This window comes from Quercus robur, chromosome 3 (genome assembly GCF_932294415.1).
Source record: "Quercus robur chromosome 3, dhQueRobu3.1, whole genome shotgun sequence".
NCBI classification, from domain to species: Eukaryota; Viridiplantae; Streptophyta; class Magnoliopsida; order Fagales; family Fagaceae; genus Quercus; species Quercus robur.
The window spans coordinates 61,547,544-61,691,722 of NC_065536.1; the positions used below are offsets into that span (position 1 = coordinate 61,547,544).

Below are 144,179 nucleotides of genomic sequence, written 5' to 3' on the forward strand. Positions count from 1 at the left end.
GGGTTTCTTTATTGGATCTAGTTAATGGTGGTCTTAGAGAATTTATTAATAAACTATTTAAAAATATATTTTATACCACTTCTGTGAGAAATTTTTTTTTAAAAAAAAATGTCCTAAAATAAGTTTTTTTTTTTTTTTTTTTTTTTTTTTTCTATTAAAAGTTTTCTAAAATAATTTACTAACAAACTTCCTTAGAGCATTTGTTAACAAAATCTTTGAAAGAAAAGAAAATTTCCGCAAGTTATGCAGAGAGAGAAGAACGAATAAAAGCTGAAGTGGCTTACTATATATACTCCATACAATCTGAATAATACATTGCTCTCCTATTTATAGGTAAGAATAAAGGATAGTTGATTGCATTTCTTTACAAATTGGACTTTGATAACAACAACTTGACAATCTGTTTAACAAAGTCTGTTAATTGACTAACTGCCTAACTGTTAATTGCCTTGTGACCCAAACTGTCTTCACTTGATCATGCTGAGTCATCGTTGGCTGAGTGATCTTGTCCTGTAGCTGCTAAATGGAATGACATGTCATCAAGTGAGTTAGCTCTGACTTTGTCTTTGATTGCAGTTTGTAGTGTACCTTGTATGTATTTATTTCTAAATAATAATAATAATAATAATAAGCTATAACAGAAATATCAAATTCTTCCCTCTGTATTTTCTTTGTATGGAAATAATATAAAAAAAAAAAAAAAATGAAGATTAATTCCACTTCTCCATCCGTGTGCTAAGGCACTTTCTTGAAATTATTGCCACAGCACACAATGATGAAATAGAATATGTGCCTCAAATGAATGATTAATACAACTATTCACGCATTTGACCTAAGCAAGATTGAGATATTTTAATTTGTCTATCAAAACGCATACAATGTCACCTTAAAAGATGCATGACCATGAATGACAAAAGCAGTTGCTGCATCACTGCATGCATGGACAAAAATTGCAAGGCAGAGGATTTTCGAACATGCATGCGGCACTGCTATATATGACATTGCAACACAATACAGTGAATAATTTTGCAATTCATAAAATGCTGAAATACCCACAAAACATATCTAACTTGAATGGGAAGCATTAAAAAACAGTATTCAAATTGCAACAAAAAATTAATGAAATTAACAGTGGTATATATATATATATATATTTGAAACTTTTTAAGTGAGCTTTTGCTAAACTTTAGGAAGCAGAAAAAGGAAAGATCTACGGAACAGGCTAGTTCATACTTCATACTATCCATGATATAGCTAGGCTATCAAATAAACCCTTTTGACTAAGAAGATTAAAGATTTAGGCCAGCAACTACTAAACCTAGATAACTCTTTGAGTAAGAAGATTAACCACCAAGCTAGGCTTTGTTCAAATGTCAATTGCCACCCAGAGTTCCCCCAAACACTTCAGTAGAGCAGTATTCCCCTTCTTTAAGGGTGTAATAAGAGCCCCGGTGAAGTGTTCAAGGGAACTCTAGGAGACACCTGACTGTTCCTTTCTCTTGGTATGGTTTGGTGGTAAGAAAATGCACACCAAACCTACCATATTTATAATGGAGGATCTCTGTGCTAATTCATTCACATACACAAAAGTGCCCTCATGGAGAAGAGATGGAACAGTTAAAGATGAGAGACATCCACGTATGCGAATTAAGTTTCACGAATTGAACCTAGTCAGAATTGTGGGAAGAGCAGGAGGGCAGGGAAGAATATTGAGATGAGTGGTCACCAGTTCTCCCAATCTTTTTCTACAATCATTTCTAAGACCTATCCTCTTCAATCCTATTCATATAAGCAAAACTTAATTAACTTAAACCCTAACCCAGAGCTTGGCCGACTACTCCAAGAGCACTCATCATAGGTCAGTTACTAGTACCCTTTTTTTTTTTTTTGGGGTGGGGGGTGTTGAAGTGGGGGCTATTAAATAAGGACAATAGTTTCTTTTAAACAGATTTGCAAAAATTCCTTCCAACACATACATGGAGACTTGTAAAACTATATCTACATCTATAATTGAAACAAATCACATGACTCGTTAAATATGTTATGTAGCTAAAAAATACAAATGAATCATTTTATCAATTGTCACATGGTAAGTTGAAGGATTTTTCCGCAAAAAAATTTGAAGTAAAACCTTTTTCATTAAATTATAAATAAGCCAATTTCAAGTTTTATTATTAGGTGGCTAGCCCCTCACCCCCTGGCCAAATACTGACACTCCTATATATATATCTAGCAAGTTTGTCATTGTCACTTCAAACAACTTGTGAGAAAGTTGTGTTTATAACTTTATAGATGAATAAGTTTTGGGGCATGGTTTATTTTGGAATATTATGTCCAAGATTTGATCGGTGGTCAAAAATGTTGTGGGCCTAGTACTTCGATACTCAATATATAGTAAACTTCAAGTTTCTAGTTTTGTCTTCCCCTGTAATTAAAGAAGTCCTGTGGCGGCCGCAATTTGATGTATGTACCGGAATCTACAAAAAATCTAGGTTGATAAAGGTGAAAAGGAAAGGCCCCGATTGAAAGGGTAGAATTGTATGTGGCCCTTCATCTCAAGATTCTTAAAGTTCAATCTAGTACACAGTTCTGTCCAGGTTCACTGACAAGGCTTTGTCTTCTCCATTTGAACAGATTGAACTTTCATCTCAAGATTCTTAAAGTTCAATCTGGTACAAAGTTCTGTCCAGGTTCACTGACAAGGCTTTGTCTTCTCCATTTGAACAGAACCAAACAACCTATGTATGAAACTAAACCTAGGAACTCACAATAAATATTACTAGGTTTAGAGCCATTGAAGCGGTAAGAGTAACACAGCACATCAGATGTCCCTTAGATTTCACTAGGGACTCTCTTTAACAAGAGAGCATATATATATATATATATATATATATATAGGTTGAGTTCAAGTTACACCTGGTGTAACTCTAAGCAATATTATACCACTCAATATTTTTTAATTGGACAAATCCACCGTTAGATTACGTTATCTTTGTATATCCTTCATGCTTGCAAAATTTCGAGGTGATCAAAGATTAATAACCATGTCATCAATCAATTGTTAAAATTCAAATTTTTGTAGTTTAAAATAATGCATAAAAAATGAGTTTATGAATCAAATGGTAAATAGCATCCGATTGATATGAAAATTGGTATGCATGTTAAGAACATGTAATTTAACAATTGAATTTTCAAAATATTAATTCAATAACAAGTTATTAGGTGGTGTAACATTACTTAGAGTTACACTAGGTGTAACTTGAACCCAACCCTATATATATATATATATATATATATATATATAGTTAAGGACATATTTTATATAATTGGCTAATTCTTTAACAAAATACACTTTACTTGTAATTGGGTAGATTTAAGATAGGTTTAGTACTTCAAGAAATAAGAGTTCAAGTCAAGTGTTAAATCCATGAAGATCTAACCAAGAAACAAGTAAAGAAAGAGCTGTTCACTAAAGTTCGACAAAAGTCTCGACAGAATCTTTTCTATCGAGATTTAACGTTGAAGCTCGACACTAGCTATTTCTGTCGAGACTTACGGAATCAGAATTTCCAAATCTGATTTTCAACCCAAGCTGATGTGTATGTGTTAGGTTTCTTTTCTTACAACCCTAAACATATATAAGACTTATTTTAAATGCCGTCACACATGCATTGAGTGACTCAGTTTCTTATTCTCTCTGAAAAAAGCTACTACGTTTTTACGCCAAAGGATTTTATAACCAATGAGCTTCCTAATCTTCATTGTGCATGAAGTGAAGAACTTTGCAGTTAACAACCTTCTTCAAGTTACTGGAGTTAGTCACATACTGGAATCCGTGTATCATTAGTTAGTCACGTACTAGGATTCGTGCATTAAACAGAAAGAGTATCACTACAAGATCAAGTCCAATTCGATATTGGAGTGAAGATTCAACTGTAGGTTGGTAATTTGTGATAGGCCAAGGGTAGTTGATAAGATTCTTTTTACTTGTAATCACTTATTTATTAATTAATGAATTCTTGGAAGTGGTGATTTTAAAATCAGCCGCGGGGGGGGGGGGGTTGCCTTGGTGGTTTTCCTCATTTGTAAACAAATTACCATGTCAAATTTAATTTCTGCTGCATTTAATTTAATTGGTGATTTGTTTGTGCTACCACGTCATTGCATGTAATTGAACCTAATTAATTAACTTGGGTAATTAATTAATTTATAAGGGATCAATACATTTTTGCCCTATCATATATATATATATATATATATATATATATATATGTATGTATGTAATCCCTACTAAAGTGTTTGGGGAACTCCTGGTGTCATTTGATATATTCATACTTACTCAAAGTGCATGAATAGGTCAGAGTCAGAGTCACACACAACAATAATGAGTTCCTTGTTCTAAGCACTCTATATACTTGACATTTTCCCATACACTGAATCACTGATTGGTACTTTTGGTAGTTTAGTTTTGAGTTGATGTTGCAATCTTGCTCCTTATGATGACTTAAGACGTTATTGGTCGTTCCAACTCTTTTTTTTTTTTTTCCTTTAGTTAGTCTTTCCAACTTTTTGTTTGCTAATTAAAAACTTGTCATTCTTTTCTACAATAAGGAAAAAGGATTTCATTGTTTCCTATATTAAAATGAAATAAAATAAAATTCTTGCGTTGGAAGCATATTTATTCACTAGTGAATTAGTAAAAGGGAAAGTCTAGAATACACAACTTTTGCTAGGATTTATTAAACTTTTGCTAGTGATTGTCCACCAATATTAAAACCAATCACTTCAACAAATGATGTATAAATTAAGTTTTGGAAAAAAATTGTATCGGTTGAAAAAACATTAGTAAAAATTATGGTATATGTATTATTTGGTGCCGTTGTGGCTAGAAAGGTTGTAGTAACTAGTAAACGTGCTTTTCAATATCATGTAATCAAGTAGATTTCATTACTAATTTAGTTTTGCTTCTTATCTTTTATGGTTATTCATTTTTTTTCTAACAGTACTCTTTCAAAAACAGTATTTTATATCAAATGATACCACGTCATCCATATCAAAATACGATAAATGAAAAATATGTGTGCAAAAAAATAATTATCCACTAACACATGTCTTTCATATATTAGTGGTTTAGTTATTTTTTGGTGACATGTCTTACATATTTTGGATTTTGATACCGTTGATATGGTATTATTTGATACCAAATACATTCTCTACTCCTTGAAGGTGAATATTGTGACAAAGTACCATAGGCATATACTATAAGGATGAACAACATTGCAAAGAAGGCGGTGATGACACATATACAAATTTGTTACAGTTCATCATTGTTTCCAACGTAGATCATAATTCTTGTAATTAGTGCTTGATTCTCAGTGGTTCACTATAAAAATATGATAAATAAATAAATAGAAAAATATTTTTTTTCAATAGTCTTACTGTTTTATTTCCTTTAATCCAGGAAGTCTGAGCAGAAGCTAGTGTAATAATTTCATGCGCTAACAGGATTGTTGCATATCTTTGGTTTCAAAACCATACTTTTATTACAACCCTTAACTCGAATTCTTTTTTTTTTTTTTTTTTACAACAAAGAAATTCTACTCTAGCCTAAGTGTATATGTGTGTGAAACTCCCTCTTGGAGACTTGAACCTTCGCTCTTGCCCTCCCACACCCTACAAGCACTTATACTTGTGAATCGACCATCACACTAAGGGTGTGCGGTGGTCTTAACTCGAATTCTGAGTCTAATACTATTTTGAAGGGTCATTTATTGCGACAGTCTTTCCCAGACTAATTCTAGAACACCAAATCAATATATGAAAGCATGAACAGACACGAGTACTCTTGAATAACTACCAATCTTCCAATACAATCAATTAGCAGGAAAAAAAAAAAAAAAAATCTTCCTTATTTAATCAACATCATCATATCTACTAATTTAAGTATTGTATTTTGTTGCTTTTGAACAATTGGCTAAAATTAATAATAATAATAATAAATAAATAAAATTACAATGAATAGAGTCAATCCATAAAATTCATATTCCACACACAAAAATATGTCAGAAGCTACAAGACTTCAAATTTGTACCATCGATTATCACATATCTTGACTCAATACGCTAAAGGAATAGATACCCATATAACTTGAATAAAGCAAAATCCTAATATGATTGAATCTACTTTGACTCAAAATATATTCTCATAACAAATATCTAACTAGTAGGCATCTCAAGGCGACATACTGGGCAATAATGGCTCTGATTCAGCCACTTTACCATGCATCCAGCATGAAATATATGAGTGCAAGGCATGCACAAGGCTTCAGAACCGGGTTCAAACTCTTCCAGACATATAGTGCAACTCTCTTTCACCTACACACTTTCTCTCTGCTTCCGAACCCTTAACGCAACCTCCTCCTACTCTCACCCTCTTCAACACCCCCTTCAACGCCGACTGGCTTGCCGGTACCATACCATATCTGCTTCTCTCAAACTCCATATCCGATTCCCTCAAAGCCCTAGTAACCCAATACCTCTCATCGTGCAAAAGGTCCTTTTTCACGACAATATTCACATATATAGGCAACACTTTACGACCCAGTTGCAAATATTGCGTGCAAAGCAAATTACTTCATCAGCTATACGGGCATGAAAATCTTCGTGGATTTCAGGTTCATAACCGAGAAGGGTCGATATTTCTCGACACGAGTTGTCATAGCTCTTGAACATATCCAAATCAAAGTACACACCTTCGGTGCTAGAGACATGATGTGATTGGCTGCCTAATAAAACAAGATCTCCTTCATGTGTTCGGTACAGTTTTCGACGATTTACTTGTACAAAGAACTTGACATAAGCTTGAACCTTCGATGATCGTTGCCGTGATTCAACGTGAACAAGGTCGATCTTTGGCTGCCAGGCTTGACTGGATACCCGAGGATTAAGTTGAACGAATTGCATATTGATTAACACAGAAGAAGAAAATAATTAAAAAACCTTTCTTCTCTCCTATGCGTCTAACCCTTTCTCTAAAATACAATTCAATTGACAAGAATATTATGCCTATTAACCAAAAAATAAATAAAAAAATTCAATTGGCAAGCCACTAACTTAATATATATAATACATTTAGTCTCCTAGGTTGAGTAGGAAAAAGTAAACTTGATAATTTTTGGAATAGGAAACAGTAAACTTGTCTTGGACGAATTCTAGACCAAGTAGGAATTGGTTTCCTAAGCCAACAAAATAATATTTTTTATTTTACTAGTCAAATTAGTATTCTTTTAATTATGTATTTGTGCTGAACGTAGTCAACGAATTCAGAGAGTTGGTTAATAGAAAAATTGAGTGTTTTGGACAAAAGAGTGCATCTTGATTTTCATTTTTCTTTTGTGGGTGCTGTTTACGGTCTATGAAAAAAAAATATATATATCCGTCATTTTCTTCCTTCTTTGCAGCTCCAAAGTCCAAATCATACCTTTTCCCTTCCCCTATCTGCTTTAGGTTATGTTGATCATTTTTTAGACATGGCCTACCACCAGCAATAGATTCAACACAGCTAATATTAGATTTAAATATCTTGAGGCGTCCATTAAATTTGGTTATCAGGAGGTTTGGTTTTCTAGGGCCGAAATTTAAAAATTTAGAGATTCTTCCTCCTGGATTTTAATATTTGATTGCCGTAGTTCACAATTCATTAGCTATTAGAAGATTGGTGTATCTTATATTCATTTTAGTACAGCAGTGAACCTCGTTTGTGGAGAGGAGGAAAAAAAAAAAAGAAGATAAAACTATATAAGCAAGAAAAAGGAATAAAAATTGTACGGCATAAGGGGCCCCAAGCCCACTTGGGCCCTGAACTTCGACCCAACGGTATGGCCCATGACCCAAACCCCTTTGTCCAACTCCAGACCCCAGGCCCTCTAGGGCCATAGGCCCAGGCCTCATGCTAGCTTAGAGCCCATTGGGCAAATACTCTAAATCTGTACACATCGTGTTTCATCACCTAGGCCTTGCCCGATCAATTACATCCCGAACAAGACAACGACTGCTCGGGGTACTACCTCTCGACTGCCTGGTAGTACCTTAGGGAGTATTGCTGCCAAGTGGCTTTTCTGAGGTGGGAGGCAGTTCCAATGCCACTCCTCCCACTCCCATCTAAACACCCACTTAAGGATAATAACATTGGACCTCCTTTCCACTCACCACAAGAGTAATCATAACTCCTCCACTAATTTTGGGCTATAAATATGAGAAGCTAAGGGAAAAAGGGGGTTGAAAAAAGTTTCGGAAGAAACTAAAAATAGAGGGAGCGAGAAAGCAACAAAAGAGCAGTAATAGTGAGAACAGAGGAGTTCATAGGGAGAGGTTACTTTGTTGAGTCTTTGTGTTAGGAACTACCTAAGATAGGAAATCCAAAGCCCACACTACAAATAGATTGTGAGCCCAAGTGAGAGCCGACCCATCAACCTCATTTTTGGCATGCATAATTGGCGTCGTCTGTGGGGATCTCCTACAAAGTCGTGGTTCAACTAAAACTCACACTCGGGAAATGTCTGAAAGACGTTTAGGGAGTTATGCTAAAAGTGGTTCGGTGGGATCTTCTCGAGGATCCACTTGGCGAGAACAAAGGCACAAAAGGCATGAAGATAGGGACCATGAGCGAGAGGAAGAACAGTCCAGCCTTGGAGAAGGGTCATACCAAGCACACCGGACAATGTCGGGTGCTTCAAGGCACGGACAATTTGATGACAGAGATGAGGAACTTGAGTGGTTACGTAGGCTGGTGAGAGATTTGGAGTTAGAAGCGAGATGTAGGCACTGGAGAAGAGGCCAAAACAACCGAGAAAAGGGATCTGCTAGTGGGGGAGACCACTATAGGATTGGGTCTAATCAATCCAGTTCCCGTTGACACAGGGACCGTTCACATTCACAAGAGTCCCATCGACATCGAAACCAATCACATTCACGGGAGTCCCGTCGACGTCGAGACCATTCACGTTCACGAGAGTATGCAGACTGGGATTCAGATTCCACTGAAGAACGACAGGCCCGTAATGTCACCATGGATACTATGAGCTGCACCTTACGCAAAGCTGCTCAGTCGCCATTCTTAGATGATATTAAACGGGCTCCAATTCAGAGCCAAATTTGCACGCCTACCATTCAACTCCTACGATGGGAAAACGAACCCGGTCGAGCATGTCAGCCATTATATCCAGATGATGTCTTTGCATACTCACAATGATGCGCTAATGTGTAAGGTGTTTCCCTCAAGCCTCAGGCCCACTGCTTTGAGATGGTTTAATGGGTTATGGAAGGGTTCCATTCATAGTTTTGCCGAGTTGATCCAAGAATTCGATATCCAGCTTGTAACCTGTAGCCAAGTACTGCAACTAGTAGACGCATTACTATCCATGAAAATGAGGGTAGGAGAAACACTTCGCAATTCTTCTAGTCGGTATTGGGAGCTTTATAATGAGATCGATAAGGGCAACGAGAAGATTAAGGCAAGCACCTTCAGAATGGGGCTGCCGAAGGACTCTGAACTGCGGGAGTCATTGACAAGGAAGCCTCTCGAAGATATGAGGCAGTTCATGAGGCATATTAAGGAGTACAAATGCCTAGAGGATGACCGGCTGTAAAGTAAAGGTAAGGCCCCGCTAATGAATCGTCCATGGTAGGGCAGTTTTCAGTCAAGGCCCCGAAAGGATTTAAGGATACAAGATCCAGAGATACAAATGAAGGAGGTGAACGTGACATTCAAGGAGCCGATACACAAGATCGTAGACTGGATCAAGAACGAGACGTATTTCCGATGGCCGAACAAGATGGGGGGTAACCCATCTTGAAGAAACTAGAATTTGTACTATACTTATCACAGGGATAAGGGGCATACCACCGAGCAATGTCGGGTGCTAAAAGATCATCTAGGGCAATTAGTGAAAGTTGGATATTTGAAGGAATTTATGGTGGATTCAGGGAACCGAGGTACCGAGCAAGGTGCTCAGCAAAGGGGAAACCCTCTCCCACCCCCATTAGGAGTGATTGAAGTCATTTACGCTGCCCCGAGGGGTACTGCTGTGACAAGGGGGAGAGGAGTATTAACTGTAGTGCCTGTAGAAGATTACTCGGGCGTGCAACCCTCCGAAAAGAGGATGAAGTTTGCTTGGAAGCCATCGCTTTCAACGACGATGATCTAGAAGGGACAATTCAGCCGCACGATGATGAATTGGTGGTAACGGCCCAAATAAATGGTTTCGTAGTAAAAAGGGTGATGGTAGACTAGGGAAGTGGGGTCGACGTGATGTATCCAAACCTATTCAATGGGCTCGGACTAAAGGACAAGGACCTCTCAAAGTATGATACGCCTCAAGTCGGGTTTGATGGCAAGGTGGTGATTCCCCAAGGACAAATTTCCCTTCCCGTAAATATGAAAGGTAAGGAGGTGGTAGTAGCATTTATAGTAGTTGCTTCATTTTCTCCATATACGGTGATTCTAGGAAGGCTATGGATTCACGCAATGGGGGCTATTCTGTCCACCCTGCATGTTAAGGTTAAGTTCCGTACCAAGCAAGGTATTGCTGTAATAAGGGGAAGTCAGCAAGTGGCTAGACAATGCCTAGTTGCTGCGATTGATTAGAAAAATGAGCTGGCTGATCAAAGGGACCCATCTAAGGAGGTCCCCTTATAGCAATTATAGGAGCCCCAAGAGGGAAGGAGGGCTAGTTATGCTAAGGAGTTGGTCAAAATAAAGATATTACCCGACATTGATAGATATTTCCAGGTAGGAGTAAATATGAAGGGCGAAGACAGGGTGGAGATGCTACTATTCCTTATAAATAATGTAGATGTGTTTGCTTGCAGCCCATATGAAGTGCCCAGGGTAGATCCCGAATTCATAGTCCACAAGCTTAATGTAGACCCATCATTCCCTCCTAAGAAGCAGAAGCCAAGGAGGTCAGCTAAGGAACATGTTGAGGTAGTTAAGTTCGAGGTTAAGAGGCTAAAGGACACTGGGGTGATAAGGGAAATTTTCTTCTTGGAGTGGCTGGCCAATACTGTGGTGGTGAAGAAAAAGAATGGAAAGTGAAGAGTTTGCGTAGATTTCATGGATTTGAACCGAGCATGCCCAAAGGACCCGTTTCCTATGTCGAAGGTCGATCAATTGGTAGATGCCACTTATAGACACCCGAGGATGAGTTTCCTAGACGCCTTTCAAGGCTATCACCAGATTGCCCTGGCCGCCGAGGATCGAGAAAAGACAGCATGCATCTCACCTGACACCAACTACCATTATACCGTGATGCCTTTTAGGTTAAAAAATGCCAGGGCCACATATCAACGGATGATAACCAGAATGTTTCGGGACAAGATTCGGCGCATGATTGAGGAATACATTGATGACATGGTGGTGAAAAATAAACAGAAGGCATGACATATAGAGGATCTTTAGGGGGTGTTTGAAGTACTGCGGCAACATAAATTGTGCCTTAATAAGAATAAGTGTGCTTTTGGGGTGGGGGCTGGCAAGTTCCTCGAGTGTCTAATCACCAACCGAGGGATAAAAGTCAACCCCGATCAGATAGAAGTCGTGAAGCGCCTTCAACCACCAAGCAATCCGAAGGAAGTGCAAGTGTTGACCGGAATGTTAGCTGCCCTTAACCGATTCATTTCGAAGTTTGCCAATCACTGCCGTCCATTCTACCAACTTTTGAAGAAGTGGAGGGGATTCCAGTAGAATGAAGAGTGTGAAAGAGCTTTCCAAGACTTCAAAGAGTATTTGATCCAAGCACCCATGTTAACAAGCCCGAAACCCAGGGAGGACCTATTCACATACCTCTCGGTGTCTAATCACGCCATAAGTGCCGTGCTTTTAAGAGATCAAGGAGTGCAACAATCCATGTATTATATCAGCAAGACCCTGGTTGACGCGGAAACAAGGTACTTGCCCCTGGAGAAACTGGTGCTGGCACTAATGCATGCCACCAGGAAGCTGTCTCACTATTTTCAAGCCCACACCGTATATGTATTAATCAAATACCCTTTACAGTCGCTAATGAAAATATCTGACTTCACGGGCCGAATAGCTAAATGGGGGACCTGACTCGGATCCTTTGATATAAGGTATAGGTCAAGAAATTTGGTGAAAGGCCAGGTTTTGGCTGATTTTGTAACAGATTTTTCCCCTAGAAGCGAAATGGAAGTAATTTGTCACGTAGATTGTTGCCCATGGAAAGTGTTCGTGGACGGTGCATCAAATGCAATGGGGGCTGGAGTCGGGATTGTTATTATCACTCCAGAAGGAATAAGGCTGCAACATTCTTTCAGTTTGGGGTTTAGGGCCTCTAACAATGAAGCTAAGTATGAAGCCTTACTTGCTGGATTGAGAGCCGTTTGGGATATGGGTGCACAGGAAGTTGAGATTCATTTCGATTCCCGACTGGTGGTCAGTTAGGTGCAGGGCAGTTTTGAAGCCCGAGATTCTCGAATGAAGGAATACTTGCAGGTAGCGAAGCAGGTTATGGGTTAGTTTTCCAAGGCCAAGGTGGTCCAAGTAACTCGGGGGAAGATTAGGCATGCGGACTCTCTGGCCACACTGGCGTCATCGATGACAGAGGATGTGCCTCAAATGATCAAAGTGGAGCTTATAGCACAATCGAGTATTAACTCCGTGATAGGTGTTGCAGTGGTTTCAACACCCGGACCATGCTAGATGGACCCAATTATCAATTTTTTAGCCGAAGATCAAGTACCGGATGATGACAGGGAAGCTAACAAGGTACGCCGAGTAGCCAGTCGGTATTGGCTGTCAGCAGATCACAAGTTATACCGAAGATCTTTTGAGAGGTTGTAGCTCTTATGTTTGCACCTGAGAAGGCCAATGGACTCTTGGCTGAGCTACATGATGGGGTGTGCGGCAATCATGTGAGGGGACGCTCACTGGCACACCAAGCGATGACTCAGGGATTTTGGTGGCCGCAGATGTAGAGGGATGCTGCTGAGTATGTACAAAAGTGTGAACAGTGCAAAAAGCACGCCCTCTTGATCCACCAACCAATAGGTTATCTGAACTCGATCAATAACCCTTGGCCCTTCGTATAGTAGGGGGCTGGATATTCTCGGCCCGTTTCCTCGAGCCATAGGCAATCGGAGGTTTGTCCTAGTAGCTATAGATTACTTCACCAAGTGGGCGGAGGCTAAGGCATTGGCTAATATTCGAGACGTGGACGTCAAGAAATTTGTGTAGAAAAATATAGTCACAAGGTTTGGGGTGCCAGACTCCCTCATATCTGATAATGGTTTGCAGTTTGATAGTAAAGCCTTCCGCGAGTTTTGCGACCACCTTGGCATCAAGAACAAATATTCCACTCTGGCTTACCCCTAGAGTAATGGCCAGGCAAGCCATTAACAAAACAATTATGAACGGATTGAAGAAGAGATTAGAAGGAACGAAGGGCAAGTGGGCTGAGGAGCTGCCAAATGTCCTATGGGCATACCGAACAACACCAAGAAGGTCCATGAAGGAAACCCCATTCTCCTTAACATACGGGGTAGAGGCCGTCATACCAGCCAAGATAAACCTATGTAGTGCACGGATTACAGGGTTTGCCCTAGCCTAAAATAAAGAATTGATGGTGAAGTGTCTAGATTTACTAGAAGAGTGCCGAGAGTCAACAATAATACGACTAGCCGAGTATCAACAGAAGCTCACCCGGTAATATAACCAGGATGTGAAGACTCGAGAATTCGGTGCTAGGGATTTGGAGTTGCAAAAAGCGGTAGGACATATGCGAGACACTAATGTAGGGAAGTTAGCCCCAACTTGGGAAGGGCTTTATAGGGTTACTGCCATCGTGAGCATAGGGGCATACTATTTGTACGACTTAGACAAGAGACTGCTTCACCAACCATGGAATGCCCACAACCTAAAGAAATTTTACCACTAACTGTCAATACATGGGGGTACACGTTGAATGTAATGTAATATGTGCATATCATTAATCAATACAACTGTGATGTTTATCCATGTAGATTTATTTGTGTTTATAATTCCATTACCAACGATATGTTAGCCCCGGTCAACTCACACGAGAAGTACTAAGACAATATGATCTAAGGACAAAAACCTGTTTCTCGGTTCGGTGTTAATCACCGAGTAGGTGGAAACCTAATTTCATCCTAAGGACAAAAACCTGCTTCTCAATTTGATGTCAATCACCGAGCGGGTGGAAACCTAATTTTATCCTAAGGACAAAAACCTGCTTCTTGGTTCGATGTCAATCACCGAGCAAGTGGAAACCCAATTTCATCCTAAGGACACCGAGCGGGTGGAAACCTAATTTCATCCTAAGGAAAAAAAACCTGCTTCTTAGTTCAATGTCAATCACCGAGCAGGTGGAAACCTAATTTCATCCTAAGGACAGAAACCTACTCCTTGGTTCGATCTCAATCATCGAGCAGGTAGAAACCTAATTTCATCCTAAGGACAGAAACCTGCTCCCCGGTTTGATCTCAATCACCGAGCAGGTGGAAACCTAATTTTATCCTAAGGACAGAAACCTACTTCTTGATTTGATCTCAATCACTAGGCAGATGGAAACCTTATGGTAAATTATTCTAAGGGCAAAAACCATTCCCCGGTACGATCATCATCCCCAGGTAAGTGGAACCTTATGATAAACTATTCTAAGGGCAAAAACCTGACCCCAGTATGATCATCATCCCCGGGCATGGGGAAACCTTATGGTAAATTATTCTAAGGCAGAAACCTGACTTCGGTTCGATCATCATCCCCGGGTAGGTGGAAACCTTATGGTAAGTTATTCTGAGGGCAAGAGGAAACCTTACACTAGAAGCTATTCAAGGACGGAAATTGCTTCCCGGTTCGATCTCTACCATTGGGCAGATGGAGACCTACGTTAAGCCATTTCAAGAATAGGAACAGGCTCTTTAGCACTATTCTAGCCACCAAGCATGCAAAGAATGCATCCAATTATTCGGGGGGCAGAAAGGTAAACAGATATCAAATGTGGATTTTATCGCCAAGGAGCCAATTCTTTTTGGCTAAAGACGAGCCCTTCCAGACGGATCCCGGTCATCATACATGCCCAGATACAACCTTTACATTCGAAGATAAACAAGTAAGCTATTTCAATCACCATTCAGAAGCAAACCGTGATTAAACCACCCGGTCACTAGGAGTATACATAATAAGGAGAAAATAAAAGAACATGATGAAAGGAACAACTTAGTATGAAACATTCATAAATATAACAAATGTTCAGCAACAGTACCATAATCAAATAAAACCATCACAGAAACTAAACCAATGTTCTGTCATCACCACCCGATGACTGTGGGAAAATTAAACCCGGCAAAATAATTGTTCTATCACCATAACCCGATGACATAGGAAAACTGCATGAAAATAAAGAAATTACTTAAACCAAAGAAAAGCAAAAGGCAAAAACTTAGCTCGGGAATCAAGCTGAAGGGTCTGCAGGCTAAAATTAGGCAACATCCTCAGGTGGTTGCTGAGTTGCTAAAGGTAGCTGATGCTGAACATCCTCACTAGGCTGATCACCAGCACGAAGGTTGCTGGTGACTTCCATGTCAACTGACTCCACATGGGAGTCAATTGCCTCCACCAACTCCCTCATGCTAGGAGTCTCTTCCTCATCGATAGCACCATGAAGGTTCTATACGGCAGTAGGAGGATCCAGGAAAGGGATTTGATTAGGGTTCCTTAAAGGAGAATTCTCGGGGACCCCCATAGCTTGTAGGGCAGCCAACCACCCCTCCTCAAACTCGAGTTTCCGAGCTTCGCGAACCACTGGTTCCGCAGAGTTTTCTGCGTCAACAAATCGTTCATTATACCATTTAGTTTCACAAGCCTCCAAAGCTACTTTCAGATTAGCTAACTCCTTAACCTAAGTAAGGTTAAGACTCTCGACTTTCGCTAGCTTGAGCTCAGTCTCTCCAGCCTTCGCCTCCAGCTCCGAGAACTTCTTTTCTGCCAACGCCTTGGCCTTCTCAAACGCAACAGCCTTCTTTTCCGCGATCTCGACAACCTAGGCCTTCTCCTGCACAGTCACCGCAGCAACCTCCTTAAGGGCCTTTTCCCGCTCGGCATCCTTGTAAAGCTCCTTCAGCCTCCCGTCAAGGGCGTGGGTTAGTTGTGCGGCTTGATAAAGAAATAACGATAAGTACAAAAGCAAAAAGGATGTACATGTATTGAAATAAATAGGGAGCAAAGGGATGAAAGTTTATCGCTATGGTATACCACATTAACTACCTGGCCAGTGACTCATCAATCTCGTCCTCGAAGACGCTAATGTCTTCAGGCAGAAGAAGGTCGTGCACTAAACTCTGGGCAACGCGCCCCCCCTGGGCTTGCCATCAAAGTGGAATGTAGGCTGCCAACTCGCCTCGAATCAGGAGGTGGACGCCACGTTCATCCCGACCTAGGCTGTAGGTTCTCCGATAACAATCCCCCAAACGTCCAAGGGGGAGTCCTTGTGGGCACATCACCCAAACCTCCTTGAGTTTGCTCGGTCGAGCGTTGTCTCTTCTGAGAACGGTCAAAAGGAGGAGGTAGGGGAGGAGTTGGGTCTCTGCCTCTAGGTTCCTGTTGCTGTGGGGCTGGCCGAACGCCAAGTACAAAGCGGCCAATAGTCATCATCTTTCTAGTAACCATCTCATCACCGGGATCAACTTCGGTTCCTGAGGAGTTAACTGATTCAACCTCCGTCGACTCAGCTACCTGAACGAGGGCTTCAGGTTCAATAAGGGCTTCGGGCTCAACAGGCACGTGTACTTTGCGGATTTGGGACACATGTTCAGCTAAAGCATCCCTTACTAGTGCAAGTTCGTCTGAGGCCGTGTACCGTGGGCCGAGATCACGTGCTTCGCCTAGAGTTAGTTTTGGGGGGAGGAAATTTGCATGCCGAACATCGATATATGAGAGAAGTGGACTATCTACTAACAGAGCTTGACTAAACATTTGCTAAGTGGAGTACAAAGGGTCAACACCAAGGATCAAATGTGATGCTCGGAGTTATCCATCCAAGTGAACGAAAATCTCTGACCTAAGCACGAAGTTTAGGTCCCAAACGCGCACTACTCTGAGGTCTGGTTTGAACCTTTTGCTTTCTACATAGACAATACAAAAACTGGTTAATGACCACTTGATCAAAATAACAGTAAGTACAAATTAACAAGTAAAAGATACTCGGTACTGACAAACATCACGTGGCGAGAGTGGGCAAGGGAGCTCATCGACAAGCCAATTGCCACTCACCCGAACGAAAGTCAGGTAGGCATGATATGAGCCGTACCCGTATTTCCCTAGTCTTTAAATAATAATATGACCTAATGTTTCCACATAAATTATACATAAAGTTGATGTCATGATGATTCAGTTGCAACCCGAAAAATTAGTTCAACCTACTAACGCAACTCACCACTCGATAAAAATTAGGGGGGAGTTGGTTGGGACAAAGGCCATAAAATCTAAGGGTGCTTATAATGAGAGGGTCAACGGGAAACCTAACCCCACCCTCAAGGATAGCCATTAGGGGAAAGAACATAGCGTTTAAACCCAAGCGCATATGGATGTCAATATCGCCTTCATGACAGTAGGCGATATCAACATCTCCAGGAGCATTGTAGGCCACTCTAAAGCTAGCCAAAGATGCTTCTGAACATAGAAGATAGGAATAGCCCATTCCTAAACTAAGATTCCTGAACTAAGATTAAGGGAAAATTGAAAGAAGAAAAAAGAGTAGAAGAAAAGACAGAGGGAACTTATTGTGGGCTCTAAGGAGAGAAAGTGTTCTGGGTTGGAGGATGAACGCACGAAAGGAGTATGCTCGGCAAAGAGGGAGTTTGAAGAATGGAGAATGTAAAAAGTGAAGAAGAGATTTAGAGAGAACTATTTATAGGAGCCAACGGGGGAGTAAATAACATTTAATAAATGAGAGGCGGGAAACCCTATGAATCTCCATGGTAACTGCCACGCGCGCCACCTCGGTTCACTAACTGTCAGATAATGATGATGGCTGAACGAGGCAGCCAGATACAATGCATCTTTTAAGGGTGCATTAATAAGCCTTTCAACTGCCAAGTATCTACCCGTTGGACTTCCCAAATAGTTTCTATCTTTGTGTCCTTGATTCATTCTCGGGGACCAGACACAAATCAAGGGGGGGTTAATGTACGGTGTAAAGGACCCCAGGCCCACTTGGGCCCTGAATTTTGACCGAACGGTATGGCCCATGACCCCAACCCCCTTGTCCGACTTTGGGCCCCAGGCCTTCTAGGGCCATAAACCCAGGCCTCATGCCAGCTTAGAGCCCATGAGGCAAATACTCTCAATCTGTACACATCGTGTTTCATCACCCGGGCCTTACCTAGTCAATTACATCCCGAACAAGACAACGACTGCTCGGGGTACTGCCTCTCAGCTGCCCAACAATACCTTAGGGAGTATCGCCACCGAGCAGCTTTTCTGAGGTGGGAGATAGTTCCAATGCCACTCCTCCCACTCCCACCTAAACACCCACTTAAGGATAATAACATTGGACCTCCTTTCCACTCACCACAAGAGTAATCATAACTCCTCCACTAATTTTAGGCTATAAATATGAGAAGCTATGGGAAAAAGGGGGTTGAAAAAAGTTCCAGAAGAAAGAATAGAAGGAGCGAGAGAGCAACAAAAGAGCAGTAATAGTGAGAACAAAGGAGTTCATAGGGAGAGGTTGCTTTATTGAGTCTTTGTGTTAGGAACTACCCAAGGTAGGAAATCCAAAACCCACACTACAAATAGATTGTAAGCCCAAGTGAGAGCCGGCCCATTAACCTCATTTTTGGCGCACACAAAAATAGATAAAGAAAATCTTAAAATAACCAAGTATTTGCATGTATGAAGAAAAAAAGTAAACAAGTCAAAGGAGTACAAGGAAAAGGAATACAAATATAACAAATAGAAAGTTTGATGGGGCCACCTACGCCTTTTGTGATGGTGTCACACGACAACATATAGTAGTCCTTGACAATATTGCTAATTCAGTAAAGGCTTTCCGATAATACTTAAGTGCAATTTCAAGAGCCCAACCATCAACAGAAAATGCCACATCCTGCTCAAAACATTAAGGCAGAAAATGAAATTATAAGAAAAATTTTATGTTAAACAAGGTACTGCTTGCTTAAAGTTCCAAAAAAAAAAATTCTCCTGTTCAATTACATATAGAAATGCAACAGACCACAATAACCATCATTGTTGCCACCGACTTTGTATTGCCAAGGTCAAGTTGCAAGACAAACTTATTTTCTATTTCAATAATGTTTTCAGACTAAAGAACCAACGAAGACCAAAGAAAGCCCTCTCCATCTCCATGTTGGGCTTTGTGGAGCCTAGTTTTGTTTGATCTGGTTTGATGACCCGACCCGAATAATGTTGCGTGATTTTTAATGGAAGATTTTCTGAGACTTAGTCCATGGAGTGGAGGTTTGGACCATTAAAAAAAAAAAAAATTGGCCCGTTTTGTGTAGAAAACGCAGTTTAGTGACTAGGTTTTGTGGTAGCCGTGTTTTTAAAGAGAGAAGAAAAACTGTAGCCGCATTTTTGTATTTTTTTTTCCTTGATAATAGTGAAATCCCTGCAACTCCGTGGATGTAGGCAAATTGCTGAACCACATAAATATTGTCTTGTGTGTGTGATTGTTTTCTTTGGCGTGTGTTTTCTCTATTTTTTTTTTTTGTTTCTCACAGGTTGGGATTTCGTTCATCTACTACTCTTTGTCCCAACGTCTTCTCAGTGCAAATTGCCATACAAAAGAGTTTTCTTTCATGGGACACTCTAAAGACCCACTTGATATAAAGTTTAAGGCTATTGAAGGCTAACTATATAAAAGAATTTTCTTTTTTGGGTCAATCTGATGAGTTATTTTTGTTATCTACCCTTTCTCAAATGCAAAACCAAGCACGACCATCGGTGCCCCTCTCTCAAATGCAAACCCAAGCTCGACCATGGGTGCCAACGTTTTCAATCTCCTACCCGGCCTCCATATCAAACCATTCTCTCTAAGTATTTCTTAATTAATCTATGACTAATTTCTTTTCCTATTGTCTTCAATTAGATTTTCTGTCAATTTAGGGATTTCAATTCCTAACCTTTTTTCCTCTATTCTTTTTTGTTGAAGTCAGTGAAACACTAATAGAAAATCAAATTCTACAAGTTTAGTAGGAAAATATTGTGGATATGGATGTGTTTCGTAGTAGAGATAGTATTGAAGAGCTTGCAACCCTTAAAATCTGACAACAATCCTACAAATTTTGCTTTATCTTCAAATTCTGCTTTATTTTGCTATTTAGGGTTTTTTAGCATATCCTATTTAGCTTAGCTTAACCGTCTGTTTGGTTGAATAATTATTTGACTACCTAAAATGCCAACCGTCTTTGTCTCCACTCAGCCTCCTATTTTTTCCTTTTCAAACCTTCTGCCTCTGTTGTACAAGTTCAGGTCTTTTTCATTTTAACTTTTATTTAGTTTTAGTTTCTGCTTTAGTTTTAATTTAATAATTTTTGTCAATTGGATTTTAGTTTGAATAATACTGATTTCTAAAGTCAATTTGGATTTTAAGAGTGCGATATGCACCCACGAATTTGTAAACTTGATTGCTTTTGTATTTCTTTTCTCTAATTTAGATATGTCTCTAACACTGCTAAAAAAAACAGTTTTATCTTTTTAAGCCTTGGTATTGAATTTAGGTTGCGAGTTTTTTATTGTAGTTGTTTTTATAGGTTAGTTGAATGGTGGCTTAGCATGCAAAACCAAGATTAGTGCCATTACATAGGGACAATGTGCCATTGCAGAGGCTTTGCTACTGGATCCTATTCTGCTTTGCAGAGGGTCAGACATTTGAAGTTGAATTTAACTGAGTGCAAGGACATAGTGTTTGCCCACCAAAAACATAAATATACTTTCAAGCCATTAAATATTGAACCATCACTCTCTTTTATTCTATTGTTCTGTTTGGAAAGTTTAATACATAGAAAATTTATAGATATACTAAAAGTTCAACATTTATATGTCTGCAAATTATATTTACAAATATGCAAAGACAGTAGAGTGTGCAATTGAACCAACTATCCATAGTCTTCACTTGCAATTTTGAAATAACGAGGCCGAAGCAAAGCAAAAGAAGGCATAGCCATTAGTTTCCACTTTCAAACTTTAAAAAGTTACTTTATTTTTACTATAAATAAAAAATAAAAACCCTTACTTAATCTCATTTCTAACATCTTTTTACTAATTCTGCTATATGATTTTCATGAATAGAAGGCAATAGAACAACTTAATTTTATATGCACTCTTCTTAAAAAAATTATTTTATATACACAATCTGTTTGATAAAATTCCTGAATGATATTTTGTTTGATTCTATAATTGTTCTATATGGAGAGTTGTCAGTTGGAAGGGAAATAAGGAGGGTTATCTTAGTATAGGAGTAAAGTAATGCTCCCTAGTGAAATGCTGATGGAGGTTGAGACCTTTCTTACAACTCAGGTACTACCATTTACTTTTTAAAAAAAATTTAGAATTATGGACCTTGATTGATTGTTGAAGTATTTTGTATCTTTTAGAAGCACACAAACTCTTCAAGTAATTTTTAAAACAAAAAACAAAAAAATCATGATTTGTTTTTATATTAATGTTATTGTTTTATGGGAGTGTTCAATTATCTCTATACTCTTAAGAGTGCTAAAGCTAAAGCTTGATGAACAATAAGAGAACAATGGAGTTCTAAGTTGTTTGTAATTATTGTAATGTTTATGAAAAATTCATTTTTTTGTGATTGCATGTTTGTTGTTGAGGACTTGAAGCAATTAGATGGGATTATATATTTATGGTTAGGATAGTCCTTATTCATAAGACACTACAATCCTTTGGTTAATATACTCCAAATTAAGTTTCAAACTATGACTAATATACTTTTGCAAAAATTGGTATAATGTACAAATGTTTTCCTTTGTTATTATTAATTTATTCACATTTATGCCTTAAAGTTGGACATTGATATTAATTTTGCTGCTTCTTACAGGTATTGGAAACAGTGTCTACTATGTTGATAACTTTGCAGTTAAGGACAAGACATCAAATGCTCTGATTTAATGTTCAAAGGTCTTTTGAATTTTCACTAGATGATGAATCTTTTGAGTGCTTAAAATGCTCCATAGAAAAGGTAATTCTTTCATTCTTTTGACGTAGAGCTTCTATAAAGATGGGGATGATCTTAGCACTTTCAATACTATCAAGTTTGCAACTCAGTAGTTCACCAAGTAATATTCCTACAATAATTTGATGTTTTTTTAGCTCTTAAGATTTAAATTTTAAGAGTGGTGACAAAATCTTTCGAAAACATCACAACTCTTTCACATGTTACTCTTTTTTATTTTAGTGACTATGCTGATAGGCCAAAAACGTATTGACCCTTTGTGATGAATTAATTTATTAATTAGCCAAGTTTATTAATTAATCAACTTAATATGTAAATGCGTGGTAACACAAACAAATCACCAATTAAACTAAGTGCAGTGGAAAATAAATTGACACGGTGATTTGTTTACGAATGGGGAAAACCAACACAGCAAAAACCCTATCGAATGATTTTAAGGTCACCACTCCCGAGAATCCACTATTATCACAACAAATAATTACAATTAAAAGAATCTTAATACCTTATACCAACCTACAATTGAACCCTTACCTTAATACCCAGTTGGACTTGTTCTGTAATGACAATCTCTCCTTGTAATGCACGGCTCCCAATTTGTGACTAACCAATTGCGCGGATCCTAGTACATGACTTCAATCACCAACGAGAGAAAGTTGTTGGCTACAAAGTTCTTTAGTTCATTCATGATGAAGATCCAGAAGATGCTGGGACACAAAACCCTACGATGCACAAACACTTCTACACAAGAATGATGAACTAAGGCAAATTCTGTCTCTGGTCACAATTTTCTTGAACAAACTTTGCTCAACACTTGTGCAACTTGTGTACACCTTTGACGGCTCTTAAAATAATCCTTTTATATGTCTAAGGTTGTGAGAAAAGAAGGCCCAAACACATAATCACGGATTAGAGTCAAAACAGAACTGAAAATCTGTTTTTCATAAACCTCAACAAATAGCCATCTGTCAAACAGCTGTCGAGAAGCTGTCGAGCCACGGGGCTGGAATAGCTCTTCAAGCTCGATAGATACTGGCTATCAAGCTAGCTGTCGAGCTTTAATGAACTTGCACTTTTCAGCTTAAATCTTGGATAGACTTGCATGGCTTAAATATTTGATTTTGAAACAAAGTTTCTTGAAGTATTAAATACATCCTAAATCTACCTAAATACAAGTAAAGTGCATTTTGTCAAAGGATTAGTCAATTACATAAAATAGTGACATATATTCCTAACAAGTGAATCACATATGTCCTAACAATCTCCCCCTTTGGCAATCCATGACAAAACCACAACAAACAAATGAACATATGCGAGAAGTCATAAATCACTCAACTCATATTCATTTGTAGAATACAATAAAATCTATCTTAACACAAACTCTTGAAAAACTTTGCAAGAAGAGAGTTTATGGCAAGTAGACTTTGACAATCTGTATTTTTGAAACACTTTAAACAAAACTTATCAAGGCATCTTTGTGTAAAACAGAAATAATAGATTGCATACACGTAATAAGAAGCATGTGCATAAAGAAAGAAAAGAAACATACATCAACATATAAAAAAGATAAGTACAATGTATGTCAATAATGGTCACAAGACCTATGAATGTATCTAAAGTAGAAAGAAAAGAAAAAGATACATGTAATCCTCACTACATCCCTCAGATATCAACACTCCCCCTAACAAAATGGTCCTATACTAACTCTCCCCTAAAGAATGACTAATCTCATATCCAAAACTACTTTCCCTTTTTGTCACGAGTGATAAAAGGTAAAAGTGTCAAGTAGACATCTCATCAATAGAGCTAGCATCTCCATCATCATCATCATCGAAAGCATCATCGTCATCACCATCATCATCATCCTTAGCCTTAGAGTCAGAAGCCACTGGAGGAGGTAGAGGAGAAGCCTTAGGAGCAAAGCCACCCATGACCGCCTGCCACCGTGCAATACGGCCGACACGAACGTTCACTTGATACAGCTTTGTAGAGAGTGTATCAAGGCGAGCATCCAATCGCTGAAGCTGCGTCATGATGTCTCCTAGAGTCACATCACCCGTAGAAAAGAAGGGAGCGGATGTGGATGGAGTAGATCGAGATGGAGCCGAACGAGAGGAAGGAGCTGCTGACCCAGACTGTCTCGACCTAAACTGCACCTCGCTATGTTTAACGGTAGCGTAGTCTATGGGACACATATAAGAAAAATAGTCAGATGCTAAAAAGGGAACAGAAAAATGGCGTAAGATCCTCGTGATAGCCGAAGGAAAAATGAGCTTATCACGGGATGTCGAATCCCTATAAACATCTAAGATAGACAGAATAAAGTGAGAATGAAAATCTATAAGATGCTCAAGAAAGGACAACAAAAATCAAGCATGAGGCTTTGTGATAGAGTTATAGTGAGAAAAATGGTGAAGAAAAAAAGTCATAACCATGTTCAAAAACCGAAGGCCTTTTGCAAAGTCCGAACAGTAAGTGAACTGACGCTCACCCCAGTCAGAAAGGTGCTCATAAAAGCAAATTTAAGCTCATCTTTGGACATAGTTCTCAAATGCTCACAACTAAGGTAGTCAGGAAACTTTACCCTCGAGACACGGAGCACATCGGAGACCAACTCCGGTGTGATAACAATGCGCATACCTCGAACGCAAGTGTGAAAGAGAGGTACTAAAAAATCAAATTCATGCATGTTGGAGTAAAACTCTTGGATTAACACGGATGGACATGTGACCGGGACGTCACATAGTGACTCCCAACCCCAACTGTGAATGACATCGAGTAGGTCAGTGTCGGCGAAGTTCACCAAAATAACTCAACCTTCAGAATGAATGCCTCGTCGAGAAAATTTCTCCGAGAAGGCCTTACGGGCATCCTCATCACGAAACTGAATATGTGATGGAGTAGGATCAAAAGACGAAGATGCCCTAGAAAGAAGAGGGTTCTGGGAAGGAGCAGACTTACGTTTAGGTGCCATAGACACGACTAACGTAAATGGAAAAAAGAGGGAGAGAGAGAGACAATCAGAAAAGTCCTAACACATTTCAAATATAACAAGTATATTGAAAAGAGAGTACATATGCATGGGAAATGCATGAACATGTGACATGCAATATAAAAAGCATCATGGGCTCAGCCCAATCCAATCCTACCAGCACACAATCAATTTGCACACATCTAAATGCATGATAATACTGTTATAATGCTTATGTGATGCAATATATGAGATTTTAAACTAATTTAAGCAAAAACCCATCCCAAAATTTCAACAAAAACTCATCAATTTTGAAAAACCCCAAAATTTTTTAAAAACCCCAAAACCTAGGTTTCAAAACATGAAATGCATGTAAATGAGAGATTAGAAACTCACCAAGTGAAGAAAATATTTGAGAAAGCTTGAAAATCGCTTGAGAGTGAAGTTTGGAGTGAGTGAGAGAGTTTTGGGAGGTGAAAAGACAAGTCTATCAAGAGAGAGATTGAGAAAAATGAGAGGGAAATCGCGATTCGCACTTAAATAGGAGCCCAGTAAATCTTTCGATTCGCGCTTATAGTTTTTATTAAACACGGCAAAATTGGACTTGATTAGTTAGCCTAACCTAAATTCAAATTTTTAAACAAATATCAATTTGTTGAATTGACTCTTTCTTATCATAAGTGAATCCAAATCAATAATTTTCACATCAAGTAATTTGCTACATAACTTACTAAGTGGCAAATACTTATTTTAAAAATAAAAAGAGGAATCCATGTGATAAAAATACAAATTGACCCAACTTTATCTGCAAACCCAACCAATTTCTCAAAACTAGACGTGACAAATGGGTAGAATTCGCATTTAAAAAAAAGTCATTTGGGAATAATATTCCTATGCAGACTAGGTCCAAGAGTGGTATTTCTATGCCTCATCCCAAATTATGTTACAATGCTAAGTTGGACTATAGCTTTACAGAACCTCCTTCTTATAAGGTTGCTTCCCAGTACCCTAAGTGGTGTAAGGCTATGGATGCTGAGTTCCAAGCATTGCAAAGGCAGCAAACATGGTCTTTGGTTCCTGCACCTCCTAATGTTAATCTAGTTGGGTGTAAATGGGTTTATAAGTTGAAGTTGAATAGTGATGGCTCTATCTCAAGGTACAAAGCCAGATTAGTGGCCAAAGGCTTTCATCAACAGGCAAGAATTGACTTTCATGAAACTTTTAGTCCTGTCATCAAGCCTGCAACTATGAGGTTTATTTTAGCTATTGCTATTAGTTGCAATTGGAGTTTGAGGCAGCTTGATTTCTCAAATGCATTTTTACATGGATACCTTAAGGAGGATGTTTATATGCAGTAACCACCAGGCTATGTGGATTCTCTTCATCCTTCATATGTGTGCAAGCTTCATAAATCCTTGTATGGTCTTAAACAAGACCCTAGAGCCTGGTTTAAGAGGTTCACCTTCCACCTTCTTCATTTGGGATTCACTACTTCTCTGGCTGATAGTTCTCTCTTCATCTTTCAGTCCTCAGGCACCATTATCTACCTCGTTGTTATATGTTGATGACATTATTGTTACAGGTAATAGTTCATCTCAGGTTGCTCATCTCATCACTGCCCTCAATCAGGTGTTTGAACTCAAGGACATAGGTCCCTTAAGCTATTTCTTAGGGATTCAGATTTCTCATACTAAGAATGGCATAACTCTCACTCAGACTAAGTATGCCTCTGATGTTTTACATAGGTTCAATATGGAAAATTCAAAGCCGGTGAAGACTCCTTGTTGTTCCTCTTCTCGTTTGGTGCCTCCTTCTGGTATTCTCTTGTCTAATCCCACTGTGTATAGAAGTATGGTGGGTGCTCTTCAGTATCTTACATTTACCAGACCCAATCTGGCCTTCTGTGTTCATCAACTTTGTCAATTCATGAGCTATCCCACCTTAGTTCACTTGGAAGTTGCTAAACGTGTCCTTAGATATCTCAGGGGCACTTTGCATCATGGTATTAGCTTTTCCTCTGGCCCTTTGTCCCTCACTGCCTTCTCTGATGCAAATTGGGCAAGGGACCCTATAGATAGGCGCTCTACCATAGGATTATTGGTTTTTCTTGGTCCTAATCACATTTCTTGGTCTGCCAAGAAACAACCAATTGTTTCATGCTCCTCCACTGAAGCTAAGTGTAGGGCCTTAGCTACCTTTGCTGCTAAACTTTCTTGGTTACGGATTTTGGTCAAGGAGCTTAAGATTTTTCTTCCCTATGTTCCTGTCATATGGTGTGATAATGTGTCAACTATTACTCTTTCTGCCAATCCAGTATTTCATTCCAAGACCAAGCATTTGGAAGTTGATTATCACCATGTTAGAGAAAAGGTTCTTTGTAGAAATCTCAAAATTGGGTTTGTGTCTAGTAAAGATAACATGGCAAATATCTTCACCAAGCCTTTATTTGCTCCTCCTTTTCTTTTCTTTCATTTCAAACTCCTAGTGGATTCTTCCCTCTATCGTTTGAGGGGGGATGTTAAAGATGAAGCTCAAGCTACTCAAGGTAAAGGTTCAGGTTCAACAGCAAACACAACATTTGAGGTTATAACTGTTAAGGTTATAACTGTTGTGGTTATAAGTAATGTGCACCGTTTCATTAAAGTTACAGATGATGTGCACTGTTTCCTTAAAGGTACAAGTGATGCGCACCGTTTTGGTTATATGATCGGTGTTTCTTCTTCATGTATTAAACAGTGTCGTCTTGGGCTATTCAAACGATTCGTTATTGTGGTGCGAAGAGCAATTATGGCTGAGCTGGGGTTTCCGTGAATTTAGGTGCATAGTTTGGATCCAATCTATTCTATTATAGCTGTAATTGTAACTATATATATGAAGGTGTATCTCTGATGTAATGAAGCTTTTGTATTTGACATTTGTTTCAATCAAGAAGATATTTTTTCTCTCAATCTCATTCTCTCTCTCTCTTCCTCTATCTTTCTCTTTGTTCTTCTTCTTCGTTGAGTTTTTTCTCTGTGAATCTCTTTGATTATTGTGTAATAAAATTCTTCACGCATAGTTGAATGATCATCAAAACTCACATGAGTACTCTTGGTCCTTATAGCTAACCTAAAGGTATTGTACTCCTTGGGAAGTCCTTTGAGAGTGATGTGAAGAAATTCTTCATCATCCACAATTACTCTAACAACCAACAATTTATCTCTAACAACTTTTATCTTCTGCAGATATAGATCTACAGAATCAGCTCCCTTCTTGATATTATGAAGCTCACCTTTAAGGTTCATAACATGTGACCTGGAAATGGAGGAGAACCTGTTTTCCAGAACCTTCCAAACCTCTAATGCTGAAGAACACCCCACAGTGAGTGCTATAATTGAAGGAGTAAGGGTAGAGCTCAAGAAGGTAAGCAAAGCTTTCTCTTTTGACTTCCAAACCAAGAAATCAAGATTCACAACAGCAGTATATGCACCCGAGAGATCTTTGAGATATTGATCAGGAATCAATTACGGTTCTTCAATCAACTCAAACAGTGAATAAGTTTCTAGCACCATTGTTATCTGATGCCTCTAAACTATGTAGTTTGTATTGTCCAGCTTTATGGTCATCATGTTGGCCATATTAGAGAGAAGGAGTGGTTGATTGAGTACATTCACTGAACAGCTTGAAGAGAACAATGATGATGAAGATGCAGCCATTGTTGAACTTGTAGCTGCCATTGTTGTTGAATTTGTAGCTGCTATTGTTTCAGTAACAGATGGCTCTAATACCATGAAGAATTTTATTACACAGTAATCAAAGAGATTCACAAAGAAAAACTCAATGAAGAAGAAGAACAAAGAGAAAGATAGAGGAAGAGAGAGAGAATGAGATTGAGAGAAAAAATATCTTCTTGATTGAAAGAAATTTCAAATACAAAAGCTTAATTACATCAGAAATACACCTTCATATATATAGTTACAATTACAGCTATAATAATAGATTAGATCCAAACTATGCGCCTAAATTCACAAAAACCCCAGCCCAGCCATAATTGCTCTTTGCGCCACAATAATGAATCATTTGAATAGCCCAAGATGACGTTGTTTAACACATGAAGAAGAAACACTAGTCACATAACCAAAACAATGTGCATCACTTGTACCTTTAATGAAACGGTGCGCATTATCTGTAGCTTTAATGAAACGGTGCGCATTACTTATAACCACAACAATTATAACCTCAAACAATGCGTTTGTTGTTGAACCTAAGTTGAACCTAAACCTTTACCTTGAGCAGCTTGAGCTTCATCTTCAACAACTCTTTTTTATTATAAGTGAATTCAAATTAATAATTTTCACATCAAGTAATTTGCTACATCACTTAATAAGTGGAAAATACTTATTTTAAAAATAAAAAAATAAATCTGTGATAAAAATACAAGTCGACCTGACCCAATTTGCAACCTAATTGACTCAATTAGTTTCTAATCCATTTAAAATGACCTGTTTTTCATCCAAATTCTACCCATTTGTCACATCTAGTTTTGAGTTTGGAAATGTATCAAAACACATACACCAACTATATCTGTATGTTGATCAAATAAAAGAAAAAAAAAACACTTGCTATCTAATTTATGGAAAAGTTTGGAGAAAATTTTAGTCATTTTGGAACTTTTAGGGGTTTTTTTTTTTCAATTCTTGAGTTATTTTATTCATTTTGGAGCTTTTGTGGTTTTTTTTTGATATGTTGGTCATTTTAGAGATTTGGGGTATTTACGTCATTTTATAGATTTTGGGAAATATTTTAGTCATTTTTAGTAATTAAAGGCTATTAAGGTGGCTTGATATTAATTATCATGCTTGCTTCATTAAAGTTTTTAGAAATTATACAATTGAATATTTCATGAATAAAAAATGATTATGTTAAGGTTTAAGATTTAGGAGTATTGCCCCTCCAAAAAAAATAAAAAATAAAAAAAAGATTTAGGGGTATTTTTTCATTTCCAAAATTTAAAGAGGATGTTGCTCGGTTTGAAAGTTTAGAGGGAGAATTGTAAGCTATCCAAACATAAAAGAACAAAAGTGAATAATCCCCAATTTAATGCATTACTCACCATAATTTGACAAATTCTCAAAATACTAAATAGGTTTTCAACTAAAATTTTATTTCATAAAAGCTCTACTACTAACAAGCACTAATAAGATTGGAGTAGTGTACTGTTGTTGTTGTTGTTGTTGTTGTTGTTTGAAGCTCACTATTCTTTGAGTTTTTTTATTTTAATTATGTGATATGAAAAATAGTTGGTGTAAAGATGAGAATAAAAATTCCTATTGGATATTGAATGTTCCACTTTGTACTTCATTAATTACAATTTGTCATATTTTCTTTTTCTTTTCTTTTTTTTAAATTTCTTATAAAATAATCAAAGTTTAGAATGACAAATATATATGACATTCAGTAATTGATGCAACACAAAGTGAAACACTAAAAATATGTTTGATTGGTAAAGATGAAGTTCTACAGTAAATCTGTATAGAATTTAAAGCAAATCATGAATGTATCCTTCAACATTGATTTAAGTTATCAATTAATTAAAAGGATGGGCAAGAATTAGATAAACCTTATGCATTCAAATCTTAACACAAAATATAAGACATCCTAAACATATGTTTAACTTTGTACAATTTGTCGAACCTTGAGTTATGACATTTTACCTCAAAACCAATTGGTGATGAAGAAAACACACTCAAATCTTTTATGACTTTCAACTTCACATCACACGGACCTGTTTTTAGAGTGGTTGTAGGGAGTCAAATTGTGGTCCCCCAACAATCCCTCCCTTACAATGACACTCTCGTGACTCAAACTCATGACCTTAGCTCTAATACCATTTGTCGAACCATGAGCTATGTTATTTCACCTCAAAATCAATTGGTGATGAGGAAGACACACACACTCAAATCTTTTATGGTTTTTGACTTCATACCATGCAATCCTATTTTTAGAGTGGTTGTAGGGAGTCAAATTGTGATCCCCTAACATTATGACTCTAAAATGTCTTGAAAGGGTGAATAATGATTTGGCCATCTGATATTAGATCAAGGATTTTGCTTGAGGTGAGAGGTGGCATCGAGTTAAATCTAGCAACTATATTAATCTTGGAGAGTTTTCCTTAGTTTCTGAAAATGCCTAACTTTAGTCCTTTGATATCATCGGAAATATTGTTTTATTGTCAATATCAAATCAATAACAATTCTTTATAATGCTTTTACATAGAGCATTTCGCCAAACAAGACATCTAAGGTAATTTGGATGCATAGATTCCTCACTCAACAATCGGTCGTTATGAATGCACAGAAAGCTCAGTTTCCATTTACAATTTCATTATTTTTCTTCAACTATTTCTACTGGGACTCTTCTTGCATGAGTTTTATCACCTGGGTTCATGGGAAATTGTGTCACGAAACATGCTCAAGATCCCAACCGTCCAGTTGGGATTGCAAAATCTTCAACTGGTTTGCTATTGAACCATTTATTCATTGATACAAAAGTTTATTTCATGATTTGAATACTTTGTGTGATACTCTACTTTTAATACTAAAATTTAAATGCATGATTGCTTTTGACTTACAAGGAGCTGTCCGTGGGCGACAAATCTATCATCATGAGAAAACATCTAACTTATTTCAAGAAAGGACTAATATGGATTCTTCAAGTATGAAGAAAGGTATTTTTTATTTCCCCCTCTTGTTGGCTTCAAATGTTTTTGGTTATCCTTGGATGCTACCTTCCTCGTGGACTCTGAATTATGTTATCTTTGTGTTTTCTGGTGATGAAAAACATAGGAAAATGAAAGACATTTACCACTTGAGAGGAATTCATCTATTTCTTTAAACATACACAGAGGTAAATATATCTATATATATATATATATATATATTTGAATGGAGTTTTCTGTTCTGAGTCTAAGAGTTAGAATTCTTGTTGGGATTGTGAGTACGAGACAGAGAAAAGAGAAGCAGAAGACAGAAACATGATTAATGCAGTTTGGCATGATGGCCTACATCTACAATAAAAGCCTTAAAGCAACTAAATCTATACTATATAGAACTGTATGTATAATGTATCCCAATGTAGGATATATAGTGTGTGTTTGGCTCTAAATTAAAAAACCAGTTCATTTTACTATTCAACTTAGTTTTACTACTTTTCATGGGTCCAACTACACTTCTTAATACTATTTATGGGTCCTGTAAGGTTGAATTTATTCAACCATCTAATTGGCTTTATTCCGTGCCAAATTTGCTTGTAATTCAGCATTTAGTAACCCTGTATTTAGGTGGGTTTGTTGTAAGGGTAGTGAGTGAGATAGAGTGAAGATTGCTCAAGAGTGTGCAAGAAAACAGAGACTCGCGGCTGGGACTCGCGGGTGACTCGCGGCTGCAAGCCACCAGAAGCAGCACACGTGCCAAGCATGCTGGAAGATGAACAGTCATGCTAGCTGGAGCACTACAGGACAAAACAGGACAACTGGCCATACGGTTAACTCGCGACTGGATCTCGCGACTTAGTCAAGCCGCGAGGTCAAGCCGCGAGCCACCCCTGTTTTGTAAAACCTGACGTTTCACATTCCTCTCCCACTCCAGTATAAATACCCCTTTTACCCACGATTGAAAGAGAGCTTCCAGAGAGAATTTTGAGAGAGAAACCCTAAAGAAAAACCAGATTGTTTCACCCACAATCTCTACCTTAGAGTCTCTTCAAATTCCTCTACTCTCTTCCTCTCCATTGTCAAATCCTTGAGAGGCATTATACCAAACCTGGTTCTCACCATCATCATCACTGTGAGACAGTTGTTTGAATTTCTGGGAAGCAGTTAGGAAGGAACCAATCTTCATTAGTTGATACTACGGTCTAGTAGCGGAATCCGGGAAGCTAGAAAAGAAAAAGGTTCGGCGCAACCTCGTTGGAGCAAGAAGTTTGGAGGGCTTAGATGCACTGGGTAGATTAGGCTTGGAGGGTCTATTGCTGTCCTTGTATCCCAACTGTATTTTCTAGTGGATTGTTTACCGCTTGGAGGGCGGCGGAGAGGTTTTTCGCCGAGGACTTCGGTTTCCTCTTCGATAACACATCGCGTGTTGTCTTTGTGTTTGCATCTTCCTTCCTCTCTATCTTTGCCTTTTTATTATCTGCTGTGGTTTTATTTTGTTATGGCTTAGATAGTCTTTAACCAATTTCGTATTATAGCATGTGTTAAGTTTCCGCACACTAGTTGTTTGACATATTGCTTGTATTGGTTAAGTTGTAATTTGGGGGTCTAAACGTTCAAAGGTGTTTTGTACACGTTTTTGAACTTTCAGGTCCGATTGTACTTCTGATTATACTATTTCAGCTAACTTTTATTTTTATCTATAATACTTTCAACAAAAGTTTTCAGTTTCAATAAAATAAATGGATCTCAAACAAACTTATAGACACGCTAATCTAAGGCTAACTTTAAGATTGTAGTACTTGTACCAAGTAAGGTTAGAAGTAGTTTTATTTTTTTTATTTATTTTTTTTTTTTAAATCTATAAGTACATACCCATAGGCCTATAATGAGATTTAGCTTCTTAAGCCTTAATATATCTAACACCTCCTCCCCCAGCCTTTCCTCGAACTTAATGTTTTTTTTAAGAAGAACCTCAAACTTAATGTTGAGTTGAACCATGAGTTTGAAATGTAAGATCATAAATGTAAAATATGACCAAGTTGGACCAAATTGTATGTGCAGAGGATTGAACTCAATGTAGAATGAAATGGCCATGATATAGAGTAAAACGTGCAAGACAACTTCTACAACAACAAATGATGACAGTCAATGGCAGATGGGGGCCAGAAGATGGCTAACATGACTGGAGAATGGTTCCACCTATGACTAAAGGACGGCTATTATGGCCAAATGGTAATTTCCATGGCTGAAGGATATGGTTGCACATGTGGCTTGGGGACATTGGAAGAGGAATAGTAACTCGAGGATGGCATATACGAGATAGACATTAGAACAGCGGAGATTGGTGATGAACAACGGTCGGAGTATTACAACACCATCAACCAAAGGAGAGTGGCACTGTTTACTAGAAGACATCGACTGAAGATAGGCCGTGCTCAAACACTTGAACAAGTTAAGAGTAACCTTTGAGGAACTAGACGGGGGCCTGACCGCAAAAAGCCCCAAACAACTACATTTTTACTATATAGAATTGTGTGTTACAATATACCCCAATGTGCGGTATATAGGAGCTAACCCCTAGACTAACCCTATAATCCTACTATTTACACAACAAGTAGGATTTGGACTACTTTGCTTGCATTTATGTTTCTTAACCTTTAATATCTCTAACACTAATCATAGTCAATTTTGTGTATATTGGTGCAGAAAAGCTTAGTTACCAAGGGCATGGTTACCCAATCATAAGACATTGGCCTAATATGAATGTGAATACGAAGTATGACTTTCTTCATGAATACAAACTCAACTGCTTTTGCTATAGTGTCTTGAAAGCTGCCACCCAAAAATTCAGTTGTAAAAATTTACTTGGCCAAGGCGATTTTGGTGATGTTTATATTGGATATATCAATCACTGCACCATGACTGCCGCAAGACCAGGTGGTGGATATGCAGTTGCAGTCAAGAGGCTAAGAAAGAAAGGAACACAAGGCGACAATGAATGGCTGGTATTTTTCTATGACTCTCTCTCTCCCCTCAAAATTTGACACTAAGGCTTAGTTGTTAAGAGTATATTGTTCTCTCTATCTGAGATTATGTTGCCCCTGCAGAATGAATTGAAATTTTTAGCCAGATTAAATCATCCAAATGTAGTGAAGCTCATAGGTTACTGCTCAGAGCGTGAGCATAGAATATTGGTTTATGAGTACATGATTGGAGGAAGCTTGGAGGCCCATCTTTTGAAGGGTAAGAACTAAGCATTACAAGATTGCAGCCAACATGCCACAAACATGGAGACAGTAAAAAATTGATGATATTGAGCCTGAACTGTTAAACAGCCTAGACTTAGACCACATAATGCTCTAATACTAGTAGGAGTAACCTTGAGTTAATCATTGCCATATACAGATGATGATACAGAGCTGAATTGGAGAAGAAGAATCAATATAGCACTTGGAAAAGCCAAAGGTTTAAATTTTCTTCACACACTTGGGAGGCTAGTCATTCATCGTGATGTCAAGGCCTCCAATGTCCTACTAGATGCTGAATTTCTGTCATTGGTCACTGGTGCTTTTTCAGTCCTTTCAAAGTAAATCAGTCTTTATGCATTACGTTTACATGTATCTTATAAATACGTGCTTGGCTTCTCACTGTGACAAGGTGTTCACTTTGCAACATTAACCGGTTAAGGGTAATATATTGCAGGGCTTCAATCCAAAGCTTTCAGACTTTGGACTCGCCAAATATGGACACCAAGGTGACCAGTCCCACGTCTCCTCAAGGATACTTGGCACCAAAGGCTACCTTTTTTTTTTTTTTTGGTTAAATACCAAAGGCTACTTCGCTCCGGAGTACATTGGGACAGGTATTCCTTTCATAAATTGTAAAAATGTTATAGAAAGAATCCAAAGACACTTCATAGAGTAATGGTACATAGCCTGTTGTGATTTGAATTTTGAACATCACTTTCAACTGGGACCAATGACACCACTTTTATTATGCATCATTCACAAAGGATCATATCAATCATTTTGAAAATAATTATGGGCTTAGACTTATAGTTTGATGTATCATATATATATATATATATATATATAGATACATACATACATACATGAACTGATGTTTCTTTATCTTTCCAGGGCATTTGACACTAAAAACTGATGTATACAGCTTTGGAGTGGTACTCCTGGAGATCTTTTCAGGAAACTGTGCAGCCAAGAAATATTCAAATGGGCTTGAGGGTAACCTTGTGCAGTGGGCTAAACCATATCTTAGCAACAAGCTGGACATCCGTAGTGTTATTGACAAGAGAATTGGAGAGAACTTCCCAGGGGAAGGAGCTCAAGAATTTGCTCGGATCATCCTCCAATGCCTAAGTACAGATCCTACGGGCCGACCAGAGATGAGAGAAGTTGTAGCTAATTTAGAGAGACTAGAAAAAATATGTGAGAGGCGGAGCAATCATAACAAACCCATAACAAACTTCCATGGGACAAAGGGATGCCACATCTGATAAGCTAACATTGTTCACAATTGCAGATGTTAGCCCCTAGGCCATACATCAAGGGCAAAAATGTAGTGGGTTGAATAGGTCTTAGATTCCAAAAGAAAAAACTGATAATCACAATGTATCTAATCCATCCTGAGTTAGATGGTTGAAGTGGAATAGACTCCACATGATATGTACGGTAAGCGACCAATAAGCAAGTGGTATCACCTCAGTATACAATTTAAGCAAACAAAACAACCTGTAATCTGCATCTGCATAACAATATAGACGTTACTTAAGTTGCTATTATGTATACAAGGACATAAATCGGATTTTAAAGAAGCTGTGCACTCAGGACATTGTTAAACAAGTAGGTTAACACAACAAACAAGCTACCAATTCAATATAACTCAAATTACTCAAAAATCAGATTTATGTCCTACTACATCCCATATGAACAAGTGGTAACTACAAGTGGTAACTATTAATTCAATATAACTCAAAATTGTGCCAAGAGACATGCCCGTACTACATCCCATATGAACAACATAATATGGAAGCACATAAAAAATTTACAGATTCAATGCTCTTAGTTCAACGTACTCGAGGAGATTGACGATAGGATGGTAATGGTGATGCACCAGGTGTTAAATTTCGAGGAGAATTGTGTGGGCGCATAGGGGATTTTCTGACAGGTGCACCTGTATGCTGCTCTGATTGGGAGGTTCTGCCTGCATTTTTGGAGTTTTCAAGCTGTTCTAGGGTTGCTAATACCTCTGCCATTTTAGGTCTGACTTTAGCTTCAGTGCTTAGGCACTGTAAGGCAAGGGTGGCAGCTGTATAGGCTCCTTTCTGGGGGTACTGGCCCTCCAACTTTGTGTCCATAATCCGGAACAATTTCCGTTTGTCACCCAAATAGGGTTTTGCCCAGTCTACCAGATTCTGCTCAATACCAACTTTTGACTTATCGACAGCACGTCGTCCAGATAATAGTTCTAGCAACACAACTCCAAAGCTATAGACATCACTTTTTGCTGTGAGCCGACCTGTTCAATAAAGAAAACTTCAGAAAAATTTACCATGATATATAATATACAGAATGAGTTCATACTTCCAATAGAGCATTGAGCATTAGCAACATTCCACTTGTACTGAACACTTCTATTTGATTACTCAGACACTATTTTTTCCCTCCTTTTTCCACAGACCATTCTTCTGCTTCAACCACAGGTTGCCAAATAAAAATAATGACAAAACTAATAGTTTCCACTTTATATTCTTTGTGCTAAGTATGCAGAATGATTATATTTGGACATTACACTCTTAGAATGCAACATCAGGGGTTGAATTTTGTTTCTCTTTTACCTTCTGAATAATTTTTTTTTTACAAAAACATTAGATTTTCATAAGATCAATTTTCTCCTAAAACAACATATTCAGTCCAGAGATCATTTTGAATAGTACCAATAGTGCTTAAAATGGATATTGTACGGACCTGTAGCAACATATTCAGGTGCAGCATAGCCATGAGTGCCCATGACTTGAGTAGATACATGAGTCCTATCACCAGTAGGACCTGCCTTTGCCAAACCAAAATCAGAAAGCTTCGAATTGAACTCCTGCATCCCCAATTCAATTAATTTAAATAAATAATGAAATAATGTTGACACAAACTACTTTCAAAGAAATAGAACATTGTCCTCTTAATTTAGCATACCGCATCCAATAGAATATTAGAAGCCTTGAAGTCACGATATATGACTTGTGATTTTGCCTCATGAAGAAAACAGAGCCCTCTAGCAGCGCCAGTGGCAACTTTGATCCTTATTGCCCAAGAAAGTGGTTGTGGCCCTCCTGTAGAACACAACACAGCATCAAGGATCACAAACTATTCTCATAGCCACACTAAGAACATCCATAATATCCTAACATCTCATTTGAGACCTATACTGAGAGTTATATTAGAAACTATCACTAGTAAGCAAGAAGACATCTAAGAACTCATCTAAATTATATTTGAGCCAAAGTGGTGGTTTGAGTGTCAAGACAGAATTAGGAAAAAATAATATTTATAACTACAAGAAATTTGATTTTATAATTTCATACCAAACTAAATGAAATAACAATTTGGCCTTTCAAGCTTCCCAGGTAGTGTTCAAAATTTTGAGCATAGTGATAAATGACTGCTGATGTAGCCATTCACCCTAGCCCCTTTTCGAAGACTTGCAATCTATCCAGCCTCATCCCTAGACCCAACGGCTCCTCGTAGGAAATTTTAAAACTTTGCAAGCATAGTTTTACTGCTTTCCTGATATAACAGGGTAATCTATTCCAAAATAGAAGATGACAGCAAATTGACAGAATTGGTATGTTGGTTGACAGACATTGACAAATGCTAACCCTCTGTTTGGATGCCAAGAAAACTAGGAAGAAACTTGTAATTTTGCATCTTTGCTACTATGTTAGAAGGAATAATCATCTCAATTTGGCACCAAAAAAAATTTGAGTTTTTTTTTTTTTTTTTCCCTAAGGACCCTAACAGATAAAAGACCTGATGTCTCATTATTATGAATAAGCATAAGAATCCAGTAAATGTAAACATAAGTAAAACATAGTACAAGCATAATTCCCAATAAAATTACTGGAATGCATAACTCACTTCTAAATAGATGATTCTCTAAGCTCCCTTTAGGCATGAACTCATAGACCAAAAGCCGGTTCTCGCCCTCCAGACAGTACCCAATTAGCTTAACCAGATTTGGATGATGAAGTTGGCCAAGATAATTAACTTCAGTCTGGAATTGAGATAATATCAGTAATTAACCATGAATAATAAGATTGCAAAGAGGAATCTAACTCCCCCACCACCCCCCCCCCCCTCCCCCCCCCCGATAAAAAATTTATATATATATATAAATAATATATAAGGATAATAAAAATAAAAAATAAAATAAAAAAAGAGACCTACCAACCACTCCTTATGGCCTTGGAAACCCTCAGATTTAAGCTTTTTGACTGCAACAACCATTCCTGATCCCGGCTTTGCAGCTGAAAAAGTGTGTTCATCAATCCATCCTTTGAAAACATAACCAAATCCTCCCTCACCGAGAAGACTGTCCGGGCGGAAATTTCTGGTGGCGTTCTTTAGCTCATTGAAAGTGAAGGGTTTCAAATTTGGAGATGATAATATTTCACCTTCAGACCTTGGAGTAGGAAGACTTGAAGCATTGCTCGTCTCACTGAAAGTTTGAATGGTCAGACTGGAAGGACCTGATGAACGGCTGGTTTTGCTTGATAATTTTGAGACTGCTGACCCTGGGAGTGGAAGAAAGAGTTCTTTATTGCAATAACAACATAAGAAAGCAGTTTCTACCACAACTCATGAGTCATTCAATCTCAACCTCATAACCACTTTGGACTATTCCTTTAAGCAAAAAGACTTCAGTTCAAACTTCACTATGATAGAGACATCTTTTTGCAAAAGTTGATTCTATTACAAAATGAATTATACTCTTATCTCATATAATTCCTTAATTCATTTCCAGGAGGAAGTACTGGTAAACGTAAACAACCAATAATCTTTTGTAAACCTTTCATCCACCACTTTTTCCAATGCTTAGGGAATCATAAAGTGTGACTATGTTTTTATGGATCCTATGTATCGTTTAAGTAATAAAATTCCTTCCTAGTTTTTGTACATAAAATCGCCACATTTTTCCCTTAGGTCTCATTTGCTACCACCGGAATCATTTTGGAGCTTGGACTTGGTCAAAATGTGATGTGAAGACTCAAATTCACATGCTCAGTAGCAACCAAGTGTGAAATAAATATATGAAAATCTTTTAAAAAACTATTTGATATCAAAAGCTATAACCAAATTGAGAAAGTCTTAAAGCATACAGCTAAATCAGATTCTCCAGACAGCTCATTTATGAAAATCACTCACATGGTAAACCAATAAGGAAATATTAGATAGATCACTGGTCAACAGTTCCTAACCCCAAAACTAAGACTTACCAGAAACACTCAAAAATTCGCCACCATTAGAATGACAAATTATTAAAGTAAAGCAGATAGATATTATAACAACCAAATAAACTAAAACCCCACTAAAAAATTCTATCTTGACCATGATTTAGAATAAAAAATCATCTACCATTTTCTGAACATTGATTACCAGAAAATAAAACCATGGCCAAAACCCAGAGAGAAAATATTCACATAACGCCTACCAAATATTCTTGCTTTGTAAACACCATGCAAAAACAGAGCTCAAATTCACTTATCAACAAAGCTCAAAATATTTAACCCTGACCGCCCCAAATCAAAAACAAACAAAAAGAAACCCCCAAAACTAGTAAAACCCAGTAAAACAAACCCCCAAAAAAAAAATCACAAATTTTAAGCCATAAAGATTCTAATAAAGTCAATTATCCTCCAAAACTTCAAAAACCCACCTCACCAAAAAACTTGCACATAAGAAAAAACCAATCTTTAATAGAAAAGTCATACCAAAGCATTAACTACTATCAAAATAGAATGGATTATAAGTTACCAGAAGTGGCATGAGAGCTCTGAGCTGTATCTACTTTAGCTGAAGAATCTAAGCAGTTTCCCATAGAATATTTTCTCTCTCTCTCCCTCTCTTACAAGACACAATCTTTGCTTGCTATCCTCAACAACAAAACATCATAGATTATTATGAATCCTCGGAAGAAACGAAAAAATGAATGACCCAGAAGTCTCCTTGTAAAGCTAGCTTTGTTTGTCACTAACTTGGTGGAGATTACTGAGAAAAAAAAATGGGGTTTTGAATAGGAAAAAGAATTAAAGAAGAGGAGGAGAAGAAGAAAGAGAGGCAGAGGAGGAAGAGTCGAGGAAGGAAACTGAGGAGAAAACGCAGAGAAAGAAGGTTGGTTTTGGCTTTTGGTTTTGAGTGTCGTTGTAGACGCGAGAAGCGCGTGGGGTCTTTGTTTGTTTTTGTAATTGATGGTGTTCACCACCATTGTTTGTAATTTTGTAGGTGAATTTGCTTGTATACCCCTCCCTTTGGCTTTGTCAACATGTACCAACTTGATAATGAATGAAAGTGAAAACCATTGCCAAGCAAAAACCAAGGACACATAAAACATGATTGATATGTTGTCCAAAGTTTCTTATAAAAGATATTAAGCAATACTGAGTTACAAGGCTATAAGCTATGTTTTTTATATTTTCTTAGATTGGATTCGATCTAAGAAAAGACTTTAATTAAGTTAAATAAATTTCAAATTCACAAAAAGACTTATTAAGTAAACGATATGCGGGTTTTTCTTAAAGTGAATTGTCATTTCCTATTTTTATTTATGTTTAAAATATTTTGAAAAATTACTTATCTCTATTTAAATTTAAGTATCCATAGAGATAAGCAGTAGTAATCTGAAATTATTTAAATTTAGTATTTTTTTTATTTTATTAAATACGATACGGTTGGATTTGATTCATTTGAACCTATCTAATCCATAACGGTTGTTATTTATCGTTGGTTGTTTTTACTATCAATAACTATAATAACTAATAACTATATAAAGAAATGGGGGGCGAGTGAAAGTCAAAACCAAGTTTAATAATGATAAGAGACTGATATTGCTTCAGTTGTTTCTAATAAGGGATTAGATTTATATATATATATATATATATATATATATATATAAAAACTCCTTAAAAATTGTAAATTATTAATTTCATGGGTAGTTAAATTCACTTCATTAATAATTTTTTCTTTATGTTGTTAGTGGTGATTGGTGAATACATTCAAACATAATAAAATAACTATCCATTTCATTTTTAGGAAGTCAGAAAATAAAAAGAAAATATATGCATAACTATCTCTATCTAGATGTGAAAGAAAAGCACCTATCATAAAACTCAAATTTTAATAAGTTAATAGGAAGTAATGCTTGTTTATGGCTCATGCATCATGCGTGCTATATATCCATATGTTATTTCCATTATTTTAAACAACTATAAGTTGACTAAATGGCTAAAATTCTAAAGCTGTAAGCCATGATGTTTATATTGATGAATGATGATATGATGTTTTTAGAATTATTCTTATTGAATTTTTTAATGTTGTGTTTCCACATCATAGCACGTTTTTTATTTTTATTTTCAGAACTATGCTTAGACAGCAAGTGATTCACTCAGCATCCACAAAGTATGACATAAAGGTTATTTTGCTTCATTGTTTTCACATTATAGATAGTTGTTTTTCAAGGTTTATGCTTAGACGGCAAGTGATGATTCACTAAGCACCCACAATTTAGGAACATAAAATGTTATTTTGCTTCTTTTGAATCTAGCAGCAGCAAGGAAAACAGACACAAAAATAATATATATATATATATATATATATGTATATTTATATGCACTTAGTAAATAGAAATTTCACATGTAAATTCTCTTGGATGATCCTTTGTCCCACTCCAAAAAAAAGTAATTCCAATTAGACTTGAAAAAATTTGATCCAAAGTTCCAAACCCTTTAATCCGGCCGACCACACATAAGAGGGGAAAAAAGAATGAATAACAGGAATAACAACCCATTTTTTACTCATCTTGAACTTGACCTGTCACATCTACTAAGCATTTGTTATAAAAAAAATTTAGAAAAAATATTGACTTATTTTCAATGTCTAAAGTTATATTAGATTTTTTATATTGTAAATAAAAAAAATATTAATAATATTAGTTGTCAACTTTCACGTACAATTTTCAAATATATATATATATATATATATATAACTAACATTGAGTAGTATTTTTGTAAGTTTATTATAAATTTTCTTCCTAACTATTTTTTTTTTCTTTAACTAGCGTGTTCAATGTGAGTTTGTATTAATATATTTTTTTTTTTTTAAACTTTTTAGTTTATTTCCTTGTTTACATTTTTTTGTAAAGCCTTAATTGTTTTTTAAGTACAACATACTATGTCCATCTCTAACATAATGCTAATCCAAAATGCACAAGGTGTTATTTTACAAGTGATTTAACTTTATTTTTTGTTTACATAAAAAAATAAAATAAAATAAAAATAAAAACCTACCATACCAAGTTAACCCAACCCATCAAATACAGAATAAAGCTAATAAGAATATCCACTTGTTTTACTCTTTTACGTTTATGATCCAATACCTAGTCTACTAATCTAACCTAACCCATTTGTCAGGTCCAAAAATAATATTGATAATTGTTAAAAATACTCTAAACTGAATTCATTATAATACGTAGTTCAATATAATTAAAATGTTACAATTTCATACTTTTTGATAAGGACGTAGGCCATTACATCGAATCTAATTAATTCTTATTTATTCCCTCCCATACCTAACTTTCATTCATCATCATTTTATATTATTTTATTTTAGAAAAAAATCAAATCAAATAAAATAGTCGGTATGGGGGTATTTTGGAAACAAAATTGGCAGCGTCATGCTTGGTTAAGCAAGCAAAAAAAACAAAGAAAGAAAAAGAGAAAAAGAAAAATCCTCCGTCAATTTCTCATAGGTCCCAGGCATATCCTTCTGTTTCTGTGTCACCACGAGCAACAAAAAGATAGGGTTTTTCCTATCAAAAAAAAAAAAAAAAAAAAAAGAAAAAAAGATAGGGTTTTGAAGAGAGGCATCTGGCCAAAGATTTGCCCATTTATTAAATACGATATATTACTAATCCCTTGACCAAAATTCTTTGCATGGGCAATGTGGATTCACATTGGGCCTACCATCACAACATAGTCAAAAGCTAAGTCTGAACAGGTCTAAACAAACTGTATTTTGTTTATACTTTTATCACTTTTTCCTTTTTCATTTAGACTGATAATTAAACACTCCGATTCTGTTTACGAACATAACTACTTTTGTACCTAATTTTACAACTTGTTAAATTGTATGACTATAGGTGAGCAACGTGCCGTAAAGCAGAAAATGTCCGCTACTCAAAGTCGTAAAAGTTAATAAATTGTGAATTGAGTACTTAGAAGCAAATAAAATCTGTAAAGACAAAAATCAATTATGTGAACATTAAGTACCTAATTTTATGACTTGTTAAACTATACGATTGTAGGGGGGCAACGTGTAAAGTGATGAATCACTCAAGGCAAAAAGTGATTCCACCACTCAAAGTCGCAGAAGTTTATAAATTGTAAGATTGAGTGCTTTAGAAGTGAATAAAATTTGTGAAGACTAAAATCAATTATGTGGAGATTAAGATTGATAGGACATACATTTGGCTGAATTCATGAATGTGAGAACACAGAATGCAAAAGGTCATGGTCGCACAGACCATGGTTTAAGAATCTAAATTAACGTTGGACTGGACCCCAAATCATCAAACATCAATAGTAGAAGCAGTGTCTCCCAAGGTAAAGCTCTCATACTACCACAACGTTTGGTGCCATGTCTTTTATTAGGAAGTAATGCTTTTTCATTTAACACAAGGTTTTTTTGTTTAATGTTTAGCTTACTTTTTCACAAAAATTAGCTTTTAGCTTAGTTTGTTTAAGAACAACTTGTACAATAATCTCATGTGCTTTACTCCACATTTAACAAAAATGAAAAATCCATGTTAGGACATATGTGGAACTTGTTAGAACATATGTCATGTAACATTTGTTAATCTTTTGACAAAACGCACTTTACTTGTAATTGAGTAGATCTAGGATTTGTTTAATACTTCAAGGAACAAAAGTTCAAGTCTAGTATTGAAGGCATGCAAATATGTCCAAGAAACAAATGAAGAAATGTTGTTCATTAAAGTTTGATAAATATCTCGACAGATAAATTTATCGAGGTTTAATGTTTAATTATCGACAACTTTCAACAGAAGCTGTAACTATTGAAAATTACAAAATTTAGATTTTCAAATCTATTTTTCACGCATATCCAAGTTATTTGTGTAGGGTTTCTTTTCTCACAACCCTAGACATATATAAGGATTATTTTAAGAGCCATCAAAGGTAATACAAAGTGATGCAACTTGATGCAAAGTGATTATTCACTAAAATTGTGACCAGAGACAATTTGCTCTAATTCATCTTTCTCTTGTAAAAGTTGTTGCATCATTGCGCCAAGGGTTTTGTAACCAATAAGCTTCTTGATCTTCATCGTCTGGATGAGCTGAAGAACTTTGCAATTAACATCTTTCTCAAGTTGGTGTGTTAGTCACGTACTAGAATTCGTGCATCAATTGGTTAGTCATGTACTTGGAGCCGTGCATTAAAAGGAAAGATTGTCACTACATTGCAATTCCAATTGTGTATTAGGGTAAGGATTCAACTGTAGGTTGGTATTAGGTATTGAAATTCTTTTTACTTGTAACCGCTTGTTTTGATAATAATGAATTCTCGGGTTTGACCTTAAATTCACCTGATGGGATTTTGTTTCGGTGGTTTTTTCTATTCGTAAACAAATCACCTGTGTTAAATTTAATTTCTACTACATTTAGTTATTTGGTGATTTATTTGTGCTACCACACTTATTGCATGTAATTGAATATAATTAATTTCACTTGGCTAATTAATTTGATTAAGTTACCAAAGTGGTCAATACATTCTTAGTCTATCAATCCATATAAGTTAATGCCAAATGGACAAATTAGCCGATATCGATCATCGTGGGGTTCAAGAAATACCTTGATCATTTAAGCAACAATAGTCAATAAGGATTTTTCCCTGTTTGCCTACCCAAAAATAATGGCAAGACATCTTATACATATGAGATGTCTATCGCACCCCAAAAAGATTGAATTAGGAATTGACCTAAATGCTATTAACACTATGTTGATGTCAAGTCAAGGTGGCAGAAAGGACAAGGATTCATCTCAAAATTAAAGTATTATAGAAATAACAGTGCTTCAATGAAATTTACTTTACCCATTTGAATCAAAATGCTTTTTGGATTAATGAATATTTTATTTTACCAAGAAGCAACGAATATAGTGTTGTGTATATATTAAAGTATATCCAAAAGAGTTCTTTTATTTCCACAAAAAGATTGGACACATAAAAAAAAAAATTTATTTAACTCAATTTTTAGCAATTTGACTATGTGAGACAATATCCACCAAATACCCAAAATAGATTTATTTTATTTTATTTTGTTTATTTATACTTAAAACAAAGGGTATGATTAACCAATTAAATAAAATTCAGTACAAAAGAAACAATAATTTCTATGAAACCCACGAAATAGGAATATTCCAGTATTGTTATTGTCCCAACAGAAACATTAATTTCAGGCAAAAAGAGTTATATCTTTTGTTAAAAGTAGCTAGAACTGTGATGACTACTGAATAACAACCTTTTACTTTCTTAATAATAAAGGTATTCGTTCGCTATCCAGACTCAATTTCTTGTCTAAATCTTCATGAAAGAAGAATAAGTCAAAACTTTTTGTTTTCTGTTAAGAATTTGGGACCAGTTCTTTTTTCTATTTCCTTTTTTATTTTTTATTTTTTATTTTTTATTGAAGGGTTAATTATTAATTAAATTTATTTTGTACACAAGTTGGGTTCAAAAAGCTTATTTCCAAGCTGAGTTACATATTTCAATTTGGTTTTTTTTTTTTTTTTTTTTTGAACAAGCTCAAACTTGTTCTTTAGTTACTTAATCAATGTATTCTTTTTTCATATTGAGTAAATATCATGATTACAATTTTGTTAATCTCATTAGAGAAGTATAATAAACATTATATGATAAATAAAATTATAGTTGAAATTAATTATATCATTTTGTGTGTGTATATCATTTTGAGGAAAGAACATTTGAAAAAGTCCAACCATCCATCCTATGATAGTTTATGGACAAGAGTGATGATCAAGTCATCTTCTATTTATAACTTGCTATATGAACATATGAGAAAAATGATGTGAAAAAAATTGTGGCTCTAAACTTTTATATATATATATATATATATATATATATATATATAATTTGATAGTTGTAACTGGAATGATTTGAATCATGAATATACAATTGAAAACTTCAAAAAATACTAATCAGTTGACTTACAAGTTTCTCATGCTGCTACCTCACCGTTTATGAAGGCGTACTTGGTCATCTTCCTGACACATGCCAATATGCATGCTACAATATGCTTTTTGCTTAGTTTGTTTAAGAACAACTTGTACGATAATCTCATGTGCTTTATTCCACATTTAACAAAAATCCATATAAGTTGATGCCAAACAGACAAATTAGCCGATATCAATCGTCTTGCAACATGTTAAGTCAAGGGGTATGGAAGCCCATAGAGTTGAAGTCTTGGGGTTCAAGAAATACCTTGGCAATTTCAGTCGACAGTAAGGATTCTTCCCTGTATACCTAGCCAAAAAAGATGGCAGGACATCTTATACATATGAGATGACCCCAAAAGATTGAATTAGGAATTGACCTAAATGCTATGAACACTACAATGATGTCAAGTCAAGGTGGTAGAAAGGACGAGGATACATCTCACAAGTGTTATAGAGAGAACAGTGCTTCAATGAAACGTGCTTTACCCATTTGATTCAAAATGCTTTTCGGATTATTTAGCAAAAAAAAAAAGCTTTTTGGGTTAATGAAAATTTCATTTTACCAAGAAGCAGCGAATATAATTTTGTTATATATATATATATATATATATATATATATATATATTAAAATATATCCAAAAGATTTCTTTTATTTGGACAAAAATATTGGACACCTAATTTTTTTTTAATAAAAAAAAAAAGTTTTTATTTAACTCACTTTTTAGCAATATGAGTACACTATCCACGAAATACCGAAAATATTTTTTTTATTTATACTAAAACAAAGGGTATTTTTAACCAATTAAATCAAATTCAGTATAAAAGAAGCAATAATTTTTATGAAACCAGCAAAATAGGAATTCCATTATTCTTATTGTCCCAACAGTTCTTCTTTTTTGGTTGAACAAACTCAAACTGTATTCATGAGTTATTTGATTAACATATTCATTTCTCATATTAAGTAAATATCATGATTAAAATTTTGTTAATCTCATCAAAAATCAATACTAGAGATTAATAAATAAAATTATAGTTGAAATTAATTATATAATTTTTTTTGTGTATGTATATATATCATTTTGAGAATAGAATACAATGAAAAAGTCCAGCCGCTCATCCTACGACAGGTTATGGATCAAAAAATCTATACTAGAGATCAATAAATAAAATCATAGTTGAAATTAATTATACAATTTTTTGTTTATGCATATATATCATTTTGAGAATAGAATACATTGACAAAGTCCAACCATTCATCCTACGACAAGTTATGGACGAGAGCGACATTCAAGTTGTCTACTATTTATAACTCGCCACCTCTCTATTTATGGAGGCGTAGGTACTTGGTCATCTACCTGACGTATGACAAAATGCATGCTACAACATCGATACCATATGGCTTCGGGTCTTGACGGTTAGGTTATTTTTCCCACTTTCCACTGATGTTTATGTTTACACTTGGCATTTCTAGCTAAGAAAATGTGGCCCTAAGATCATTTTCTGAGATGACTAGTTGACTTGACCAGACCCCTCCTACACGGCAAAGCCTGGTTCTAATGATTTGGATGTGTGTTCGAATCTAGACTTCTTCCAACACACATTAATTAAAGTCTTCGTAACTCACATGGATGCTGTACATAAGTAAAAACCTCGTCAAGCTTGGGAATTTTCCACTTCCATATTGTGAACAACGATCACATTGAGATGCCCTTGTTCCTGGGTTTTTCTATACTGACCTTTTCTATTTTGAGATATTGTATGTCTATCACAGTTATTATTAATTCTAATTTGAACTTATCATTGAAATTATTTTTTTTTATCTATTAATAAAAACTTGTTGCTTAAAATTTATTGTGATAGTGTTGTAAAAATATTGTAAATATAACATATCTCTTTTATTTTATAGTCAGAATAATAGAGTAACATGTCAAAAACAAATTTTTAAAAAAAATGCCGGTAATAAGGAAAAAATATACAATGTATCAAATACATGAAATTCGACCAACGCATGCACCAAATTGCACACCATGTAGGAAATGGCAACATAATTTCCTTTTTTTTCTCTTTTTCTTTTTTTTTTTTCTTGTTGGTGCTGTGACAACTGACAAGAGACGTAAAGGTTCAGAATTGGCTTAGAACATGAAATTCCAATTATTTGGATTCAATTTCAGGACCCTCTCCAACCTTGAGTGCACAAATGACCCACGGCTTTTGAGTAGGTATACAGGTGAAGGCAAGTCTTTTAGGGATGCAAAGTGAGCCTCGTTTGACGATTAGTTTTGGACTGTCCCAATCCTATTAAGACAAGTGCACATGGTGGTGGTCTGTTTGACAGAGTAATCGACCAATTTGTCGACGCCAAGTGTCTAAGGTAAAATAAAATATTACAAGGCAAAAGAGAAAGAAGAGAAAGTCAAATTCTTGTTTTAACTCACTCGGTTAACTTGTACCTGACTCAATAAGTTAAAGAAGAGTGTGTGAATTTAGTGCGAACTCTTCTTGTCTTTACATATAGCTAGCTGGTATGGTTTTGTTACACTTGCATAGTCAATCTTTTCCATGGTTGCAAAAATATATAGTCAATAAGAGCACTATTAACAGTGGTGCTAAAAAGCTAAAAAATTATTTTTAGCACCACTACATATAAAAAAGAGTGTTGCACTAATGGAGTTAAAGGTAAAATTTTTATCTTCATTGCTAGATGCTTGCTTGCTCTCCATCCATTTAAAATAATATTTGTTTGTTTGTTTTTTTTCTTCTATTCTTCTATTCTCCAACCGCCACATGCTTGCTTGCTCTCTCTTCAGCTATATTGCTATCAACTGGTTCAAGCTTGCTCCATTGCAGACCTTGTGCTCTCGCCTCCAGTTCCACAAGATTTCGGCTCTCAGCCTTATCTTTTGCATGTCGGTGGTCGCCGACAACGTGTCCTTACGCTATCTTCCAGTGTCGTTTGCTTATTGGCAACGTGTCCAGAGATACAAAGAAATTCTTCTGCTTTTTTCAATTGGGGAATTGGGTTTTTCAATGGTAGCAATTTGAGTTCGTTTCAGTTAATTGTATTTCTTTTTTTAGTATTTCAATCCTAGAGTCCGTAAAAATGGGTGTTTTGCTTATTGACTTTTTTATAAAAAAATTTCAATTGAGGAATTGGGTTTTTCAATGGTAGGAAATTTGAGTCAGTTTCAGTAAATTATTTGTTGTTAGTAAATGAGGGGATTTTTTTTCTGTGTTTATTGAAGTGGATATATTATTTTATTGTGATATTTATATTATTTTATTGTATTAAAAGTTAAAATAGATCTGCTGTTGCTGGATATTTTGTAAAATGAGTAAATAAAATAAATAAAGTAACTTTTTATGGTGTCAAATAACTAAATTTTTAACTTCACTGCTGTAAATGCTCTAACCTTTACATACAGGTCAAAAGTCATATAGTTCAACTAATAATAAATAAATAAAACTTTTATTGATAAAAAATAATAAAATACATATAAATATTTGAAAATGATATATAACCATTAGACAAAATTATGTAGCTATTAGTCATTTGGCAAAGTCCTTTTTTTTTTTTTTTAATTTAATATGTAATTTTTAAAAGTGGGATAAGAGAAATTGAAACTTTGATTCTCCTTTTATAAGGGAGATCAAACAATGCCTATGAGTTAAAAAGATTTTGGCCATTAGGCAAAGTTCTTTGTATTAGGTATATACATACAAGTGAAGTTACACATTAAGTAATAATAAAAAAAAGTAAATAGTTAATATAATATAATTGAACTCATTGACCATCTACTCCTTCAACTCTTATAACAGTCAAACCAGTGAATAATGCGATTTTTTTTTTTTTTTTTTATAAACATGAATAATGCGAAATCATTTAGCATAGAAGAGACTAGGACATTGATAATAACAAAATTTTGGCCATATTTTAGAAAAGGGCCTTGTAATTGGACGCTTGCACCTAAAGCACTATGTGTGCTAGACTACAAGTTTGTCAAAACTCAACATTGTCCTTCTCCAATGGGAGAGCAACACAATGTCCAACAACAAGGCAGCACATTATTTACAAAGAAAGCAGCAAATTGTCCTGTAAGAAAACAACAAACTATTACAGTATTTTCTTCTTTTCTACTATAAAGGGATGATGAAGAGGACTACAGAGAGAGACAATTTTTCATAAGTTGAGTTCCAAACCTCCAAATTTCCTTACCCATTTTTCCTCTCTTTCTCACCTGTAGATAGATTCACCATTGCAATTTTTTTTTCGAAAACATACTGGATTATTTGACTAATTTGAGCTCGTGAGCCCTCTCTAAACATAGAGGGTTTCTACATAAAAAATCTATGTTTTTCATTTGTTTTGAAATAAAATATTTTTCAGATTTTTTTTTTAAATTTTCAAATGTTTGTTTGCATGTAAAAGAATTTGAAAAATATTTTTCGTTAATGGTAAAATCTTTTATAAAAAGTTGTAAAACGATTTGCCTTTAAAAATTTAGTAAAACATTTTACAAAAACACATAGTCTGATGATTAGGTCACCAATTCAATGGGCTAGGCAACCAGTGGCCAAAGCCGCCGCTCCGAAGACCGATGATGGCGGTCTAGTGGCTTAAGTCGTCATTCTAACAACCAATGTCGGCGATCCAGTCACAAGAAGCACTGTTCTAGTGTTGGAGGTTCGATAACCGAAGCAATCACCCAATGGCCAAAGACATCATTCTCACTATCAATGCTGGCAGCTCAGTCACCAAAGACCTCACTCTAGCGGCAATCCAATTGCTGGACCTTCAACACCTATAGCTTTGGTGGTTGAGCCACTAGTTTTGGTGATTTACTTGAAAAATTTTATTTGTCAATTGTTATACCAGACACTTGAAAATATTTTACTAAAAATGTTTTACATGTAAAATATTAAATTGTAAAATATTTTACTTCAAAACAAATATTCAGTTTTATATTTTCCTTTTTCTTGAGCTTATTTTTGCCCATCATCAAACACTAGCATCCATGTGTCTCATGGATTCATGAATGTCTTGGTGGAAACTCAATACCTTATTTATTTAGCATCACACTATTTTACCGCATACAAGAAGTATATTAAAAAAAAAAAAAAAAAAGAAGAAAATCAAAATACACTTTTATTCCTTAAAGTTTACATGTTAAGCGCCTTTTTATCCTTAGTATTTCAAATTAGGGTTTTTAGCCCCCAAAAGGTTTAAAAACAAGCTCTATGGTCCCTTCATCTAGCTCTATCAATATTCTTATGTATGTTGCTAACAAAACAATGAGATAGCATACTTTTAATGCCAAAGCAACTGAATTTTTAATTAAAAAAAATTACACAATGGCAATCCCGATCCATAGCCGTATGATGTTGGTACTTTCCTCAATTGAAACCCAAACTCAAGAGATAAGAGTAAGAGGAATAGTTTTGATCAATTAAGATAGGGCAGAAGTTAAAGTTTTCCTTTCTCTTTGCCATTCTCACAATTACAAGAAAAATAAATAGTAAACAGGGCTGGCCCAACAAAATTTAGGGCCTAAGGTGAAAATTATATATAGGACCTTCTTAAATGTAAACATTAATTAAATAAAATTATATAATACTAATTAAATTAAGAATAATTTGATGTAAATACAAAAATTGATGAATAATACTAACTGAACTAAAGTTAATTAATTTCATATAGAGAATTGAATATCATAGTTGAACCATAAATTTAAATAAAAAGAACTATTTTTTTTTTTAAATGATACTTACTTTAACTTGGATATATGACCATACATAGTTAAGTATAGTTGTAATCTAAATTTTAATTTTATATATTCTTTTTAAGAGAAAGAGATAGATAGATATTATTTGGTGTGTGACTTTGTAGGAGATTAGTTTATAAAAAATAAGGTCTCAAACTATTAAAAGAGATTAGTCATCATTAATGATCTATCACATTTGCATCATTTTTTTTTTTTTTGAAACATTTTAGTGTTTCAATTGGTTTAAATTTCTATTGGTCTCCTATTTTGGAAGCCTCGTTAGAAATGAAAAAGAAAAATATTAAAGATATTACAAAACGTTCACAATATAATGTAATAATGACTGTAATTGATGAATTTCAACAACTTAGTTTATTTGTATTTGAATTACTTTTTTTTTTTTTTGGTGATTAGTGACATATTAGTTAAACTTATAGTAAAATTTTGTGGTATTTTTAGCATTACTATTAAAAAAAAGTACCAATTATTTAAAAAAATGTTATATTTTTATAAAATTTTGGGCCTTTAACTGGGTCTTTTTCTAGTTGGGTTTTTTTTTTTTTTTTTTTTTTTTTTTTTTTTTTGTGGGGCCTAGGCCTAGGCCTAAGTTGCCTAAGCCTTGGGCCGGCTCTGACAATAAATAATTGTATGAGAGAGAAAGAGAGAGTAATAAGAAACACAAAATCTAAAAAATGTGGTGTTTGGTAATATTATTTAAACAACAGTTTTTACTGCTTAAACAACATTACACCTATTTCCTCACACTTTTTCATCTACACGTATTTTCACAAAACAACAACAACGTTACTAGAAATCTCTTACGAAACGAGTCTGTAATATGAAGTGTGCATTTGGCATTGGCTTAAAAAGCCAGTTTTTTTACTATTCAGCTTATTTTTGCTACTATTCATGGGTCTCATGACACTTTTTGGTACTATTTAAGAGTCTTACTATACTATTCTAACTACCTTTAAGCTTTATCTATAGTACTTTCAAGAAAGTTTCAGTTTCAACTAAATAAGCTGTTCCTAGACAGAATTGAGAGTTTTTTTTTTTTTTTTTTTTGGGTTAAAAAGGGTTAAATTCTTCAAAATTTCAATGTATAATTTTTAAATTCTTTTAAATATTGAATTCTATATTTCAAGTTCAAATAACAAAGCGAGTCTTTTTGGGGTTTACAAGCTGTTCTAGGGTTGTTAATACCTCTGCCATTTTAGGTCTGAATTTAGCTTCAGTGCTTAGGCACTTCAAGGCAAGGGTGGCGACCGTATAGGCTCCTTTTTGGGGATACTGGCCCTCCAACTTTGTGTCCATAATCCGGAACAAACGTCTTTTGTCACGCAAATATGGTATTGCCCAGTCTACCAAAATCTGCTGAGTATCAACTTTTGTCCTATCAACTACACGTCGTCCAGATAATAGTTCTAGCAACACAACCCCAAAACTGTAGACATCACTTTTTGCTGTCAGCCGACCTGTATAATAAAGAAAACCCCAAAACTATTAAGGTTGCATTTAGGAAGTGAGTTTAAAGTTAACTTATTTTACTATTTAATTTATTTTTGCTACTATTCATGGGTTCCACTGCACTTTTTGATATTATTTATAGGTCACATTGTACTATTTTAATTAACTTTTACCTTTATCTACAGTATTTTCAGTAAAAAAAATTTCAGTTTCAGTTAAATAAGTTGTCCTAAGCAAATCCTCCATAAATAAACAGAATGAGTTCATATTTCCATCCAATAGAGAGTTGCATTAGCAACATTCTACTTGAACTGAACACTTTTACTTGATAACTCAGACATTATTTTTCTCTCTTTTATCCACAGACTATTCTTCTACTTCAACAAAGGGCTGAAAGTAAAAATAGTGACAAAAAACTAATAGTTTCCACTTCATATTCTTTGTGCTAAGTAATTACAACTATTAGATTTGGACATTACATTTCTACAATGCAACTTCAAGCGTTGAATTTTGTTTCTCTTTTCCCTTCTAAACAAAATTTAAAAAAAAATCAATTTACTCCTAAAACAATATATATCCAATCCAATGATCATTTTTTAATAGTACTAATAGTGCTTAACATGGATATTTTACGAACCTTTAGTAACATATTCAGGTGCAGCATAGCCATGAGTGCCCGAGACTTGAGTAGATACGTGAGTCCTATCCCCAGTAGGATCCGCCTTTGCCAGCCCATAATCAGCAAGCTTAGCATTGAATTCCTGCATCCACAATCCCCAATTATTTTAAAAGGGATATTATGTCCATAATATTTTCACAACAAATTTTATGTGACAGGTTATTATGGGTTGTTGTTAGTGGGGTAGAAAATTAACTTCAGTGATAGGTTCAAATTAGAATCGATAACAACTAAACACCTATGATTTGTTGTGAAAATGTTGTGAACGTAACATCTCTCATTATTTTAAATATATAATGTTGACACAAGCAACTTCCAAAGAAATGGGCAAGGATTGGTCCCATGCACTATTGGCATGTCGACATATAACAAATATTTGACATGTATCAACATTTCAACGGGTCCAGTGCATACTACATAGAAGCATGTTAGAATTATGGTTAAGTGACTAAATTCATCATTTTCTAACAGCTTAAGCTCTTAGGATAATTAGTAAGTTAACATGGTATCAAGGTAAGAGCACTTAGAGTTTGAGCCCACATGAGGGGTAGTGTTAAAATTATAGTTAAAATATTGAATTCATCATTTTCTAATAGTTTAAACTTTTGAGATAATCTGTAATTTAATGGAGCACTAGTGTCCTCTTAATTTAGCATACCGCATCTAATAAGATGTTAGAAGCCTTGAAGTCACGATATATGACTGGTGATTTGGCCTCATGAAGAAAACAGAGCCCTCTAGCTGCACCGGTGGCCACTTTGATCCTTATTTCCCAGGAAAGTGGTTGTGGCTCTCCTGTGGAACACAACATAGCATCAAGGATCGCAAACGATTCTCATAGCCATGCCAAGAACTTCCATAATATCCTAACATTACATTTGAGAGCCAAACTGAGAGTTATATTATATTGCTAGAGTGGCGGCTTGAGTGTGTCAAGACACAGTTAGGAAAGAAAAATATTTAAAACTGCAAGAAATTTGAATTTATAATTTCACATCAAACAAAATGAAATAACAAATTTTGGCTCTGATAACATGTGAAAGTTGTTGTGTGGTTATGTGTAATGATCGGATAATGAACGGAAGTATGAAAGAGAGAGCACACACAAAAGTTTACTTAGTTTGACTTAACAGCTTATGTCTACAATGTGAAAGCCCTTAATGGTTACATATTATATTAAACACTTATGTTATAATAAACCTAATGTAGGCAAGGGCAGAGCCAGGGGGGTCGAGAGGGGGCAACTACCTCCCTTGACTCCTCTGAAACTTTCTTAGCTATAGGCATATGAGAAAAGTTTGCCCCCTGATTCATTAACATAGGAAAAAAAAAATAATACTTAGTAAAAGGAACAAAAAATTGACACAATCTTCCTCAAAAAAAAAAAAATGACACTATAACAAAGAGGGCAAGGAGTTCCTTGACATGTCAAAGTCTTTTGATTTTTTGATTTTTTTTTTTTTTTTTTTTTTTTTTTTTTTTTGATCTGGACACAGCAAAGTTAACAAGTCAAAAGAACTTTTAGTTTTAACTTGTCCCCATCTTTTCACTTTCTTACTAATATACTGTCACAGACTCATAACACTTTTGCCTTTTAATTTTAATTTTTTTTTATTTAATTTATTTAAATGGTAAGAAACACAATAATTTTCACAATAGTTGGGTTAGTAAATTTTTACTTTTTTACAAATGTCTATTTATTTTGGTATAAATATTTATTAATAATTTCAAATTAATTTTGCCCCCTTGAACTAAAATTCTGGTTCTGCCTTATGTAGGGTTTATATATTAAAGAGTAAAGAATACTTGAGTAATTCTAACCTCCCATAGATTGACCTAAGATTAATATGCTTATTCTAAAAGTACATGGCTTACAATTAATTTGCCGCACTTGTGCCATAATATATCTAACATGATCTTTCAAGTTTCCCTGGTAGTGATCAAGAATATCGAGCTTAGCGAATAATAACTTAATAGGGTAATCTATTCCAAAATAAAAGATGACAGAATTTCTATGTTGGCTGACTTAACAGACGTCATTGACATATGCTAATACTCTGTTTGGATGTCGTGAAAACTAGGAAGAAATTTGAGATTAAGCATTTTCTGCTACTTTGTTTAGAGGAACAAACATCTGAATTAGGCACCATAAACAATTAAACAGACTTTCTTTTTTCTTTTTTTCTCTAAGGAAACAAAAAGATAAAAAACCTCATGTCTCATTATTATTAATGAGCATAAGAATCCAGTAATTAAGTATAAACATAAGTAGGACATACTTACTTTTAAATAGATGATTCTCTAAACTCCCTTTAGGCATGAACTGGTAGACCAAAAGCCGGTTCTCTCCCTCGAGACAGTACCCAATTAGCTTAACCAGATTTGGATGATGAAGTTGGCCAAAGTAATTAACTTCAGTCTAGAATTTGAGATAATATCAGTAATTACGCCATGAATAATAAGATTGCATAGAGGAGTATAAACCCCCCAACAACGCACCCCCTCTAAAAAAAGATGAAAACAATAAGAAGAGACCTACCAACCACTTCTTGTGGCCTTGGAACGCTCAGATTTAAGCTTTTTGACAGCAACAGCCATTCCTGATCCTGGCTTTGTAGCTGAAAAATTGTATTCATCAATCCATCCTTTGAAAACATAACCAAATCCTCCCTCACCAAGAAAACTGTCCGGACAGAAATTTCTGGTGCTGTTCTTTAGCTCATTGAAAGTTAAGGCTTTCAGATTTGGAGATGATAATATTTCACTTGAAGCATTGCTCTTGTCACTGAAAGATTGAATGGCCCGACTGGAAGGAGCTGATGAACGGTCGGTTCTGATTGAAAATTTTGGGACTCCTGATCCTGGTAAGGGAAGAAAGAGTTCATTATAGCACAAACAACATATGCAGGCAGTTGCTACTTCAACTCAAGAGCTAATCAATCTCAATCTTATACCTATTTTGCACCATTCCTTAAGTAGCTATATTTTAGTTCAAACTTCACTATATATGCTAGAAACATCTTTTGATCTTAATACAAAATGCATTATGCTCTTATCTCATATTGTCCTTAGTTCATTTCCAGGAGTAAGTACTGGTAAATGTAAACTATCAATTATCTTAAGTAAACCTTTCATCCGCCACTTTTTCCATTGCTTAGGGAATCATAAAGTGTGACTATGTTTTTATGGATCCTATGTTTCTTTTAAATAATAAAATTCCATCCTGGTTTCTGTACATAAAATCACCATATTTTTATTTTGGAACATATGATGTGAAGACTCAAATTCACATGCTCACTGCTCAGTGGTGTTAGAGATATACGGGACATATATCCAAGGATTGGGCTTGGGTGTAGGTTATTGGGCTAGTTATTGGGCTAATATATAGTAATATATAACAAGTGCCAACCAATTGTGAAATAAATATGAAAATCTTCTTTAAAGTGATTTTGAAATCCAAAGCAAAAATCAACTTTAGAAAGTCTTAAAGCATACAGCTAAATTAGATCCTTCAAACAGCTAATTTATGAAGATCACTCGCAAGGTAAACCAATAATGAAATATTAGATAAATCTCTGGTCAACCAGTTCCTACCCCCAAAAATAAGACTTACATAAAGATTCGAACCCCCAAAAGAAAGAGTGGGAGGGATACTATATACATTTAAGCCTAAACTATAATCGTAGAACAAGAACAGCAATGCAGAAACACCCAAAAATGACCACCATTAGAATGACAAATTATCAAAGTAAAGCAAACATATATTATAACTTCAAAACCCACCTCACCAAAAAAACTTGCACATAAAGAAAAAAGAAAAAAGGAAAAAGAAAAAAGAAAAAAGAAAAACCAACCTTTAATAGAAAATTCAGGCCAAAGCATTAACTACTACCAAAATAGAATTGATTATTAGTTACCAGAAGTGGCATGAGAGCTTTGAGCTGTATCTACTTTAGCTGAAGAATCTAGGCAGTTGCCCATAGCTTTGAGCTTCAGGATTTTTGTCCAGGAGGGTCAATAAGAAACATAAATTATATAAGAGATGAATCTTGGGTAGGAAATGAATCTTACAGCCTACGGAGTTTCCTTATTACAAATTTGTCCATAATACTAGCAAAAAAATAAAAAATAAAAAATAAATTATAAGTTCATTTAACATATTTCTTTCTAATACAATAAACATACTAATTATTGTTAAGTGATTTTTTTGCAATTATTTAATTTATAAGTTTACAGTTCTTTAAATATTCTATATTTTTATTTTCCTTTAGTGTTAATGTATTGACCAAGTCACATAGTCAACAACCACTTGCAACTCAAAAGTCACATTCAGCAAAATTAAAAAACCACTCACAAATAACAAATTAGTCAAATAGTCAAATTGCAAAAGATGAGTCATAACTCAACTTTATATCAAATCAATACAAACACTTATAACAACACTACAACAATAAAGAAAGAGTAAAGAAACTCAAAACTCAACAAAAGTAAAACACTATAAGTTCTATAACCCATTAAGATTAACCCTCACAGACCCACACACATGGTCAAACTTATTATAGACTCAAAACTCAAGTTGACTAGTTGAGTTACTCAACAACAAATATCAGAACACAGTCACAGTTCTTAACCCCACAGCCCCCCCCCCCCCCCTACACACACATAAAGTCCAAGATTCAAAACTCAACAAAAGAAATCAAAAGATAACTCTACACACACACAATGATTCACTCACACAGATTCAGTGAAATAGTCTATCAAAACACTATAAACACACTCTCACAGTGAAAAAAAAAAAAAAAAAAGAGAGAAAGAGAGAGCTAAAAAACCATATCAAGTAGCAACAGAAGCAGGGACGAAACCAGGATTCGAAGTTGGGAGGGGCCAAAGTATAAACGCAAAAATGTTTATGAAAATCAAAACTAACATCTACTCAAGCTTTGTCGAATTTCACCCCATTTATTAACATTATAATCTCACATTTTCACAATTTGGATTGATTCTGATTTAATCAAAGGTAATTTTTTGGAATTTTGTTTGCAAAATTTTCATGAATTGGGACATCAACACTAGAAGCAACTCTGCATTATCAACTTCAAATTACTTGTAATTTTTTCTCTTTAAAAAGATCAAATATTATAGATAATTTTCCCATCATCAACCATTCAAATAAAAGTTTCATTATTTCCATATTATATTGCTCTATAGTTTCAAAATTTAGTCCAAAAAATAAACCAAACAAACATACCCCACAAGCTACAACAACATTAATGTTAATAAATTATTTTCTAAAAATAGTTAATAATTCATAAAATAAACCAACAAACAAGCGCTATCAATTGATAATATTTATTACTAACCACTGCACACATTTGATTCATAGTTCCCACAAGCTTCACTTTTTGATTGCCAGTTTCCAGTTTTTCTATTCTTTTTTATTTTTTATTTTTTATCTCATTTGTCCTTATCTGACCATCTCTTTTTTCAAATTCAAGAGTCAAGACTCAATTATTATTACAAAGGATAACTTCTTAAAAAGTACACAGTAAACTCACACACACAAAACACATTGCACTATCAGCCTATCACAGTGGCAAAATAGAGACAGAGAGGATAGACATCATAGACATCATATAGTGCTATAATTTTTTCCAAATGGGGGTGGGGGGGGGGGGGGGGGCATGGCCCCCCTCTGCCCTAACGTGGGTCCATCTCTAAACAGAAGGTAGACCAAGCGGCGGCGGCAACAGATTAGGGATAGTCAGGCGACTGCAGATCATGGAGGCTATGCAACGGCAGATTTTGTATGTGTGAAGCAGAGACAGCCTTTTTCCTTTGGGTTTGGAGAGTGAAGAAGGATAATGAGAGATTTTGGAGGTTAGGCAGCTGCAAATTCTTAGGTTTTATTTGGCACTTTTTTTTGTTTATGATTTTTTAAAATTTGATTTATGGGCTTTTTATTTCTGAGATTAAAGACCGAACTTTTTTTTTTTTTTTTTTTTCTAGAGTTTAAGTTGGGCTTAAAAAAAAAGGGGTCAGATTCATGGTGAGGTTGTACAAATTTGTATTGCAGGGGGTTCAAAACAATTTTTTTTTAATATTATATATATAAATTCAGTCAAGGGGTTCATTTGAACCCCCTGACTATAATGTACTGCCGCCCCTGCACGTGAAGCTAGTTTTGTTTGTCACTAACTTGGTGGGGATTACTGAAAATTACGTGAGAGAAAAATGGGTTTTGATCAAGAAAGACAATAAGGAAGACTAGAGGAAGAGGAAGAAGAGTGGAGGAAGGAAACTGAGGAGAAAACGTAGAGAAAGACAACTTTTGCACGATTTTCCCCTTGTCTACCTTAAAGTGTGAACTACAGAAAGGTGACAAAGAAGACCAAGCAGCTAAGTTGCACCGACACGTACACGGATACGGATACGACATGGGTACGGATATGGAGGTATCACAATTTTTGAAAAATAAGGGTATGACACAACGTGAGTACAACAATTAAATAATTAATCAAATTTTATATTTAGGCATATTTTTTAATATTTTTATACATAAAATACGTTTATGTTTAGAATTTAAATTATGTAAGAACTACAAATAAATAAACTAACACCCAAAGTAGTACAATAATGCACACAAAATGTTTAGAGTATAAACCAAAAATTTAAACAGGCTACATTCAATATCAAACTAAAAACATAAAAGGAAAACAAGTTTTAAACTAAAAACATGGAGGTTTTGGAAAGTCTAAAAACCCTTTCAAACTGAGCTAGCACGAAGATAATATATGGGCTTGATCTGCTGATTTGGCAGAACAAAATTGGGCTCGATCTGCCTAATAGGCAGATCGACCAGTTTCATCCAATGGTATGTTGGATTAAAAATCCAAGTGCAAATTTTCAAGAGTTGGCATCCAGCTGGAAATCATTATCTTACCCTTTTTCTTTTTTCTTTTTTAAATAATTTTGCTTAATACAACTCATTCATAATTGAAAAGAATCAAATAGATACCATTTGCGAAACGTAATCTACACCGCTCGTTCATAATTGACAAATAGATACCATTAAAATACATACACACATATACATATATTTATATATATATAATTAAAAAAAGAGAGTAGAATAATTGAAAAGAATCAAATCCGCGGCTTCTGGAGTGTTCTATTATAGCTGCCACGGATTTATAGCCACCAATTCCATCCGCTGACTCACTACCCTCTCTCTCTTTCTCTCTTATCGCAGCCTTTCTCGCTCAGATCTCCTGCCAAATTATTTTTTCATATTGAACCCTTTTAAATGTGAAATAAATGATTTAGTTTTTAGATTAGGGCAAAATAGAATTTTTATTTTGTATAAAAAAAATGACCGCAAGTTTTTCAAGATTCGCTTCCTCTAGATAACCTACTCTCTTTTTTCTTTTCCCATTTTATAAATTTTTAATTGTAACAAGTGAACTTAGAACAATTGTTAATAAATAATTTTATGAAAGTTTTTATTTTACTTTATGAGAAATATAAAATAAAATAAAAAACCGTAAAAAAATTATCTATTTTTTTCTTTTCCTATAAAAAATTTCTAAAAATTATATTTTAAACCAATATCCTAATAACTTTGCCATAAAGCAAAGAGAAAACGAATGATGAGAAACACAAAATAATGGGTTTTATACATTTGATGTGTTTTAAGGGTTTGTCCGTAGTAAAATTATAAAAATCCATTTGTATTTACGCAAACATCAAGAATCTGTTTACAATCTTGGCAGCACTGTGCCGGTGCTAGAGTATGGCCATGGCGGTGGTAGGTCTGCTATGGGAAACTATTAGCGGTTTGGTGCGTTTAACAAGGGAGGTTGGTTGTTGAAAGAATAATTAATTGGGTTTTTTTAGGTGGCTTGTTTTCTGCCTTTGGATATTTTATTTGACACAGGCCTTGCATTCGAATAAAATTTGAAAAGAATGAGAGAATTTTGAATGGGAGTAAAGTTGAACCCTTTTTCATAAATTGAGTTCCACATCTCCAAATTTCCTTATCCATTTTTTTCCTCATCCATTTTTTTCCTCTTGTTCTCACTTTTCATTATTCATTTTTCATCTCATTCTCCCTTGTAAATAGATTCACCATTGTAAATCTGAATTTTAGTTCAGTTTTACGTTTTCCTTTTTATTGAGCATTTTTGTTTTCCATCATCAAACACTAGCATCCATGTGTGCCATGGATCAATGTATGTCTTGGTGGAAACCTAATGCCTTGTTCAATTAGCATCACGCTTTTTTCTTTTTCTTTTTTTTCACCACATACAAGTATGTTAAAAAAAAAAAAATCAAAATACATTGTTATTTCCAAAAGTTTACATGTTAGGCGCTTTTAGTCCCTAGTATTTCAAATGAGCATTTTTAGTCCCAAAATATTTTAAAATAATCCCTTCATGTAGTTCTGTTAATTTTCTTATATATGTTGCTAATGATGCAATAAGGTAGAATATAATGATGTGACAACTAATTTTTTATTTTTCTTAAAAACTATTATACAATGGCAATCCCAATCCATACCCATACGATATTGGTACTTTTCTCAATTGAAACCCAAACTTGAGAGGTTAAGAGTAAGAGGAATGGCTCTAATCAATTGAAATATGGTAGACGTTAAAGATTTCTCTTTCTCTTTGCCATCCTCACAAGCAATGGTGGAGTCAGGAATTTATTCCAAGAGGGCCAAGGTAAACACAAAAAAATTCTTAAGAATTAACAAAAATAATGATTGAAAACATTCTTTATTTGACGACTTAACTATAACTTATTAAAGATATGTCATACACTCTTTCATGACATTAAAATCATTTATAATTGATTTTGAACTAAATTCTTTAGGAATCATTTACTCAAGAACTCGTTGTCCTATTTATTATGAAGTTTCATCTTAACAAGGCCATAAACAATAATTTAATTTAATTATCTAAGCCACTACAATCAATTAAACAAATAATTAAAAATTTTACTTTTATCAAATTATAATAAATTCAATTTAAGTGCTGAACTAGGCTACAATACGAAACAATCTATTATACCTATGGTTTTAAAAACTAGTACGATAAAAGAACTGGGAAAGGGACTAGTTACCGGTTTTCTAGTTCTACCGGGGTCCGATCGATGGTCGAACTAGTAACGTAATAATTAATTTAATTTATAATTTTAAAATAATAAAAATGAATATATATATATATATATATATATTAAGTTTTTTAACTAAGAGTATTTAAGTTTAACATATATATAAAATTTAAAAATAATGTGAGTTTAGTTTTTGTGTATTAAATTTAGGAAATAAAAATAACAAAATCCACAGTCCATATATAAAATTTTATAACTGTGAAGAATCAAATTAACAATGTAGAATGTATATTTATTATTATTATTATTATTATTATTATTATTATATATTTAATAGTTATATATATACACACACTAAGTACTAACATGACTTGGCCATTTTCTTTTGTTTTTTACCCTTCCCTCACCTTTATTGAGTTGTCTTGTAAAAGTTTGCTCCTTTTAAAAACTTGTAACGTTGCTCTATGAGGTGTGAGTGTATATATACACACACACACACTAATTATTGACATGACTTGGCCATTCTCTTTTTTTACCCTTCCCTTACCATTATCATGGTTTTAAAACCTAGATCATTCATTGAACCGTAAAAAGAAGTGGTTCAAGGTTTTTGAAGTCAAATCGAAATTGAATCGAAGTCGAACTGTGATGACATCATAATTAATTAATATAAAATAAATATATACAAATTAAAAATCTCAATTAAAATTTAATTTAAAATGATTAAATTTTATTTTCATTGAAACCTAAACTACCACTTAAAACTTGTTGTGAAAATATTGTAGTTATAATTTATATCATTTCTCTTTCTAAAAGAAAAACCTTTTCTCATATAACGATATCTTTAAAATTATCACATTAATATATTTTAACTCTTTAATATTGGCAGGTACAATTACAAAATTCCAACAATCAAGGTGGCTTAGCTGTAAACCATTCCAATCCAACTATCAGGTGGCTTAACTGTAAACCATTTTGACTGTTGCTTTTAATCCAATGGCCAGTAACTATGTTAGGTTCTTCAAAGTTCACACCAAACTTCAAATCCTACATTATTGTCTTCTTTTCTTTTTTGCTTTTCCCTACTGCCTCTGCTTCTCTCTCCCTGCTTTGTCAACCTCTTTTTAGAAAATTGTTTTAAAAATCTGAACGTTGATGGAACTGAAAAAGGTAGTGATTCTCGATTTTCATTTAAAACCTGGATCATTCATTGAACCGTAAAAAGAAGTAGTTCAAGGTTTTTGAGGTCAAATCGAAATTGAATCGAAGTCGAACCGTGATGACATCATAATTAATTAATATGAAATAAATATATACAAATTAAAAATCTCAATTAAAATTTAATTTAAAATGATTAAATTTTATTTTCATTGAAACCTAAACTACCACTTAAAACTTGTTGTGAAAATATTGTAGTTATAATTTATATCATTTCTCTTTCTAAAAGAAAAACCTTTTCTCATATAACAATATCTTTAAAATTATCACATTAATATATTTTAACTCTTTAATATTGGCAGGTACAATTACAAAATTCCAACAATCAAGGTGGCTTAGCTGTAAACCATTCCAATCCATCTATCAAGTGGCTTAGCTGTAAACCATTTTGACTGTTGCTTTTAATCCAATGGCCAGTAACTATGTTAGGTTCTTCAAAGTTCACACCAAACTTCAAATCCTACATTATTGTCTTCTTTTCTTTTTTGCTTTTCCCTACTGCCTCTGCCTCTCTCTCCCTCCTTTGTCAACCTCTTTTTAGAAAATTGTTTTAAAAATTTGAACTTTGATGGAACTGAAAAAGGTAGTGATTCTTGATTTTCTGGTCCGACCAGGGTCGAACCGATGATCGAACCGATGATGTCATAAATAATTTAATTAATTATTTTAAAATTATAAAATAAATAACAACTCATCAAATTTATCCATACAAATATATATATATATATATATATATATATATATAATTATAAATGAGTTTCATATCTTATATTAGATGGGAAAGGGAAAGAAAGTATAAATAATCAAAATTAACATTACAAAAATAATAGCAATGTTATATCTTTTTTTTTTTGTTTTATTTATCATTTTTTTTAAAACGTTATTAAGAATAAGTAATTTAATTGTACTTTAAAGATCTACTCTAAATAAAAGGGTGTTTAATTAGATGATAGTAGCCTAAATGTTAAAAACTATGTTTGTATTAATTTGTATTCCTTTATTAATCAAAATTAAATTATTAATAGAAAGTTATTCAACAAAAAAAGAAGTAACACAAACGTATAGTACACACTTAAAATAAAAAATGAAACACTTGGCTAACATGCGTGGTTGTACATCTCCCAAAGTACTTGACCCAATTCCTCAAGTGCCAACTACCAAGCATTAATACTTTAATAGATGGCCTTTTATGTCTTTCATTGATACTTGGCTTTTGAGTTTTTCAATAGTTTTGTGGGTTGGTTTTTCACTAGTGCAACTGTGCAAGTATGGTACCAAGACCCGAGTATTCACAGCCTTCTTTTTCTTCCCTCAAAACTTCATTTTTTTTTTTTTTTTGTTTCTCTGTATCTCTCAACTTGAAAGCTTTGTACAAATATCTCTTAGTCAAAGACATTAGATCTGAGTTCAATTCTGCTCATTTTTATTGAGGTGGTAGGCGATGCTAGCTTGGTAATTTTTTTTTTAAAGCATTTTTGATTGTTTTGTAGCTAAGTTAGAGAACTGTTGGAAAACGGTTTGACCATTCTGGTTCTGGGTTTCCTGGTTGAACCACGGTTTTCTAGGTTTTTCCGGTTTTTTTTTTCATATTTTCGGTTTTTTATGATAACCAAACCGGTTGAACCGGCCAATCCGGTCCAGTTTTTAAAACCATGAATTTTCAAACAAACAGAAATCGCTCTTTCACAATTTTCCAACAAACAAAGAAGAATGAGATGCATATGCAGAAGCCAAAAGCCAAAAGCATATTTGTAGTCTCTCTTCCATAGTTATCTATTCTTCTTTTTTTTCTTTTCTTTTTTTCCTGGGAAGATCTGATGTTGGGAGATTCATTTGGCAATGTTTTGTAATTTTTTTAAGGACCATTAGACCCATGTCCAGTTTTGAAAACCAGGCGGTTTGACCGCGGTTTGAAAGGTTCACTGAAAAATTAAAATTTCCGATTTTGGTAGTTTAAAAAACTGAAATGGTAAACGGTTTCCAGTTACCGTGGTTCAACCGGCCGGTCCGGTCCAGATTTCAAAACCGTGACCTTTATTGAGTTGTCTTGTAAAAGTTTTCTCCGTTTAAGAACTTGTAACGTGGCTCTAGGAGGTGTGAGTAACATAAGACATAGAAAAAAAAATACCAATAAAAGTGATTCACCTATCCCTTCTTTTCATTAATACTTCATTTACCAATTCTTTCAAACTTCCATTTCTCCTTTCAAACTTAAACAGCGTTTGGATAACGTGTTTCACGTGTTTCCAACGTCTACGTTTTCTTTCTTTCTTTTTTTTTTTTTTTTTTTTTCCTTTCCTGCACGTGTTTCAGCTTTAGGGGACAAGTGCACTGTTCACGCACTGTTGAGCACTGTTCATGCACTATTCACGGGACCCAAAACTACTTTATTCAGGAAAAAAAAATATTAAAAATGGATCCTATGACACTATTCACACATTTAAAAATTATTTTACTACAATATTTTTAGTTTTCAGTTTTCAGCAAAATAAGCTATATCCAAACAGACCTTTAGTCTCGTCCGAAAGGTAAAGCCATTCTTCTCTTTTGTTTTAACTTTGAAGTCTCTTACATATTTATACCTATGGTTGCTTTAGGTTTTATATTATTTAATTTTTGGTTTGAATCAGATTGTTGCTTAGCTGGAAACCATATAAGTGTTATTGTGTTGTGCAATCAAGTGACATCGATGGTGGTCTCTTGACATTTCAAACTTAAGAGTACAAATATTTATTATATTGTCGGTGTGTTAAGTCCAAAAGTCTTCTTTACTCTCACATTAAGATCAGGCAATTGCTACATGCAATTGCACCACTTCTTTCACAAAATTTTTTACATCACTTACAACTCTTAATCTAAACCATTCATTGCTATTGTATTAGGTGTAATATCTTAGGTATTGCATCTAATCTCAATCCCTTTACTCTTCATCTTCTTCTTAGTCTAAAAACAATATATTTAAAATTGCAAACAACAGAACATAGATAGAGAGAGTGGGAAACTCATACCACATCGAAGATTGATCGAAGAGGTAGAGGCGGAGTTGTGAAGGTGGCTTAAATGTTGAGTGGGGCTAAATTGTTGGTGGCTGTCGTGGCCACTTGCTCGATTGCAGCCAGTAGCGTAAAAGCAGTTTATATAAAATATATATATATATATATATATATATATATATATAAATGGTAGTGACCTATGAGGTTTGGATCTTTGAGGTTAGGAAGTTTGGGTTGTTTTTGTGTATCTATTCCGATTTTGGAGTCCTAATTTACAAGGGATTTGAGTTTTTTTTTTTTTTTTTACAAAATTGTTTATGACCCAAAGAATGGGCTGAGATTTTTAGAACTAAAATTGTTGTATGTATTTTTTGTCAAAAAACTAGGGGGGGGGGGTAATTAATTTTTCCCTAATTTTTAAGGTTTTTTTTTTTTTTTTCTTACTACAATTGGGGGAATTTTTCAAAATGCCCCTGGCCCCCCTAGCTCCACCCTAGTCACAAGTACAAGAGGAATAACCTTTCAACTATCAAAAAATCAAACAATAAATAATTGTATGAGAGAGCTAGAATTTGAAACACACAATCTTAAAAATGTAATATGAAATATATGGGTTTTTAAAATTTAAAAAAAAAAAAAAAAAAAGGGTTAAAGACTTTAAAATTTCAATGAATAATTTATAAATATAATTGTAGGGGGGAAAAGGCCCAAAATCATGCAATGGGTCTCGGGTCCCATATAAAAGTTCGACCACGTCTGAGGAGAAGGTGTGGGTGCCAAAAGGGCTCCCGGCCCAATTCTTATGGGCCCAAAATTATTTAAAAGACGGTCTGAGGAGAAATGTCTCCTCGAACATACCAAATATGGCTCAAACATGCACTCTGCTTGCTATAAGGATCCACTCCTATGAGTATTAGTAACAAGGATGAGTCCCACAAGCCCGTAAAAGGGAAGAAAGTGTAGGATGCCTAGGGAGAGGCTACAACTGCCACATTAAATGCATGGCAGCTACTTTTCTGGCCGCATTAATGTAGAGAGAACTTGCAAATAGTATTGCCTTGGCTACCACAACTCAAAGAAAGATGAGGGAGATGTCCGATGGGACGGGCACTCAAGTGAAGATCCAAATGATCAACAAGTGTAAGGCCCTGATGACTTCAAGGGGGCTATATAAGAGAGGGGAGGGGGGAAGAAAGAGGAACTTAGAACAGAAGAACAGGGTGAGAACCATAGCCTTTGAGCAGGGACAGAGATACATCCTCCACATCTCCTCGGACTGTATATCTAATGGACATGAAAGAGATTTTCTTATTTTCAATTGTTGTATGGCCCAATGTTAACTAGTATGCACTTTGTTAGGGCCTAGTTTTGTAACCCACTCTCTATAAATTCATTGTTTCGGGCTCCTTGGGCCAGAACCCCATACCTGTTAGGCCTGGACCCCGAATTGCAACCCTACAATTGGCGTCATCTGTAGGGAGAACTTGTGCCTCAGCAAGTGAGACCGTTAGAGATGGAAGGATCAGGTCTGTGCCAAACAGGACACGCAGACTCCCAACGGCAGGACAACTTCTTGAACCTCGAACGGGAAAGAGATCAAGACAAGCAACGAGAGGGTAGTGTAAATACCTCCCACACGAGTAGAAGTCGCTCGAAAGGGAAAGGTCACGCATCCCGAAAGCAGGACGATCATAGGGCTCTACAGCAAGAAATCGACGACTTGAAGAAGAAGTTACGCCGAGCACAGCGAAGGCATCCTTCCCCCAGTCCGGACACTAGCGATGAGGAGGACAATGAGTACAGGCGGAGATCGAGAACCCCGCCAAGTGAAACCTTCTCCTATGAGGAAGAGCAACCTCACAAACGCAGTCGCAAAAGCCCATCTTACCAGGGCCTAGCAAACGACGCCATGAGTAAGGCCCTGGACTGCATCTCCCAGTCGCCCTTCACGCGTAGGATAGAGGGGGCTGAGCTTCCTCGGCGGTTCCACCAACCCGCTTTTGCCATATATAATGGTTGGACGGACCCAGTAGAGCATGTAAGCCAATTTAACCAGAGGATGGGACCCATGGCGATGAGATGGTTCGATGGCCTTAAGCCAAACTCCATAAACTCTTTTAAGCAGTTGACACAGGCTTTCGGTTCTCGCTTTATAACTAGCAGCAGGGTTCCTCGGCCCCTAGACTCCCTCTTGTCCTTGTCCATGCGAGAAGGAGAGACCCTGAAGGCCTACTCAGACAGATATTGGGAAATGTATAACGAGATAGAGGGAAATTACGATGACGTTGCCATTAGCACATTCAAGAGGGGCCTGCCGATAAAGCATGGTTTGAGAAAGTCCCTGACTGGGAAACCGGTCACTAGCGTGCGCCAACTCATGGACAAAATCGACAAGTACAAGAGAGTCGAAGAGGACCAACAGACGGGAAAGGGCAAAGCGAAGGTTGTCCCTCAGAAGAGGAGGGGCTTCAGGTCGAACCACTTTAACAACAGCAATCGGCCGAGAAGGGATTACTCGGAGCAATCTGGATCCACAGGGGCATAGGCAGTCCATGCTGTGTTCCGAGAACCATTACATAAGATCCTAGAGAAAGTGAAGAAAGAACCGTTCTTTCAATGGCCAAGCAGGATGGCAAGCGACCCCGCGAAACGTAACCAGAATCTGTATTGCGAATATCACCAAGAGCCGAGCCATACCACCGATGACTGCAGGAATCTGAAAAACCACTTGGACCAGCTGGTCCGAGAGGGAAAGTTAAGACACCTCTTGCATCATCCTGTTGGACGGCAGAAGCAGTTGAACGTCGAAATAAGGAAAAGCACATTGAGACCACTCATTGGCACGATAAATGTCATTCTTGCCGTACCAGGAAGAACCGGCTCCCATCCTTTCAAACTGATGTTGGTGGCCAGACTCCCTGCTAAAGCTGACGACGGGAGTCCAAGAGGGCTAGAGGGATGGCCACACCCCTAATCGGATTCTCGGATAAGGATAAACTGGGAACCCTCCAGTCCCACGACGATGCTCTAGTCGTCATGCTCAGGATTGGGGGATATGACGTGAAGAGGGTGCTAGTCGATCAGGACAGCGTCGTGGAAGTAATGTACCCCGACTTGTACAAGGGGTTGAAGCTGAAACCAGAGGACCTTACAGCATACGACTCCCCTTTAGTGAGTTTCGAAGGGGAAACCGTCACTCCAAAAGGCCTGATTAGGCTACCTATACAAACAGGCTCGAACGTAGTGGAAGTGGACTTCATAATGGTAGACGCTTACTCCTTCTACACCGCCATTGTAGCCAGACCGTGGCTTCACGTCCTAGGGACTGTGTCATCAACCTTACACCAAAAGGTGAAGTATCCGTCGAAGGGTCGGGTGAAAGAAGTAATAGGGGACCAAGCCATAGCCCGGTAATGTATGGTGTCCGCCATCTCGCGACGACCGAGTACTAAGCCTTCCACCTCAGCCGAGAATGGCTTATAGCAATTAACAACCCCAGCCCTGGCCTCGTGTAGTAAAGGACCCGCCGAGGGAGCGAGTTGTGAGGATTTGGAAAAAGTTCTTGTGGACTCCGACCTAGAAAGATTTTTTCAAGTCGGCTCAGAACTGCCTCCCCAAGAGAAGGAAATGTTGATTGACTTTCTTAGACAGAATGTGGACGTGTTTGCATGGGACGCCTACGAAGCTTCGGGGGTCGATCCAAATTTCATTTGCTACCACCTTAATGTTAGCCCAGCCGTGACACCTAAGAAGCAACCTCCTCGGCGGCCGTCGAAAGAGCATGCAGATGCGGTGAGAGAGGAGGTTATGAAATTGAAGAAAGTAGGGGCTATCAAAGAGGTGTTTTACCCTGAGTGGCTGGCCAACACAATCGTGGTGAAGAAGAAGAGTGGAAAATGGCGGGTCTACGTGGACTTCACAGACCTGAATAAGGCTTGCCCGAAGGATCCTTTCCCTATGCCTCGAATAGACCGATTGGTGGATTCGACCGTGGGACACCCTCGAATGAGCTTTTTGGACTCCTTCCAAGGCTACCATCAAATACCCCTAGCTACCGAGGACTAAGAAAAAATGGCTTTTGTCACCCCCGTTGGAAACTACCACTACAAGGTAATGCCCTTTGACTTGAAGAATGCCGAGTTGACCTACCAGAGGATGATGACCAGGATGTTTGAACTACAGATGGGTAAGAGCATTGAAGTTTATATAGACGACATGGTGGTGAAGAGCAAGTTAGTGTCCAACCACGTCAGAGACCTCAGCGATGTCTTTGGAATTCTGAGAAAGTACAGGCTGTGCCTGAACGTGTCCAAGTGTTCATTCGGAGTGGGGTCAGGGAAATTCTTAGGTTACATGGTGATCCATAGAGGTATTGAAGTCAGCCCCGACCAAATTAGAGCTATCCATAGCCTGCAGCCTCCTCGGAACCCCAAAGAGGTCCAAAAACTCACTGGCACGATTGCCGCCTTAAACCGTTTTATCTCCCGCTTGGCGAACAGGTGCAGACCTTTCTTCCTCTTATTAAACAAGTGAAAAGGCTTTGAGTGGACTGAAGAATGCGCCTTAGCCTTCCAACAGCTTAAGGAATACTTGTCTCAGCCACCAATCATATCCAGTCCTGAAACCGACGAGGTGCTATTCGCCTATATCGTTGTGGCCCTTCATGCAGTGAGTCTAGTGCTAATTCGAGAGGACAACGGCCCATCTACTACATAAGAAAATCGTTGCATGAGGCAGAGATTCGTTACCTCCCCCTCGAAAAGGCCGTCCTGGCAATCATACAAGCCACGCGAAAGCTCCCCCACTACTTCCAGGCACATACCGTTGTTGTACTAACCTAACTCCCGCTCAGATCAATACTCCGGAGTGCCGATTACACGAGCAGAATAGCAAAGTGGGGGACGATTCTGGGCGCCTTCAACACTAGGTACATGCCTCGCACCGCTGTGAAGGGACAGGTCCTCGCGGATCTGGTAGCTGAGTTTGCCGAACCCACATCAAAAGGAGGAGGAGGGCCACTAAACTCAGACGAAAAACTGATCAGCATAGTCTCTTAGCAAGAGCCCACTTGTTGGAAAGCACACATTAACAGCGCGGCCAACTAAAGGGGCTTAGGGGTGGGGCTCGTCTTGATTTCCCCCGAGGGGATTACCATCGAAAAATCGTTAAGGCTGGGCTTCTCTACTACGAATAACGAGATAGAGTATGAGGCATTGTTGGAAGGAATGTTTATGATCTAGAAACTGGGTGGGAAATCCATAAACATGTTCTCGGACTCAAGACTTGTCGTGGGATAAGTAAATGGGGAATTGAAGGCGAGGGATGAAAGAATGCAAGAGTACCTAGTCCAAGTCAAGCGCTTGCAGGCGCGTTTCAACCATTTCAGCCTAATGCACGTATCCAGGAGCGGGAACACCCACGCTGACTCCCTTGCAACGCTCGCCACCTCCTCAGCGCAACCCCTCCCTCAGGTCATACTCGTAGAAGGTCTATACAGGCCATCGATGGTGAGAACCGAGTTGGTACATGTTCACAGCGTCAGGGCAGGGTCTAGCTGGATGGATCTTCTAGTACTAATTTTAAAGGACGATGTCTTACCCGAAGATAAGAACGAGGCCGACAAGATTAGAAGAAAGGCTTCTCAATTCTGGCTGTCCGAGGACTCCAAACTGTATAAGCGCTCATTTTCAGGACCGTACTTGCTATGCGTACACCCAGATGCCACTGAGCTTATCTTGGAGGAATTGCATGAAGGAATTTGTGAGAGCCATACGGGGGGTAGGTCCTTGTCCCATAGGGCCATAACGCAAGGTTATTGGTGGCTGAGCATGCAGAAAGAGACGCAGGAATATGTGAAGAAGTGCGATCAATGCCAAAGGTTCGCCCCAAATATACATCAACCAGGTAGGACCCTTAATCCGATGTCTAGCCCTTGGCCATTCACGCAGTGGGGCCTGGACATCCTAGGACCATTTCCTAAAGCAGTGGGGAACAAAAGGTTTCTTTTTTTCGGCAAGGATTATTTCACAAAATGGGTCAAAGCTGAGCCGTCGACAAACATTAGAGACGTTGATGCTAAGAAATTTGTTTGGAAAAACATCGTCACCAGGTTCAGAGTCCCTCACACCCTAATCTCGGACAATGGTTTCCAATTTGATAGTAAAGCTTTCATATGGTATTGTAGCGAGTTGGGAATTGCAAATAGGTACTCCACACCGGCTTACCTACAGGGGAATGGGCAGGCTAAAGCCGTGAATAAAGTCATAGTAAATGGGTTGAAAAAGAGATTAGATGACGTGAAAGGGAGGTGGGTAGAAGAACTGCCCCATGTTTTGTGGACGTACCACACCACGCCACGTAGGTCCACAGGGGAAACCCCCTTTTCAATGACCTATGGAGCTGAGGCTGTTATTCCTCCAGAGACAAATTTCCCAACACTGAAGACCAGCACATTCTGCCCCAATGCTAACAACGGGCTACTGGAAAAAAGCTTAGACCTCATCGAGGAAAGAAGGGAGAGAGCAATGATCTAACTTGCCTATTACCAGCATAAGCTCAAGCAAGGTTATGATGCCAAGGTAAAGCTAAGGCCCCTAGCACCCAGGGATCTAGTATTGAGGAAGGTCCTGGGCACTGCAAGAAATCCCGCGTGGGGAAAACTCGGACCAAATTGGGAAGGCCCATATCGTATCACCTCGGTGGCCGGCATAGGGGCCTACTTTTTAGAAGATTTGGACGAACATGTAGTACCACGCCTTTGGAATGTAAATAACCTGAAAATGTACTATTATTAATGAAAAGTTTGTAATTCTTGGCGCCACATCATTGTACAGTTTTACCTAAGTGTTAAACAGAACCCAAGTCCTGCCTGGTTCCTCGGACCACAGGCTTGGGGAAAATTAACCATGACGCAGTTTTATCTAAGTGTTAAATAGAACCCAAGTCCTACGTGACTCCTCGGACCACAGGCTTGGGGGAAATTAACCACAGTGCAATTTTATCTAAGCATTAAACAGAACCCAAGTCCTGCCTGGTCCCTCAGACCACAGGCTTGGGGGAAATTAACCATTGTGTAGTTTTAACTAAGTGTTAAACAGAACCCAAGTATTGCCTAGCTCCTCAGACCACAGGCTAGGGGGAAATTAACTGCTACATTGTCCTATCTAAGTGTTAAACAGAACCCAAGTCTTGCCTGGTTCCTCGGACCACAGGCTTGGGGGAAATTAACCACGACGCAGTTTTATCTAAGTGTTAAACAGAACCCAAGTCCTGCATGGCTCCTCAGACCACAAGTTTGGGGGAAATTAACCACAATGCAATTTTATCTAAGTGTTAAACAAAACTCAAGTCCTGCCTAGTCCCTCGGACCACAAGCTTAGGGGAAATTAACCATTGTGCAATTCTACCTAAGTGTTAAACAGAACCCAAGTCCTGTCAGGTTCCTCGGACCACAGGCTTGGGGGAAATTAACCATGATGCAGGTTTATCTAGGTGTTAAACAGAACCCAAATCCTGTGTGGTTCCTCGGACCACAAGCTTGAGGGAAATTAACCACGACGCAGTTTTATCTAAGTGTTAAACAGAACCCAGGTCCTGCGTGGCTCCTCGGACCACAGGCTTGGGGGAAATTAACTATGATGCAATTTTATCTAAGTGTTAAACAGAACCCAGGTCCTGCGTGGCTCCTCGGACCACAGGCTTGGAGGAAATTAACCATGATGCAATTTTACCTAAGTGTTAAACAGAACCCAAGTCCTGCCAGGTTCCTCGGACCACAGGCTTAGGGGAAATTAACCATGATGCAGGTCTATCTAGATGTTAAACAGAACCCAAATCCTGTGTGGCCCCTCAGACCATAGACTTGGGGAAAATTAACCTTGATGTAGTTTTATCTAAGTGTTAACTATCATTTTTTCATTTTTTCATTCATGCTTAGCCATATTGCTTAAATTTCGAGTAACGTTTGGCCCTTAGTAGTTAGTAACATAACCGAAATTCACTCATAACAAAGGCAGAAAAGGAAGCAGTAAAACAAGATTCAAAGAAGAAATCATATCATTCATTAGGCTCCGAAATGTATTTTCTTACAAACTTTGGCAAAATAAGGAAATAAAAGATAAATGAAGACAACTACAAGAAAAGTCCTACACTAACGTCCTAGGCTTTATCTTGGGCAGAACTCTTTGCAAGGACCTCTGCCTCAGGGTGATCGCCTCCTGCCTTGGGCTCAGGTACGGCCTCCTTGGCTTGCGCGACAACGTCCCTTATAGTGAGAGCGTCCTCAGGCGACTTGTCCTTTGCAAGTGGCTGCACCTCCTCAACTTCAGGTATGAGGGAATCTGGGTAGTGACCTTAGCAGAGAGGGGCTCCTCGAGAGGAACCGAGCCCAGAATCTCGCGAATATCTTCAGGAAAGAAGATATTCTCAATCTTCCTAAGGTCGGAGTCTGCAGGAACTGCCGCCCGGTCCAAGGCCACCCCCCAGGACATGGTGATGCAATCCCTACAAACCGTAGCCACCTCCTCGGTCAGCCTGACCTCGGTATCCGCCACTCCGCGTTCGTAAGAGGCTGCCACTGCAGCCTCAGCCGCCTCCCTAGCCAAGCGAGCCGCCTCTTTTGTCTTTATTAACTCTGCCTTGAGGTCTAAGACCATCTGCTTCTCGGTCGCAAGGTTTATTTCGGACAAATGAAGCTGTTGGCGCATGTCCTTAGCTTGCTTGGTTGTGGTCTAAAGGCCAGCCTCAGCATTGTCACGGGCCTTGAGCGCCTCCTTTATTTCCTTATTCAGGCGATCTTCTTCCAGCCTGAGGACACCCGTAGCCTTCTCTGCGGCAAGGCGGGACTGAACCTCAGTGTTAAGATCTTCACAAGAATTCTTGGCCCACTCCTCAACTACGAAGATTTGTTGAGTGACCTGCGCGGAAGTAATGGAAGAATCATTAAAAGAAAATAACAAATAGGCAAGTGCGGAATAAAGAAACTGAGCAAGGAGGAGTCTCCGTTTTACCATGGCCAGGTCTCTTTTCAATGACATGAAGAGATCCAGTTGCCGAGTAGCCCGGAGCCCCTCTATGTCACGAGGCAAGAGGAGGGGCTGCTGTAGGGCCTCGGCGAGATAAGACGCCTGCCCTTGTTGGGACTCCTAGAGAGTTGCGTCCCATGAAATAGGGGTGCCATCTAGCTCTAAGTGGGGGGACCAGGTGCGCTGTTCCCTTCTCATAGCCGCCTCATCTCAGCTATCAACAAACCTTGTTCTTTTTTCCTTGGGCTCTTTGCCCTTCTTTTGTTGCTTCGCCTTTTTAGGGCCGACCTCACTCTCTTTCAATTCTTCCACTGGCCTCTTCCGCTTCAGATTGGGAAGGAGTTGTAGCGTGGGGTCAGTGGAGGGAGGAAGAGGAGGGGGGAGCTTGGCTGAAGCTTGCTCCTTGGGGGCATCCTTGGAAGACTGCCCCTTGTTCCTGTTGGATAGAAGGCCCCTCAGACCGGACCTCGGTTTCAGATCCATATCCTCCTCTTCAACCTCTTGGCTAGTGTCAATCTGAGCAATTACCAGGCCAGGAGTGTGAGCCGCTGAAAAGCGATCAATGTCCGAGCCGGAATCTGAAAGTTCTACAGGCCTGGTTGACACCTCTCCCTCCTCGGCGAAGCGGAACTGATCGATTTCAGCCTCAAGAGATGAATGCGAGGAGTCAACTCCTTCTCCTAGGGCGGCTACCTCTGGAAGAACGCACTGAACAGGTAATTGGACTGGAGGTAGGTCTTTTCGAGCAAGGAAGCCTGGTTTAGAAATGTCGATGCGAGCTAATCTGGGACTTCCAACCCTAATGGCTTGACCAGCATCCACGAAAGCGCAAGAAAGGGGCTCGTAGTCCAAGATAAGAGGAGCGACATGCAGTTGCCCGTCCTTATTCACAAAGATTTCGGACCTTAAGAGGAAGTTGAGGGCCTGGACGTTGACCAAACTTATCCGCGGAGTTGTTTGTTCTTTGTCTGCAAAACCCAAAGGAAGGGTTATATTAGTCTGAGAAGGCAAACAATCAAAACTAAAACCAAAATAAGGGAGAGAAAAACTCAAAACTAAGATCCCCTCCAAGGGATCTAACCCTACAGTGCCCAACCTGGTGTTCCCGCCCTAACTAGGTAGTGAAGACCGTCATGCCATGCTCCGGAGATGATCAAAAGGTCGTCCTACAAGCCTTCATTGGACTTGGGAAGGCAAGATATCAGCCTCACCTCATCGGACCTGGATTTCAGGTAATACGACTCGTTGAGGCAATGACATTCATATAGGTGAACTACATCGTACCATGAGAGGCCGAGGTTCATCTGTTTGTTCAGAGCGTCTACGCACCCTAGGATTCGGAACATGTTCGCAGCGCACTGGTGGGGAGCCAGCCAATGACCACGCAAATAATCCCTAGTTATTCTCCCCATGGGGATCGTCATTCCTCCTTCTATGAAAGCTATCATTGGAATGGCGACCTGCCCCGTCTTTCTCTTGGTTAAGATCTAGTCCGAGGAGCAGTATTCTAGACCTACTCCCGGCGGGATATGGTATTTGGCCCTGAAACCTTCCATACCGGCTGGAGAGTCTACCAGTTTCACAAACTTACCCATCCCACTAACCCTAGGCAACATGAAAACGATTTACTTAAGGAAGGAAGTCGGGAAAGGTAACAGAGGGGAAAGGCTAAGTAATACGGGAAATGAGCACTTACGGGAGTGAAGATCCTAAACCTCTCGAGCTTGTGAAGAACTCGCCGGAAATCTTCAAGGGAGTAGTTGTGGAGTTTTGAATGCTTTGCAAAAGGAAGTACTGGAGTGCTCTGGGACGTTTGAGTGCTTTTTCAAAAAATGGAAATAATTCCCCTTAGAAGCCTTATATAGCGGGGAGAAACTGAACGGGCTTACTCCCGCCCAAAGAATTAGGGAAATATCAACCGCTGATTAGGCGCCCCATTATTGGATTCGAGGGACATAAAGCCACCAAGCACAATAATTAGCGCCTCGTGGGTTACGAAACACCAGTAGCAGTAATGAGGCACGTGAGGCTGTACCTCCACACACGTAAGTCAAGGATTTACAATATGTAATCCCATAAGTGTCAAAATCTCGCCTTTTCTCCTCGGATAAGAGGGAAAGAACCGGAATTTTAAGGGGCTATTGTAGGGGAAAAGGCCCAAAATCATGCAATGGGCCTCGGTTCCTATATAAAAGTTCAACCACGTCCGAGGAGAAGGTGTGGGTGCCAAAAGGGCTCCCGGCCCAATTCTTATGGGCCCAAAATTATTTAAAAGGTGGTCCAAGGAGAAATGTCTCCTCGGACGTACCAAATATGGCTCAAACATGCACTCTGCCTACTATAAGGATCCACTCCTACGAGTATTAGTAACAAGGATGAGTCCCACAAGCCCGTAAAAGGGAAGAAAGTGTAGGATGCCAAGGGAGAGGCTATAGCTGCCACATTAAATGCATGGTAGCTACTTTTCTGGCCGCATTAATGTGGAGAGGACTTGCAAATAGTGTTACCTTGGCTACCACAACTCACAAAAAGATGGGGGAGATGTCTGATGGGACGGGCACTCAAGTGAAGATCCAGATGATCAACAAGTGTAAGGCCCTGATGACTTCAAGGGTGCTATATAAGAGAGAGGAGTCCCCATGAAGAAGGGGGGGGGGGGGAAGAAAGAGGAACTTAGAACAGAAGAACAGGGTGAGAACCATAGCCTTTGAGCAAGGACAGAGATACATCCTCCACGTCTCCTCGGACCGTATATCTAATGGACATGAAAGAGATTTTCTTATTTTCAATTGTTGTATGGCCCAATGTTAACTAGTATGCACTTCGTTAGGGCCTAGTTTTGTAACCCACTCTCTATAAATTCATTGTTTCGGGCTCCTTGGGCCAGAACCCCATACCTGTTGGGCCTGGATCTCGAATTGCGACCCTACAATAATCATTAAAATCTTTTTAAATATTGAATTCTATATTTCAAATTCAAATTTATGAAAAAAAAAATAACGTTTATTTATACAAATTAAAAATGTCAAAATAAGTCAACCCAACTCGGTGCAAATAACAAAGTGAGTTATTTTGAGTTGACTAAGGTTTAAGGTTTAACAAATAATTGACCCACTTATTAGTTGTGCCAAAAAGAGTTGACCCATTTTGACACAAATCCATTTACCCCAAAAACTATCTCACCAAAAAAAAAAAAAAAAAAGGCTAAAATACAAAGTGCAACCTCTAAGTTTTACTAAAATTCATTTTAAGTCTCTAACTTTATTTTCGTTCAATTGAGTCCTTTAAGTTTCAAATTTATTTTATTTAGGCTTTTCGACCAATTTCGTTAAAAGTTTGCTTTAAGTTATGTAATTAACTAATGAAAAATATTTTTTGAAAAACGCATTTTTACATAAATTAATCTATAAAATATTTTTATTGATTTTATAGAAATTTTTTGACAAAATTAGACAGAAGACGTACTAAATTTAGAGGATTAAAATGAATTTCACTCAAAACTTATAGAGTACAATTTGTATTTTAGCTAGAAAAAAAAAATCAAATTGTATCTAAATTGTGCGCACGAGTCATGTCAAATCTCAGAAAATGGTTAGTCATTAGGGAAAATTACAATTTACCTACTTGTGGTTTGATTGAAATTTAAGTTGTTTACGTGTGGTTTGAAATTTGATATTTTACTCACCTGAGGTTAGTTCAGTTAGATTTCCTTAACCCACATCCGTTAAAGACATGGCTAAATATGTTGTTTTGCTTCTCTTTTATGTTTGTCTCCTCAAAAAACATAAAAATACAAGATCAATTAAGATAAAAAAAGAATCTAACGGATTTGAACACTTGCATTATGGGATTTCAAACCACAGGTAGATAACTTAAATTTCGATCAAACCTCAAATAGGTAAAGTGTTAAAATTTAAACCACAAGTAAGCAACTTAAATTTCAGCCAAACCACATGTGGGTAAATTGTAATTTTCCCTAGTCATTAATTATATATCTTACCATTTATGATCCAATTCAAAACTCATCTAGCACCTTAACTTGCCACCCATTGGTCAACCATGCATGATATTCAATTCTCTATATCAAATTAACATTAGTTTAATTGGTATTATTCATCAATTTATGTATTTAATATATCAAATTAACATATTTTTAAGAAATGTATCAAATTAACCTTGAATTGATTAGTATAAATAATTTTTTTAAATTAATATTTACATATAAAAAACTTCATATAAATTTTTTGTCTTAGGTCCCAAATTATGTTGGGCTACCCCTGCCAAAAAATAAGATTTATGTAAAGATTCCAACCCCCAAAAGAAAGAATAGGATAATATATACATTTAGGGTTTGTTTGGGATCCGCTTATTTTGCTGAAACTGAAAAATTTTTGCTGAAAATACCATAGATAAAAGTAAAAGTTAGCTGAAATAGTATTGTGGAACCCATGAATAGTAGCAAAAATAAGCTAAATAATAAAATAAGTTGGCAAAAACAATCTATGTCAAACGCACACTTAAGGTCCGTTTGGATACAGTTGAAAACTGAAAACTAAAAACTGAAAACACTGTAGTAAAATAATTTTTAAATGTATGAATAATACCGTGAGACCCATTTTTAATAAAAATTTTGCTAAAAAATGAATTTTGTGGGTCCCGTGAACAGTGCACGGGATCCACTGGTGTGCACTGTACACTAAAGAAAAGTCAACAATCACGACTAATAAAATAAAAAAAAAAATTAAAAAACGTGAAAACGCAGACGTGGGAAGCGCATTCCCAAACGCACATTTAAACATAAAAACTTGCACATAAGAAAAAACTACTACCAATATAGAATTGATTATAAGTTACCAGAAGTGGCATGAGAGCTTTGAGCTGTATCTACTTTAGCTGAAGAATCTAGGTAGTTACCTGTAGGATATTTTCTCTCTTACAAGAAACAATCTTTGCTTGCTATTCTTAGCAACACATCATGGATTAATATGAATCCTCAGAAGAAAAGAAAAAAATGAATGATCTACAGCAACCAACCTCCACGTGAAGCTATCAGAAGTCTCCACATGAATTAGGTGAGAAAAAAAAAAGGGTTTTGATTAAGAAAGACAATAAGGAATTAAGGAAACTGAGGAGAAAATGCAGAGAAAGAAGTTTAGTGCATTATTCAACAAACTGTTCCACATTCCCCCCACCCCTCCTTTTTTTTGGGGTAAGAAGAAATTTAGGTGGAAAGGAGGCTACCCCCACATCAGGGTTAGGGTAGGCCTCCGTCCTAGATCGCCCACTAAAGAGGGACTGCTAGCAGCGGGACTCAAATCTAAGCCTTGTTAGACAAAGTATCCAAGCCTTACTAACTCAACCAACCAGGGGCGACGATACGTTATAGTCAGGGGGTTCAAATGAACCCCTTGAACCCCGTGCAATACAAATTTGCACAACCTCACCATGAACCTGACCCCCTTTTTTTTTTAAAGCCCAACTTAAATTCCAAAAAAAAAAAAAAAAAAAAAAAAAGGTCGAAAAGAAAATTTTGGTTTTTAATCTTAGAAATAAAAAGCCCATTTATCAAATTCTAAAAAATCATAAACAAAAAAAAAGGGCCAAATAGAACCTAAGAATTTGCTACTGCCTAACCTCCAAAATCTCTAATTATCCTTCTTCACTCTCCAAACCCAAAGGAAAAAGGCTACCTCTGCTTCACACACACAAAATCTGCCGCTGCATAACCTCCACGATCTGCCGCCGCCTGACTGTCCCTAATATGCTGCCATCGCCGCTTGGTTTGCCTTCTATCGTCGCTTGATATGGTTTTTTAGCTCTCTCTTTCTCTCTTTCTTTCACTGTGAGAGTGTGTTTATAGTGTTTTGATAGACTATTTCACTGAATCTGTGTGAGTGAATCACCGTGTGTGTGTGGAGTTATCTTTTGATTTCTTTTGTTGAGTTTGAATCTTGGACTCTGTGTGTGTGGGGGGGGCTGTGGGGTTAAGAACTGTGACTGTGTTCTGATATTTGTTGTTGAGTAACTCAACCAGTCAACTTGAGTTTTAAGTCTATATTAAGTTTGACCGTGTGTGTGGGTCTGTGGGGGTTAATCTTAATGGGTTATAGAACTTATAGTGTTTTACTGTTGTTGAGTTTTGAGTTTTGAGTTTTGTTACTATTATAGTGTTGCTGGTGTTTGTATTGATTTGATATAAAGTTGAGTTATGACTCATCTTTTGCTTGTGAGTGCTTTTTAATTCTGCTGAATGTGACTTTTGAGTTGTAAGTGGTTGTTGACTATGTGACTTGGTCAATACATTAACACTAAAGGACAATAAAAATATAGAATATTTAAAGAACTGTAAACTTATAAATTAAATAATTGCAAAAAAATCACCTAACAATAATTAATATGTTTATTGTATTAGAAAGAAATATGTCAAATGAACTTATAGTTTATTTTTTTATTTTTTTTGCTAGTATTATGGACAAATTTGTTATAAGGAAACTCTGTAGACTGCAAGATTCATCTCCTGCCCAAGATTCATCTCTTATATAATTTATGTTTCTTATTGACCCTCCTGGACAAAAATCCTGGAGTCGCCCCTGCAACCAACCCCTCCTTGATTACATTTTCCCTTTTCCTACTATAAACTATAAAAAGATGATGAAGTGGACCCAAGAGAGAGAACTTTTTGGGTCCAACTTCCCCATTAAAAATCCTCTCATTTCCTCCTCTTTTTTTTTCTTTTTTTTTTATTCGGATGTAAGACACATGTCAAATAAAAGATTCAAAGGCACAAAATAGTCCACCTCAAAAAACCAAACTATTTCTCTCGCATTGAAATTTGAAACCTTTCAGCAGTCAACCTCTCTAAAGCAAACCCATTGGATCACCAGCAACTTCTGCCATCTAATGCCAAAATTACTTAAGTCACTTTTTAGGGCAATTCCCATTCCCGAAAAGACATTTCTCAATGAAGTTTTAAACACAACACAAGTTTTGCGACAAATGGATGTTTATGAGCACAATAATTTTTTAAACCAAAGGAGTTTTAAGCATGACGAGAGTTTAGAGATAGTAGAGCACAACAGGATTCTAATACAAAGAGGACTTTGAAGGAAATTTGGAGGAGTTGAAGAAGGGAGGTAAAAACATGGGCAGGGACGGACCTACACTATGCAAGAGGGGGGCCATTGGCCCCCCACTCAATTAAAAAAAAAATTAAGATTTGCCCTTATATATATATATATATATATACATATATATATATATATATTTATATATATATATTTGTCTCTCATCTTTTAAAATATTTAGATATTGACCTACAAGAAAATAAATAAATAAATAAATAAAATTCATGCCCCTTTAACTACATAACCCAAATAAATAAATAAATATATATATATATATATATATATATATGGACTAAACAAAAATTGCACACAAAATAAGAAACACTTATTTTGTATGTTATACTTTGTTGATGTGTTTTATAATATAAAATGTTTAAGAAATACTTATTTTGTAGGTAGTATTTTGTTGAATATGAAATAGATGTTAGTTTTTATTTTCATAATTTTTTTTTTGATTTTAAGCTTTGGCCCCCTCTCAGGTATGAATCCTGGTTCTGTCCCTAAACATGGGATCTTGGATCCAAACAATTTCGCACATCAATGTGTATTCTTTTTGAACTAATTTTGTATGAATTACCTACCATTTCATTGATTAGTCCAAATAGAAATTTAAAATCCGATCATCTCTAGTCAATCCAGTCATCAACCTTATTTGAACATGCACACCTCACTTCTCTCATTTTACTCTTCTTGTATTCTCCCCAATCAACTTGTCTCTTATGTATTGTCACATTTTCCTCATCAGAGTTGCTTTGGCTTGGAGCTGGTCTCATTTTCCCTTACATGGCCATTCCTTTGTCAATCTCATTCATGGATTGCCTTAACTTGGAGTAAGTTCACCATTTTCCTTGTGGTTCTTCTTCATTTCTTTTCATGGTGCCCTAACTTTTGCCTAGGCTGCCTTTTCAGGTTTTCAACCTAGCGTGTTTTTCTTCCTTATTTTTCTTTTTCTTCTTTTCTTTTCTTTTTCTTTTCACAACTAATGCTAGACTTGCCAAAATTTGTAAGGCTAAACAATCTTGAATGATTAGAGAAGACTTTGCTTTGAACTGTAACGAGGCTTGGGATTCTAAGGTTTAAGAAAGAAAAGGTATGTGAGGCTCAAATTCAATTGTATTTTCAAGGTATCCTAATTGCTAAGGATTACTATCCATCTAGTGCTTGAACCATTCTCTTCTTCTTCATCCCTTTTAATTATCATTTTGATTCCTATTTTCTTCTCCTTTTCCTTTCTTCTTTTCTTCTATCTCTCTCTTTTTATTTTTCCTTTTCTTTTTGTTTTCTCTCATTTTTCTTTTTCCATGACCCTTGTTTCAAAAGAGTATCCATTTACTTATAAAACATCCTCACATCCTCTATCCTTCATTCACAAAAAATTGCCCCTAGTATAGGGGTAATCTTTTCCAAAAATTAAAGCATGCCCCTAATGTTATGGGTAACCCCTTCAAATGATCATCTCTTAACAACATGCCCCTAGTGTAGGGGGTAATCCCTTGGCATGGGCATAGAGAATGAATTAATTTAGACTCAACAGGGTTCGTAACAGGAAATAATTACTTATTCTAAAAAATGGTAGTAGAATGATGGCCTGTCATCCCTTCAACATTGATTGCTTAGCCTTTCCAAATCTAGGTTAACCTTTTCATCTCATCAAGTGCTCATCCTTGTAATGTCATCCATGAAAAACAACAAGTCACTCCTTCAATTTCTCTTCTTATCTTTGTCTTACTCACATGTCGTGCTTCAAGATATCTCTCATCACCTACCCTTTGCATTCTCGTGTATCTCATTAGATCGAATTCTTTTCTTTTTCTTTTCTTCTTTCGTTTTTCTCTCTATCTCTCTTTCTCTCTCGTGCTTGGTCCTTGTGATCAAATGAACTAGGACAATCTCATCTTTTAATTCCTTGTTTGAATTAGCCAATGTGTTAGATTTAAGGATTTATTCATTTCAAAGCTAGTGAAAAGAGGTCACATGATACACGTCAGATTTGGAAGTCCAATCTTTATTAAAAATGAAACAACATTAATGTGATAATTCAAAGGAACATGACTCAACATGACAAAAGAAGGCTTGACAACGCAACATAGGGAAAGACTCAACAACGTAAAATAGAGAAAGACTCAACAACAAAACATTGAGAAAGACTCTAATAGACTTGAAAAATGAAGACTTGACAATTGAAAATGACTCGACATAATTGAAATGGCTCATCCTCTAGCAAAGGTACTCTCATGGATCAAATCTTTGAAGCACATCCTTTCATTCGATCTTGCTTTGTCTCTTATGCATTCATCCCTAAAATCTTGGCTTGGTGATCACTCTACCATCAATCAAATCTTGAATCTCATGCCTCAACCTAAAGCAATTGTTTGTCTTATGTCTTAGCTTTTGGTGAAAAGCACAATACTCATTCATGTTCCAACTTCTTAAAATTGGATGTGGAAGAAGAGTAGGCTCAAGCGGCTTGAGGTAACCCTTCTTAGATAAGATTTCAAAGGCTTTTGACAATGATATGTGAATGTCATCAAATTCCCCTTTTCTCTTTATGGGTATCATTAGTAATCACTTTCATTCTTCCTTTTGACTTGCCAAGCACATCCTTAACTTGTGGACTATGTACTTCTTTGAGCCTTTGTAGTCAAGTGCTTACATTCTTCATTAGCTCTTCCATGCAAGCAGCTGTCTTGATCATGGTGTTGATACTTTCGTTCATGCTCTTCATTGCTTCTTGGTATCTTCCTTAATGAGTAGATCTTGACAAGATTAGGGAAGTGCTTTGAGAATATTTTAGGTATCCCTAATAACGAATTTGATCAAATAAACATGTGCTCCCAATGTCCTAAAGCTTTAGGTCCAACGTCTTAATCAACTCTTTTTGTTTACATCAACTTGTGGACTATATCTATGTCTCATTCATATTTTAAGCATTGTATCATTTCATTGTCTTAGGCTTAAAAATAGAATGAGCCACTATAGACACTCGATTTTGCACCTATGATTTAATTAAGGAAGACGACTAGAGTGACCATCCATGTACCCCAAAAATCATGACTTCATTACATGCATTAATTCATTCATTGCATATCATGAAAATGATCTTGAGATTCTAATGGTCGTGACGGTATGTCCGGTTTCCAAATCGGACCGTCGGATTGAAAAATATCACGAGATCAAGTATTCACGGTCTCCATGCACTATATGGGGTGAAGCCGATCACGTGTGATTAATTGAAATTAATTTTGATTGGTTAATGATTAAAATTAATTAAATGAATTTATGTGATTGGTGGAGTATTTTTCTTGAAGTGAGATTTGTTGCATGGGATTAAAACAAATAAGTTGATAATATTTAAAGACTCTGGATAATTAGGCTTTTGGGATAATTATATTCAAAATAATTATTTTAAAATTCATAATTATCACTTTGGAATGAGGTTTATCATGAAAATAACTCTGAAATTCGTCCAAATACAGTCTTAGGGTTGGAAAACACTTCAAAAACGTGCTAATCAAGTAACAGATTTCAGATTCACGTTCCAAGGAACTTTTGGCCTAGTATAACTCAAAATTCGGACTAGGATATTTCTGTCCAAGTTGTAGAGAATCAAATTTACCTTCAGCTGTCAAAATTTCAGCTTAATCCGAATTTTTAGTAAAGAGATATAATCAAAATACTGAAACTGGTTCTGATCTGAAAAATCAGCTTACTCTTATCCAAATCTCATTTTTTTTTTAGGATTTTCCCCCATACGTTTTTTGCTTATTTTTTAAGCTGATTGGACTTAATTTTTAAGAAAACATAGCTTATTTTCTAAGCAAGTAACACCTCTATAAATAAGGGATGCCTTCCAACATTCAAGACCCCTCTTGACATTCTTTTACGCTTAAGGAGAGACACCTTTTCACACTCTCAAATTTCTCACTCCCCTCTTCTGGTATTCTCTCTTAAATTAGGGTTTTTAGGTTTCAAAAATAATTGAATAAATTTCTTTGAACCCTAAAATATCCTCTCAAGAACAAGAAGTGTACCATGCAAGAGGTTGTTTTCGATACCCTTCTCTTATGGTGATGACGTATGTTTGTATTTTTTTTAGTTTAGTTATTTCAAGTACTCATATCATGAATTGTTGATTTATTGTGTCAAAACATGTCCTTAATTCTTCTAGTATTGCTGAGATCTCTTTCTTATTTTCAAAAATCTGCACATTGACAATTCTTTTTCTTCAAAATAAAATAGATCTACATCTTCATTAGATGTAGATCTGAATTTTTCTTCAAAATAAAACAGATCTGCATCTTCATTAGATGTAGATCTAAATTTTTCTTTAAACTAAAATAGATTTGCATCTTCATTAGATGTAGATCTAAATTCTTTTTCAAAATAAAACGGATCTACGTCTTTATTAGATGTAGATCTAAATTTTTCTTTAAACAAAAAAAACGGATTTGCATCTTCATTAGATGCAAATCTGAATTTTTCTCACATAAAAAACTGGTTTGCATCTTCATTAGATGCAAATCTGAATTTTTTATCATAAAAAACTGGTTTGTATCTTCCTTAGACACAAATCTGATTTTTTTTTAACATGTGTGGATTTTGAAATAAAGAAGAAGATCATGCATGATTGTGTTTATTGTGTTTGTTTTGTTTAGTCCATGTAGCATAAATTATTTCATAAATGAATCCCTCTTCTCAAAAAAAATCTTTTTTCTTTTTTCCGAGTTCTTAAAAACAGATCCGATTTTTTTAAAACTAAAAGACTTTGTTTTAATTAAATAAAAACAAATCTGAATTTTCTCTCCAAAAACCACTTTTTTTGACATAACAAAAACAAATCTGATTTTTCTAAACCAAACTCAATTTTTTTTTTATCACAAAAACAAATTTGAATTTTTTTTTTTTTTTTTTTATATAAAGAAGAGGATACATTCATAAATAAATTTGTGTGATTTAGTTCATTTCACTTGTGCAACATATCATTCATAGCATGCATAAAAGGGATACATTGGTCACAAGAGTCTAGAAGACCAAACTCTGTCTGGGCGGAATGGGTGCCTAACACCTTCCCATTCCGTAACCTAGCCTCTGAATTTAGGTCTTTGGATAAGTAGATCTAGCCTTATCTTTGTTTTATTTTGGGTAGTTTGTAATTAGGACAAAAAGCCATGTAATTATTTGGTAGTTTGTAACTAGGACCCAAAGCCATGTAATTTTCAATTTTTCAAACATGTATTTTTTATTCAATCAATGAAAGGAAACAATTCAATCATGTATTTATATTTAGTTTTTTCTTTTTTTTTTGTATAAAAAATAAGTGACGACTTCATACCACTTACCCAAAAAGAGAGGTGCCCTAAAAAGCACACAAAAATCTTTCTCTTTTTTGAGAGGCCTAATTTTCCCAGCCTCTCACAACCGTGTCAACATTTCAAAATTCGTGTTTCCCCTATTACTTAAAGCCCAATTATATCATTCACACACCTGACACTCTCTCCTTCCCACATTTGAATCCAAGCCCACTTTCTTTCTTTCCTTCCTTTCTTTTTTGCTTTTTTTTTTTTGGCTTCTTTTTTTCTTTGGGCTTTGGATCCAATTACAAGTCACTCATCTTGCCCTCCTGTCCTCATTTGGTCTTAAGCATAGGTTATTCATGAATTTTGCAAGGTTGGTCCATGCCTTATGCTCTATTTAGGCCTTATGTGAATGGGCTCATCAAAGAATTTAAACACAAAGATCAATGCCCTATTTATAATTCAAGCCCATCATATTTTGGAAAAATTCTTTTCTCTTGAAAAGCTTATTTGAACTTATATTAAAAATGAACCATAATATTTAAAAGTCCACATCTTTTCTCTTCTTTTCTTTTCTTTTTTCATTTTTTGATTTTTTGGATTTTTTTTTTCGAAGAAAAAAAGTGACCAAGTTTTATCTCAGCCCATCAAAGTCTTTTATTTGTACTATTACAAAGTTCATCTTAAATGTTCACTCTCTTCCCTCATGAAGGCCTTGCCCCTAGTTTCAAAGGTTTGATCCATTTTTATTTTCATTCTCATATGGGCCTTGCCCCTAGTTTAAAAGGTTTGGTTAAACAGTTCAAATGATTTCATCTTTTCATCCTCGTTGGACTTGTAGTGGGCTAACCCATGTTTTTGGGGTTTTGGGTTTCAAAATGTTCCCAAAGCATGGATGGGTCCAACATCTTGCAAGTTGCATGGCCCACTTTCTCTTTTCTTTGGGAGCCGCTACCTAGTTTAGATTCGGGAACCAAAATAGAGGTCTACTTACTAAAGTCTAAGTTTGGAGTTAAAGTATGAGGATGGAAAAATGTTAGACATCCAACCACACCCAACCTTTGCTAATATTGCTAGGCCAAATTTAAACAAGGATATTATAAACTAAGATCAAAATTTTTTTTTTTTTTTTTTGAGAAACAAGATCAAAATTTCTAATCATGCAATTAATACATTAAAAGCTCACATACAAGGAAATATCTCATCATACCATGGCATAAAAGGAAACAAATAAAATAAAAGCAATTAAATTAAACCAAGTCAAATAAGATATTCTCAAAAGGAAACAACTCAATTCTAATTAAATCAGAAAAAAATCAAGTCATGCATTAAAGGAAACATCCTATTCTAAACGTGCCAAACATATTATAGAAAAGTCAATTGGGGCAAATCATGTTAAGAAATTAATTAATATATTCTAAGTCAAAAAGAATAAATAAACATGGAAAATATCTAAGAGATCAACTCATGAAATTAAAACAAAGATTCATCATTTTCTAGGTCAAGCTGCGTATGCATCTATGCGAGCATGCATACACACATTTAACCATGCACGCGCATATTCACACAAAAGCACAAGTCTAGAAATATTCACATGTTCAATTAGATTCACATATGTTCTAATATATCAATTCAGCCCTTTGAACAATACTAAAAACAAATCAAGTGAAAAATAAACAAATAAAAACAAATCATGCATAGGATCTCATATTACTCAACACCACCAAAATACTAAACAAAACATAATCATTACATATTCATAAGGCACAAAGGATTAAGTTTAACACATCAAATAACAAATCCTAAGCATGCATAAAATATAAATCTAATCAAGAACAAAAAACATGAATCATAAATATCCAAATTAAGGAAGAGCGAAGGAAGAGACTCATCTTGCTTATGGATTACAAGTTTGTAGATATTTAATCGGCCCCTCAATTCTTACACAATAAGATTCAATGAGATATCAAGAGATCAAAATAAATCAATAGCTCATTGTTAGTCACAACTCATAATAAAAGATGTTCTTGAAAAGGTTTTTTGAAAACAATTTGGAAAATGATTTCTTTATGAAAATAACTCTTAGAGAGAGAGAGGTTTTATAGATGAAAAACATGGTTGTGTAAATATATTAATAAGAAACAAGATTCACCATGGAGTTCATAGATAAAATACTCTCTCTCTCAAGATTTATTGAAAGATTTTTGAAGAAGGTTTTCTTTTGATGATTAAAAGTAGTTTCTGCCCTAATCTACTAGAAAGGGGTTTTTAGAGACTGAAAAACGTGTGTGGTGCTATGGTTTCAGAAGATTAAAGAAAGGAAAATATTTTTGGAAGATAAGTGGTGAAAAGGTCTCTTTCTCTAGTTAGGTTTTAGTTTGGAGGCATAAAGTTGTATTTAAATGCTTAAACTAGTGTTTTTGGAGTCATCTAAAGGGTTTTAGGGCTTCCAAGGGTTTAGGGGCCGGCCCCCATCAAAGATTGATGTGTTGGGGGCCTAAAACTGAAATTCTGGATTGTTGCAAATGAGGGCATGTACGCATGGTCATGGGCTGTGTACGCAAGTTGGAGCATGCGTTCACAAGTTTGCTTAGAACCCTACTTTCCTTACAGCTCTAATGCCCTGACTTCAAATGGCCATAACTCACTTATTTTAATTTCAAACTAAACACACCCTATGTTCAAATTGAAGCCCAAGATGTCGAATATCCAATGGAATAAACCTCACTAAAAAGTTTTTTATGGTTCAAAAGTTATGATCAAAACAATGAGTAAAGGTCATTATTCAACATCGTTTTCAAATCAATTTAGAGTACTTTAGAGTTATGATTACTTTCAAAATATCAAGATAACTTCAATTACCCTTTGTTGACATATCAAGCTCATCATTGGGGTATGGGGCTAAAGGTTATTAGCTGGTACAAAACAAGGTGTCTACAAGTACCACTATCACTCTCTTCAGCCATTTCGTTTGCTAGATGAAACAAGGACAAGGATTGATGTATCATTTAGGGTGAAGTTCAAAAAATACGGGCCTAAGAGCGCAATTACGTGACATGCACAAACAATCCACTTTGTGGACGTCAACCACTCAAAAATTCAAGAAAAACCCCTAATTTAGAAAAGAAAAACGAAACAAAAGGAGAACTTTGCCTAGCAATAGAAAATTCATCCATTAAAGAAGTGAGAAGGAAGGAATCTTACCAGAGAAATATATTGAAGCTCAAGCTTGAAGATGCGGAGAAGAAATAAAGAGAGAGGGGAAACATAAGGTTTTTAAAGGGAAAAAGCGAAATTCAAGGCGCGGGAAAATCAAGAATGCACAATTGCACGTCCAAGCAACTAAGAAACGACACTTGTCCACGATCTAACGGGCTGAGTCATGTCAAATTAAATGTTGTAGGTACGGAATCTCAAAAGGTACAGATGTCCAAAAACTGGGACCTTCCATATTCCTTCATTCGTTAAAAACAACAAAACAAAAGAATAAAGGGGCAACTAAGGTGCCACATTAAAGAGTAGTGATGACTCTTTAGTAACTAACAGACTACAATGGACAAACAACCATGCAGGGATCATAAATGGTCATTAATGCACCATGAATGTCACCTTAGACATAAAAGCATAATCCTAAAAGGCCTCCAACAGCTAATACAAGAAAGACTATACTCTATACATAACAATCTCCCATGACCAAAAGAGTTACACATAATTATCTTTTTATTATATGTTGTTGTGCTTAACTTAAGTATTAGAGGGTCCTTTGCAAGCATCACCTCGATGCTATTACTCTAGATTTCATTGTTCATTACAGGGACTCTTCTGGACTTCTATCTAGTCTTTAAGAAGAATTCTACTAATGATACTTAACATCAATAATAACCATTAAAATCCTTTTAAATATTGAATTCTCTATTTCAAATTCAAATAACAAAGTGAGCCATTTTGGGATTTACAAGCTGTTCTAGGGTTACTAGTACCTCTCCCATTTTAGGTCTAAATTTAGCTTCAGTGATTAGGCACTTCAAGGCAAGGGTGGCAACCGTATAGGCTCCTTTTTGGGGATACTGGCCCTTCAAGTTTGTGTCCATAATCCAAAACAATTGCTTTTTGTCACCCAAATATGGTTTTGCCCAATTTACCAGAATCTGCTCAGTACCAACTTTTGTCCTATTAATAGCACGTGGTCCAGATAATAGTTCTAGCAACAGAACCCCAAAACTATAGACATCATTTTTTGTTGTCACTTGGCCTGTTCAATAAAGAAAGCCTCAACAAATTTTAACAAATGCACACCTGTTAATCAGACCTTATTTAATATGCAAAATAAGTTCATACTTCCATCCAATAGAGCATTGAGCATTAGCAACTTCCACTTGAATTGAAAACTTTTATTTGATAACTCAAACATTATTTTTCTCTCTTTTATCCACAACTACAACTCTTCTACTTCAACAAAGGGCTAGAAAATTAAAATAGTGACATAAAACTAAGGTTATGATTGGTACCAGTTTTTTTTTTTTTTTTTTCTATTTTCAAATTTTTTTTTTTGGAAATAGAAAGAAAAAAACAATTTTCTTGTATTTCTAAAATCAAAAACATGTTTGGTTAGTTAAAATTTTTTTAAAAAAAATTCTAAAGAAAAAAATAGAAAATTTGTTTGGCAATTTTGATGATTCTAAAACAAGATTATATACTTTTTACAAAAAGCAAATGAAAATCATTATCCAAATATGTAATGTAGCACATAGGGTGATTACAATTTTACAATAAAGCTATATGTTATATAGTTTATACTCTATGTGCACAAAGCTATATGGTATCCTATGCGAAAGAAGAAAGGTGATTAAAAAAGAGAGAGAGTGCAAGATAAAGAGAGAAAATCCTTTGTGAGAGAAGAGAGGAGATAGAAACTAAAAAATACTTAAATTTGTTGTCACTAAGATTTGAAATTTGGCGCTAACTCATTAAATGTAACAGATTCATTAAATCAGACGCATGTTTTCATTGGCTTTTGAAAATTAGAAATTGAAAACAATTTTTTGCTTGTTTTCAATTTCCTTCACAAATTGAGTTTTGAGAATAATTTTTGTTTTTAGTCCATTTTGAATTATCAAACAAGTTTTTTAGTATCAAAAATAGAAAATTGATTTTGGAAACAAAAAATAAAGGGAAAAAATAGTTACCAAACATACCCTCATAGTTTCCACTTCATATTCTTTATGATAAGTAATTAGAACTATTAGATTTGGACATTACATATCTACAATGCAACTTCAAGTGTTGAATTTTGTTTCTCATTTTCCTTTCTGAATTTAATAAATAAAAAAAATAAAAATAAAAATAAAAACAGAAGAAGAAAAAAATTCATAAGATCAAATTTCTCCTAAAAAAAATATATCCAATCCAATGATCATTTTTTAATAGTAACAATAATGCTTAACATGGATATCTTATGGACCTGTGGCAACATATTCAGGTGCTATAAATCCATAAAATATATTCTTTGAGCTAACTAATCGAAACTACAAGATTTGGACATTGCATTTCTAATAAAAGGGTTTGACTTACTTCGAGTACTTATTTTTAAAAAGAATCTCTTTTTGTTTTAATGAGAGATTGTCACATCACTCACTAACTAAATAAAAAGTCGGGATTAAAACCCACTTGTCATTGTATATTTAAAACAAAATGACATATTTTGTTAAAAATATACTAGAGATAAGCCACACCCTTTCTAAAAGGCAACTTCAATTGTTGAATTTTGTTTTTCTTTTCCCTTCTAAATAAAATTTGGGAAAAAAAAAATTAGAGCTATATAAGATCAATTTTCTCTTAAAACAATATATATATATATATATATATATATATATATATTTAATCCAATGATCAATTTTTTAATAGTACCAATAGTGCTTAAAATGGATATTTTACGGACCTGTAGTAACATATTCTCGTGCGGCAGCAGCCTTTGAGGGCCCATGATCAGAAATCTTAGCATTGAACTCCTGCATCCGCAATGCCCAATTAATTTAAATATACAATGTTTATACAAATTTCTTCCAAACAAAGTAACATTGGGTTCGGTGCTCCTTTGCATTGGATCCATTGAGACGCATATACGAAATATTTGATATGTGCGAGCATCTCAACGAATCTAATACACAGGAGCACTTGACCCAAGCCAATTCCTAAATATAACCATTAGCTTGCTCTTAATTTAGCATACCGCATCTAATAGGATATTAGAAGCCTTGAAGTCAAGATATATGACGTGTGGTTTGGCCTCATGAAGAAAACAGAGCCCTCTAGCAGCACCAATGGCCACTTTGATCCTTATTTCCCAGGAAAGTGATTGTGGACCTTGTGGCCCTCCTGTGGTACACAACATAGCGTCAAGGATCACAATTCACAAACGATTCTCATAGCCATGCCGAGAACTTCCATAATATCCTAACATTACATTTGAGAGCCAAACTGAGAGTTAAATTATATTGCCAGAGTGGCAGTTTGAGTGTGTCAATACAGTTAGGAAAGAAAAAAAAAGTGTATATATATATATATATATATAATTTTTTTTTTTGACAAATGAGGATATCTTTTTTTTGACAAACTAGGATATCCAGACTTTTTCGAGTATCTTACTATTCCTTTGGGTGTATGCAGTCCCCCCATCCCACACGTACCAGATTATTATACAGAAAAATTTCATGGAGTGATAAAGAATATTGAGCTTCTCGAAAAATATTTAAAACTGCAAGAAATTTGAATTTATAATTTCACAACAAACAAAATGAAATAACAGTTTTGATCTTTCAAGTTTGCCTCGTGGTGATCAAGAATATTGAGCTTAGCGAACAATGACTCAACAGGATAATCTATTCCAAAATAGAAGATGAAAGAATTGTCTATGTTGGTTGACTCGACAGACATTGATATGTGCTTACCAAGAAAGCACTGACACGGCATTTTGCTTGTTGTGCCCATGTCATATGTGTATGGGACACGGCATATTCTAATTTTTAAATATCATTTAATAGTTATGTATTTACTTTAAATTGATATATGTTTAACATTATATGAAAAAAAAAAAAACTTAACAATATATGGAAAATATAAATAAAAATATATTTAATAATTAATTAATATACATATTCCTACCATATCTATGTTATACTTTTTCAAAAATTGTCATGTCACCATATTGTATCTATGCCCGTACCCGTGCAAGTGCTTCCTAGATGCTTACCCTCTGTTTGGATGTCATGAAAGCTCAAAAGAAATTTGAGATTTTACATCTCTGCTACTTTGTTTGGAGGAACAAGCATCTGAATTAGGCACCATAAACATTTAAGCAGACTACATTTTTTCTCTTTTTTCTCTAAGGAACCAAACAGATAAAAGACCCCATGTCTCATTGTTATGAATGAGCATAAGAATTAAGAATCTAGTAAGTATAAACATAAGTAGGACATACTTTTAAATAGATGATTCTCTAAACTCCCTTTAGGCATGAACTCATAGACCAAAAGCCGGTTCTCACCCTCGAGACAGTACCCAATTAGCTTAACCAGATTTGCATGATGAAGTTGGCCAATATAATTAACTTCATTCTGGAATTTGAGACAATATCAGTAATTACGCCATGAATAATAACTAATAAGATTGCATAGAGGAGTCTAACAGCACCCCCCCACCCCAAAAAAAAACCCAAAAAATATGAATACAATAAGAAGAGACCTACCAACCACTTCTTGTGGCCTTGGAAACGCTCAGATTTAAGCTTTTTGACAGCAATAGCCATTCCTGATCCCGGCTTTGCAGCTAAACAAGTGTATTCATCAATCCATCCTTTGAAAACATAACCAAATCGTCCCTCACCAAGAAAACTGTCCGGGTGGAAATTTCTGGTGCTGTTCTTTAGCTCATTGAAAGTTAAGGCTTTCAGATTTGGAGATGATAATATTTCACTTGAAGCATTGCTCTTGTCACTGAAAGATTGAATGGTCAGACTGGAAGGAGCTGAAGAACGATCGGTTCTGATGGAAAATTTTGGGACTCTTGAACCTGGTAAGGGAAGAAAGAGTTCCTTATAGCACAAACAACTTATGCAGGCAATTTCTACCACAACTCAAGAGCCAATCAATCTCAACCAGCTTATACCTATTTTGTGCTATTCCTTAAGTAGAATTATCTTAGTTCAAACATCACCATGCTAGAAACATATTTTGATCTTAATACAAAATGCATTATGCTCTTATCTCGTATAATTCCTTAGTTCATTTCCAACAGTAAGTACTGGTAAATGTAAACTATCAATTATCTTATGTAAACCTTTCATCCACCACTTTTTCCAATGCTTAGGGAATCATAAAGTGTGACTGTTTTTATGGATCCTATGTATCTTTTAAATTATAAAATTCCATCCCGGTTTCTGTACATAAAATCACCATATTTTCATTTTGGAACATATAATGTGAAGACTCAAATTCACATGCTCAGTGGTGTTAGAGATATATGAGATGTATATCTAGGGATTGGGCTTTTAGGACTACGTTATTAGGCTAATATATATATATATATATATATATATATATATATATATATATATATATATCTAACAAGTGGCAACCAATTGTGAAATAAATATGAAAATCTTTTTAAAAATATATAATTTGAAATCCAAAGCAAAAACCAACTTTAGAAAGTCTTAAAGCATACAGCTAAATTAGATTCTTCAAACAGCTAATTTATGAAAATCACTCGCAAGGTAAACCAATAATAAAATAATATTAGATAGATCGCTGGTCGACTAGTTCCTACCCCCAAAAATAAGACCTACATAAAGATTCGAACCCCCAAAAGAAAGAGTGGGATACAATATGCATTTAAGCCTAAACTATAATCGTTGAACAAGAACAGCAATGCAGAAACACCCAAAAATTCACCACCATTAGAATCACAAATTATCTAAGTAAGGCGCGCAGATAGATACTATAACAACCAAATAAACTAAAACCGCACTAAAAATTCTATCTTGGGCATGATTTAGAAAAAACATCTACCATTTTCTGAACATTGATTAGCAGAACATAAAACCAGGGCCAAAACCCAGAGAGAGAATATTCACATAACGCCTACCAAATTTTTTTTTTCTTCGTAAACACAAGCAAAAAGAGCTCAAATTTACTTATCAAAAAAGGTCAAATATTCAAACGCGGCCACCCCAAATCAAAAACAAACAAAAAAGACCACCGAACCCAGTAAAACAAACCCAAAAAATCACAAATTTTAAGCCATAAAGATTCTGTCAATTATCCTAAAAACTTCGAAACCCACATCACTAAAAAACTTGCACATAAGAAAAAATAAAAACCAATCTTTAATAGAAGATTCAGGCCAAAGGATTAACTACTACCAAAATAGAATTGATTATAAGTTACCAGAAGTGGCATGAGAGATTTGAGCTGTATCTACTTTACCTGAAGAATCTGGGCAGTTGCCCATAGGATATTTTCTCTCTTACAAGACACCATCTTTGCTTGCTATTCTTATCAACACATCATGGATTAACATGAATCCACGGAAGAAAAGGAAAAATGAAGCAAAAAAAAAAATTGAATGACCCAGAAGTCTCCACGTGAAGCTAGTTTAATTTGTTTGCCACTAACTTGGTGGAGAACTGGAGATTACTGAAAAGTTACGTGATAAAAAAAAAGGGTTTTGATTAAGAAAGACAAAAAGGAAGAGGAAGGAAACTGAGGAGAAAACGCAGAGAAAGACACAACTTTTGCACGATTTTCACTTTTTCTACTGTAAAGTGTAAACTATAAAAAGAGGGAAGAGGACCAAAGTAGAGGAGGAAGTATACCTTGCTGTTTGGGGCGTATATTTCCTTCTATTTGAACTTCTTCCATTCCCTCCCATATTTATTGGGATGGAAGACGTGTTCACTTCAAAAAGAACCAAATTATTATTTTTTCATTTTTCATTGAAACCTTTTAAATGTGAAATAAATAATTTGGTTTTTAGATTAAAACATAATAGAATTTCTATTTTATATCGAAAGTAAATAAAAGAAATGACCTCAAATTTCTCAAGATTTGCTTATTCCTCTAGATGATTTACTCTTTTTTTCTTTTCCCATTTCACAAATTTTTAATTGTAACAAGTATTTTTAGGGCAACTGTTTATAAATCATTTTATGAAAGTTTTTATTTCACTTTTATAGGAAATATAAAATAAAAAAAGTCAAAAATTTAATTTTTTTTCTCATAAAAAGTTTCTAAAAAATATATTATAAATCAATGTCATTAGGGAATCAGTTAACTTTTTCATAAAACAAAGGCGAAATGGATGATAAGAAACACAGAATAATGGGTCTATGCATTGGGTGTGTTTTAAGGGTTTGTCTACCCTAAAATTATAGAAATCCATTTTTATTTATACAAACATCAAGAATCTGTTTGCAATCTTGGCAGTGCTGTGTCGATGCTAGTGTATGGCCATGGTGGTGGTAGGTCTACTAAGGGAAACTATTGGCGGTCTGGTGTGTTTGAAAGGGAGGTTGGTTGTTGAGAGAACAATAAATTGGTTTTTTTTTTAGGTGGCTTGTTTTCTGCCTTTGGATATTTTATCTGACACGTCCTGCATCCGGATAAAAAATGAAGACAATGAGAGAAATTTGAATGGGAGGAAAGCTGAACCCTTTTTCATAAATTGAGTTCTACATCTCTAAATTTCCTTATTTATTTTTTTCCTCTCCTCTCATTCTCACTTTTCCTTCTTCATTTTATCCTCTCATTCTCACCTTTAAATAGATTCACCATTGTAAATCTGTATTTTAGTTCAGTTTTTTGTTTTCCTTTTTCTTGAGCTTTTTTGTTTTCCATCAATGAACACTAGCATCCATGTGTGCCATGGATCAATGAATGTCTTGGTGGAAACTTAAAGCCTTATTTAATTAGCATCATGCTATTTTTTTTTTTTTTTTACCACGTACAAGGACGTTAAAAAAAATCAATATACATTGTTATTTCTTAAAGTTTACACGTTAGACGCTTTTAGTTCCTTGTATCTCAAATGAGTGCTTTTAGTCCCAAAATATTTTAAAATATAATCCCTTCATGTAGTTCTGTTAATTTTCTTATATATGTTGCTAACGACACAAAGAGGTAGCATATAATGAGTGGCAACTCATTTTTTATTTTTCTTTAAATAAAATTACACACTGGCAATCCCAATCCATGCCCATACAATATTGGTACTTTTCTCAATTGAAACCTGAACTTGAGAGGTTAAGAGTAAGAGGAATAGCTCTAATTAATTGAAATATGGCATACATTCAAGATTTCTCTCTCTTTGCCATCCTCACAAGTACAAGAAGAATAGCCTTTTCAAGTACCAAATAATCAAACAATAGATAATTGTATGAGAGAGATAGAATTAGAAACACACAATCTAAAAAATGTAACATTAAATATAAGGGTGGTAGGCCCAGAAGTACGTATCTGTGAAATATATTGGGCCAGGGGCCCAATCCGAGAATATTAAGTAGTCCGAGGACAGGTAAACACCTTTATGAGAGTCCATATTGGTAAGTGAATAGTTGAAATCTGATCACAACCAACTAATTAGATAGGTCAAGGATGAATAAATCCTCAGCTGATCGAGGCCGAGGTTAGAAGGTATGGTCTGACGCCAAGAGCAACGACCCAGATGATTTCACTAGTGCGGATAAGTATCCAGAAAGAACTAAACAAAAGGAAGCCATGAAATATCTCAAGGGAAGGCTGCTACCACCGCATTAAATGCTTTATAGCTAACTTTCTGGCTGCATTTATGTAGAGAAGACCCTTAAACAGTGCTGCCTTGACTACCCCAACTCACAAAGGACAGAGAGGGTGTTCGATGGGACAAACACTCAAGTAGTGGCCTGGATGATCAACAAGTGGAGGGCCAAGATCATTGAAAGGGAGATATATAATGTAAGAGACTCCTGAGAAAAGAGAGATCTAGAGATCAAGAGAGAAACACTGTAGCAATCAGGAAACAAACTTGTAATCAAACTTAAGAGAAATATATAAGAACTAATCTTCTCGGACTGTGCTGAGAACGATTTTCTTCAATTTAAATCAATCTATCTTTTCGTTCTTATCATTTGAACCCACTTTATCTGTCATCCAACTCATTTTAGCCCAGTTTTCCAATTCATTCTCTACAAATTCATTATTTTGGGCTTTTTGGGCCTGAGTCCATCCATCATTTGGGCTAAGAACCAAATCTGGTCCTTACAATTGGCACCGTCTGTGGGAAATTCTGGTGTTATAGTGAGTCTGACGTGCAATTATGGTAGGGTCAGGTCCACACCAAGCAGAATCTATGGGGTCCTAACATGAAGATCACTTTGTCAATCTTGAACAAAGAAGGGACCGTGATGTTAGTATGCATACCACCCACACTAGCAGGAGCCAGTCTCGAAATGCGAGCCACCTTTCTCATGGGGAAGATACCAGGGCTTTACAACTGGAAATTGATCATCTGAAGAGTGCGCCACAAATGGCGAAAGAGAACTCTGTCCATTTCTAGCTCTTCTATTGACGATGAAGAGGATCGTAGTTACAGATGCAGATCAAGAACTCCTCCTAGTGAGTCTTTCTCGTATGATGAGGATATCCATCATGAGCGCAGAAGCAGAAATTCATCTTCCAAATGCTTAGGAAATGATGCGATGAGTAGAGCACTTAACCAAATCTCCAAATCACCCTTCACAAGCAAAATTAAAGGAGGGAGACTTCCTCAACGGTTCACTCAGCCAACGTTCACCATGTACAATGGTTGAATAGACCATGTGGAGCATGTAAGCCACTTTAACTAGAGAATGGTTGTGCACTCCTAGAATGAGGTCTTGATGTGCAAGGTGTTCCCTTCTAATTTAGGGCCTGTAGCCATGAGGTGGTTCGATGGCTTGGGAGCAGGATCCATTGATTCCTTTAAGGAGCTCACTTAGGCATTTGGATCCCGCTTTATTACGTGTAGTAGGGTCCCTTGGCCCTTAGATTCCTTGTTGTCTCTGTCCATAAGAGAAGGGAAGACCTTGAAAACGTATTCAAACAGATACTGGGAGATGTACAATGAGATAGACCGTGACTTTGACGACGTAGCCATCAGGATTTTCAAGGTCGACCTACCTGCCGAGCATGGCTTGAGAAAATCTTTGATTGGGAAACTTGCTACCAGTGTACGTTAACTCATGGATAGGATAGATAAGTATAAACGGGTCAAGGAGGACCAACAGCAAGGCAAGGGGAAGAGTAAGGTTATCCCTCAAGAGAGGAGGGATTTCAAGTCAAACCGTTACAACAATAACAGACCCATGAGGGATTTTGCTGGGTAATCTGGATCTACGGCTCCTCAAGTGGTTAACACTGTATTCCGAGAACTAGTACATCAAGTCTTGGAGAAGATCAAGAACGAGTTATACTTCAAATGGTCAAACAAAATGAGAGAAGACCCTTTAAGGTGCAACCAGAGCCTCCATTGCCAATATCACCAGGAGCGGGGGCATACCACAGAGGACTGTAGAAATTTATGGAATCATCTAGAGTAGATGGTCAGTGAGAGAAGGTTACAGCAGTTTCTGTATCGACCCAACGGGTAGAAAGACCAATCAAGGTCAGGGGCTCAGGGGAACGCTTTTTCAATGCCCCCTTTAAGCACCATTAATGTCATCTTTTGCTGTTTCTGGGAGAACCAGTTTGCAACCCTCTAAGGTGATATTTGTGGCTTGGCCACTCGTCGAGGATTTTAATCCTATGCCAAATAGGATTAGAGTGGAGGTTCGACTGGCCTTGAGCTTTTCGAATGAGGACAAGGTTGAAATCATACAACCATATGATGATACTTTAGTGATCACGCTTAGGATATGAGGGTATGACGTGAAGAGAGCGATGGTAAACCAGGGCAGTGGTGCAAAGATTATGTATCCTGATTTATTCAAGGGGCTGAACCTGAAACTTGAGGATTTGACAGCATATGATTCACCTTTGGTAAGTTTTGATGAAAAATTTGTCATCCCAAAGGGTTAGATTAGACTACCCGTACAAGCGAGCAGAGGTGGTGGAGGTGAACTTCATTGTGGTGGATGCCTATTCTCCCTACACGGCCATCATGGGAAGACCCTGGCTTCATGCCTTGGGGGTTGTTTCCCCCACTCTGCATTTGAAGGTGAAATATCCGTCCAGGGACCAGATCGAAGAGCTTGTTGGGAGTCAATCCATGGCTAAGCAATACCTGGTGGTTGCCATTTTGCATCAGCTTGGGATTGAGTCCTCGGCCTCTATTAAGGGGGGCTCATAGCAATCAAAGACTTCGGTGTTATCTGTCAATGGGCCGGCCGAGGAGGCGAAGTGTGAGGATTTGGAAAAAATTGTTGTAAGGGATGATCCGAAGAAGTTTTTTCAAGTTGGAGTTCAACTGCCTCCTCAGGAAAAGGAAAAGCTGATAAAATTTCTTAGGAGGAATGTCGATGTGTTCGAATGAAGTGCTTACGAAGCTCCGTGGGTGGATTTGAGGTTCATCTACCATCATTTAAATGTCAATCCATCTATCACCCCCAAAAAGCAGCCTCCTCAGCGCTCATCTAAGGATCATTTTGATGCTATCAAAGATGAGGTGATGAAGCTTAAGTAGGCCGAGGCTATTGAGAAGGTTTTTTACCCTGAGTGATTGGCCAATATCGTGGTGGTGAAAAAAAAAAGTGGAAAGTGGTGAGTGTGTAGATTTCACAGATTTAAATAAGACTTGTCCAAAAGACCCTTTCCCTATGACTCGGGTAGACTAACTAGTGGATGCAACTGTAGGCCATCCTCGGATGAGCTTTTTAGATGCTATTCAGGGGTACCATCAAACACCACTAGCCTTGAGTGATCAGAAAAAGACAGCTTTTGTCATTCTTATTGGAAACTACCATTACAAGGTCATACTTTTTGGCTTGAAAAATGCAGGGTCTACTTATTAGAGGATGATGACTAGGATGTTTGAGCCACAATTGGGCAAAAATATTGAAGTCTATATAGACGATATGGTGGTGAAGAGTAGGGTGGTGTACGAGCATGTGGGAGACTTCAGGGATATTTTTGGGATACTAAGGAAACACAAGCTACGCCTTAATGCTTCCAAGTGCTCTTTTGGTATGGGATCAGGCAAGTTCCTAGGCTACATGGTTACACACTGCGGAATTGAAGTTAACCCTAACCAGATCAAAGCAATCAACAATTTACAACCACCTCGGAGCCCCAAAGAGGTCCAAAAGCTAACAAGGGTGACTGCTGCTTTAAACCAATTCATTTTTCGATCAGCAGACAGTTGTAGACCTTTCTTCCAATTACTGAACAAGTAGAAGGGGTTTGAATGGACCGAGAAGTGTGTCTTAGCCTTCCAGTAGTTGAAGGAATATCTATCTCGTCCCCCTATTATGTCTAAGCTCGAGGTGGATGAGGTTTTGTTTGCCAGCATCGCAGTGGCTTCTCATATGGTAAGCCTAGTGCTGGTACAAGTTGATAGTGGTGTGCAGAAGCCATTTTACTATGTGAGTAAGTTACCACATGAGGTTGAGGTCCATTACCTACCCCTGGAGAAGGCCATTTTGGCAGTTGTGCATGCTAGCACAAGCTCCCCCATTACTTCCAATCACACACAGTTGTTGTCCTGACCTAGCTTTGGCTTAGATCTTTACTTCGGAATGCTGATTACACAAGAAGGATTGCTAAGTAGGGTACGGTCCTAAGGGCTTTTGATATCAAGTACATGCCATGTACCTCTGTTAAAGGTCAGGTCCTCGCCGATCTGATGGCCGAGTTTGCTGAAACCCCATCAGAAGAGAGAGTAGAAAAGCATAACATGGTTGGAAAATTAGTTGGTGTAATCTCTTTACAAGAACCTTTGTCCTGGAAGGTATACGTTGATGGTGCGGTGAACCACAGAGGGTCTGGAGTGGGGCTAGTTCTGATATCTCCAGAGAGGATCACGATTGAGAAATCCTTGCGATTGGACTTCTCGGCCACAAACAATGAGGCTAAGTATGAAACTCTGTTGGTAGGGATGACCATGGTTTAGAAAATGGGCGGAAAAGTAGTGGAAATCTTCTTTGATTCAAGGCTGGTTGTAAGCTAAGTCCAGGGAAAGCTGGAGGCTAGAGATCCTAGAATGCAGGAGTATTTGAACCAGGTTAGACACTTACAGTCAACATTTAAGTCTTTTAATTTATCACAAATCCTTAGAAATAGAAACACATATGCTGACTCTCTTGCCATGCTGGCAACCTCCTTGGCACAAAGTTTACCTCGGGTTATTCTTGTGGAAGACTTGTGTAAGCCTACTGAAGTAGGAAGAAATATGGCTCACATTTATCAGATTAGGGTAGGACCTAGCTGGATGGACTCCATGGTACTGTTCCTTAAGAAGGATGTCCTACCTGAGGAGAAGTTAGAGGCTAACAAGGTGCGAAGAAAAGCTCCTCGGTTTTGGCTATCCGAGGACTAATAATTGCATAAGAGAACTTTTTCTGGCTCATATTTGCTATGCATACACCCTAAAGCAGTTGAGCTACTCCTGGAAGAATTACATGAAGGGATTTGTGGAAGCCACATAGGGGGCAGATCTTTGTCTCACATGGCCCTCACTTAAGGCTATTGGTGGCCAAATATGCAAAGGGAAGTACAAGAATATGTGAAAAAGTGTGACAAATGTCAAAGATTTGCACCAAATATCCATTAACTAAGAGATGTCCTTAATCTTCTATCCAGCTTTTGGCCGTTTACCTAATAGGGCTTGGACATCATAGATCCTTTCTCTAGGATAGTAGGGAATAGGAGATATTTGTTGGTCGGCACAGACTATTTCACCAAGTGGGTTGAAGCTGAACCATTGGTGAATATCAGGGACGTGGATGCCAAGAGATTTGTTTGGAAAAATATAGGGTCTGTTTGGTGAGTGAGTTCAAACTCACATTTTCACATTTTAAATAATATTACACACTTTTTCACACACTTTTTCACCCACACGTATTTCAAAAAACTCCAAACAATAATTCTCAAACTACTCTACCAAACACCCCCATAGTCACTCGGTTTGGAATCCCTCGCACCCTCATTTTGAACAACGGACTTCAGTTTGATAGCAAAGCTTTCAAGAGATATTACTGTAACTTAGGAATAACGAATAGGTGTTCCACCCTGGCATATTCCCGTGGGAATGGATAGGCTGAAACTGTTAATAAGGTTATAGTGAATGGGCTTAAGAAGAGGTTGGACGACGCAAAGGGAAAATGGGTAGAAGAGTTGCCACACGTCCTTTGGACATACCAAACTACACCTCGTAAGTCCACTGAGGAGACCCCCTTTTCAATGACTTATGGAGTCGAGGCTGTTATTCCTTTAGAGACTGGATTCCTAACACTGAGAACAAGTTCTTTCACTCCGAGCAACAATGATAAGTTGTTAGGAAAGAGCCTAGACTTAATTGAAGAGCGAAGAGAAAATGCCATGGTCCAGTTAGCCTATTATCAACACAAACTCAAACAAGGGTACGATGCTAACGTGAAGCTAAGGCCACTGGCACCTAAAGACTTAGTGTTAAGAAAGGTTCTAGGTACTGTAAAGAATCCATCATGGGGAAAGCTAGGGTCCAACTAGGAAGGGCTATATCACATCACCTCGGTGGCTAGAATAGGTGCGTATCATCTTAAAGACTTAGAGGAGAATATTGTACTACGCCCCTGAAATGTAAATAACCTGAAAAGGTATTATTATTAATGAAAGTCCTTCTTGTCACACTCTTGTTTATTACATTATCTGTGGAGCTTTATATTATTGTTATTCCAAGTATCAAATAGAACCTTGGTCATGTCTGGATCCTTGGACCACATAACTTGGGTAAATTGATATGTTAATTTACTTTCTTGAGTATTAAACAGAACTTTAGCAATGCCTGGTTTCTTAGACCACATACATTGGGTAAATTAATACTTAATGACATCTTTCTAAGTATCAAATAGAACCTTGGTCATGCCTGACTCCTCAGACCACATACCTTGGGTAAATTGATATGTTAAGTTACTTTTTCGAGTATTAAACAGAACTTTAGCTATGTCTGGTTCCTCAAACCACATACTTTGGGTAAATTAATATTTTGTGACATCTTTCTAAGTATCAAATAGAACTTTGGTCATGCCTGGCTCCTCAAACCACATACCTTGGGTAAATTGATATGTTAGGGTTATTTTTCCTAGTATTAAACAAAATCTTAGTTATGCCTAGTTCCTCGGACCACATACTTTAGGTAAATTAATACTTAATGGCATCTTTGTAAGTATCAAACAAAACATTGGTCATGCCTGGCTTCTCGGACCATATACCTTGGGTAAATTGAATATGTTAAGTTACTTTTCTGAGTATTAAACAGAATCTTAGCTATGCCTGGTTCCTTGGACCACATGTTTTGGGTAAATTAATACTTCCTGGCATCTATTTAAGTATCAAATAGAACATTGGTCATGCTTGGCTCCTCGAACCACATACCTTAGGTAAATTGATATCTTTTAATCATTTTTCTAAGTGTTAAACATAACCTTAGCTATGCCTGGCTCCCGAATCACATGTTTTGGGTAAATTAACATTTCCTGACATTTATCTACGTGTCATATAAAACCTTGGTCATACCTGGCTCCTCGGACCACATGTCTTGGGTAAATTGATATCTTTTAATCATTTTTCTAAGTGTTAAACAGAACGTTAGCTATGTCTGGCTCCTCGGACCACATACTTTAGGTAAATTAATATTTCCTATCATCTTACCAAGTGTTAGGGCAAAGCCTTAGTTATTTCAAACTCCTCGGACTACCTACTTAATGTAAATCAGTGCTCCTTATTAATTACTTGAATGTCAAAAAAGATCAGCCACTCTAAACAAAAAATATTTTCACTATGATAGCAATTTCAAATGGATGCTCATGAGTATCACTCAAAGCACTTACAGGCATACCTATATTTGTTAGAGAATTGGTTATCCCTCTAGTCCTTTGAACTTGCTAATGAGCAGGGAATGGAGTAAGGTTAAACCTATATGTAGGCTGCATTGCTATGTATGTCCTTAAAGTTAAAATTATGCTTTGCCGAGATGATGGACTTATTAGATTTAACTTGTTTTGTTGCTGACCATATGAAATGGGATAAAATTCCTACTACTTGTGCAGATTAATGAGAAGAGGTTTACCTCATTACCACAGTCATTAGGTATTAGATAAGATGGAAGTTACATCAACACCAGTATGTGAATCACAGGAAAAAAGAAAATATGCATAACTTTCATTAATAAAAGCCTTGAAGCAAGGAAAATTGAATACAGAGGGGTAACTTGGTTACAAACTATGAAAACCCAAAACAGAAGTTGAAAAAAAAAAAAAAAAAAAAAAAAGAGAAAAAGAAAAAGAGAACTGTATTAAAATCTACTTCTTTTTTATTACAATTTTTCATTGGGGTGGGGCCTTGGACTACTAGACTATAGCCTCTAAGGATCCTTGGTCTGTTCCTTTAGGGTCACCATTGGTAGAAATTGGAAGACTTGCAAGAACAATCTCCATCTTAGGTGCCTCCTTATCTTTACTAGGATCCTAGGGAGCAGTCGGGGGCTTGGTGGCATCAGGGGCCACTTCCTTATTCACCTCGGTCTCTTTTTCGCTCGCCCCGGGCTACTCGGCCACTTTTGGAGGGCTGCCAGAGGAGGGAGGAACCTTCTTGGGGATGCTTTTCTCTGGATCGGCCACCTCAAGAGAGGTGTCTGCCTCAGAGCTGTTGGAGGAGGACACGCAAATGGCTTAAGGGTAGTAGAAATTTTCTGTCTTCCTAAGTACAAAAGAAGCCACAACCCTAGCTTGGTTGAGAGCTTCATTCCATACTTGGAAGCAGTAAGTCCTGCACACCTCCGAGACCTCGTCTCTAAGGGCTTCCTCGGTTTCAGCCACTCCAAATCATACCCTTGCTGCTCTGCCTTCTCCCTAGCTTTTTCTGCCTCCTCATTGGCTTTCTCTACCTAATCCTTGGCCTTTTAGACCTCTTCTAATTTCTTCTTCAAGGCAATGATCTGTTTTTTGGAGGCGGCCAATTGGTCCTCAGCATTGCGAAAAAGCATCCGTTGGCCCTCTGCTTACCTCTCAACACTATCCAGAGCAACTACAACACTCTTTCTCTCTCTCTCTTCTCCTTAGTCAGCTTGACCTTAAGCTCTGGGACACTTTTTTTGGCCACATGGAAGGCATCCACGACCGCTATCCTTCTCCCTTCTTCTTCCTTCATTTTTCGATGGGAGTAATTCACCATCTCCTCGGACCTAAATGTGGCTTGGATGGCCTGGAAGAGAAGGGAAGTAAATAAAAAATAAAATAAATAAATAAATACAGTAAAGGAAAGAAGAAAGAAAGAGTACTTACTATAGCCAGGTCCTTCTTCAAGCCGAAAAAGACCTCATGCTGCCTCATGGATCTAAGGTCAGCCATGTCCTTAGGAAGCAACAATGACTGCTCCACCACATTAGCAACGTACCCAGCTATGCCCTGCTAGAAGTCTTGAATGGAGGCATCACTGAGAACGGGAGCTCCATCTAGCTCCATGTGTGGGGCCTAGGCTAGGGCTGCAGCTCAGTGGTCACCCTTCCTTTCTCCCTCGATGGCTAACCTTGTCTGCATCACCCTAGGTTGCTTGGCCCCTCTTTAAGGCTCAATCTCTTGGGAAGGCTAGGTTCTCCCAATTTCTACCACTTCCTTCCTTTTTTCCTCCCTCTTCCTCTTATGGTCAGCTGGATCAGCTCGGAGGGGTTGAGTGGGTGAAAGAGTGGGAAGCCTAGTCTAAGATGTTTTCCCAAGTGCGTGTCCCCCAAGTTGGGCTTCCAACAATTCTTGAAGGACCTTTGTTTACGCTATATCCCTATTTCGTCTAAAGTGTTAACAGCTTCTTGGTGAGAGTTGGATTGGGCTAAGGAAGAAAAGCCGAGGTCACTGGGTGAAGCTTCTGGAGACAAAATTTATTTAAAGACGTCGAATTCTTCCTCAGAATCGGACACTCCTACTACTCCTTCTTCTTTTTCCTTTATGATAACAGAATGAGAAGAAGTTCCTTCCTCGGCTGTAGGTTGTGGTGGCAACCTTTGGGATGCCTTCTGGTATCGACCGGTGGTAAGTGTGCCCTCTGGGATTGGACCATTGATGAGGAACCCTGGGGTGGCAACATTGATCCTTTGCAAATGTGGGTCCCTTGCCTTGATTATGCACTTCGATGCCTGGAAGGTCTTGGAAATCAAAATGTAATCCAAGATCAAGTGGGTAGCCCTTAGTTGTCCGCCTGTGTCGACAAACACCTCAGCCTTCAAGATTTTGTCCAAGGTTTACTGGTTCACCATACTGAAGTTAGGAACGACAACTCTCTTATCTACAAAACCATCAAGAGAAACAAAAAAACATTATTAGCGAAGGACAACTCAAGTCAAAGGAAATTTTAGGTACAAACACAAACAAAGGAAAAAGAAAAGGGAGCAACATAGAAACTGTAAACCTAGACCCAGAGACCCACCTGATTTCCCCTCTCTTGTCGAACAAGGAAGGCCATCGTGCCACTCCCCTGATACGATGAAGAAATCTTTGTTTAGGCCTTAATTGGAATCAGGGAATTATTGGATAAGTCTAACCTCAGGGTACCTAGATTTTAGGTAATACCCCTACCCCTTTAAGTAATAGAGGTTGTAAACCCAATTGACATCGTGGTGTGTGGGTTTAGGCCTATCCTCTCATTAAGGGCATCTACAGAACCTAAGATTCTAAACATGTTGGGCGAGCACTGGGTGGGAGCTAACCTATGGGCCCTAAGGTAGTGTCTGGTAACGATACCCATAGGGATTCTCATCCCTCCTTCTACGGAGGCAATCATTGGAAGCACCACTTCTCCCTCCTATCTTTTCTCATGCCACTCCCCTTCCTTACAGTACCTAATGCCTACTCCTAGAGGAATCCTATACAGAGCTTTGAAACTCTATATTCTCTCCTCCGAGTCTACCAGATGAGCAAATCTACCCATTCCTAAGAGAGACTTGGAAGTTCTAAGAAGATAAAGAGAGGAAAGAAGAGCCGAGGAGAAAAGGACACAAAGAAAAGAAAAGTATATGGAAAAATAAAATGGAAGGAGGTATGAAGACTTACAGGAAAAAGAAAAATTCTCCTCGGACAAGCTCTTGGTATTTGTATAGGTGCGAGTGAGTTGGGTAAGTTGCAAGTTCAATGTATGCGCTCTAAAGTGAAGTGAATGCTAAAGTGAGCAGAACGATTGATTTGGGCAGTATTTATATCAAAAGGATAGCTATAAGCGGGAAAACTCCAACCCTATCTTTAGCGAAATCTTTAGCCGTTGGATTCACATCGTATTGTAGAACGTGGGGTACAGGGAGCCGCAAAAATTTAATGAAGGCTTGTCTTGTATGCCAAAACATTAGGAGCATGTCTTGGGCAGTTAAAAAGGCATCTACACAAGTAGAGGTGATGTACAATGAGCACAAACTAGCTAAGGTGATAACGAAATCCTTCTTTCTTCTAGAGAAGCTAAAAAGAAGAATCTCGAGGGGTTATTATAGGGATGGTAGGCCTAGAAGTACGTATCTGTGAAATATATTGGGTCAAAGGCCCAATCCGAGGACATTAAATAGTCTGAGGACAAGTAAACGCCTTTATAAGAGTCCATATTGGTAAGTGAATAGTTGAAATCTAATCACAACCAAAGGCCAAGGATGAATACTTCCTCGACTGATTCAGGCCGAGGTCAAGAGGTATGGTTTAATGCCAAGAGCAACGACCTGGACGATTCCACTGATGTGGATAAGTATCCAAAAGGAACAGGACAAAAAGAAGCCATGAAATATCTCAAGGGAAGGCTGCTACCACATTAAATGGTTTGTAGCTAACTTTCTAGCTGCATTTATGTGGAGAAGACTCCTGAACAGTGCTACCTTAGCTACCCCAACTCACAGAGGGCAGAGAGGGTGTCCGATGGGACAAGCACTCAAGTAGTGGCCTAAATGATCAACAAGTGGAGAGCCAAGGTCATTGAAAGGGAGATATATAATGTAAGAGACCCCTGAGGAAAGAGAGATCGAGAGATCGAGAGAGAAACACTGTAGCAATCAGGAAACAAACTTGTAATCAAACTTAAGAGAATTATATAAGAATTGATCTTCTCGGACTATGTCGAGGACAATTTTCTTTAGTTTAAATCAATCTATCTTTCGATTCTTGTCATTTGAACCCACTTTATCTGTCATCCAACTCATTTAGTCTAGTTTTCCAACTCACTCTCTACAAATTTATTGTTTTGGGTTTTTTGGGCTTGGGTCCATCCATCATTTAGGCTAAGAACCAAGTCTGGTCCTTACATTAAATATATGGGTTTTTAAAATTAAAAAAAAAAAAGGTTAAAGACTTTAAAATTTCAATGAATAATTTATAAATATAATGATTAAAATATTTTTAAATATTGAATTCTATATTTCAAATTCAAATTTATGTATAAAAAATGACATTAATTTATACAGATTAAACATTTCAAAATGAGTCAACTTGACTTGACGCAAATAACAAAGTGAGTTATTTTGAGTTAATTGAGGATTAAGATTTAACAAATAATTGACCCACTTATTAATTATGCCAAAAAGAATTGACCTATTTTAACAAAAATCCATTTACCCTAAAAACTATCTCACCAAAAAAAAAAAAAGCTAAAATACAAAGTGCACCCTATAATTTTTTAGAAATTCATTTTAATTTTCTAACTTTATTTTCGTTTAATTAAGTCCTTTAAGTTTCAAATTTATTTAATTTAGGCTTTTCAACCAATTTCGTTAAAAAATTGCTTTAAATTATGTAATTAACTAATGAAAAATATTTTTTGAAAAAAGCATTCTTACATAAATTAATCTATAAAATATTTTTATTGATTTTATAGAAAATTAATTTTTTAATCACAATTTTTTTACAAAATTGGATAAAAGACTTGAATTAAATAAATTTAAAATTTAGAAAATTTGATTGAATGAAAGTAAAGTTAAAATGATAAAATGAATTTCACTCCAATTTATAGAATACAATTTGTATTTTAGCTCCAAAAAAAATATCAAATTGTATCTAAATTGTGCACACAGGTTATGTCAAACCCTGTTCCTCAAAAAAGAAAAGAAAAAAAGGGTCATGTCAAACCCCAATAAATGGTTAGTCATTAATTATATATTTTATCATTTATGATCCAATTAAAAAAAAAAACTCATCCAGCCCATTAACTTGCCACCCATTGGTCAACCATGCATGATTTAACCCCATGACTCTTGGATCTGCCTTAGAGAGCTGGGTCATTGGGCTTTATCTTTGAGGTAAATAGGCCTCATTGGCCTTTTTTCTTGTGAATATATATAATAAACGCCATACACTGCTGGCAGCTAACTTGTAGTCTAATTATGATTTTTTTTTTTTTTTGGGAAAAATGTTATATACGTTTGGGTCTCGAAGATTTGGGTCCTGGAATTTGAAATTTTCTGTTTTAGTCCTAAAAAAGTTGTACTAACGAGTCTTGTTATCTCTCTTTTTTCTTTTCTTTCTTTTTTTTGCTTGCCTTTCATTTCCTACTTCCTAGCCACTTCTATTAATTCTAATTTAACATAGTAACATTGTTGGTTATTAAGTATTGTCCATGGTTATTTGAACTGTTGAAGGAGTGTTAATTAAATTGAAGCTTATTTTGATTAGCTTCGAAATATATGTGGAGTAATGTATATCAAGTTATCAACTAGATCAGATCTTCCTCTCATTTCTCCATATTTCCTCATGTTATGATTTTTGCTATCATTTTCATTCAGACCTCCTTTTACTGCTTTTTTAAGTTGAGGACTCTTTTTATGCTTGTTTCTTTGCTTGGTAACATTATTAGGGTATGTTTGGTTGGAATGAAAAGTTGGTGGACAGAAAATAAAGGAGAGAAAAGTGGGGAGAAAATGGTTAGAGTAGTTGTTTGATTGAGAGGAGAAGGGAGAGAGAAAACTAGTGGGGCGTGGGTGTCTTCTTCCTGGGCCCACCAAAATTCAGTCTCCCCAATTTAGGGAGATTATAGAGAGAAAACAAGGAGCTTTCCTTATTGCTTTTGGACAAATATACCGTCAACAAAATTGGACTTTTGGACCTTTTGGCTTTTTTTTAAAAATTTTTTTTTAAGGTATGCATGTGGGTCTTTTTCTGGACGTTTCTATTTTTTTTTTTTTTTTTTTCTTCTTCTTCTTCTTTTTTATTCTTTTTTGTGGGTGCTCATATATGTTTTTTTTCTCATCAATTGTGGTAATTTTTTTTATATAGAAAGCAGTTTTGGATTAATTTCTTATGCTTTTTTATTTTATATATTTTTTCAGTCCTTATGTTTTTTTATCTTTCCACTTTTCCATCCTTTCTCCATTTTCTATCCTTCCACTTTTCCATCATCCCAATCAAATAAATCCTTAAAGTGAAGAAGGAAAGGTTCTTACTTTGTAATTAGTTGGTGATGTATATTGGAAAAAATACAAAAACAAAGCTTATTACTCAATATTATACTGTATATTTCTCCATAACATTACAACTATAAAATCATAAACTTTAAGATAAACTTCAATTAACATCTTAAATTCAAGTTTTTCTCTTTGTATTTCGACATCCCAATTTTGAATCTCCAATTTACCCTTAAAAAAGAAGTTAACCTTTTGTATATAGAGCATATTAATATGTTCAGATGCTTACTGTAGGGATGTTGGGCCCAGAAGTCCATATTTATGTATATATTGGGCCAAGGGCCCAATCCAAGGACGTTGAGTGATCCAAGGACGGGTAAAAACTTATACGAGGAACCGTGTTAGTAAGTGAAGTGGTGCAATCCAGTTAAAGTCATCCATAAAGATGGTCGAGGAAGAGCCCTTCCTCGGATGGGCAGAGCCAAGGTCAGAGGATGTGGTTTACCATCAAGGATAACATTCTAGGTTGTTCCATGAGTGAAGGTAAGTACCAGGAAGGAATAGCACATAGGATGGTCATGAAATATCTCAAGAGAAAGTTGCTACCACCACATTACATGCTCTACAGCTAACTCTCTGGCTGCATTAATAAGGAAGTGATGCCTGTACAATGATTTTCAGCCTTATAGCTACTACCTAAAGACTTTAGGAAGGTGCTGATGAGACAAAAATCAACATCTACAATCTAATCTGCACGTGGAAGGTGGAGATGAAAGAGGAAGATAGTATAAAATGGAAAAGGAACTCTGAGAAGAGGGGGAGAAAAAAAGGAGAGAGAAAAACACTATAACAACCAAGAACAAAATTTGTAATTGAACTTGAGGATTAATATATAAGAACTGATCTTTTCGGACAGTGTCGAGGACGATTTTCTTTAGTTTGAACTTGTTTATCTTCATTCTCTTGTGACCAAATTCTACTAGATTTGTTGTCTGATTCACTAAAGCCCAGATTTCCAACCCACACTCTACAAATTTATTGTTTTGGGCTTTTTGGACCTAAATCCATTTATCTTTTAGGTTAGGGGAGCCAAATCTGGTCCTTAAAATTGGCGCTATCTGTGGGAAATTTTGGTGTTATAGTGAGTTTAACGTCCAACTATGGTAGGTTCAGGTCTTCACCAAGTAGAATCTATGGGGTCTCAATGTCAAGATCACTTCCGTAATCTTGAACAAAGAAGGGACTGGGAAGAGAGTGTGCATACTACTCACACTACTAAGAGCCAGTCTCGGGTTGGGAGCCATGTCTCTCATGAGAGAAATGCTAAGGACATGCAGTTGGAGATTAATCATCTAAAAAGGAGCTTATGCCATGAACGGGGAAAGCAAGTTCCTTCCAAAAGGAAGAGAATAGTAGCTATAGGTGCAGATTAAGGACCCCTCCTAGTGAATCTTTCTCATATGATAAGGACTACCATTATGAAAGCAGAAGCAGAAATTCATCTTCGAGAGGCCTGGGAAATGATGCTATGAGGAGAGCACTCAACCAAATTTTCAAATCACCTTTCATACGCAGGATTGAGGGAGGAATACTTCCTCAGCGGTTCACTCAACCCATGTTTACCATGTATAATGGTTGAACAGATCTTGTGGAGCATGTTAGCCACTTTAATCAAAGAATGACTATGCACTCCAAGAACGAGGCCTTGATGTGCAAGGTATTCCTATCCAGCTTAGAGCTGGTGGCGATGAGGTGGTTTAACGGTCTAGGTGCAGGTTCCATTAATTCCTTTATGGAACTCACTTAGGCATTTGGATCTCACTTTATTACGTGCAGCAGGATTCCTTAGCCCATAGATTCATTGTTGTCTCTGTCCATGAGAGAAGGGGAGACCTTGAAAATGTACTCGGAAAAATACTGGAAGATGTTCAATGAGATAGATGGTGACTTTGACGATGTAGCCTTCAGGACTTTCAAGGTCAGCCTACCTAACAAGCATGGCTTGAGGAAGTCTTTGATGGGGAAACCTGTTACCAATGTACGCCAGCTCATGGATCGGATTAATAAGTATAAGGGGGTTGAGGAGGACCAGCAACAAGCTAAGGGAAAGGGTAAGGTTATTCCTTAAGATAGAAGGGATTTTAAGTCAGACAATTACAACAATAACAGATCCCGAAGGGATTTTACTAGGCAATTTGGGCCTACAGCTTCTCAAATGGTGAACACGGTGTTCCGAGAGCCAGTACATCAAATCCTGTAGAAGACCAAGAATGAGCCATATTTAAAATGGCCAAACAAAATGGGAGGAGACCCCATGAGGCGAAACCAAAGTCTTCATTGTCAACCACCAAGAACGAGGGCATACTATCGAGGACTGCAAAACTCTATGGAACCCTCTAGAGCAACTGGTAAGAGAGGAAAGGTTAAAACAGTTTTTGTATCATCCCAACGAGTAAAGGGACCAAGCAAGGTTAGGGGCTCAGGGAAATGCTTCTTCAAGGCCCCCGTTTGACACAATTAATGTCATCTTTGCTGCACCTGGGAGGACTAGTTCTCATCCTTCTAGGGTGATGATTGTAGCTCAGCTATCAGCCGAAGGCTCTAATTTTGAGTCGAAGGGGGCTAGAGTAGAGATCTAACCGGCACTAAGTTTTTTGGACGAAGACAAGATAAGAACCATTCAACCACACGACGATGCCTTGGTGGTCACCTTCAGAATTGGAGGGTATGATGTGAAGAGGGTCATGGTGGACCAGGACAGTTATGTGGAGATTATGTACCCTGATTTGTACAGGGGGCTAAACTTAAAGCTTGAAGACTTGACAGCCTTTGATTCACCTATAGTGAGCTTTAATGGGAATGTTGTCATCCCAAGGGGTCAAATTAGGTTGCCCGTGTAGGCAGGGACAGAGGTGGTTGAAGTGGACTTCATTGTAGTGGATGCATACTCTCCCTACACAGCCATTATGGCCAGACCCTGGTTTCATGTCCTAGGGGCCGTCTTTTCTACTATGCATTTGAAGGTGAAGTACCCATCAGGGGACTGGATTGAGGAGCTTGTAGGGAGTTAGTCTATGGCTAGGCAGTGCCTCGTGGATGCAATTATGTATCAACCTGCAGCTGAGTCCTCAATCTTTGCTGAGGGGGGCTTATAACAGTCAAAGTCTCCAGTGTTAACTGTCGATGGGCCAGCCGAAGAGGTGAAATGTGAGGATTTAAAGAAAATTTTTACAAGTGATGACCCGGAGAAGTTTTTTCAGGTCGGGACTCAGCTACCTCCTTAAGAGAAGGAAGAGTTGGTAGAGTTTCTTAAGAGGAATGTTGACGTGTTCGCATGGAATGCTTATGAAGCTTCGGGGGTGGATCCAAGCTTCATCTGTCATCATTTGAATGTTAATCCATCAGCCACCTTCAGAAAGCAACCACTTTAGCACTCATCTAAGGATCATTTTGACGCTGTTAAAGACGAGGTGATGAAGCTTAAACAGGCTGGGGCTATTAAAGAAGTATTCTACCCTGAGTGGTTGGCCAATATTGTGGTGGTGAAGAAGAAGAATAGAAAGTGGCGAGTATGCATGGACTTCACAGATTTGAACAAGGCCTGCCCAAAAGATCATTTGCCCATGCCTTAGATAGACCAGTTAGTGGATGCCACTGTAGGTCATCCTCGGATGAGCTTTTTAGTTGCATTTCAAGGCTACCAGCAGATACCTTTAGCCTTGGAAGATCAGGAGAAAATAGTTTTTGTTACTTCTATTGGAAACTACCATTAAAAGGTGATGCCTTTTTGGATTAAAAATGTAGGGTCTACCTACTAGAGGATAATGACTAGGATGTTTGAACCACAATTGAGCAAGAATATTGAAGTATATATAGACGACATGGTGGTCAAGAGTAAGTTGGAATCTGAGCATGTTAACGACCTCGGCAATATCTTTGAGATCTTGAGAAGACATAAGCTGTGACTCAATGCTTCTAAGAGTTTTTTTGGGCTTGGATCAGGGAAGTTTTTGGGGTACATGGTTACACAACGTGGAATTGAAGTTAACCCTAACCAGATTAAAGCAATCATTAATCTGCAACCACCTCGAAATCCCAAAAAGGTCCAGAAGCTAACAGGGATGACTGCTACTCTAAATCGATTCATCTCACGGTCAGCAGATAGGTGTAGACCTTTTTTTCAATTATTGAACAAGTGGAAGAGATTTGAATGGACCGAGGAGTGTGTCTTGGCTTTCCAGCGGTTGAAGGAATATCTTTCTCGGCCACTTATTATGTCTAGACCCAAGGTGGATGAGGTTTTGTTTGCCTATATTGTCTTGGCTTCCCATGTGGTAAGCTGGGTACTTGTACGGGTGGACAATGGTGTATAGAGGCCAGTCTATTATGTGAGAAAGTCACTTTATAGGCCCAAGGTCCGTTACTTACCACTGGAGAAGGCCATTCTGGCAGTGGCGCATGCTACACTCAAGCTTCCCCACTATTTCCAATCAAACACAGTTGTTGTCTTAACCCAGCTCCCACTCAGATTTCTGCTTTGGAGCACTGATTACATAGGGAGGATTGCAAAGTGGGATATGATCCTAGGGGCTTTTGATATTAAGTACATATCTCACACCTATGTTAAGGGTTAGGTCCTCACTAATCTGATGGCTGAATTTGCTGAAACCCCATTAAAAGAGAGAGTAGAGAAGCAAAACATGGATGGAAAATCGGTTGGTGCAATCTCTTTACAAGAACCTTTATCCTGGAAGGTATACGTTGATGGTGCTAGAACCACAAAGGATCTGGAGTGGGGCTAGTTTTGATATCTCCATAAAGGATCATAATTGAGAAATCCTTGAGATTGGGCTCCTCAGCCACAAACAATGAGGCTGAGTATATAGCTCTGTTGACCGAGAAGATAATGGTTCTGAAAATAGGTGGTAAAGCAGTGGAAATATTCTCTAATTCAAGGCTGGTTATAGGCCAAGTTCAAGGAGAGTTGGAAGCCAAATATCTCAGAATGTAGGAATACTTGAGCTAGGTTAGACATTTACAATCAAGATTTGAATCTTTTAACTTATCACAAATTCCTAGTAGTAGAAATACACATTATGACTCCCTTGCCACATTAGCAACCTCCTCGGTACAAAGTTTACCTCGGGTGATTCTTGTGGAAGACTTGTGTAAACCTACTGAAATAGAGGGAAATGCAGTTCATATTCATCAGATTAGGGTGAGTCCTAGCTAGATGGACTCTATTATACTATTCCTTAAGGAAGATATCTTGCCCGAGATTAAGTCCGAGGTTAATAAGGTACGAAGAAAGGCTTCTCAATTTTGGCAGTCTGAGGACCAGAAGTTGTATAAGAGATTCTTTTCTGGACCATATTTGCTGTGCATACACCCTGAAGCAGTTGAACTACTCCTTGAAGAGTTACAAGAAGGGATTTGTGGAAGTCACATAGGAGGCAGGTCTTTGTCTCACGAAGCCCTTACTTATGGGTATTGATGGCCAAATATGCAGAGGGTGGCATAAGTGTATGTGAAGAAATGTGACCAATACCAGAGATTTGCCCTAAGCATTCACCAATCGGGAGGTGCCCTTAATCCTCTGATTAGTCCTTGGCCATTTGCTTAATGGGGCCTAGACATTGTAGGCTCTTTCCCTAGGACAGCAGGGAACAAGAGATATTTATTAGTCAGCACAGATTACTTCACCAAATGGGTTGAAGCTAAACCATTGGTAAATATCAAAGACGTGGATGCCAAGAGATTTGTGTGGAAAAATATTATCACTCGGTTTGGAATCCCTCGCACCCTCATCTAGAACAACGATCTTTAGTTTGATAGCAAGGCCTTCAGGAGGTATTGTTACGATTTGGGCATATCAAATAGATACTCCACCCTAGCATACCCACAGGAGAATGGACAGGCTGAAGTTGTCAATAAAGTCATAGTGAGTGGGCTTAAAAAGAGGTTGGACGATACAAAGAGAAAATGGGTAGAAGAGTTGCCACACGTCCTTTGGACATACCGGACTACACCTCGTAGGTCCACTAGGGAGACTCCCTTTTCAATGACTTATAGGGCTGAAGCAGTTGTTCCTCTAGAGACTGCGTTCCCCACATTGAGAATGAGTTCTTTCACTTCAAGCAGCAATGATCAGTTATTGGAGAAGAGTTTAGACGTAATTGAAGAATGAAAAGAAAACGCCATGGTCTAATTGGCCTACTATCAACACAAGCTCAAGTAAAGGTATGATGCCAACGTAAAGCTAAGGCCACTAACACTTAGAGACTTGGTCCTAAGAAAGGTCGTAGGAATTGCAAAAAACTCAGTATGGGGAAAATTGAGACCCAACTGAGAGGGGCCATATCGTATCACATCAGTGGCTAGAATAGGTGCATATTTCCTTGAAAATCTAGAGGAAAAAGTTGAACCATGCCCTTGGAATGTAAACAACCTGAGAAGATATCATTATTAATGGAAGCTTTCTTTCCCATATCTGGGTTTATTATATTGTGCGCTATACTTTCTGTTTTTTGTTCGAATATCAAACAGAACATTGGTCATGTCTGGCTCCTTGGACCACATACCTTGTGTAAACTGATATATTTCAATCATTGTTCTAAGTATTAAATAGAACCTTAGCTATGCTTGGCTCCTTGGACCACATACTTTGGGTAAATTAATACTCTCTGACATCTATCTACATATCAAACAGAATCTTGGTCATGCCTGGCTCCTCAGACCACACACCATGGGTAAATTGATATGTTAAATCATTTTTCTAAGTATTAAATAGAACCTTAGTTATGCTTGGCCCCTCAGACCACATGCTTTGGGTAAATTAATACTCCCTGACACCTATCTGCGTATCAAACAGAGCCTTGGTCATTCTTGACTCCTCGGATCACATACCTTAGGTAAATTGATATGTTAAATCATTTTTCTAAGCATTAAACAGAACCTTAGCTATGCTTGGCTCCTCGGACCACATGCTTTGGGTAAATTAATACTCCCTGGCATCTATCTACATATCAAATAGAACATTGGTCATGCTTGGCTCATCAGGCCACATACCTTGGGTAAATTGATATGTTAAATCATTTTTCTAGTATTAAACAGAACCTTAGCTACGTTTGGTTCCTCAGGCCACATGTTTGTTCTCCTAAGAATCAAACAGAACATTGTTCATGTTTGGTTCCTCGGATCACCTACCTTGAGTAAATTGATATTTCAAGTTATTAACCTACATACCAAATAGAATTTTGGTTATACTTGGTTCCTTTGACCACATGCCCAAGGTAAGTAAGCCTATTAAGAATGACATGGATAAATACTCTGTTGTGATGTATGGACTTGGAAGTTAAAAGCGTGTTTTAATGATGTTGTGGACTTAGTAGTTTTTAATCTGTTCTATTGACTAGTCAGGAAGGTAGGGGAATTTTTGTTACCACTTATGCAGATAACTAAATGGGGTCATATCTCCTTGTCATGATTAGTCAAGTACTAAGTAAAACAAAAACTAAATAAGCAAAAGACACAAGTATCACAAATATGAAAGAAATATATATATTTCATTAAACTATGCCTCAAAAAAGGGCAGTTTACTTACAAAAGATCTAATTATATTACAAACGAAAAGCAAAACAGTTCAAAAAAAAAAAAAAAGGACAAGGACAATTCAAGATTTCATTTTGATCACGAGCTTGTCCTTGGGTGTCTTAGTAGGTTAGGTGGTAGCTGCTGTGGAGGGTGCCACCTCTTTGCTTTTTGGATCTTCCTTGGCAGGGATGGGGAGAGTTTCCAGGACCAATTCGAGGCTTTGAGAGGCTACCCCATCCTTGGAAGTATCCTTGGGAGCATCTGAGGGCTTTGTCATCTCAGAGAGGGCTTCCCTGGGGGCTTCTTGCTCCTTGGCTAGCTCTTCCCCTTTCTGAGGATTGCTGGGAGGGTGAGGATCCTTGGACAAGGCCTCTTCAGTGGGGCTAGCAACGTTAGGAGCTGTGTCACCCTAGGAAGATGAGGGGCCTGAGGTTCAAATGGTAGGAGGGTAGTATACATTTTCTGCCCTCCTGAGTGCTGAGGAGGCCTTAACCCTTGCCTGATTGAGAGCCTCGTTCCACACTTGGAGGTAGTAAACTCTACACACCCCCGTGTCTTCAGACTTGAAGGCTTCTTCAGTTTCAGCTACCCCCACGTTGTAGCCGTCCTGCTCAGCTTGGTCCTTGGCTTTTTCAACCTCCTCCAACTTTTTCGTTAGTATCTTATTTTGCTTCTTGGCAGCTACAAGGTTGAGCTCGGCTTGGCGGAGTTGTTTACGTTGTGTCTCAGCTTGCCTCTCTACCCCCTCGAATGCAGCTGTTGCACTCTTTCTCTCATTCTTGGAATGAGAAAGTTGGATCTTCAACTCCTTCAGGCTCTTCTTAGCCATGGTGAAGGCCTCCATAGTAGCAATCCTCTTTCCTTCCTTGCTCTTGTATTGCCGATGAGAGTAGTCCACCAGCTCCTCGGCCCTAAAGGCAACTTGGATAGTCTACGTAGGAAACACAATGAAAAAGTAAAGACTTAAAAAAAAGTAAAAAATAAAAAATAAAAAGAAGGAAAAAGAAAAATAAGTAAATAGATAACAAAGTAAATGAATAAATAATGAGTGTCAAATTTGGCTTACCTTGGCTAGGTCTCTCTTCAAACCTAGAAATACCTAATGTGTCCTCAAGAAGTAAGCCAAATCTGAATCTGAGACATTTACTATCTCCTTTTCCTTTTCTTTTTCTTCCTCGTCTTCTTCTTTGATGGTAGGTTGGGAGGAGGTAGCTTCACCAGTTGTGTGTTGAAATGGAAAAGCTACTTTAGGAACGCCTTCTGGGGTAGGTTAAGTAACAAGAGCACTTTCTGGGATAGGAGTGCCCTTGGGAAGGAGAAAACCAAGGATAACGATGCCTATTTGGTGCAGGTGGGGGTCTTTGGCTTTTATGACGCACTTAGGTGCCTAAAAACTAGACGAGATTGGTGTGTATCCTAGGATCAAGTGAGCCACCCATAATTGACCATCCTTGTTTACAAATACCTCGGCCTGAAGAATTTTTTCTAGGCTATCCTTGTTGACCAGGTTGAAATTCGGCTTGGCGGCGTGTCTATTTGCAAAATACTCAAAGAAACAAAAAAAAAAAAAAAAAAAAAAAAAAAAAAAAAAAGGCTGTTGGAATCAAAAACAGCTCAAATCAAATGGAACGAGGTAATTATAAAAGAATCTTCGTAAACCTAAAGCCCCATCTAGTTGCCCCTCTCTCGTTGGGCAAGGGAGGCTATCGTGCCACTCCCTTGACACGATCAAAAAATCTTTATTCAGCCCCTTGTTGGATTCGGGGAGGCATTAGATAAGTCTAACCTCAGGGTGCCTTGATTTTAGGTAGTACCCATGCCCCTTTAGATGATGAAGGTTATAGACCTGGTTGACATCGTGGTGGGTTAGCCCTAAACCCATTTTTTCATTAAGGGCGTCTACACTCCCTAATATTCTGAACATGTTTGGGGCACATTGGGTGGGAGCTAACCTATGAGCCTTAAGGGAATTCCTGGTAACGGTACCCATGGGAATCCTCATCCCACCCTCTATAAAGGCAATCATTAAGATCATCACTTCTCCCTTTTTCCTTCTTTCATGCCACTTACCCTTCTTACAGTATTTAATGAACACCCCTGGTGGGATCCTATACAGAGCTCTAAAGCTCTCTATTCCCCCCTCAAAGTCTACTAGGCTTTTGAATCTACCCATTTCTAGAAAGGTCTAGGGGAACTAAGAAGATTGAGAGAAGAAAATGGAGTTGAGGAGAAAAGAAGTACAGAGAAAAGAAAAATATATGGAAAAATAGAGGGTAAAATTTTATGAAGACTTATAGGAAGGAGAAAAGTATCCTCGGACAGACTTTTAGGATTTATAAGGGCAGAAGTGAGTTGGGAGAAATTGGCAGGTTCAGTGTTTGTATGATAGGGCGAAGTGAATGCTAAGGTAAGATGAGTGATTGATTTGAGTGGTATTTATATCAAAGAGAAAGTTACGAGCGGGAAAATTCCCACCTAGGTTTCCACAGAATCCTCAACTGTTAGATTCACATCGTGCCGTAGAACATGGGGAACATGGAGCCGTAAAAATTTAATAAGGGAGAGTCTCAAATGCCAAAGCATCAAGAGCGGGCCTTGTGGAATTAAAAAGGGCATTTGTACTATCAGAAGCAATGTAAAATAGGCACGGAGGAACTATCATTACATCGAAATCCTCCTTTCTTCTCGAGGAGCCAGAAAGAAGAATCTCAAGGAGCTATTGTAGGGGTCTTGGGCCCAGAAGTCCATATTTATGTATATATTGGGCTAGGGGCCCAATTTGAGGACGTTGAATGATCCAAGGACGGGTAAAAACTTATATAAGGAACTGTGTTAGTAAGTGAAGAGGTGCAATCCAGTTAAAGTCATCTAGAAAGATGGCTGAGGAAGAGCCCTTCCTTGGATGGGCAGAGCTGAGGTTAGAGGATGTGGTTTACCGTCAAGGATAACATTCTAGATCGTTCCATGAGTGAAGGTAAGTATCAGGAAGGAACAGGACAGAGGATGGTCATGAAATATCTCAAGAGAAAGCTGCTACCACCACATTAAATGCTTTACAGCTAACTTTCTGGGCGCATTAATGAGGAAGTGATGCTTGAACAGTGATTTTCAGCCTTATAGCTACTACCTAAAGACTTTAGGAAGGTGCTGATGGGACAAGAATCAACACCTACAATCTGATCTACACGTGGAAGGTGGAGATGAAAGAGGAAGATAATATAAAATGGAGAAGGAACTCTGAGAAGAGGGGGAGAAAAAAGGAGAGAGAAAAACACTATAGCAACCAAGAACAAAATTTGTAATTGAACTTAAGGATTAATATATAAGAACTGATCTCCTCGGATAGAGCCAATGATGATTTTCTTTAGTTTAAACTTGTTTATCTTCATTCTATTGTGATCAAATTCTACTAGATTTGTTGTCTGATTCACTGAAGTCCAGATTTCCAACCCACTCTCTACAAATTCATTGTTTTGAGCTTTTTGGGTCTAAGTCCATTCATCTTTTGGGCTAGGGGAGCCAAATCTAGTCTTTACACTTACCAATAAGCTCTAACTCAAATGATACTTTCTTTTATTGTAAGAATAAGGTAAATAGATAGAAGGTGAGGTCGCAAGTTTAAAATCCCTTAATGCATATGTAATTTATTTGTCAAAGATATTATACCTTTCGGTGCCCATGCATTATGAAATCAAATTGTTTAACAACTGCTAACGGCAAAGAAATACAAAAGACTAAAGTAAAAGAGTTACGAAGTATCTTATATTTTGTTTATGAGATAACCAATAGCTATTTACTTCAATTGGCAAAACGGGAATTACGTGAGTTTGATGGAACAACTGGTCACTTTCCATTAGGTTGTGATTGGTTTTAAGTTGATGAAATAAAATTTTTATTGGTTTTGGATTTTGAATTAACACTGAATTTGCCCATTTTGTTATATGGATGTTTATTATTTACTTATTATTAATTGTTATTATTATTAAATTTTTTAATTTTTGGTTTCTTCTTTTGGCATGGTATGTATTGGGATCTTACTTGTTTTTTGAGTTTTGACTGGTGGGTATTGTGTATTAATTGTAAGAGTGCTATTTGGGTGAGACCCACTTGGTGTAAGACACCATTAATTGCACTTGTAAGATTGGTTGATTAAGTTGAAGACTTAATTTTGTAAGGGGGAAAAATTAATGAGTTTGGATTTTGGATTTTCACTGATTTTTCCTATCTTCTAATTACGTTGGTGCTTGATTTTTCGTTTTTTAGTTTTCTTATTTTTATTTTTTGGCCTTGATTGGGTTTTTGCTTGTGCACTCTTGTTTTGAGCTTGATTGATGAGTAATTAGTGTATTAAGTGTAAGGGGCTTGTTTTGGTGAGACTTTTTGATGTGGGAGTCCATTGCACTTGTTAGATGATACTCAAATAGGCTTCAATTTGAGGAAGAAGAATATAGTTCCCGTCCCAACTTTTAACTTTTTCTTAAATTCTTGTAATACTGTCATATAAGTTTTTTAATACTCACATTTTGTATGTCATTGTTATAATATATATATATATATATATATATATATATATATATATATAGAGAGAGAGAGAGAGGACTCTAGTAAAATAGTGCCAAACTACTTTACTGTTTTTTTAGATAAAGTAAGTCTATATTAAACAATTTTTTATCAAATAAAGTTTGGTCAATTTTAAAAAATTATTCTAATCAAACCAGAAAAGTTTTTTATACCAAATCTCTACTCTGACCTTGTTTAGTTAAAATCCAACAGTTTTTTCACAATCCATGCAACCCGGATGGGTTGTTGTGACCCATTCAGTTTGTAATTTGAATAAAATTACTTTTATAGATTCATTGTAGTACTATTTTCTGAATTTGGAGCATAATGAAAACAAAAAATTTGATAATGAGGTTGATGCTTGACTTTTCAATAAAGATAGAGCTTGAAGTTTTGGCTCATATAGTAAGATAATAGATTAAAGCAATGGGTGAGATATGTAATATGCATTATGCATAGAATGTAACTTTGGAGTTTGAGATATATATAATTTTAATCCTATAATTTGAAGAAATATAATGAAATAAAAAAATTTACTGACTTGTTTTTAAGTTTAATTATAATTAGTAATTTAAGTTAGGCATCTTTTGTTTTAATTTTTATATTTATTTTATGACTTTTCAAACTTATTTTTCTATATTTATTTAATATTTTTAATTTTTATTTAACCATAACGTTCGACCAGTGACCTAATGACCCAACTTATCCGAGTTTAATAATTTTGACCTAAGTATCTCATAATGTTATTGATTGACCATTATTTTCACATGGACCCATAATTTTTTCTCCACCACTCATAATCTGTCATATGAAGAGTTGTGATATTTTATGTGGTCTTAAATTTTGTGAAACATATAATAATAAAACTAGTTAAAGGTCCATGCGTTGCATGGTTTACTTAAAAAGATATATGTAAATAAATCAAAAGATTCAAACCCCACTCCCACCCCCCAAAAAAAAACCCAAAAAATATGAATACAATAAGGAGAGACGTACCAACCACTTCTTGTGACCTACTAATGAATTTGATCAAATAAACATGTGCTCCCAATGTCTTAAATCTTCGGACCCAATGTCTTAATCAAATCTTTTTGTTTACATCAATTTATGGACTATATCGATGCCTCATTTGTATTTTAAGCCTTGTATCATTTCATTGTCTTGGGCTTAAAAATATAATGAGCCGCATCAACATTTCAAAATACATGTTTTCCCCTATTTCTTAAAACTCAATTACATCATTCACACATCTCACACGCTCTCCTTCCCTCACTTGAATCCAAGCCCAACTTTTTTTCTTTCCTTTCTTTCTTTTTGGCTATTTTTTGCTCTTTTTTTTTTTTTGTTTGGGCTTTGGATCCAATTACAAGTCACTCATCTCGCCCTCTCATCCCCATATGGGCAAAACCATAGGTTATTCATGAATTTTGCAAGGTTGGCCCACACCTTATGCTCTATTTAGGCCTTACATGAGTGGAGTCATCAAAGAATTTAAACACAAAGATCAATGCCCCATTTATAATTCAAGCCCATCATATTTTGGAAAATTTATTTTCTCTTGAAAAACTTATTTGAACTTGTATTTAAAATAAGCCATGACATTTAAAAGTCCACAACTTTTCTCTTCTTTTCTTTTCTTTTCTCTTTTTTTTTTTTTTTTTTTTGATTTTTTTGGATTTTTTTAAAGAAAAAAAGTGACCAAGTTTTATCTCAACCCATCAAAATCTTTTTTTTTCCTATTATAAAGCCCATCTTTGAATGTTCACTCTCCTCCCTTGTGAAGGCCTTGCCCCTATTTCAAAAGGTTTGGTCAAACAATTCAAATGATTTCATCTTTTAATCCGCATTGGACTCTTAGTGGATCAACCCATGTCTTTGGGGTTTTGGGTTTCAAAATGTTCCCAAAGCATGGATGGGCCCAACATCTTGCGGGTTGCATGATCTGCTTTCTCTTTTCTTTGGGAATCGCCACCTAGTTTAGGTCCAGGAACCAAAATTGAAGTTTACTTACTAATGTATAAGTTTGAAGTTAAGGTATGGGGATGAGAAGGTGTTAGGCACTCAACCTCACTTGGCCTGCGGACCAGCTTTGCTAATAATATTGTTAGGCAATATTTAAATAAGGATATTATAAACTAAGCCCAAAAGTTCTAATCATGCAATTAATACATTAAAACCTCACACACAATGAAATTTCTCATCACATCATGGCATAAAAGGAAACAAATAAAATAAAAGTAATTAAACCAAGTCAAATAAGATATTCTAAAAGGAAACAAATCAATTCTAATTAAATCAGAAAAAAAAAAAAAATCAAATCATGCACTAAAGGGAACACCTTATTCTAAACATGCCAAACATATTATAGAAAAATCAATTAGATATTCTAAAAGGAAACAAATCAATTCTAATTAAATCAAGAAAAAAATAAAATAAAATCATGCACTAAAGGAAACACCTTATTCTAAACATGCCAAACATACTATAGAAAAATCAATTAGGTCAAAACATATTAAGCAATTAATTAATATATTTTAAGTCAAAAAGAATAAATAAACAAAGAAAATATCTTAGAAATCAAGTCATGCAATTAAAACAAAGATTCATCATTTTTTGGGTCAAGGTGCATACACATGGAAAAGACTGCGTACGCATATTTGCAATCATGTGTACAATCTTTAACAATAAGCGCGCATATTCATAGAAAAATACAATTCTAGAAATATTCACTTGTTCAATCAGATTTACATATTTTCTAATATATCAATTCAGCCCTTTAAACAGTACTAAATACAAATTAAGTTAAAGATAAACAAATAAAAACAAACCATGCATAGCATCTCATACTACTCAAGAACACCAAAATACTAATCAAAACATGCTCATTCACATATTCATAAGTCACAAAGGATTAAGTTTAACACGTCAAATAACAAATCCTAAGCTTGCATAAAATATAAATCTAATTACAAACACAAAACATGAATCATAAATATCCAAATTAAGGAAGAGCCAAGGAAGAGACTCATCTTACTCATGGATCACAAGTTTGTCGATATTCAACTGGCCCCTCAATGCCTACACAATAAGATTTACTAAGATATCAAGAGATCAAAATATATCAATAGTTCTTTGTTAGTCACAACTCAAAATAAAAGATGTTCTTGAAAAGGTCTTTTGAAAACAATTTAAAAAATGATTTCTTTATGAAAATAACTCTTAGAGAGAGATTTTATAGATAAAAAAATGTGGTTGTGTAAATATATTAATAAGAAACAAGATTCACCATGAAGTTCCTAAATAAAATACTCTCTCTCTCTCTAAAGCTTTATTGAAATATATATATTTTTAAATATATTCTTTTAATGATTGAAAGTAGTTTTTGCCCTAATCTACTAGAGAGAGAGAGGTTTTTAGAGACTGAAAAATGTGTGTGGTGCTGTGGTTTCAAAAGCTAAAAAAAGGAAAAGGTTTTTGGAAGATAAGTGATGAAAAGGTCTCTTTCTCTAGCTAGGGTTTTAGTTTGGAGGCATAATTTGTATTTATATGCTTAAACTAGGGTTTTCGGAGTCAATTAGAGGATTTTAGGGCTTCCTAAGGGTTTACAGGCTAGCCCCCATCAAAGATTGACATGTTGGGGGGCCAAAACTAAAATTCTAGGCTACTGCAAATGAGGGTGCATACACATGGTCGTGGGCTGTGTACACAGGTTGGAGCATGCATACATAGGTTCACTTAAAACCCAACTTTCCTTACAGCTCTGGTGCCCCAACTTCAAACGGCCATAACTTTAAATCCAAACTACACACACCTTATGTTCAAATTAGAGCCTAGGATGTCTACTATCCCATGGAATAAACCTCATTTAAAACTTCTTTGTGGATCAAAAGTTATAATCAAAACAATGAGCAAAAGTCATTTTTAGCATCGTTTTCAAAGCAATTTAAATCATTTTTGAGTTTTGATTACTTCCAAACTATCAAGATAACTTTAATTACCCTTTGTTGACATATCAAGCTCATCATTGGGGTCGAACACTAAAGTTATTAATCGATACAAAATGAGGTGTTTACAAGTACCCTTATCAATCTCTTCAGCCATTTCTTTTACTAGATAAAACCAAGACAAGGACTAATGTATCATAGGAGCTCAAAAAATACAAGCCTAAGAGTGCAATTACGTGACACAAACAAACTAACCTGTGGACATCGACCACTCAAAGATTCAAGAAAAACCCCTAATCTAGCAAAGAAAAATGAAACAGAAGGAGAATTTCACCTAGCAATAGAAAAATATCCATTAAAGAAGTGAGACGGAAGGAATCTTACTAGAGAAATACACTGAAGCTCAAGCTTGAAGAAACGCAGATAAGAAATAAAGAGAAAGAGAGAGAAACGACAATTTTTTTAAGGGAAGAAGCAAAATTCAAGGCGCAGGAAAACCAAGAAAGCACGATTGCATGTCTAAACATGCGAAAAATGACACTTGTTCATGATCTAACAAGCTGAGTCACATCAAATCAAATGTTGTAGGTAAGGAATCTTAAAAGGCCCAAGTGACCCAAAAATGGGACCTTCCATATTCCTTCATTCATTAAAAAAAAAAAAACAAAAACAAAAACAAAAACAAAAACAAAAACAAAACAAAACAACAAAGGAATAAAGGTGGCAACTGACGAGTAAGGTGTAAAGCATCATCTATTCAATTGGATGATTAAAGCCATATTTACAAGTTAATATCAAAGGTCCTTGCGAATAGACTGAAGAAAATTTTGCACAGTGTGATCAATGAAGCACAGAGCGCCTTTGTTCCGGGAAGGCTTATAACAGACAATGTAGTTGTGGCTTTCGAAACCATGCACTCAATTGCTAAAAGAAAAAAGGGGAAGGCTAGATCCATGGCTATCAAGTTGGATATGTCTAAAGCCTATGACCGTGTAGAGTGGGCCTATCTTGGGTCGATGATGTGGAAAATGGGCTTTGAAGAAAAATGGATTTTGCTAATCATGATGTGCATGACCACGGCATCCTTTTCAGTACTCATTAATGGGGAACCAAGGGTCACAATTACACCATCTAGGGGGCTGCATCAAGGGGATCCTATTTCCCCATATTTGTTCTTATTGTGCGCTGAGGGGTTGACAGCTCTGCTGAGGAGAAAGGAAGCCGTGGGGTTGATAAGAGGGGTGGCTGTGAGCAGGCTTGCCCCTTCAATTTCGCACCTATTTTTTGCGGATGATTGCATCATCTTTTGTAGAGCAACTATGGAGGAATGCAGACAAGTAGCCTCGATACTAGAAGTCTATGAAAAGGAGTCGGGACAAAAGCTAAATAGGGAAAAAAACCTCGCTATTTTTCAGCAAGAACACAAAGGAAGATATTCAGAATTTTGTGAAGGATACCTTCGGTGCTCAGATTGTCAAACAACATGAAAAGTACTTGGGATTACCTCCAATGGTTGGAAGAGAAAAGAAAAAGGCCTTTAATCACATTAAAGACCAAGTGGGCAGGAAGATAGTGGGTTGGAAAGGGAGATTGTTGTCTAATGCGGGTAGGGAAATCCTTACAAAGGCGGTTGCGCAGGCCACTCCAACATATACCATGAATTGTTTCAAGCTCCTGGACTCTCTTTGCGCTGAGATAGCATCAATGGAGAGTGGTTTCGGGTGGGGAAAGAAAGATAAAGCAAGAAAGATTGCTTGGGTGTCGTGGCAAAAGCTGTGCAAACCAAAGGCAGAGGGGGGGCTGGGTTTTAGGGACTTAAGAGCTTTCAACCTTGCCTTCCTAGCTAAGCAAGGTTGGAGAATACACCAAAACCCAAACTCTTTGACCCATAAAGTCCTTAAAGCAAAGTATTTTGCGAATTCCTCCTTCATGGAAGCTCAAGTGGGGAAAAATCCATCCTACATATGGAGAAGCATGGTGGCTGCTATACCGGTGATTAAGGAGGGGACCAAATGGGTTGTTGGTAATGGGAGAAGCATTAAGATATGGGGGGAGAAATGGATTCCCTCCTCGGATTCAGGCAGAATAGTAACTCCTAGAACTTCTATGGATAGTGAGGCAAAAGTGGCAAGCCTAATTGTGCAGGAACGAGCGGAGTGGGATGTTGCCTTGATACGACACTCTTTCCTCCCTTACGAAGTAGAGGCTATCCTTAGCATCCCTATTAGCCCCATGAACCCATCGGACTCCTAGGTGTGGGCTAAGTCCCTAAACGGCATCTTCACTGTTAAGAGCGCACATAGAGTGGCTGCTAAATACGTTGATGAGCTCAAGGGAAGAGAGGAAAGCCCAGGTAGCTTAGACAATTCCAAAATGACAGAGTTGTGGAAGGTTGTTTGGAACTTAAAGTGTCCGAATAAAATAAAGCATTTCATGTGGAGAGCTTGTACAAATGTGCTCCCCACGAAGCAGTGCTTGCTACATCGAAAGGTGCTTACAGAGGACAATTGTGACTTTTGTGGTGAAAGTGAGACTTCTGGTCATGCTTTGTGGGGTTGTGCTATTGCTAAGGAAACTTGGGCTGAAACAAAATTCAGAATTGACAAGCTTATCCAACCCCCAAAGGAATTTCTTGATGTGGTTTGGCTGCTCCTTGAGTCACCTAGGGATATGAATTGGGAGGCTTTTGCTATCACGGCATGGGGTTTGTGGAATAACAGAAATGCATGCAGTTCGGCATGGGGAAGTTTGTAAACGGGGGAAAACCATTGCAGGGGAAGCTCAGAAGTATGAGCTTGAAGTGTGTTCTGCTATTCCGGTTCGTTGTATGGGTGTTTCTTCTGTCCCTAGACTCAAGCGCTGGAGTCTTCCTCCTAAAGGAACATACAAGGTCAATACTGATGCAGCGGTCTTCAACAACTGGGGCGGCTGTGGGTTCGGGGTGGTTATTAGAAATGATCAAAGGGAATTGATGGGAGCTTTGTGCAAGAAAGTTGAATTTCCGTTGGGGGCTATTGAAGCAGAAGAAAAAGCTACGGAAGCGGGTATTTATTTAGCTTGGGACCTAGGACTGAAAGATATTGTGGTGGAAGGAGACTCCCAACAAGTTATACAAGCTCTAAATGGATGCATCCCTCCTGCTCTGCCCATTCTAAAGATTGTCGAAGGGCTGAAACGTTTTCTGCTGTAGTTCAACTCTTGGAAGGCTATGCATACTAGAAGAAACACTAATGAAGCAGCGCACTTGCTAGCTAGGAATGCAATGAATGTGAAAGATAGTGTAATATGGGTAGAGGATACTCCTCCCTTAATTGAACACCAGATTCTGTTTGATGTAAGTTCCTTGGACAGTTGTCTGGAGTAATGAAATTATATTACAAGTTTCCAATCAAAAAAAAAAAAAAACAAAAAGAGCAGTGATGACTCTTTAGTAACCAATAGACTACAACGTATAAACAACCATTACCAGGATCATAAATGGTCATTAATGCACCATGAATGCAACTTAGCCATAAAGGCAAAATCATAAAAGGCCTCCAACGGCTAATACAATAAAGACTATATATAATAGTCTCCCCTGACCAAAAGAGGTACACACAATTATCTTTCTACTGTATACATTTTATTACATATTGTTGTGCCTAACTTAAGAATTAAAGGGTCCTTGGCAGGCACCACCCCAATCTTATTACTCTAGATTTCTTTGTTCATTACAAGGACTCTTCTGGTCTTCCATCCAATCTTGACGAAAGAATTCTATCAAAGATCCTCAGCATCAACAATAACCATTAAAATCCATTTAAATATTGAATTCTCTATTTCAAATTTAAATAACAAAGTGAGTCATTTTGGGGTTTACAAGTTGTTCTAGGGTTGCTAATACCTCTGCCATTTTAGGTCTGAATTTAGCTTCAATGCTTAGGCACTTCAAGGCAAGGGTGGCAACTGTATGGGCTCCTTTCTGGGGATACTGGCCCTTCAAGTTTGTGTCCATAATTCGGAACAATTGTTTTTTGTCACCCAAATACGGCTTTGCCCAGTTTACTAGAATCTGCTCAGTATAAACTTTTTTCCTATCAATAGCACGTCGTCCAGATAATAGTTCTAGCAACACAACCCCAAAACTGTAGACATCACTTTTTGCTGTCAGCCGACCTGTTTAATAAAGAAAACCTCAAAAAATTTTACCATAATATCTAATAGGAAAATGTTAACGGATGTGCACTGGTTAATCAGACCCTATTTAATATACAAAATGAGTTCATACTTCCATCCAATAGAGTGTTAAGCATTAGCAACATTTTACTTGAACTGAACACTTTTATTTGATAACTCAGGCACTATTTTTCTCTCTTTTTTCCACAGAGACTACTCTTCTACTTCAACAAAAGGCTGGAAATAAAAATAGTGACAAAAAACTAAGAGTTTCCACTTCATATTCTTTATGCTAAGTAATTGGAACTATTAGATTTGGACATTACATTTCTACAATGCAACTTCAAGTGTTGAATTTTGTCTCTCTTTTTCCTTTCTGAATTATAATTTTTTTTTTTCGTAAGATCAAATTTCTTCTAAAAATAATATATCCAATCTAATGATCATTTTTGAATGAGATGTGCTACGTCCACAATATTTTCACAACAAATTATAGGTGGTTAGTTGTTATTGGTTTAAATTTGAAACTAACACTAAGATTAGTTTTTTGCCTTAACAATAACAACCAATAACAACCTGACACTTAAAATTTATTGTAAAAATATTGTGAACATATATCATTTCTCTTTTTGAATAGTAACAATAATGCTTAACATGGATATGTTATGAACCTATAGCAACAAATTCAGGTGCTATAGATCCATGAAATATGTTCTTTGAGCTAAGTAATCAAAATTATGAGATTTGGACATTGCATTTTTAAAAAGCAACTTCAAGTGTTGAATTTTCTCTTTCTTTTCCCTCAAAAATAAAATTTGGGGAAAAAAAAACAAAAAAAAAAAGATTTATATAAGATCAATTTTCTCCTAAAACAATATATATATATATATATATATATATATATATATATATATATATTACGGACCTGTAGCAACATATTTACGTGCAGCAGCAGCCTTTGAGGGCCCATAAACAGAAATCTTAGCATTGAACTCCTGCATCCACAATGCCCAATTAATTTAAATATATATAATGTTGACACAAATTACATACAAACAAAACAAGGATTGAGTTTAATGCTCCTGTACACTAGATCCATGGTAATGCATGTAAAAAATATTCCATACATCAACATCTTAACGAATTTAGTGCACAAGAGCACTAGACCCAATCGGGTTCCAAAATATATACCATTTTCTTTCTCTTGATTTAGCATACCGCATTTAATAGGATATTAGAAGCCTTGAAGTCAAGATATATGGCGTGTGGTTTGGCCTCATGAAGAAAACAGAGCCCTCTAGCAGCACCAATGGCCACTTTGATCCTTATTTCCCAGGAAAGTGATTGTGGGCCTTGTGGCCCTCCTGTGGTACACAACATAGCATCAAGGATGAGAAGCAATTTTCATAGCCATGTCAAGTCCTAACATCACATTTGAGAGCCAAACTGAGAGTTATATTATATTGCCAGAGTGGCGGTTTGAGTATGTGAAGTCGAGTTAGGAAAGGAAAAATATTTAAAACTGCAAGAAATTTGAATTTATAATTTCGCAACAAACAAAAATGAAATAACAGTTTTGATATTTCAAGTTTGCCTGGTAGCGATAAGAATATTGAGCTTAGCGAATAATGACTTAACAGGGTAATCTATTCCAAAATAGAAGATAACAGCATTGTCAGTGTTGGTCCACAGACAATGACACATGCTAACCCTCTGTATTGATGACATGAAAACTAGGAAGAAATTTGAGATTTTGCTTCTCTACTACTTTGTTAGGAGGAACAAACATCTGAATTGGGCAACATTAAGCAGGCTTTTTTTTTTTTTTTTTTTTTTTTTTTTTTTTTTTTTTTTTTTATAATCTTTTTTCTCTAAGGAACCAAAGTAGCAAACAGATGAAAAACCTCACGTCTCATTATTATGAATGAGCATAAGAATCCAGGAAGCACATAGTACAAGGACGCTTCCCAATAAAATTACTGGAATGCATAACTTACTTTTAAATAGATGATTCTCTAAGCTCCCTTTAGGCATGAACTCATAGACCAAAAACTGGTTCTCACCCTCCAGACAGTACCCAATTAGCTTAACCAGATTTGGATGAAGTTGGCCAATATAATTAACTTCAGTCTGGAATATATGAGATAATATCAGTAATTACACCATGTCCAATAACTGTAATGGTGTTAAATGCGTGGGTTTGGATTGGGCATAAATGGATTGGGTACATAAAACTCATTTATCCATTATAACCCATTTAATCAATTAATTATAACCCAAATCCAACTCAACGCAATTATTATAAGTAAAACTCATACATACATACATACATACATACATATATATATATAACAACAATACCACTAAAATTTCTAAAATGGCCAAAATATCTTTAATTCTAAAAATTTACCAGTGTCCATAAATTTTCAAAATGACCAAAATTGACCAAAATACCCCATAAAATCCTCTAAAATTACCGAAATACCCTTAGAACCTAAAATTGACCAAAATACCCTTAGAACCTAAAAATGACAGAAATGGCCCTAAAAACTAAAAAAATGCCCGAAATACCTTTAGAACCTAAAAAATGTCCGAAATGACCCTGAAATCTAAAAATTGACCAAAATACCGCCAAGACCTCCAAAATAACCAGAATACCCCTAAACTTAAAAAATGACTGAATGACCCTATGTCAGGGACATTTTGCAACAAGGGCCAAAAATGCAAGATTAGCCCAAATCTCCCCTTAGATTCTTTAGAAAAGTTTGTTTGTGGAGAATCAAGTCCAAAATTCCAAATGTATAATGAACAAAAGATTAATGATGCTTTAACAAGAGATAAATCAAAATGTCATAACTGAAATACAAGAAAATGCAAAAAAACACACAAGTCCAAAACTTCGACCCACAGTCAACAAGAAGAGGAAATTGAGAGAAGTTGTGAGGAAGAAAGGGAAGGTTCCCTTGTACTTATATTTCCACCCCTAAGCTTTAAAATTGTGAGGGTGTTAACTAGCTAAATGGGCTTTTGTTCTAAAGTTTCAGCTCTACGGGGGAAAACATGGTTCTTGGTTTTTTAGCTGAAGAGAGACTCTTATATTGAGCTTGGGGTGTTGCTTTCAGAGTCAAACGTGATTGGCTTGTTTTGAATCTGATTGGGGCCTTTTTTTTTATTATTATTGAGTTTAGGGTGCTCTAAGTGATTGGTTTTTGGTCAAAAGAAAAGACTCTAAACCCCAAGGTCTCAATCAAAGAGGTTATGGTCAAATTTTCTTTAATTGGGTATGAGGATTGGCTTTCTTTTTGCATAATTTGGGATATGGAGTGGCCTAAATTCATGGGCTGATGTTTCCTAGACATGGCAGGCCCTTGGAGTTTGCAATTGGTTGTTGCAATAGACAAGGCCAGCTACTTAGGGTTAGCTATGTGTTTTAGGCAAAAAATGGTAGAGCAGAAAAGATGGGCCACAGTCAGCTAGAGCATAAAGGCTCTTTTAAGGTGGAAATTTCACGTACAAGACCTCTTTCATGAGCTAGAGGTGCTATCAATGTCCCTTGCCCACTTAGTAACACGCATGGGCTGAGCTCATGCAAAAGGTCCGAAAGGAACCGACCCATATCCTCCAAACCACACTCTCTCAATTTCCCCAATAAGTCGCATGGGCTTGGGTCATGCTTAAAAGAATAATATATAATACAATACATGAATTAAGCCCACAAGGAAGTGGAGTTTGGTTGAATTGGACTTGTACAAAATGTGTTGCGAAAAGGGGTATCAACACCCTAAAACCAAAAAAATGACTGAAAAACCCTTAGAACCTAAAAAATGATTGAAATACCCCCAAAGTATTTTTAAAAAAATGGCTAAAATATCCTTGGAACCTAAAATTGACAAAAATAACCCGAAAACTGAAAAATGACCAAAATGCCCTCCTGAAACATGGAAAATGACCAAATACCCTCGAAACTTAAAAAAAAAAAAGACAGAAATACCCCAAAACCTAAAAAATAACCAAAATACCCCCTAAAAACTAAAAAATGACCAAAATACATCTAGAACCTTCAAAATGACCATGGTTTGAGGGTATTTCGGTCTTTTTGGATATTTTGGGGGTATTTTTGTTGTTATAGAGGTTTGGGGTATTTTGGTCGTTTTAGAGTTTTTGGGGTATTTTTTGTCATTTTAAAAGTTTCAGGTTATTTTTGGTCATTTTATAGTTTTCAGGGTATTTTCGGTATTTCCAAGGGTTTTTGGTCATTTTGGAAATTTTGAGGGCATTTTGGTATTTTTAAGGTGTTAGGTTATTTTTCATTATTTTAGGGGTTTAAGGGCATTTTGTTCATTTTAGATGTTTTCGAGGGCATTTGGTTATTTTAGAGATTTTTGATATATTGGCTCATTTTAGAGGTTTTAGGACATTTTGGTCATTTTAAAGGTTTTGATGGTATTTTGGTTATTCTATAGATTTTAGGGAATTTTTTTGTCATTTTGGAGAGTTCGAGTGTATTTTGATCATTTTTGGGGGGTATTTAAGTCATTTAGAAGTTTCTAGATATTTTGGCTCATTTTAGAGATTCTAGGGGTATTTTGGTTATTTTAGAGGTTTATGGGTATTTTTGTTCATTTTAGAGATTTCAAGTGTATCTTGGTAATTTTAGAGGTTTTGGGGGTATTTTCATTATATTAGAGATTTCTGGATATTTTGGCTTATTTTAGAGTTTTAAGGTTATTTTAGTCATTTTAGAAGTTTCAAAGGTATTTTGCTCATTATAGAGGTTTTTGGGTATTTTGGCTCATTTTAGAGATTTTGGAGATATTTTGGTTATTTCAGAGGCTTATTGGTATTTTTTTTTGTTTGTCATTTTAGAGATTTCAATGGTAGTTTTGGTCATTTAGAGTGTATTTTAATATTTTTGGTCGTTCCAAGGGTATTTTGGTGTTTTTAGTGGTTTTGGGTATTTTAGATTTAAGTGATTTGGGTAAACGATACTTGAGTCATAGTTAGGTCTAATTGGGTACTTAGTTAAAACTCAATTAATAATTGAGTAGGTTTGAGTCTTATTTTAGTAGTTAGGTTTGGATGGGTAAATGGGTTTGAGTTGATTTTGCCACCCCTAATAATAAGACTGCACTATTAGTCCATAAAGTTTACATGTTGAGTGCAATTAGCCTCTAAAGTTTCAAATAAGCGTTTTTAGTTCTTAAAATTTAAAAAATTCAACATTATTGATCCCTTTGTTAAGTTCCATTAGTTTGTTATCTCTGTGTCTAACGAAATAGTGTTGTGGCGAATTCTTTAATGACATGGCAACTTAGTTGTAGGTCTAATCACAATACTAGTCATATTAACAAAATGATAAGGTTTAGCTACAAAATTGACTACAATTTTACTCAATATCTTTTTATTAAAAGTGAATTTGAACGAATCTACCATTGAATTATAGTTTCTTCTTATATCATCCATAATTGCAAATTTTTAAAAAAATTAAAAATAATAGTTATGTCATAAATAAATTGTTAAAAATCCAAGTTTTTGTAATTTAGAATTATGCATAAAACATAAGCTTATAGATTATATATTGAATAATATTCAATTGACACAAAATTTGACATTTTTATTAAGAGCGTAAAGAATATGCAATTCAACGATTAAATTTTCTAAATATGTAGTAATATTTATTTTATTTAGTAAGATTATAGTTTTAAATTATAATTAATTTTGTAACTAAACTTTGTCATTTTTTTAACGGCATACACAAGCTTCCAAGGATTTTATGCAACCCAGGTTGCATAAATTCCTGCCAATAGAGTTAAGTGACACGCTAAAAAAGTGACACGTGTCTTTGAGTTTTCAGCCCAAACAGCCCCTTCTCTTCCTCATCACTAAATTTTGTATTAGTAAACCCAAACACAAAGGGCGCCTGAAGAAGAAGAAAGAGAAATGGCGTGGAGCTCTATTGGGATGCTGTGTTCCTCCTTACTTTTCATTTCCAAACAAAACACAAACCCACAAAACCAATTTTAATGGAAATTGTTGTACTTAAATATATACATGGGATGAGAGCACGTGGTGGGTCTGGCCGTCTGGGTCTTGGTCTGGGTTTGGGAGCTGTGTATGTGTATCAGCTCGTCAAATATAAAATTAACCCAGATCGCTATTTTAAGCTATTTTTGTGTGTTTTTCATGGATTAATCATTTTAATCTTTTGGTGATGGTGTTTTTTTCTTTTAGAGTTTTTCATAATTAATTTTTTTTATTTTTTATTTTATTTAGATGCTGGGTGGGAGGAGAAGGGATGGTGGTGCTAATGGACTGGAGTTCAGTGATGGCGGCGCCGGTGGAGATCGGTGACGGTGGCTCCGGTGGAGATCGGTGATGATGGTGCTACACTGCTACTGGAGGTAAAGGACAATGAGAGAGAAGAGTGGAAAAATTCACCACAAATTCGAAGTGCCAGGTTGGAAAAATATTAAGACAAATGTCACCGTTTCTCACCGCACCCAAAATGTTCTCACTTATGACCACATTGTTCAAAAGTCATAACAGACAACAAAAAGACTTGTCACTGGGTCTGGGTGGATGACTCAGCGTTGTCGCCATCATTGTCAACAAGATATTTGTTAGATCCTTGGAAGGACAAGTTGGTCCTTATTGGGTTGAACTATTGAAGTCCAAGGAGAGAGTTCAAGAGTGGACTCGGGGCCACTACGGGGGAAAAACAAAACCCATAGTCCCATAATATCACATTCCATACAAAATTTCAATCAAAGGCACTACCTTTATCATTATGGCTTACAAATCAAATTGACAAAAAATGAAAAGTGATTGGCACAAAGATTAGTGAGGGACAACAATGACAATCATAACCATAATGATAAGCTCATAACTTTCCTTCAAGTTCACTTTTCTATTTTTCTAATTAAATAATCTCAAAACTCAAGCAAAATAGCCGATTGATCTAAATGCTCTAGAGCTACATAGTGTGGCACAGGTATGGGCGATGTGGTCTTGGGTTGTCGGATCTTTTGCTGGTGTGTAGAGAAACGCCGGAGTTTGAGAGTGATAATGGAGGTGACGGTTATTATGGCTGTGAATTTTTTATTTTATTATTTTTTAAAATGATTTAACCTAACAACAAAGTTGCCACAACATTAATAAATGAACAAAAAATAATGCCCTCTTTTAAAATTTTGGAATTAAAAGCGCTTATTTGAAATTTTAGGATTAATAGTACTTAGTGGGTAAACTTTAGAAACCAGCAATATATTTATGCGAAAAAAAAAAACCCAAAAAAATAAGAATAAAAACCAAAAAATATGAAAACAATAAAAAGAGACCTACCAACCACTCCTTGTGGCCTTGGAAACTCGTAGATTTAAGCTTCTTGACAGCAACAGCCATTCCTGATCCCGGCTTTGCAGCCAAAAAAGTGTATTCATCAATCCATCCTTTGAAAACATAACCAAATCCTCCCTCACCAAGAAGCCTATCAGGCGAGAAATTTCTGGTGGCGCTCTTTAGCTCATTGAAAGCTAGGGCTTTCAAATTTGGAGATGATAATATTTCACCTTCAGACCTTGGAGTAGGAAGACTTGAAGCATTGCTTTTCTCACTGAACGATTGAATGGCCACCCTGGAAGGAGCTGATGAACGGTCAGTTTTGATCAAAAATGTTGGGACTTCTGATCCTGTTAAGGGAAGAAAGGGTGCTTTATAGCACAAACAACATACGCAGGCAGTTTCTACTACAACTCAAGAGCCAATCAATCTCAACATTGTACCTTTTTTTTTTTTTTTTTTTCCTTTTTTGAGAAACAGCTAAATTAGATTCTTCAAATAGCTAATTTATGAAAAAACTTGCATGGTAAACCGATAATGAAATATTTGATAGATCTCAGGCCAACCAATTCCTACCCACAAAAATAAGACTTGCATAAAGATTCGTAAACACCAAGCAAAAAGAGCTCAAATTTACTTATCAAAAAACCTCAAATATTCAACCCTGGCCACCCCGCCCCCCCCACCCCACAAACAAAAAAAAAAAAAAAAAAAAAAAAAAAAAAAAAAAAACCCAAAATCGGTAAAACAAACCCAAAAAATCACAAATTTTAAGCTATAAAGATTCCCATAAAGTCAATTATCCTCCAATCTTTAATAGAAAATTCAGGCCAAAGCATTAACTACTACCAAAATAGAATTGACTAGTATAAGTTACCAAAAGTGTAATGAGAGCTTTGAGCTGTATCGACTTTAGCTGAAG

General features: G+C 36.6%; 5 protein-coding genes and 1 pseudogene across 7 annotated transcripts in view; 3 read left to right on the forward strand and 3 right to left on the reverse strand.

Annotated features, from left to right (window-relative positions):
- Positions 1-10,308: 10,308 nt before the first annotated feature.
- On the forward strand, positions 10,309-11,094 carry LOC126719898 (uncharacterized). Its single transcript, XM_050422398.1, has 2 exons — positions 10,309-10,587; positions 10,789-11,094. Exons 1-2 carry the CDS (start codon positions 10,309-10,311, stop codon positions 11,092-11,094), a joined length of 585 nt encoding a protein of 194 aa, XP_050278355.1.
- A 15,040-nt stretch (positions 11,095-26,134) lies between these two features.
- On the forward strand, positions 26,135-26,569 carry LOC126719899 (uncharacterized mitochondrial protein AtMg00820-like). Its single transcript, XM_050422399.1, has one exon. The coding sequence runs from the start codon at positions 26,135-26,137 to the stop codon at positions 26,567-26,569; it is 435 nt and encodes a 144-aa protein (XP_050278356.1).
- An 8,092-nt stretch (positions 26,570-34,661) lies between these two features.
- Positions 34,662-36,415, forward strand: LOC126719900 (probable serine/threonine-protein kinase PBL3). Its single transcript, XM_050422400.1, has 6 exons — positions 34,662-34,907; positions 35,010-35,145; positions 35,308-35,459; positions 35,605-35,698; positions 35,735-35,764; positions 36,042-36,415. The coding sequence occupies exons 1-6, from the start codon at positions 34,662-34,664 to the stop codon at positions 36,413-36,415; spliced, it is 1,032 nt and encodes a 343-aa protein (XP_050278357.1).
- A 351-nt stretch (positions 36,416-36,766) lies between these two features.
- On the reverse strand, positions 36,767-99,632 carry LOC126718737 (probable serine/threonine-protein kinase PBL3). 3 transcript variants are annotated; one of them, XM_050421065.1, is made up of 7 exons: positions 99,593-99,632; positions 59,262-59,300; positions 39,360-39,706; positions 39,051-39,186; positions 38,109-38,245; positions 37,887-38,010; positions 36,767-37,437 (listed from the first exon to the last, which is right to left on the reverse strand). In XM_050421065.1, the coding sequence occupies exons 1-7, from the start codon at positions 99,615-99,617 to the stop codon at positions 36,986-36,988; spliced, it is 1,260 nt and encodes a 419-aa protein (XP_050277022.1). In that variant the 5' UTR covers positions 99,618-99,632; the 3' UTR covers positions 36,767-36,985. The 3 variants fall into 3 exon arrangements, with proteins under 3 accessions (XP_050277022.1, XP_050277023.1, XP_050277021.1); XM_050421066.1 differs by lacking the exon at positions 59,262-59,300 and adding an exon at positions 82,547-82,585; XM_050421064.1 differs by lacking the exons at positions 59,262-59,300; positions 99,593-99,632 and adding an exon at positions 40,947-41,364.
- Positions 54,277-99,727, reverse strand: LOC126718736 (probable serine/threonine-protein kinase PBL18; annotated as a pseudogene).
- Positions 99,728-135,227: 35,500 nt separating this feature from the next.
- Positions 135,228-144,179, reverse strand: part of LOC126718738 (probable serine/threonine-protein kinase PBL3) — a 9,254-nt gene continuing 302 nt past the window's right edge. The window contains exons 1-6 of the mRNA XM_050421067.1: positions 144,135-144,179; positions 143,261-143,607; positions 137,917-138,049; positions 137,138-137,283; positions 136,845-136,914; positions 135,228-135,919 (exon numbers count right to left, since the gene is read on the reverse strand). The exon at positions 144,135-144,179 is cut by the window's right edge and continues 302 nt beyond it. Of these exons, the coding sequence (XP_050277024.1) occupies positions 135,591-135,919; positions 136,845-136,914; positions 137,138-137,283; positions 137,917-138,049; positions 143,261-143,607; positions 144,135-144,179 (1,070 nt within the window). The 3' untranslated portion in view covers positions 135,228-135,590. The remainder of the gene's footprint in view (positions 135,920-136,844; positions 136,915-137,137; positions 137,284-137,916; positions 138,050-143,260; positions 143,608-144,134) is intronic.

Bases quoted from the DNA above. Each gene is read 5' to 3' on its own strand.
- LOC126718737 (XM_050421065.1), bottom strand. From the start codon at position 99,617: ATGGGCAACTGCCCAGATTCTTCAG. The intron at 59,301-99,592 runs GTAAAGTAGATA...TAGATTCTTCAG, and splicing joins CAACTGCCCAGATTCTTCAG to CTAAAGTAGATACAGCTCAA. The intron at 39,187-39,359 runs GTAGGTCTCTTT...TCTCAATTCCAG, and splicing joins AAGGCCATAAGGAGTGGTTG to ACTGAAGTTAATTATCTTGG.
- LOC126719900 (XM_050422400.1), top strand. From the start codon at position 34,662: ATGAATGTGAATACGAAGTATGACTTTCTTCATGAATACAAACTCAAC. The intron at 34,908-35,009 runs GTATTTTTCTAT...TTGCCCCTGCAG, and splicing joins AAGGCGACAATGAATGGCTG to AATGAATTGAAATTTTTAGC. The intron at 35,699-35,734 runs GCTACCTTTTTT...TAAATACCAAAG, and splicing joins AAGGATACTTGGCACCAAAG to GCTACTTCGCTCCGGAGTAC.
- LOC126719898 (XM_050422398.1), top strand. From the start codon at position 10,309: ATGTATCCAAACCTATTCAATGGGCTCGGACTAAAGGACAAGGACCTC. The intron at 10,588-10,788 runs GTAATAAGGGGA...AGATATTTCCAG, and splicing joins GTACCAAGCAAGGTATTGCT to GTAGGAGTAAATATGAAGGG.
- LOC126719899 (XM_050422399.1), top strand. From the start codon at position 26,135: ATGCCTCATCCCAAATTATGTTACAATGCTAAGTTGGACTATAGCTTT.